Source organism: Chiloscyllium punctatum, chromosome 12 (assembly GCF_047496795.1).
Source record: "Chiloscyllium punctatum isolate Juve2018m chromosome 12, sChiPun1.3, whole genome shotgun sequence".
NCBI lineage: Eukaryota > Metazoa > Chordata > Chondrichthyes > Orectolobiformes > Hemiscylliidae > Chiloscyllium > Chiloscyllium punctatum.
Window position 1 is genome coordinate 95,098,089 of NC_092750.1, and position 144,179 is coordinate 95,242,267.

The 144,179-nt window shown below is 44.1% G+C and overlaps 1 long non-coding RNA gene across 1 annotated transcript; it reads left to right on the plus strand.

Moving 5' to 3' along the window:
• Nucleotides 1-909: 909 nt before the first annotated feature.
• Nucleotides 910-78,297, plus strand: LOC140483962 (uncharacterized). Its single transcript, XR_011962101.1, has 6 exons — nt 910-1,102; nt 4,980-5,106; nt 13,807-13,941; nt 54,983-55,102; nt 60,524-61,147; nt 77,794-78,297. It is a non-coding gene; the product is annotated as an uncharacterized lncRNA (long non-coding RNA).
• Nucleotides 78,298-144,179: the final 65,882 nt, after the last annotated feature.

Below are 144,179 nucleotides of genomic sequence, written 5' to 3' on the forward strand. Positions count from 1 at the left end.
CTGTATCCATGTCTCCCTGGTGTCTAATTCTCTTTTATCTCTGTGTCACAAATCCATCGACCTTATTACAGCAACGTTGTCCGTTCAAAACAAAAACAGAATATTCTCTCTTCCACAATTTTCTGTCACAAACCTATTTGCTGATGTACAATTTTAATTAACCTCTGTCCCATCCTGTTCCTTTCTGCTAGTGTTCAGCCACATTCCCAGGCTATTCCATTGCTTTACCTTTTCCCTTTGGATTTGAAAGCTCCTTTCACCTGCATTCTCTCTGTCAGTTTAATTCCCTGTCCATAAACCTACCGACATGATTGGCCAGGACACTGGTCCCAGCACGGTTCCAGAGGGACCATCCGAATAGTTTCTTTTAAATCAGGTATGGGATGTGGGTGTCTCTGTCTGACCAGCCTTTCTTGCCCAGCCCTCGTTGACCTTGAGCTGAGTGACTTGCTCGGCCATTTCAGAGGGTAATTGAGAGGCAAACCCTTTGCTGTGGGGATGTTGTGCAGACCACGTGAGGATGGGCAGATGTCCTTCTCTAAAGGACAAGTGTTTGGATTTGTTGTACATCAGTAATGGTTTCATACTTATTTGTGGATTGTTAATTATTATTTTTAAAATTATTGATTTCAAATGTCTCCTTTTCAGATGGCGGGATTCAATCCTGTCTGCCCTGAACATTAGCTGAGGTTTTGGATCCATTCTCTCGCAATAATACCACTAGGCCATTACTTCACCTGCTCACTGGGTGCTCATCCCTGAGCACTGATATCAGGGCATCATGAAGCTAAACCCATTCTTACAACATGACTGTGTGATCCTGACATTTTCCAGCAATCTGGGACTATCACTTAATATCGCTCCATTTTCCATATCTCTGTGGGACTCAGTGCCATTCTCCATGTGTAACCCTCACTGCATCTGTTTAATTTCCCATTCTGTCTATTTCTCTGTCTCCTGTAGGTACTCAGGAAAGTCCTGACTCAATAGCCTTCCCAGCTGCGGGGTGGATCGTGCATCATCACATTGAACGCAGTTGGTCTGCCAGAGAGAGAGACAAAGGGAAAGGAGATCTGGAGCCTTCAATAAATCCTGTAGTGAAGTAAGGTCACCCACAGTGCACAGAGCAAAGAGCAATGAGAGGGATCCAACCATCTGTTAACACAACATGACATAGATACAGTGCTGGAGGGGAGTACAGTACACACACACACCCCAGGCTCAATCACCACACCAATGTAAGTTCTGTTATATTAAAACTCACTACTCTGCAACAGTGTATCTATGGCATGTCTTGTGGTCCAGTGTCTTCAATAATTTTTAATTCCTATAACAGATCCTATCGCTGTAACCTCCTCCCTTCCCGATAGTCCCTCCACATATTTTAAATGTACTTCATTCCAGACTACCATCCCTATGCCTGTAACTTGGTTCAGTGTCTACAACATGCCTTATCTCGTTTGCCTTCTCCTCCAATAATGTAAACACAAGGACTGCAGATGCTGGAAACCAGAGTCTAGATTAGAGTGGTGCTGGAAAAGCACGGCAGGTCAGGCAGCATCTGAGGAGCAGGAAAATGACGTTTCGGGCAAAAGCCCTCCATCAGGAACAGAGGCCATGAGCCTGCAGAGTGGGGAGATAAATGAGAGGGGGTGGGGATGGGGAGAAAGTAGCAAAGAGTACAATAGGTGAATGGGGTGGGGAAGAAGGTGATAGGTCAGAGAGGAGGGTGGGGGCAGGTAGCAAAGAGTACAATGGGTGAATGGGGGTGGGGATGGGGGTGATTGGTCAGAGACGAGGGTGGAGTGGATAGGTGGGAAGGGAGATAGGCAGGTAGGACAGGTCATGGGGGGCTGAGCTGGAAGGCTGGAGGTGGGGAAATGAGGAAACTGGTGAAGTCCACATTGATGCCCTGGGGTTGAAGTGCTCCGAGGCGGAAGGTGAGACGTTCTTCCTCCAGGCGTCAGGTGGTGATGAAGCAGCGGTGGAGGAAGCCCAGGGCCTGCATGTCCTCGGCAGAGTGGGAGGGGGCGTTGAAATGTTGGGCCACAGGGCAGTGGGGTTGATTGGTGCGGGTGTACCAGAGATATTCCCTAAAGTGCTCTGCTAGGACGTGTCCAGTTTCCCCAATGTAGAGGAGACCGCATAGGGAGCAACGGATACAATAAATGATATTGGTGGATGTGCAGGTAAAACTTTGGATGTGGAAGGCTCCTTTGCGGCCTTGGATGGTGGTGAGGGAGGAGGTGTGGGCGCAGGTTTTGCAATTTCTGCAGTGGCAGGAGAAGGTGCCAGGAAGGGAGGGGATTTTGGGAGGGGTGGACCTGACCAGGTAGTCACTCAGGGAACGGTCTTTGCGGAAGGCAGAAAGGGGTGGGGAGGGAAATGTATCCCTGGTGGTAGGGTCTGTTTGGAGGTGGCGGAAATGTCGGCGGATGATTTGGTTTATGCGAAGGTTGGTAAGGTGGAAGGTGAGCACCAGGGGCGTTCTGTCCTTGATATGGTTGGAGGGGTGGGGTCTGAGGGCGGAGGTGTGGGATATGGACGAGATACGTTGGAGGGCATCTTTAACCACGTGGGAAGGGAAATTCCGATCTCTAAAGAAGGAGGCTATCTGGTGTGTTCTGTGGTGGAACTGGCACTCCTGGGAACAGGTACGGCGGAGGTGGAGGAATTGGGAATACGGGTTGGCAAATTTGCAGGCGGTAGTCTCGGAAGAGGTGCAATCGAGGTAGCTGTGGGAGTCGGAAGGTTCATTAAAAAATGTCAGTGTCAAATCGGTTGTCATTAATGGGGATGGAGAAGTCCAGGAAGGGGAGGGAGGTATCAGAGATGGTCCAGGTAAATTTAAGGTCAGGGTGGAAAGTGTTGGTGAAGTTGATGAATTGCTCAAACTCCTCAAGGGAGCACGATGTGGCGCCAATGCAGTCATCAATGTATTGGAGGAAGACGTGGGGAGTGGTGCCATTGTAACTACGGAAGATGGACTGTTCTGCGTAGCTAACAAAGAGACAGGCAGAGCTGGGGCCCATACGGGTGCCCATGGCTACCCCTTTGGTCTGGAGGAAGTGGGAGGATTTGAAGAAAAAATTGTTAAGTGTGAGGACAAGTTCAGCCAAACGAATGAGAGTATTGGTGGAAGGGTACTGTTGTGGACATCGGGAGATGAAGAAACGGAGGGCTTGGAGCTCCTGGTCATGGAGGATGGAGGTGTAGAGGGATTGGATATCCATGGTGAAGATGAGGCGTTGGGGGCCAGGGAAACAGAAGTCTTGGAGGAGGTGGAGGGTATGGGTGTTGTCTCGAACGAATGTGGGTAATTCCTGGACTGGGGGATAGGACAATGTCGAGGTAGGCAGACATGAGTTCGGTGGGGTAGGAGCATGCTGAGACAATGGGTCGGTCAGGATGGTCAGGCTTGTGGATCTTGGGAAGGAGGTAGAACCGGGCAGTGGGGGATCCTGGACAATGAGATAGGAAGCTGTGGGTGGGAGATCTCCTCCTGAGGTGATGAGGTTCTGTCTGCTCTGGGAGATGATGGTTTGGTGATGGGAGGTGGGTCATGGTCGAGGGGGTGATAGGAGGAGGTGTCTTCGAGTTGGCATCATGGCTTCAGCAGTGTAGAGGTCAGCGCACCAGACTACCACTGCACACCCTCTATCTGCTGGTTTGATGATGCGGTCGGGAGTGGAGCAGAGGGAATGGAGGGCTGTACGTTGTGAGGGTGAGAGGTTGGAGTGGGGGAGGGGGTAGATAGGTTGAGGCGGTTAATGTGTCAGCGGCAGTTGCAAATGAAGAGATCGAATGCAGGTAATAGGCCAGCACGGGGTGTCCAGGTGGATGGAGTATGTTGGAGGTGGGCAAAAGGGTCCTTGGAAGGTGGGTGGGAGTCTTCATTGTAAAAGTAAGCTCTGAGGCGGAGGCGGTGGAAGAAGTGTTCGATGTCACGGCGTGTATTGAATTAATTGATGTGTGGATGGAGGGGGATAAAGGTGAGGCCTTTGCTGAGGACTGATCATTCGTCCTCAGTGAGGGGGGGTCAGGGGGAATGGTGAAAACTCGGCAGGGCTGGGAGCTGGGACCAAGCGTAGGTGTGGGGCTGGGGGAGATGACGGAGCCTGTAACTGGAGTGGGTGTGGTGTTAGGGGGAATGGGGATGGAGTCATGAGTAGGGGTGGTGTTCCCCTCAGGGTTCTGGGGGCAGGGATGGTGACAGTGAGACCTGGGGGGGTTGTCAGCAGAATGCAAGTGCGCGGCGTTGGTGGGGGCGGAAGTGGTGGCAAACACGGCAGTGGGGCGGGGGGCATGGAAGTCACTGAGTGTGTGACATTCGTGATGATGTGAGGGGCGGAAGTGATATCATTTGTGGTGTGTGAGGAATTGTGAGGGGCAGAAATGGCATTTACTTTATGTTAACCAATAATTTCCTGTCACAAATCTCTTTGACAATGTCGTATTTTAATTAAACTCAGTCCCTTACTGTTTCTTTCTGTTGGTCTTCATCCACATCTCCATCGTGTTCCAATATTTCAACCTTTCTCTTTGGACTTGGGAATTTCCATTCACGTCAGACCTGTCCCCCTTCACATCTGTGTCCATTTATAGCACACTGCATAATCCTGATACCTGGGGAGCCTATCTCAATAAAATAGCTCAGTCTTCCCTGAGTACTTGTAACAGTGCTCACTGGTCAGAACCACTTCTGATGTTACCATTGTGTGATCCTCACACTGCTGATATCACTCAGTCTCTCTGCATGTGATATCCCTTACTTTTGGGTCTAATTGCTACCTCTGTCAGCGTCTCCCGCTCTTGCAGCTCCTCCAGATCCTGAGCCACTCCAGAGGGACGCAGCAGAACAGGCCAGGAATGGACATTAGGAATTTCCAGATCTCTGTGGGATTCAATGCCATTCTCCATGTGTAACATTCATGCATCAGTGTAATTTTCCATTCTGTCTATTTCTCTGCCTCCTGTAGGTATTCCTGATGTCCCTGATTCAGCAGAATTCCCAATTCCTGTCTCGTACATCACCACATTGAAGACGGTTGGTCAGCCAGCGAGATGGAGAGGGAGATCTGGAGCCTTCAGTAAATTCTGCAGCCGGTAAGATCACTCACAGTAAACAGCACAGGGAGGAGTAAGTGGATTTTAATTCAGACCCTGAGGGCATGATGTAGGAACAATGCTGGGCAAGGAACATGAGAAAATTCTCAGGCTTCATTATCACCATCTTGTCTAAATTCATCTGTTCCACAGAACCCTCCCTATGTCTGTCAGTTTCTCCATTGTCTGTTTCATCGATACCACTTCCCCTATCTCTATCAGCCCCTACAATACTGCCTATCCCTGTAAGCTCCTCCTACCACTACAACTCTCCAAGTTTCTGCCTTTGTCATTAATCCCGGGTTCTGTCACATCTCTCCTTAACTGAAGAAAAACAACTCTTCAGTTCCTTAAGCCACCCTGGTCAGTGTAGTCCTTTCCAGATCTGAGAAACCTCCCTGTCTTTGTGACTTTTTTGAACTCCTACTACCTTCATGATCTCTGTAACCTTCCCGTCACGACAACAAAAAAGCCCTGTACCTTAGTAACCTCCTGCAGCTGTAAGACTCCTCCTTGTCTCTGGGCACAGTGCAGAGTGACCCTGCTTCTCTCATAAATTAGTTTCTGCATTTCTAATGATGATTATGAACTCTTCCTGTTTCTGAAATGCAGTCAGTCTCTGTAAACTCTGCTGGTCCCAAATGATGTAATTTCCTACGATAACTACAAACCTTTATGCCTTTAACCTCCTCCAGATGCAATCACACAGTTTATCTCTATAACCTCCATGAGTGGTGGAGTCATAGAAATGTACAGCACGGAAACAGACCCTTCGGTTCAACCTGTCAATGCCGACCAGATATCCCAACCCAATCTAGTCCCACAGGCCAGCACCCGGCCCATATCCCTCCAAACCCTTCCCATTCCTATACCCATCCAAATGCCTTTTAAATGTTGCAGTTGTATCAGCCTCCACCACATCCTCTGGCAGCTCGTTCCATACACGTACCACCCTCTGCTTGAAAAAGCTGCCCCTTAGGTCTCTTTGATATCTTTCCCCTCTCACCCTAAACCTATGCCCTCTAGTTGTGGACTCCCCAACCCCAGGGAAAAGTCTTTGTCTGTTTATCCTATCCATGTCCCTCATAATTTTGTAAACCTCTGTAAGGTCACCCCTGAGCCTCCGATGCCACAGCCCCAGCCTGTTCAGCCTCTCCCTGTAGCTCAAATCCTCCAACCCTGGCAACATTCTTGTAAATCTTTTCTAAACCCTTTCAAGTTTCACAACATTTTTCTGACAGGAAGGAGACCAGAATTGTACAAAATATTCCAACAGTGGCCTAACCAATGTGCTGTACAGCCGCAACATGACCTCCCAACTCCTGGACTCAATACTCTGACCAATAAAGGAATACATACCAAACGCCGCCTTCACTCTCTTATCTATCTGCGATTCCACTTTCAAGGAGCTATGAACCTGCACTCCAAGGTCTCTTTGTTCAACAACACTCCCTAGGACCTTACCATTACGTGTATAAGTCCTGCTAAGATTTGCTTTTCGAAAATGCAGCACCTCGCATTTATCTGAATTAAACTCCATATGCCACTTAGCCCATTGTCCCATCTGGTCCAGATCCTGTTGTAACCCTCTTCGCTGTCCACTACACCTCCAATTTTGGTGTCATCTGCAAACTGTAGCTCTTATGCTCTCATCCAAATGATTTATGTAAATGATAAAAAGTAGAGGGCCCAGCACTGATCCTTGTGACACTCCACTGGTCACAGGTCTCCAGTCTGAAAAACAATCCTCCACCACCACTCTCTGTCTTTTACTTTTGAGCCAGTTCTGTATCCAAACGGCTAGTTTTCACTGTATTCCATGAGATCTAACCTTGCTAATCAGTCTCCCATGGGGAACCTTGTCGAATGCCTTACTGAAGTCCATATAGATCACATCTATCACTCTGCCCTCATCAATCTTCTTTGCTACTTCTTCAAAAAATCACTCGAGTGTGTGGGACATGATTTCCCACGTACAAAGCCATGTTGACTATCCCTAATCAGTCCTTGCCTTTCCAAATTCATGTACATCCTGTCCCTCAGGGTTCCCTCCAACAACCTGCTCACCACTGAGTTCAGGCTCATCGGTCTATAGTTCCCTGGCTTTTCTTTACCACCCTTCTTAAACAGTTGCATCACGTTTGCCAACCTCCAGTCTTCCAGCACCTCACCTGTGATTATTGATGATACAAATATCTCAGCAAGAGGCCCAGTAATCACTTCTCCAGCTTCCCACAGATTTCTCGGGTACACCTGATCAGGTCCTGGGGGGTTATCCACCTTTAACCGTTCCAAGACATCCAGCACTTCTTCCTCTGTATCTGAACATTTTGCAAGATGTCACCATCGATTTCCCTACAGTCTATATCTTCCATATCCTTTTCCACAGTAAATACTGATGCAAAATATTAATTTAGTATCTCTCCCATTTTCTGTGGCTCCACACAAAGGCCGCCTTGCTGACCTTTCAGGGGCCCTATTCTCTCCCTAGTTACCCTTTGTCCTTAATATATTTGTAAAAACCCTGTGCATTCTCCTTAATTCTATATGCCAGAGCTGTCTCATGTCCCCTTTTTGCCCTCCTGATTTCCCTCTTTAGTATACTCCAACTTCCTTTATACTCTAAGGACTCACTCGATCTATCCTGTCTATACCCGACATGTGCTTTCTTCTTTTTCTGAACTAAACCCTCAATTTCTTTAGTCATCCAGAATTCGCTATACCTACCAGCCTTCCCCTACACCCTGACAGGAATATACTTTCTCTGGATTCTTGTTATCTCATTACTGAAAGCTTCCCATTTTCCACCCATCCCTTTACCTGCGAACATCTGCCTCCAATCAGCTTCCAAAAGTTCTTGCCTAATACCGTCAAAATGGGCCTTTATCCAATTTAGAACTTCAACTTTTAGATCTGGTCTATCCTTTTCCATCACTATTTTAAAATGAATAGAATTATGGTCGCTGGTCCCAAAATGACCCCCCACTGACACCTCACTCACCTGCCCTGCCTTATTTCCTTAGTTTAGGTCAAGTTTTGCACCTTCTCTAGTTGGTACACCCACATACTGAATCAGAAAATTGTCTTGTACACACTTAACAAATTCCTCTCCATGTAAACCTTTACACTATGGCAGTCCCAGTCAATGTTTGGAAAGTTAAAATCCCCTACCATATCTACCCTATTATTCTTACAGATAACTGAGATCTCCTTACAAGTTTGTTTGGCAATTTCCCTTTGACAATTGAGGGGTCTGTAATACAATCCCAATAAGGTGATCATCCCTTTCTTATTTCTCAGTTCCACCAAATAACTTCCCTGGATGTATTTCTGGGAATATCCTCCCTTAGCACAGCTATAATGCTATCCGTTATCAAAAATACCACTCCCCCTCCTCTCTTGCCTCCCTTTCTATCCTTCCTGTAGCATTTGTATCCTGGAACATTAAGCTGCCAGTCCTGCCCATCCCTGAGCCATGTTTCTGTAATTGCTCTGATATCCCAGTCCCATGTTCCTAACCATGTCCTGAGTTCATCTGCCTTTCCTGTTAGGCCCTTTGCATTGAAATAAATGCAGTTTAATTTATTAGTCCTACCTTGTCCCTACCTGTCCTGACTGATTGACTCACTTCTGTTCTCAGCTGTACCCGTCTCAGATCGAGCTTCCAAAATCTTCCCTGTGATTGTTATCACGTCCCATCCCTGCATTCCTCCAAATCTGTGTAAAGTCCTCCCCTTCCTAAAACCCACCCTGTTTCTGTCACCTGTCCCAGCTTCCACAACCCTCCCTATCTCTGTAAGACACCCCCCCCCACCCCACCCCCATCCCAGTTACTACAGCCCACTGTATCACTAAATGCCAGTAGTCACGATAATATCAGAGTAAGGTGTGAAAGAAGGAATACTGTACTGGGTTAATGATCAGTCGTGATCATGTTGAATGGTGGGACCGACTCTGTGGTCAAGTGGCCAATACCTGCTCTTCTTTCCTGTGCTTCTCTATAAACTTACTATCTATATAACCTCCTTCAGTCCCCACAGCCCTCCCTCTCTCCATAAACTCCTTCAGTCCCCACGACTCTTCCTATCTATGTAACCTGAATCATTCCCCACAAACCTCCCTAACTCCATAACCTCCAAAAGGCCCCACAACCCTCCCTATCTCCATAATCTCATCCTGACCCAATGACCCTCCCGTTCAGAGTAACCTCCTTCAATCCCCATCATCCTCCTGATCTGTGCTACCTCCTTTAGGCCCAACAGCCCTGCAGATCTCTTTGGCCCCTATCAGGCCCCACATCACTCCCTATCTCCATAATGTTCTTCAGTCACCACTGCACCCTCTGTGTCCATAATCTCATACAGTCCCCACATCACTCCCTATCTCCATAATGTCCTTCAGTCACCACTGCACTCTCTGTGTCCATAATCTCGATCAGTCCCCACATCACTCCCTATCTCCATAATGTCCTTCAGTCCCCACGACCCTGCTTATTTCCAAAACATCTATTACCATGATATAAACATGAACTCCCATAACCCTTTCTGCTGCCAGTCTGAAACCAAACAGTGTTAGCCTATAGTAGGTCAGGAGCTGAAATATGTTTGAAAGGATATGTCAATGAACAACAACTGGACCCTTAGAAACACTTTTAATAAAAAAGAGGATGTGTTTTTGAGCCTGTTGGATTTTATTTTTATTGTTGTGAATATAAATGGCAGAGTAGATACGGGTGTAGGAGTGGTTGGACTGAAGATACGATTTATTTGAATTTTCAGAAAACTTTACACAAGTTTCAATCAGGGCTAAAGAGTAATTTGGTAAAGAATAGGGCACCTTAACTGTCAGGGGGTGGGTGAGATATTAGACAAAATAGTGTTGTTAGCATTTACTGTGGAGAAAGACATGGAAGCTCAGGAAGTTGGGGAAATAAATAGTGATGTCTTGGAAAGAATCCTCAACAAAGGAAAAAAAAGTGTTGGAATCTGAAAACAAATAAAGGTAGATCAATCCTCAGTCGCTTATTAGGTCGATCTTAGAATATTTTGGGAATCTGGGGAAGAGATTGCAGTGTTCCTAACATATATTTATTTTATCAATACACACAATGAGCGACCGGAAGACTGGAGGGTGGCTAATGCTGTTCCATCACTTAAGGTCTGCAGTGAGTAGCCAGGAAATCACAGCCCAGTGAGCCCAGTGCTAGGTAAGTTGTTGGAGGAGATTCTGAGAGAAAGGAGTTACATATATTTGGAAAGGCAAGGGCTGATTAGAGATAGTCAGCATGGCTTTGTGAGTGGGAAACCGTGTTTCACAAACTGGATTGACTCTTCGAGGAGTTGACCAAGCGATAAATGAAGGCAGCGCAGTCAGCGTTGTCTACAGCAAAGCATTTGACATGGTTCCAGGGGATGGAGAACATCTAGTCAAGAGGAAGAAGGAAGCTAATTTAAGCTTGAGGAACCAAGGATCAGAAGCAGGGCTATAGAGAGTTACATGGGCCAGCACGGTGGCTCAGTGGTTAGCACTGCTGCCTCACAGCACCAGGGACACGATTTCAATTCCAGCCCCGTGCGACTGTCTGCGTGGAGTTTGCACATTCTCACCATGTCTGTGTGAGTTTCCGACGGGTGCTCCGGTTTCCCCCCACAGCCCAAAGATGTGCAGGTTAGGTGAATCAGCCATGCGTTGTTCAAGAAAGGGAATAGAGATAATCCTGGGAATCACAGACCTGTCAGTCTTCTGTCTGTGATGTGCAGATTATTGGAGAGGACTCTAAGAGACAGGATTTATGATTCCTTGGAAAACCATAGTTTGATTAGAGGAAGTCATCATGACTTTGTAAGGGACAGGTCATGCCTCACAAATCTTATTGAATCCTTTGAGAATGTGACAAAACACATTTATGGCTCATTGAGAAAGTACAGAGCATGGGATACAGGGAAACCTGCCTGTCTGGAGACAGAAATCCTGGTCCTTAGAAGACAGAGGGCGATGACAGATGGAAATCATTCAGCCTGGAGCTCAGTGACCAGTGGTTTTCTGCAGGGAGAGGTCAAAAAATCTCTGCTCTTAGTGATTTTATGAATGACTTGGATGTGTGAGTGGAAGAGTGGGTAGGTAAGTTTGCCAATGACATGAAGGTTGGTGGAGTGGTGAATAGTGTGGATGTCTGCTGGAGGTTGCAATGGGACATTGACAGGATGTAGAGCTGGGCTGAGAAGTGGCAGATGAAGTCAAATCTGGAAAAGTGTGAAGTGATGTATTCTGGAAGGTGAGACTTGAATGCAGAATACAGGGGTAAAGGCAGAATGCTGAATAGTGTGGAGGAACAGATGGATCTTGGATTTCATGACCAGAGATCCATCAAATTTGCCACCAAACTTATAGTGTTGTTAAGAAAGAATATGTTGTATTGGCTTTCATTAGCTGGGAGATTGAGTTTTAAAGGCATGAGGTTATGCTACAGCTCTGTACAGTCCTGTTTCGATCCCAATTAGAATATTGTGTTCAGTTTTGATCCCTTCATTATCGGAAGGATGTGGAAGCTTTATAGAGGGTAAAGAGGAGATTTACCAGGATGCTACCTGGACTGGAGGGCATGTCTTATGAAGAAAGGTTGAGGGAACTAAGGCTTTTCTCATTGGAGTGAAGAAGAGTGTGGTGTGATTTGGTAGAGGTGAACAAGATGGTGTGAGGCAAAGATAGAGTGAACAGTGAGAGACCTCTTTATCCCATGGCATACATGGTACAAGGGGGCATAATTGTAAGGTGATTGGAGGATGGGTAAGGGGAGATTTCAGATGGAGGTTCTTTACACAGAGAGTGGTCGGTGGGTGTAATGGGACACTTTAACAGACTCTTGGATCGGCAAAATGAAGAGTATGTAAGTTAGTTTGATCTTCCAGTCGGGTAAAAGATGGGCATGGCATCATGGCCGAAGGGTCTTGTGCTGTACTGTTCTGTGTTCTACGTTCTGTATGGTAAACTGGATAATAAGCTCAGATCAATGTAAATGGATATGACATTCAGGAGGAGCTAGTCAACTGGATACAAAATTGGGCTTGATGGTAGGAGACAGAGGGTGGTGGGAGACATGTTGCCTTTCTGACTGGAGACATGTGACCAGCGGTGGAGTCGGTCCCCTGGTGTTTGTCATTTGGATAAATGGTTCGGATGGGAATATTGGTTTTGTGGGAAGTAACTTTTTTGAGTGACCCTGAAATTGTTGGTAAAGTGGACAGTGAAGAAAGTTATCTGTGATACAACAGTTCAAATAGTACACTGGGATAGTGGGCTGAAGAATAGCAGATGTCTCTCTGTTATCTAAACCTCTTTTATCTCAGTGTCACAAATCCATCTACCTTATTGATAAGACGTCGTCCATTGAAAAAAAAACATAATTTACTCTCCCACAATTTCCTGTCACAAACCTATTCACTGAAGTACAGTTTTAGTTAATCGCTGTCCCATCGTGTTCCTTTTTGATTACCTTCAGTCACATCCCCATACTGTTCCGATGCTTCACCTTTCTATTTGAATTTGGAAAGCTCCTTTCACCTGGACCCTGTCCCTGCATCCTCTCTGTCAGTTTAAAGCCCTGTCCATAAACCTACTGTCATGATTGGCCAGGACACTGGTCCCATCACGGTTCCAGTGGGACCATCCTATTGGATTTTTTTATAAATCAGGTAGGGGATGTGGGTGTCTCTGGCTGACTAGCCTTTATTGCCTATCCCTAGCTGCCCGTGAGCTGAGTAGCTTGCTTGGCCATTTCAGAGGACCATTGAGAGGCAAATACTTTGCTGTGGGTATGTCATGCAGACCACGTGAGGATGATCAGATCTCGTTGTTGAAAGGGCAAGTGGGCAGCACGGTAGCTCAGTGATTAGCACTCCTGCCTCACAGCACCAGGGTCCCAGGTTCGATTCCAGCCGCGGGCGACTGTGTGGAGTTTGCACATTCTCCACGTGTCAACGTGAATTGCCTCTGGATGCTCCGGTTTCCTCTCACAGTCCAAGGACGCGCAGGTCAGGCGAATTGGCCATGCTACATTGCCCACAGTGTTAGGTGTATTAGGTCGAGGGAGATGGGTCTGAGTGGGTTACTCTTGGGTCGAAAGGCCTGTTTCCACACTGTAGGGAATCTAATCGAAGGGATTGTGATTTTTGTACATCAGCAATGGTTTCATATTTGTTTAACGGTTGTTCATTGCTATTTTTAAAATTATTGATTTTAAATTCCACCATATGTTATGGTGGGATTCAAACCTGCCTCTCCTGAACATTAGCTGAGGTTTTGGACAAATACCCTAACAATAATGTTATTACACCATCACTTCACCTGCTCACTGGTTGCTAATCCCTGAGCACTGATACATGAAGCTACACCCATTCTTCTAACATGACTGTGTGATCCTGAAGTCTTCCAGCACTCCAGTGATATCACTTAGTCTCTCTCCATGTAGTAACCCTCACTGTGTGGGTCTAATTGCTGCCTCTGTCAGCGTCTCTCACTCTTGCAGCTACTCTAGATCCTGAGCTAACAGAATTCTCCACTCCAGAGAGACGCAACAGCACCGGCCTGGGATGGAGTTTGGGATTTTCCAGATATCTGTTTGGGCTCATTTCCATTCTCCTTGTGTAACCCTCACTGCATCAGTCTAATTTCCCATTCTGTCTATCTCTCTGTCTCCTGTAGGTACTCAAGAAGTTACTGACTCAATAGACTTCCCAACTGCTGTGTGTCTCATCCATCACCTCATTGAAGATAGTTGGTCAGCCAGAGAGACAAAGGGAAGGGAGATCTGGAGCCTTCAATAAATCCTGCAGTGAGGTAAGATCACTCATAGTGCACAGAGCAGAGAGCAATGAGAGGGCTCCAAACATCACTTACAAGACATGACATAGATACAGTGCTGGAGGGGGAGCACAGTACAGTACAGTTACACCCCATGCTCAATCACCACGTCTACTTTAACTGATGTTGCACTGAGACAGCATCGGGAGTTCATAGTTATCAATTCAGTCCTGTGCTGTCTTAGTGAGCATCAGTACAACAGACGGGAGAGTAGGTCTCCGACGAGAGTTTGTGAATGCTGCCTGGGATATTTCTGTTCTGCGTTCTCCCTCCAACACTGTACTAAGATTCATTACTCTGCAACACTGTATCTGTGGCATGGCTTGTGCACCAGTGTCTTCAGTCATTTTTAACTCCTACAATAGTCCCTGTCCCTGTAACCTCCTCCCTTCCCGATAGTCCCTCCACATATTTGAAATGTACTGCATTCCAGACTACCATACCCATCGCTGTAACTTGCTTCAGTGTCTACAACATGCCTTATTTTGGTACACTAATCCTCTTTAACTGGATACAGAGTGATACAGCACGGAAACAGAACCTGTGGTCCAACTCTTCAATGCTGCCCATGTTACCTAAACTGAATGAGTCTCATTTGCCTGCCTTTGGCCCTTAGCTCTTCAAACCTTCTCCTCTCCATGTACCTGCTCAAATGTCTTTTCCATGCTGTAATTGTTCTTGTTTCTCCCATGTGCCTGAGGCAGTCTATTCCGTCTATGCACCATCCTCTGTGGATGATGTTCCCCCTCAGCTCCCTCTTTAAATCCTTGCTCTCTCACCTCCCGTTTATATCCTCTAGTTTTGGACTCACCTACCCTTGGTTATTCACCATTCTTAGAGTCACCCCTTGGCCTCCTCTGCCCAAGTGAAATATTTAGGACAATGTTACAAATATCTCCAACGTATGTAACAAAGTGCTGGCCAATGTCGGCAAATGTGCCAAATGTCGCTTTCCCCAACCTGTCCACCTGTGATGCCATTTCCGAGGAACAATGTAACTGGCACCCCCTGGTCTCTCTCTCTCTCTCTCTCTCTCTCTCTCTCTCTCTTTCTCTCTCTGGTCAACAACTCTGGCCAGAGCCCTTCCATTAACTGTATTAGTCCTCCCTGGTTTGTCTTAACAAAATCCAACAGCTGAATTAAACTCCATCTTTCATTCCTTGGTCCACTGGCCCAGTTGGTCAGTATCCCCTTTGATAACCGTATTTACTGCCCACGACACCATTCAATTGATCATCAACAAACTTTCGCACAATCACTCCTATATTTTCAACCAAATTGTTTATGTCGATGATGCACATCAGTGGACCCAGCCCTAATCCTTTCTTCAATAATGGAATCAAACCATATTCTTGTCATAACGCCGGACAGCATGGAAACTGACCCTTCAGTTGATACCCACCATCATCTAAAACTAAACTCTTCCCAGCTGCCTGTTGCTGGCCCATATCACTCCAACCCTTCCCTATTCACCTGTTTATCCAAATATCTTTTAAATGTTGTAATTGTACCCACATCAAACCCTTTTCTCAGGAAGTTCATTCCACACTCAAACCACCTTCTGTGCAGCAAATTGCCCCATATCTTTTTTTTTGAACACCTCTCCCCTCTAACCTTAAAAATGTGGCCCCTCCTCTTGAGACTCCCCCATCCTGAGGAAAAGGCAACTACCATTAAATTGATCTATGTACCTCATTTTTTTTCCATAAATCTTTATAGCATCATGTCTCAACCTCCAGGCTCCAGTGAAAAAAGACTCAGCCTATCCAGCCATTTTTCAGAACTCAGGCCTTCCATACCCAGCAATATCCTGGTAAATCTCTTCTGAACCCCCTGCAGCTTAATAATATCCTCCCTATAACTGGGGCGACCAGAACTGGACAGAGTATTGCAGAACAGGCCTCACAAATGTCTGTGCAATCTCAACATGACGTCCCATATCCTCCACTCAATGGACTGAGCAATAGTCAGGCATGCCAAGCACTGTTTTATCCATCCTGTGATGCAAACTTCAAGGATTATGTACCTGAACCCGGAGGTCCCTCTGCACTAAAACACTAACCGAAGCCTTAACATTAATTGTATAAGCTCTACCCTTGTGATGCATTTAATCGGATTCTGGAACTTGCCATGGCTTTGTGTTTTAAAACCTCCAGCACCACCTCTTTTATAACATGCACTCTTTTCAAGTCATAGAGATATACAGCATAGAAACAGACCCTTCAGTCCCTAACTCGTCCAGGCTTACCAGAAGATCTGAATAAATCCATTCCCTTTTCCAGCATTTGGCCCATATACGTCTACACCCTCACAATTCAGATGCCCATCCAGATACCTTTTAAATGTTGTAATTGTGTCAGTCTCCATTACTTTCTCTTTCAGCTCATTCCATACACCCATCACCATGTGTGTGAAGAAGCTGTCTCTTCAGTCCCTCTGTGAACCATTCACCTCTAACCTTAAACTTATGCCCTCCAGTTTTGGACTCCCCAACTTCTGGGAAAAGGCCTTGAATGCTTACCCTATCCATGGCCCCCATGTTTATTAAACCTCTGTAAGGTCACCCCTCAGTCTCCGATTCTCCAGTGACAGTAACCCCAGATTATTCACCAACAACCCGGGCAATACCTTGTTAATCTTTTCTGAGCCCTTTCAAGTTTGACAACATCCTTCCTGTAGCAGAGAGACTGGAATTGCAGAGAACTCCAATTGCGGTCTCATGTATTACTCCTGTTCCCTGAGTTCCCCAGTCTTTCTCCACAGTAAGTTCTGGAATGAAAAAATTGTTTAGGATCTTAGCAAATATCCTGCAGTTCCAAACATCGATGGCCTCATTGATTTTTAATGGACACTATTTTGTCCTGAGTTACTTATACACTCTTAATATACTGATACAATCACTTTTGGATTCCCCTTTCCTTCTCTGCTGAGGCTATTTCATTTAGCCTTTCTCCATTCCTGTTTTCCACCCAAAGTGTATTCCAACAGTCCCTGTATATCCTCAGGGATTCCCTTGATCCAGCTGGCTATACCTGACATGTGCCCCCTTTTCCTTGACCAGACCCTCAATGGACAGCCAGTGTTTCCGAATGCTGTCAGCATTGAGCTGCACACAAACAGGAACATGCTGGTGGTGATCGATCAGTTTATCTCACTTTTAAAATATTCTCACTTGCCAAACTTCCCTTTCCCTGTAAATAATTCCCTTCCCCAATCACATTTTGAAAGTTCCTGGCTAATACGATCAAGATTGGTCAGGCTCCATTTTATAACTTGCACTTGTGGACCAGGCCTGTCCTTTTCCAAAGCTGAATTTCAAACTACTAGAACTGTGGTCACTTTGGCAAAATGCTTTCCCACTCACACCTCAGTCCCTTTCCCTACCTTAATTCCTAAGGGGAGGTCAGGTTTTGCCCCTTTCTCTTTTCAGGCTATTTACATATTGATTGGGAGTTTTCTGGAACACAATTACCAAATTCCTCCCTTAAACACTGAACACTGGCAGTCCCAGTCTAGGTTTGGAAAGTTCAAAAACCGTGCCATTCCAGCCCTATTATTATGGTTGATATTTAAGATGTTCCGACATATTTGTTCCTCAGTCTGCCACAGATTATTCTGGGTCAGCAGTCCTATCGTATCAAAGTGATGACCCATTCTTATTTCTCAGTTCCACTAACATAGCTTCACTGGGCGATCCCACACGAATATCCTCTCTAAGTACTGCTAGGATGATTCATGCAATCAAAACCCCACCACCACACGTCCTCTCTTGCCTCGCCTTCCTGTAGCATCTCTACCTTTAAACAATGAACTGCCAGTCCTGCCCCTCCCTCAGCTGTGTTTCTGTAATAACTATAATATCCCAGTCCCATGTTCCAATCCATGCTTTTGAGTTCATCTTCCTTAGCTGTCTGACCCCTTACATTGAAATAAATGCAGTTTAATCATCAGTTTTCCCCCATTCCCTGCTATGTTCTTGCCTGCCTTGTCTGCTGAAATTGCTGTCTTTAACTCGTGCACCAGCCTCAATCTTCTTTCTGGCCTTACGTTTATTTAAGGTCCAACACCCTGCCAGAACAAGGTTATACCCTCTCAAGCAGCTCGAGCAATTCACCCCACCAGGATATGGATCCATCTCCTGCTCCCAGTTGAGGTGCCTTTCCCACCCTGTCTCCCTGTGCTGACACCTTTAGGGATCTATGGACTTGTCCTTCAAGGTCCCTGTATTCCTCAGTACTCCGCAATGACCTACCGTTCATTTTGTCTGTTCTTCTCTTATCGTACCTCGCACAGAGTATTACCTCACTTCAATCAGAACTAAACTCTGCTTAGATTATCATCCGATCGACATCAGACTGCAGATGGAGACCATCCTCCTCGCTGTGAACAACACCCTCACCTTTCATGTCATCTGCAAACCGACTGATGATACCTTCTGCTTTCACATCCGAGTTATTAATGTTCAATGGTTCCTGCACAGATCTCTGTGGTACACCCGGTGAAAGTATTCTGTCCACCAATTTTGCATCCAATTTGCCAACTTGCCTTGGAACCCAGTCCTTTTGGACCAGCCTTCCATGTTGGATCTTGTTTAAGGACTTATTCAAGTCCATGTAAACCACATCATCTGCACTGCCTTCATCAATATACTAAAGCACCATTTAAAAAAAAACTGAACTGAATTCCTCAGACAGTATCTTCCTCTGCCAAATCCGTGATGACTAAACCGAGTTGATCCTTACCTTTGCAAGTGTTGATTCATCCTCACAATTGTTTCCAATGATTTCCCTCCCCCCTGCTGTCAGGCTAACTGCTCTGTAATTACCTGGCCTACCCCGTTACCCTTTTTGAACAATGGAACCACATTAGTGATCCTCCAGTCATTCAGCACTTCACCTGTGGCCAGCAAAGTATTATATTTATCCACCAGGGCCCCAACAATCTCTGGGTAATTTGCATGGGGTCAAAGAATGCTGTTCCAGGCAGTGACACCCACATCCCATGAATGAACAAATAAAAATACAAATGTCCCTCCCTACCTCTGCAAACCCCTTCAGCTGCAGCAATCCGTACTGGCTTTGTAACACCGTTCAGACCCTGACCACTCTCTGTAACATTCTCACCACCTCCAGCACCTTCACCTCTCCATGTTCGTATCGTGTCGATAAACCTTGACAACGATTCCCCTTCCCATTGCCCTCCTCCTGCTAGCAGACCCATTGCAATCCCTTTAAAACTTACTCTAAAACTCTCTCTCACTTCAGGATTTAAAGTACTTTGTGGTGATCTTCTCAGCCTCATAATCTAATATGATCCATTTTATCCTGAGTGAGGGACCGGTGGGGATTTCTTGCTGAGTTTTTGTCTGTTTCAGTGGAATGTCCTTTTGTTGAGTATTTTACACTGTTCCTTCAAATGTTTTCCACTGTTCATTTACAGGCACATATTTCAGTCTGTTTAGCCTGTTTACCATGGTCAGTTCTCCTCTCAAACTCATGTAATTGGCTATTTTTGTTTCTAGTTGTAGCTTGTCCTTTCTGTGATTCACTTTAAAACTTTACATTTCTTTAAACTGCACTTTATCACAATTTCCCAGAGGATCTCTCCAGGTGACATTACTCATTCACGAAGTTTTATCACACAACAGTCTCTCTGAGACAGTTACGTCCCTCGCCAGTTGCACAATGTGTTATTCTAAGAAACACTGAAAAAAATTCTCTGAACTCCTCTTCCAATATCACTGTTGTCAGTGTGATTGTCCCAGCCTTTGCGAATATTGACGTTTCACTCAGTGTTCACCGTGCCTGTATTAAACATTCCAATGAATTCCTATTTATTGCAGTGATGAGCCATGAAATGCTGTTCGGTGGGTGGTCGAAAACTGTTCTGCTGTTTGTGTCCTTGGCAAGTAGGAGCCAGAGTTTACATTCAGACTGACTCTACTTCATGATCTGATGCCAAATCCTTTCTCGGTCATGCCTTTCTTACCCATTATTGTTAGCATCGTCCATTTTGCCTGAATTTGCACAAGGTTGTGAACCATTGAATATTTACGTTCCACCTTTTGTTCGCCCTGTAACCACATCTCTCTGGTGTCTAAATCCCTTTTATCTCTGTGTCACAAATCCATCTACCTTGTGCAGAGACTTTGTCCATTAATAAAAAACATAAGTTACTCGTTCCCACAATTTCCTGTCACAAATGGATTTGCTGATCGACAGTTTTAGTTAAACTTTGTCCCATCCTGTTCCTTTCTGTTGTCTTCAGTCACATTCCCACGCTGCTCTGATGCTTCATGTTTTCTCTTTGGATTTGGAAAGCTCCTTTCACCTGAAGCATGTCCCTGCATCCTCTCTGTCAGTTTAAAGCCCTGTCCATAAATCTACCAATGTGATTGGCCAGGACATTGTTCCACTGGAACTGTGCTGGGACCAATCTGAATGGATTTTTTAAAAAATCAGGTATGGGAAGTGGGTGTCTCTGTCTGACTAGCCTTTATTGCCCATCCCTTGCTGCCCTTGAGCGAAGCAGCTGGCTCGCCCATTTCACAGGGTCATTGAGAGGCAAACACTTTGCTGTGGGGATGTCCTGCAGACCACATGAGAGTGAACTGTTGTCTTTCTCTGTGTTTGGATTTTTATCAATACTTATTTATGGATTGTTAATTCCAATTATTAAAACATATATTCATTTAAAATTCCACATAGTTAGAAGTTAGAAAGAAGAAGGGGGGTGGTCACTTTGTTGGGACTGTATTGTAGACTGTTGTAGACCCAACAGATACCAAAGGAGCAGATGTATAGAGAGATTGCAGATAACTATAGGAATAATAGAGGAGTGCAGGCTGGAGATTTTAATATTCCCTGTATTGACTGGGCCACCTAGAGTATAAAAAGACCTGGACGGAGAGCAATTTTTCAAAGGTGTCCAAGGAAGGTTCCTAAATCAATATGCAGAGGGCCCTACTCTACTCAGGCAGGTGCAACAGTGGACCTCCCCTCAGAAAACGAGGTCGGGCAAGTGACTGAAGTGTCATTCAGAGAGCACTTTGGGTCCAGTGCCCACAACTGTCTTCGTTTTAACATAGTTATGGAAAAAGATCAGCAGCTCCACAGATTGAAGAGGAATACTGGAACAGGGCCAGGTTTGGGGCCATTCTGCAGGATCTGGCCAGCGTCAATGCTGTGAAATTAAAATTGCACAACGCCCAGTTATAATCCAACTCGCTTTGGAAGCGCTGGTGATCACTGTAACAGATGAAAGGCTTAAACTAAATTTTTTTGATATTATGTTCTATGACACTGCCATCCTGTTGCTATAAATTCTGTACCTCAGGATTGTGCTCCACAACCACCTGATGAAGAAGCAGTGTTCTGAAAGCTAGTCCTTTCAAATAAACCGGTTGGACTGGAACCGAGTGTCGGGTGATTTTTAACTTAGTACACCCCCAGTCCGACACCAGCACCTCCACATTATGATTCCAATCGATTGGGTGAGTCCGTTTAAAGGAAAAGGAACAACTGGCAAATGGGAGGCTTTTCAAAGTGTGATTTGAAGAATCCAGGACCAGTCTGCCCCATTGGGATAAAGGGAAAAGCTGTCAGGGTTAGGGATCCTTGGCTGGTGAGGGATAATAAGGCTCTGGTCTTGAAATGAAGACTGCATACATTGGGTTTAAGAATTTCGTATCTATATATTCTTAAAGACACGATCAATCTGTGGAGACCCTACAATCCTTTCAGTCCCTGTAATACTCCCAATCTGCAGAAGTCATTCCAATGCCTGTGACTCTTTCAATACAGTTCCTCCAAGACCCTCTATCTATGTGATATCTTTTCATTGCCAGCACCCACCCTGTCAATGTAAGCTCCTCCAGTGTCTCCATCCATCTACTCATTTCCACAATCTTCTCCAGCTCTTCCATGTGTAAACATCACCCTCCCCTCCAACCCTTCCCACTCTGACCAAACTGGAGGAGGTTACTAACGCTCCCTAATCTGTGAAACTGTCTCCAACCAAAATTGCTGTCTTTGTCACTTGGAGAATCTGTCTGACTCCACACCCCCTTTATCTAAATAACCTGCAGCACCTAAGCCTTCCTGTGTCTATAAACATCTTCAGTGATGACTACCCTCCATACGTCTATTTGTTTTTCCAATCTGTACAACCCACTTTATCTCTGTACCCAGCTCCATTCACCTGAAACATTCCTGTCTGTGTAAAACACCCCATCCTACCAACATCCTTATCCCTGTAAACTGCTCCATTCCTCCCAACCTCCCCATCTCCATGAACTCCTGTAGGCCCGACAGCTCTCCACATTTCTGTAACCTCCTGTAGCTCTATGCTCCTCCCTCCCTGTGAAAGCACCTCCAGTCCCACAATTCTCCCAGTCTGGGTCATCTGCTCCAGATCAGAGCATTGCTGTCTCTGTTACCTCATACAACTTTAGCAACGCCTCCTATTTGTGTCACTTCATTCAGATCGCATCCTCTCCCGCTTCCCGAAACCTCTTGCTGCCACCACAACCCTTGCTATTTAAAGCATGGAATAGCACATTCCAGTACAAGCCCTTCCGCCCACAATATTGTGATGACCTTTTATCCTACTCTGAAGATGAAACGAACCTACATACCTTACATTTTACTATCATTGATGTGCGTATCCAAGAGTTGCTTAGATGTCTGTAATGTGTCTGAATCTATTACCATGGCTGGCAGTCTATTCCACGCACCCACTACACTCTGTGTAAATAACATACCAGTCCCATCCATGCCGACAGGATATCCCAACTCAATCTAGTCCTACCTGCCAGCACCTGGCCCATATCCCTCTGATATCTGAGCTAAACCTTCCGCCAATTGCCTTAAACTTATGTCCCCTTGTGATAGCCATTTCGCCATGGGAAGTAGTCTCTAGTTATCCTCTCTATCTATGCCTCTCATTCCCTTGTAAACCTCTATCAAGTCACCATTCATTCCTCCTTCGCTGTGATCAGAAAAGCCCTCGCTTCCACAACCTACCTTCAATGGGCATGCCCTCCCGTCCAGGTAGCATCCTGCTCAATCTCCTCTGCACTGTCTTTAAAGCTTCCACGTCCTCCCTATAATGAAGCGAACAGAACTGTTCACAATATTCGAAGTGTGGTCTAACTGGGGTTCTGGAGAGCTGCAGCAAAATCTCACATCTCTTAAATTCAATCCCCCTGCTAATGAAAGCCAACACACCATCCGCCTTCTTAACAGCCTGTCAACTTGGGTGGGAACCTGAGGGACACAGGATCCCTTTGTTCCTGCACGCTGCTAAGAATCCTGCCTTTAACCACGTAAAGGTTTTCTGCAGAATCCTCCAATCTAAAACTATCCCTATCTTTGCAATTTCCTCCAGTCCCTACAACATTCATAAACTGTGAAACCTCCTCAAGTCAATATATTCCTAATGTCTGCAAAATCCTCCCGTCCTGATGTCCCTCCATATCTCTGTAACCCACACCATCCTCCAGTGCCCTTCTGGGGAACATTGCAGAGGAAGGAGGAGTTGGAGAGTCTGGGCCATGTTACGAGGTATGAAGGACTGCAGAACCTGGAGGATGGTACAAATGTCGGAAGGGACGTGGGACTTGCAGAAGGTTAGAAGTTCCGGGATTCATTGAACCTGCAGGATGGGACAGGGGATGGCTTGTGGAACCTGGAGGATATTATGATTTGAACCACAGGTAATTTTTGATTGGACCATTCAGCCAATCTTACAGTCATAGAGATGTACAGCATAGAAACAGACCCTTCATTCCAACCCAGCCATGGCGGCAGGATATTCCAACCCAATCTAGTCCCACCTGCCAGTACCTGGCCTATCTCCCTCCAAACCCTTTCTATTCATATATCCATCCAAATGCTTCTTAAATGTTGCAATTGTACCATCTGTAAGATTGGCTGAAAGATCCAATCAAACATTACCTGTGGTTCAAATTATAACATCCTCCAGGTTCCACAACCCATTCATGGTCCCATCCTGTAGATCAGATACCCCAACCCAATGTAGTCCCACCTGCTAGCACCCGGCCCATCTCCCTCTAAACCCTTCCTATTCAGATACCCATCCAGGTGCCTTTTAACTGTTGCAATTGTACTAGCTTCCACAACTTCCTCTGGCACCTCTTCCGTACATACACTATCCTCTACGTGAAAAAGTTGCCCCTTAGTTCTCTTATATATCCTTCTATTCTTACCCTAAACCTCGCCCTATAATTCTGGAAACACATACCCCAGGAGAAAGACTTTGTCTATTTACCCTATCCATGCCCCTCTTGATTTTATAAATCTCTATAAGGTCACCCTCAGCCTCCGACACTCCAGGAAAAACAACCATCACCTGTTCAAACTCTCCCTACAGCTCAGCCCGGGCAACATTCTTGTAAATCTTTTCTGAACTCTTTCAAGTTTCATAACATCCTTCCGATATGAAGTAGAATAGAGTTGCATGCAGTATTCCAAAAGTGACCTCACCACTGCCCTGTACAGCCGCAACATGACCTCCCAACTCCTGTACTCAATACTCTGACCAATAAAAGAATGTATACCAAGCGCTGCCTTCGCTATCCTAACTACCTGTGACTCTACTGTCAAGGAACTCTGTATTTCATTTGAAAAATTGCATAGACGGGTAGAGTGGCCCGAGGTCTTCTGGGTAATGCTAGTTCAGTCTAAGCTGGTAGGCAGAGCCAGTGAAATATTTGCAGCGCTGTCTGATGAATGGTCGAGAGATAATGCACATGTCAAACAGGCTGTTTTAAGTCCTTATGGATTGCTTATGAAAGGGAAGCCACTACAATTCCCTTTACCGTACCATCGCTATCTGTCAAAGCTCCTTCAGGTCTATATCCTCCGAATTGTTGAAACCTGCTCTTACCTTTGCAACTCCCATTATTTCCTAACATTGTTGTGTCTCTTAAACCACCCCTATCAGTTTAATCTCCTCCACTGCATACAACACTCCTAGTCTGTGTAATCTCTTCACATCCTTCAGTTTCTATATTCCTATGTATTGGTGTGATTGCTTTGTGGCCATTGTATTCTCGTTTATATCTGCAAAAGGCTCCGCTCACTGCAGTACATCCTAGCTCATAAGTGAATCTGGTCTCTTACAAGCTTCTCTACGACTCTCTCCTCCAGTATCTATAAGCTTCCCTATCCCTGTCGTAACTTGCAGCATGTACACCACTCTCTCTCTGACATACCTTCCAGTGCATAAACTCATCTCTCCTTCTAACTTTATCCAGTCTACAACTTCCTCCCTATCCGTGCAACATTATCCAGTCTATATCATCTTCCATGTGTTTGCAACATTCTGCAGTCCAGACCACCCTCCCTTTCCCTGTAATATTCTCCAGTCCATACCATCCTCCCTCTCACTGTGATATTCTCCAGATCCCACACCTGTTGTTAAATGTACGACATCCTGGAATCCTGTGAATGTTTCTACGCCCTGATCAACATAGTCCATGTAACAATCCACAACCCTATACACATCCCTCTCTCTGGAATATCATCAAAGACGCTTTATCTCTCTAACTTCCTCCAAGCAATAAAATGTTTTCTCCTGCGAACATTCTGTAGCAACTGTAACTATGTTTAACCCTGCAACATTGTCGCGCCCTCAAACTTCTCTCCCACTCTGTGGCCTCTATCCATCCCTCAAAGGCCCTCTCTCGGTGACACGCGCCATGCATTTGCAACAAGGCAGATGGAATGACAGCATTAACTGAAGGGAACAGATATGATCGAACTGTTATTGTGGAGGGGTGGCTGCAGAATGACCGTGGCTGGGATGTGATTATTGAGGGGTCGTAGGGATTTAGGCAGGATCAGCAAAAAACCAAACAAGGTCCTGTTTTGTTGTGAAGAAAGAATGCAGTCAGTGCATTAGTGAGAGAGCCAATTTAATCTGGGAATCAAAATATCGAGTCATTTTGAATGGACAGCTTCCAAATAGCAAGGGGGATCTGGAAGATCAAATCACAATCCATGCTCGTTGTTAAGTTGGTTGCAATATTTTCTTGGTGATAGTAGACAGAGGTATGTGGAGTGGTCAATTTCTGATTGGACGTCTGTGGCCAATGCTGTTTCACAAGGATCAGTGCTGCGATGTCTGTGTGTAATTTATATCTGTGATTCAGATGAAAAGGTCAGCAGTTTGAGTGGTAATTTTGCGGACGACATTTGGAAAGGCATGTAATGATTAGGGATAGTTAAGGGAATTGTGGATAGTGAGGAAGAGTGTTAAAGGTTGCAGTAGTATGTAGATCAGCTGGAACGCTGGGCAGAGATGTGGCAAATTGAATTACATCGGGACAGGTGTGAAGTGATGCATTTATGAAGCCAAATGGAAGAGAGTAGTACACTAATTGACTAGTTGGAAACATTGATAAACAGAGAGACATTGGAAGCAAATCCACAGCTCCCTCAAAATAACAACACAACAGGATGTGGTGATAAAGGAGGAGTATGGTAGGTTTCCCTTCATTGGTCACAGTATTGAGTACAGATGTTTGCATGTCATGTTGTGACTGAATGAAACTTCAGTCGGCCATGTTTGGAAGGTTGCTTGTCGTTCTCATCGACACACCATAGGAAGGGTGTGGAGGCTTTGGGGAGCGTGCAACAGAGGGTTGGCAGAATGTTGCCTGGATGAGAATGTGTTTACTGTTAGGAGGTTGGACGCAGTTGGATTGTTTTGCGTGAGTATCGGAGACTGAGGGGTGACCTGGTACAGGTATATAGCATTAGGAGAGACGTGAATAGTGTAGATAATTGGAATCCTTCTTCCAATGTAGAAATATCAAATATTAGGGCGCATCGGTTTAAGGTGAGAGTGAGAAGTTTTAAGTGAGATGAATGAGACCAGTTGTCTTTACCGAGAGGGTGGAAGCTGCTCAGGAGGTGGGAGAGGTGGAAATAAGAGCAAAGTTTTGAAGGGCATGTAGACAGAAACATGAACAGGCAGAGAATAGAGGGATATCGCCCATGTGCAGGCAGATGGGATTAGTTTAGAATAGCATCATTGTCAGTACAGCCATGGTGGGCCGAAGGGCCTATTACTCTGCTGTACTGTCCGATTTTCTAACTTCACGGCATCTACCCTGTCAAAGCCCCTCAGAATCCTGGATGTTTCATTCAATTTCTTTCCCATTCTTCAAAATCCCATTCGGTTCAAGGGCAATCTACTCCACCTCTTCACATTGGAAAATCCCGCCATCTCCTGGATCAGCCGAGTGAACCTTCCCTGGCCTGCCTCCAACACAAGAATGTCTTTCCTTAGGGCACACATACTATTCATTATAATCTAGGTGTGGTCTGACTTGTACCTTGCATCGTTTTAGCAAGACCCCCCTATTTTTAGACTCCATTCCCTTTGTAATAAATGACAACATTTGATTTGCCTTCTCTATGACCTGCTGATCCTGTAAGCTACCTGTTTCAGATTGATACACAACGATTCCCAAAATCCTTTGTGCAGTCAGTCTGAAACCAAACCTTGTTAGTCTGACAGTAAGTCGGGAACGTGCTGGAATGTGTTTAAAAGGATATGACAATAATTGATAACTGGATGTTTAGAAACAAAGGGAGCTGTATGATTTTATAAAAGTGGAATATTTTTAAATCTTTTGGATTCTATATTTTGGTGTGACCTTAAATGGCAGAATAGATAAGGTTGGGGGAGGCTAGTTGCGGTAGAGGGATATTTGAAATTTCAGAAGCATTTTGACAAGTTTTCACAGGGGCAAATCTTAGCTTGTGAGAGAATAGGGCCCCTGAAAGGTCAATGAGGCTGTCTGTGTGGAATCACTGCTGATGGGTGAGATACTGAACACATATTTTGTTTTTGGATTTACTGTGGTGAAAGACATGGAAGCTCGGAAACTTGGGAAAATACATAGTGATGTCTTGAAAAGAGTGCACATTGGAGAACAGGAGGTGCTGGATGTCTTAAAATGCAATAAGTTAGATAAAACCTTGGGACATGGTCAGATGTATCCCAGCGCCTTGTGAGAAGCAAGGGAAGAAATTACAGGGCCCCTTCCAGAGATATTTGTTGCATCGACAGCTACTACGGACCAGTGAGACTGATGGCAGGGTGATAAGGTGTTGGACGAGATTCTGAGAGAAACGATCATCGTGCATTTGGAAAGGTAAGGACAGATTAATGATCATCAGCATGGCTTTGTGCACGGGGAATCATGCCTCAAACCTGAGTGTGGAGGTAGACAAGTGAGACGTCAAAGCAGAGCAGTACACGATGTCCACATGAAGGTTATCAAGGCCTTTGACAAGGTTCTGCATGGCAGACTGGTTAGTAAGTTTAGATCAGACATAACCAGGGAGCGCTCACTAATTGGATACAAAACAGGATTGACTATAGGAGACAGAGCATGTTCATAGAGGGTTACTGCTCAAACTGCAGGCCTGTGACCAACGGTGTACTATAGGGTTCGGTGCTGGGTCACTGTTGTGCATCATTTGTATAAACAGTTTGGCTGATAGTACAGGAGTCATGGTTAGCAAGTTTGTGAGTGAGACTGAAATTGGTGATAATGTGGACAGTGAAGAGGGTTATCGAAGAGTACAATGGGATCAACAGTACTGCTGGACCAGTGAGGTTAGGAATAACAGGTGGAGAAATCCAAGAAGTTGTATTGTGGTAAAGCAGACCAGGCTGGACTTGTACAATTAATGTTCGGGCCCTGGGTCGTGTTGTCAATCAGTGACCCAGGGACGCAGGTACACAGTTTTTTGAAAGTAGCGTCACAGGTAGACAGGCTGGTGAAGCAGGTGTTTGGGAGGGTTACCCTTCATTGGGCAGAGCATTGAGAGTAGGAGTTGGAATGTCATGGTGTATCTGTACAGGACATTAGTGAGGCCTCTGTATAAACATTGTTGATTATCTGGTAAAAATCAACTTGTTCACGTATGTCCTTTAGTGAGGGATATCTGACATTCTTACCTGGTCTGGCTCACATGTGACTCCAGTCACACAGCAATATGGCTGACTCTGAGCTGCCTCTGGGCAATTAGCAGGAGGGCAATGTATGCTGGTCCAACCGGTGACATCCTCAGGCCGTGAATGAATCAATGAAAAAATACATATGTCTATCCCTACCTTTGCAAACAGCTCTAGCTACAGCAATCCGTACTGGCTTTGTAATGTTGTTCAGGCCTTTGCCCCTCTCTGTAACACTCTCACCACCTCCAACACCTTCAATCCTCCCTGTTCCACTACTCTGATTAAACACTGACAATGTTTCCTCTTCCTACTGCACTCCTCCACATTTCTAAATGTTAGTTACTTCAGAATTGATCGGTTCTTTTTCATCTCTTAATCAAATCGGCCAAGACCGTCTGAAGTGAGGAAAGAGCATTGGGAAGGTGTTGAGCACCTCGAGACTTTCTGTGGGGAAAACGGGAATCCAGGAGAAAACAGCACAAGGAGCGCGCTGTCACACCTCCACCCCACCCACCCCCTTTCCATGTCCACCTTCTGCCTCAAGTGTAACAGAGTCTGTGGAAGGCCACATCGGTCTGGACAGCCAACTCCAGACTCTCCCACCCCCACTGAGAGTGGGAGAGAGTCAGCCTCATCTGTGAGCCACCGCCAAAGAGATGATGAGATAGGAAGGTTGAATCCCCTCACAATTATCCCAGTGCCTTTGTTACAAATTCAAACAATTACCTGTTAATGCACTGTCTAATAATGTGCTATCACTCAGTATCTCTCCATGTGGTATCCCTCACTGTGTCAGTCTATTTACTGCCTCTGTCAGCATTTCTCCCTCTTACAGATGGTCTGAGATCATGAGTCAACAGAATTGTCCATTCCAGAGAGATGCAGCAGCACAGACAAGGGATGGAGACTGGGATTATCGAGATCTCTGCTGGACTCAGTGCCACTCTGCATGTGTTCTCCTCATTGCATCAGTCTAATTTCCCATTCTGTCTATTTCTGTCTCATGCAGCTCATCAGGATGTTCCTAACTCCTGTCTCATCCATCACCTCATTGAAACTGGTTGGTCAGCCAGAGAGAGATGGAGAAGGAGATCTGGAACCTTCAGTAATTCCTGCAGTTGTTAAGATCGCTCACAGTAAACAGCACAGGGTGGAGGTAGTAGACTTCTATATTCAGACTTGGAAGACAGGACAGAGATACAGAGCTGGGTAAGGAACAACAACATTCTAGGCTTCATTCCCACCATCTTGTGAGGGTCCTGCTTTCATCTCTTCTGTACTGGTCCTCAATGCGACAGCACAGGGGATCGCAAGCATCAATCCTGGCCTATGCTGTTTTAGTGATCTCTGTAATATTCTCCAGTCCCGATAATGCTTCCTCTGTTTGGAATCTCCTCTAGTCCACATCATTCTATGTGTCTTTGTCTCTGTCTCTGTCAGGTTCTCCAGTCCCTAACACCCTAATCCCTAACCTTCTGCAGTAGATACTAAATTCCTTCATCCATGTAAACCCTAACAGGCCTGTCTATCCCTGTAAGCTTCTCCCACCAATACCACCCTCCATGTATTTGTCTTTAACCACCCCATCGGTACCTACCTATGTAACCTTCTCCAGCTCCTACAACCCTTCCTTAGCTGTGAAAAATTTGTAATCTCCTTATCCTTCTCCAATTCTTTGATCTTTATCTTGTTAAATTTCACCCTCATTCCCGACACCATACCCCTCCCGACCATAGAAACCTCTTTCAGTTTGTGCAACGCTCCCCATTTGTGTAACTGTCTCCAACCCAGTAACCTGGCATTCTCCATTGCCTTCCTATCTATGTAGCCTCCAGAGCCCAGAAGCCTTCTTATATCTGTAAATGTCTTCAGTCAAGACAACCTTCCATATCTCTGTTAGTATCCACAATAATCTCCGAGATGAAACAGCCCCCTGTCTGTGCTTCTCAGTCTGCCTGCCTCTTCCTATCTCCATCCCTATCTCCAGAATCTAATCCAGCTCCCTCGATCTCTGTAAATTCCTTAAATCCCCAAATCCCTTTGTCCCACTGACATTCTTGAACAGATGTAACTCTGTATAACTCTTAACATGCTTGAGCCCCCGTAAGCCTCCCTATCTCTGTAAACTCTACTCATCTGTTCAACCCCCACTACTGAGGAATGACTCCCTGTATTCGCCATAAGGAAGATGGAATGACAGTGAACAGATATGATGGAACTGTCATTCTGGAAATGAAGCTGCAGAATGACCATCGCTGGGAAGTGAATACTGAAGGGTTGTTGGGATAGAGTCATAGAGTCTGAGAGATGCGCAGCATGGAAACCGACCCTTCGGTCCAACCCATCCACGCTGTGCAGCTATCCCAACCCAATTTAGTCCCAATAGGCAGACTAGGCAAAAAGCCAACAAGTTATGAAGGAAGTATGAGGTTAATGCATTAATGAGACAGTCATGTAGATCTGAATATGAAAAGTAGAGCTGAGAATAAGCAAGTAGCAGCAACCTCTATCAGGAATTCTTTTGTAGGCACCAAACAGTGATGGGAATGTCAATATAGTGACAGTCGGGACACTGAATGTACTTATGGCAAGGGCAATACAGTAACTGTGTGTGACAGTGGTCTCCATGCCGACTGATACAGCAACGAGCCTGTTGGATTGAATTTGTTGGTGTGAATATAAATGGCAGAATTGTAAGGGTGTAGGAGGGGTGTACTGGTATAGGGGATATGGTGTATTTGAATTATCAGAAGCCTTTATGAAAGTTTCAATAAGGGCGAAAGAGTAACTTGGGAGAGAATAGGGCCCCTTAAAGATCAATAATGTCACCCATGTGTGGAACCAGAGGAGATGGGTGAGATATTAGACAAAATAGTGTTGTCAGTATTTACTGTGGAGAAAGACATGGAAGCTCGGGAACGTGGGGAAATAAATAGTGATGTCTTGGAAAGAATCCTCAACAGAGAAGAGAAAGTGCTGGAATCTTAAAACAAATAAAGGTAGATCAGTCCTCAGTAGCTCATTAGGTCGATCCTAGAATATTGTGGGAAGCTAGGGAAGAGATTGCAGGATCCCTTACAGAGATATGTATATTATCAACAGGCACAGATAGATGTTGGAAGTCTGGAGGTTGGCTAACGCTGTCCCATCACTGAAGGACTGCAGGGAAAAGCCAGGAAATTACAGCCCAGTGAGCCCAGTGATGGGGAAGTTGTTGGAGGAGATTCTGAGGGAAAGGACCTCCTTACATTTACAAAGGCAAGGGCTGATTCGAGATGGTCAGCATGGCTTTGTGAGTGGAAAACCACGTTTCACAAACAGGATTGACTCTTCGAGGAGGTGGCCAAAGATAGATGAAGGCAGAGCAGTCAACGTTGTCTACATGGACTTTAGCATCTAATCAAGAGGAAGAAGGAAGCTTACTTAAGGTCGAGGAAGCAAGGATCAGACAGGGTTCCAGAGAGTTACATTGGATGGCACGGTGTCTCAGTGGTTAGCACTGCTACCTCATAGCACCACGGACTCCATTTCGATTACAGCCTTAGGCGACTGTCTGTGGGGAGTTTGCGCATTCTCCCTGTGGGTTTCCTCCAGGTGCTCCGGTTTCCCCCCCACAGCCCAAAGATGTGCCAGTTTGGTGGCTTAGCCTTGCTAAATTACCCATAGTGTTTAGGGATGGGTAGGTTTGGTGCATTAGTCAGTGCAAATGGAGAGTAATAGGGTGGGGGAATGGGGCTGGGTTGGATATTGTTTGGAGGGTTGATATGGAGGTGTTGGGCCAAATGGCCCGTTTCCACACAGTAGGGATTCTCTGAAGGTACCAGGAAAGAACCAAGAGATGGACTTAGGGCAACTAGAAGGGTGCATGAAAAAGCATTGTTGGGAAGGATTAAGGAAAACCATGAGGCATTCTCCATTTATGCGAGGAACAAGAGCAAGGCCAGAGTGAGGATAGGGCCGGTCAGGGATAGTGAAAGGAACTTGTGCCTGGAGTCACAGGAGGTAGGGGAGGTCCTTAATGAATACTATGCCTCAGTATTCACTGCTGAGAAGGGTCTTGTCGTTTGTGAGGACAGCGTGAAACAGGCTAATGTACGTGAACAGGTGGATGTTAAGAAGGAGGATGTGCTGAGAATTTTGTAAAAGATAAGGACAGATAAGTCGCTGAACCAGACTGGATGCGTCGAAAGTTACTACAGGAACCGAGGGAGTGGATTACTGAGCACCTGGTGATGACCTTTGCAGCCTCACTGTCCACTGGAGTCAGACCAGATGATTGGAGGCAGGAAAATATTATTCCCTTGTTCAGGAAAGGGAATATCCTGGGAATTGCACACCTGTCAGTCTTATGTCTGTGGTATGCAGATTATTGGAGAGGTCTCTGGGAGACAGGATTTATTATTCCTTGGAAAACCATAGTTTGATTAGAGATAGTCAGCATGGTTTTGTAAGGGGCAGGACATGCCTTACAAGTCTTATTGAATCTTTAGAGAATGTGACAAAACATCTTTATGGCTCATTCAGAAAGTATAGAGGCATGGGGTACAGGGAAACCTGTCTGTCTGGATACAGGATTACTGGCCCACAGAAGACAGAGGGTGATGATAGATGGAAAGCATTCATCCTGGTGCTCAGTGACCAGTGGTTTTCTGCAGGGAGAGGTTACAGGACCTCTGCTGTTTGTGAGTTTAGGAATGACTTGGATGTGTGATTAAAAGAGGGGTTAGTAAGTTTCCCAATGACACAAAGGTTGGTGGAGTGGTTGATCGTGTGGAGGGCTGTTGTAGGTTGCAACAGAACATTGACAGGATGCAGAGTTGGGCTGAGAAATGGCAGATGGAGTTCAATCTGGGAAAAGTGTGAAGTCATTCATTTTGAAGATTGAATTTGAATGCAGAATACAGAGTTAAAGGCAGGATCTTTAGCAGTGTGGAGGAAAGAGGGATCTTGGGTTCCAAGTCCATACATCTCTCAAAGTAGCCACCCAAGCTGATTGGCTTGTTAAGAAGCAATATATTGTGTGGGATTTCATTAGTTTGGGGATTGAGTTTTAAAGCTGTGAGGTTATGCTGCAGCCCTATAGAGACCTAGTTCCACCCCACTTGGAATATTGTGTTCAGATTTGGTCCCTTCATTGCAGGAAGGATGTGGAAGTTTTAGAGAGGGTGAAGAGGAGATTTACCAGGTTGCTGCCTGTACTGGAGGGCATGTCTTATGAAGAAAGGTTGAGGAAGCGAAGGCTTTTCTCATTGGAGTGAAGAAGGATGAGGGGTGACTTGGTAGAGGTGAACAAGGTGATGAGAGTCATAGATAGAGTCAATAGAGAGAGATTTTTTTAACCCTCATATAAATAGTCATTACAAGGGGGTATAATTTTCGGGTGATTAGTTATTGGTTAAGGGGAGAATTCAGATGTAGGTTCGTTACATACAGAGTGGTGGCTGAGTGGAATGCACTGACAGCGGTGGCGGTAAAATTAGATGCATTAGGGACATTTAATATACTTCTGGATAGGCACATGGATGATAATAAAATGAAGGGTATGGAAGTTAGAGTCGTAGAGATGTACAACATGGAAACAGTTCAGTCCAACCTGTCCATGCTGACCAGACATCCCAACCCAATCTAGTCCCACCTGCCAGCACCCGGTCCATATCCCTCCAAACCCCTACTATTCATATACCCATCCAAATACCTCTTAAATGTTGCAATTATACCAGTCTCCACCACTTCCTCTGGCAACTCATTCCATACACATACCACCCTCTGCATGAAAAAAGTTTCCCCTTAGTTTTTTTTATATCTTTCCCCTTTCATCCATAACCTATGCCCTCTAGTTCTGGACACCCCAAACCCAGGGAAAAGACTTTGTCTTTTTTCCCTATCCATGCCCCTCATAATTTTGTAAACCTCTATAATGTCACCCCTTCGTCTCCGACGCTCCAAGGAAAACAGCCCAAGTCTGTTCAGCCTCTCCCTATTGCTCAAATCCTCCAGCCCTGGCAACTTCCTTGTAAATCTTTTCTGAATCGTTTCAAGTTTCCCAACATCTTTCCGATAGTAAGGAAACCAAAATTGCACGCAGTATTACAACAGTGGCCTATCCAATGTGTTGTACTGTCGCAACATGACCTCTCAACTCCTGTACTCAATACTCTGACTAATAAAGGAAAGCATACCAAACGCCTTCTTCACTATCCTATCTACTTGCGACTCCACTTTCAAGGAGCTATGAACCTGCACCTCAAGGTCTCTTGGTTCAGCAACACTCCCTAGGACCTTACCATTAAGTGTATAAGTTCTGTTAAGATTTGCTTTCCCAAAATGCAGCACCTCGCATTTACCTGAACTAAACTCTATATGCCACTTTTATTTTTGATCTTATGGTCGGATAAAAGATTGGCATGTCATCATGGCCGAAGGGTCTTGTTCTGTTCTGTTCTGTGTTCTACATGTCGGATGGTAAGCTGGGTAATTAGCTCAGATGAATGTAAAACGTTATAGCGTTCAGGAGGAGTTAGTCAACTGGACAGAAAATTGGGCTTGATGGTTGTAGACAGAGGGTTGTGGGAGAGCTGTTGTTTTTCTGACTAGAGGCATGTGACCAGCGGTGGAGTGGTTCCACTGTTGTTTGTCATTTGGATAAATGGTTTGGATGGGAATATTGTTAAGTAAGTTAAATAAGTTTTTTGGGTGACACAGAAATTGGTGGTAAACAGGACAGTGATGAAGGTTATCTGTGATACAACAGGATGGACAGTACTGCTGAGATAGTGAGCTGAAGAATAGCTGATGGAGTTTAATTAGATAAACGTGAAGTGTTCCATTTTGGTGAAACAAACCAGGGTGGGACCTGTACAGTTAATGTTCGGGCCCTGGGTAGTGTTGTCAGTCAGTGACCCAGGGATGCAGGTACACAGTTCTTTGAAAGTGGTGTCACAGGTAGACAGGCTGGTGAAGCAGGCGTTTGAGGTGGTTACCTCCATTGGGGAGAGCATTGAGCATAGGATTTGGGATGTCATGTTGTATCTGTACAAGACATTGGTCAGGTCACCATAAAAGCGTTGTTGATCAGTGGGAAGAACACATCTGGTTCACTGACCTCCTTTTGTGTAGACCATCTGACATTTTAAACTGGCCTGGCTAACATGTCACTCCAGACCCATTGCAATATGGCTAACTCTGAGCTGTCCTCTGGGTAATTAACAGTGACTCCCACATCCCATGAATGAATAAATAAAAATACATATGTCCCTCTCTACCTCTACAGACCCCTCCAGCTGCAGCAAACTGTACTGGCTTTATAACATCTTTCAGGCCCTGACCACTCTCTGTAACACTCTTACCACCTCCGGCACCTTCACCTCTCCCTGTTCCATTTGTGACATTGAACCCTGACACTGATTCCCTTTCCCACTGCTCAACTCCTGCTGGCAGACCCTTTGCAATCCCTTTAACTCTTACTCCTAAAACACTCTCTCACTTCAGGATTTTAAGTACTTTTTGGTGATCTTCTAAGCCTCATAATCTAATATGATACATTTTGTCCTAAGTGAGGCGCCAGTGGGAATTTCTTGCTGAGGTTTTGTCTGTTTCAGTGTAATGTTCTTTTGTTGAGTGATTTACACTGTCCTTTCAAATGTTTTCCACTGTCCATTTACAGGCACATATTTCAATCTGTTTCGCCTATTTACCTTGGTCAGTTCTCCTCTCAAACCCATGTCACTGGCTGTTTTTATTTCGAGTTGTAGCATGTCCTTCTGTGATTCACTTTAAAACTTTATATTACTTTAAACTGAACTTTATCACAATTTCCCTGAGTATCTCTCCAGGTGACATTTCTCATTCAATAAGTTACATCACACAACGATCGCTCTGAGATAGTTATGTCCCTAGCCAGTTGCACAATTTGTTATTCAAAGAAACACTGAAAAAAAAATTCTCTGAACTAATCTTCCAATATCACTGTTGTTAGTGTGACTGTCCCAGATTATGGGAATATTGAAGTTTCCCAAAATTATCACAAAGTGTTTGTTAAAAAATTCCAATGAGTTCCTGTGTAATGCAGTGATGAGAAATGGAATGCTGTTCGATGGCGTAAAACTGTTCTGCTGTTTGTGTCCTTGGCAAGTAGTAGCCAGAATTTACATTCAGACTGACTCTACTTCATGATCTGAGGTCAAATGATTTCTCTGTACTGCCTTTGTTATCCATTATTGTTAGCGTTACCCATTTTCCTGGGTTTCCACAAGGTTGTGATCCATTGAATATTTATGTCCACCTTTTGTTCGCCCTGTAACCACGTCTCTCTGGTGTCTAAATTTCTTTTATCTCTGTGTCACAAATCAATCTACCATATTGAAGAGAGTTAAAAATCACACATCAGGTTATAGTCCAAAAGTTTTTTTTGAAAGCTTTCAGAACAACGCTCCTTCATCAGGTGAGAGTGGAGGGCTCGATCGTAACACAGATTTATAGCAAAAATTTACAGTGTGATGCAACTGACATAATACATTGAAAAATTGATTGTCTGTTAAGCCTTTCATTGTTTAGAATACAGTGATAGTTTCACTTCTTTCATGGGTAAATCACAAAACATTTTTTTAAAGTTGCATTCTCGGGTTAGCTGTTAACAATGGTGATAGCTAGACAATATGTGAAGGTGTTAGCCCCCTGTGTTCTCTGTCTATGCCCTGATATTTAGATTTATTCTAATCTAAAAAGTGAGATAAGAGTTTGACATAAATTCATGCAGTTTTTGAGCTCAGAGTTCTCCATGAATGCATGCAGTTTTTGAGCAAAGTACAATGTAATTCTGCAAGTACAAATTCACCCCACAAAATATGTGTGTCTGTGGGTCTTTGTCTGTCTGTGTGTGTCTGTCTGGGTGGGGGCTGTGAGTGTGAGAAAGTGTGTGTGTAGGAAGTGCAGAGTGTCTTAAGTCTGTGAGTGTGGGAGTGTGTGTGTGTGTCTGTGTACCCGTCTGTGTGTACCTGTGTCCGTGTGTATGTGAGAGTGTGTGTGTGTGTGTGTGTGTGTGTAGGAATATCTGTGTGTGTCTCGTGCAATCGTGATCACCTGTAATGTGACATGAACCCAAGGTCCCGATTGAGGCCCTCCCTATGGGTACCGAACTTAGCTATCAGCCTCTGCTCAGCCACTTTCCTCTGCTGCCTGTCCCGAAGTCCACCTTGGAGGATGGTCACCCGAATGTCCGAGACTGAATGTCCTGGACCACTGAAGTGTTTCCCAACTGGGAGGGAACCCTCCTGTCTGTTGATCGTTGTGCGGTGCCCATTCATCCATTGTCGGAGCCTTTGTTTGGTTTCCCCAATGTACCATGCTTCCGGGCATTTTTGCCTGCAATGTATAAGATAGACAATGTTGGCTGAGTCACATGAGTACCTGCCATGTCCAAGGTGGGAGGTGTTCCCACACGTAATAGTGGTATCTATATCCACAATCTGACACGTCTTGCAGTGTCCACCGTAAACAGGGTTGTATGGAGTTGTCCTGAGGGCCATCCGCTTTATCCTCGATTACAACGTCTTCACTGTCCACTATGCCACCCTCCAGCCTTTCCAGCATATCACACATGGCTATCAATGGGACAAATATCTTTGCTCGGGGCTCCACGATGTTCTGTGATGCACTTAATCAGGTCCTGGGTTTTTCCATAGCTTTGTGTTTTAAAACCTTCTATAACATGCACTCTTTTCAAGTCATAGAGATGTAGAGCATGGAAACAGACCCTTTGGTCCAACTCGTCGATGCTAACCAGAAGATGTAAATAAATCCATCCCATTTACCAGCATTTGGCCCATGTACTTCTAAACCCTTATTATTTATACACCCATCCAAATATCTCTTAAATGTTGTCATAGTATCAGTATCTGCTACTTTCTCTCTCAGCTCTGTGTGTATAAAAAAGCTGTCCCTTCAGTGCCGTTTAAACATTTCCCCTTTAACCTTAAACCTATGCCCTCCAGTTTTGGACTCTCCAAACCCTGGGAAAATACCTTGAATGTTTGCCAAATCCATACCCCTCATGTTTATATAAACCTCTGTCAGGTCACCACTCACTCTCCGATGCTCCAGGGAAAATAACCCCAGCTTATTCAGCAACAACCCTGGGAACATCTTGTAAATCTTTTCTGAACACTTTCAAATTTCACACCATCCTTCCTATAGCAGGGAGACTGGAATTACAGAGAACTCCAAATGTGGTCTAATGTATTACTCTTGTTCCCTGAGTTCCCCAGTCTTTGTCCACAGTAAGTTCTGGAGGGAAAAATGTGTTTAAGGTCTTACCCATATCCTGCTGTTCCACACATCAGTGGTCTCATTGATCTTTAAGGGACAGCATTTTGTCTCGAGTTACTCTTTTACTCAATATATTTATACAATCACTTTTGGATTCTCCTTATCATTCTCTGCATGTACACTTTCTGCAATCCTGATTTCTACCCAAAGTGTATTCCTACAGCCCCTGTGATCCTCAGGGATTCCCTTGATCCAGCTGGCTATACCTGACACGTGCCCCCTTTTCCTTGACCAGACCCTCAGTAGACAGCCAGTGTTTCTGAATGCAGTCAGCATTGGCCTGCACACAAACAGGTGGTGATTGCTCAATTTATCTCACTTTTAAAATATTCCTCACTTGCCAGACTTCCCTTTCCCTGCAAATAGACTCCCCAATCACCTTTTGAGAGTTCCTGGCTAATATTCCTGGCCCCATTGTATAACTTGAACCTGTGGACCAGCCCTGTCCTTTTCCATCGCTATTTCCAAGCTAATAGACTTGAGTCACTTTGGCAAAATGCTTTCCCACTCACACCTCAGTCCCTTTCCCTACCTTGTTATCCAAGGGGAGGTCAGGTTTTGCCCCTTTCTCTTTTCAGGCCATTTACATATTGATTGGGAGTTTCTGGAACACAATTAGCAAATTCCTCCCTTGCAAACACTGGACACTGGCGGTTCCAGTCTAGGTTTGGAAAGTTTAAAAACCCCAACCATAACAGGCCTATTATTATGATTGATATTTGAGATCTCTTGATATATTTGTTCCTCAGTCTGCCACTGATTATTCAGGGTCAGTAAGACAATCGTGTCAGAGTGATGACCCATTCTTATTTCTCAGTTCCACTAACATAGCGTCGCTGGGTGATCCCACAGGAATATCCTCCCTAGGTACTGATGTAATAATTCACGTAATGAAAACCCACCACCACGCGTCCTCTTTTGCATCCCCTTCGATGCTTCCTGTAGCATCTCCACCTTGAAACAATGAGCTGCCAGCCCTGTCCCTCCCTCAGCTTTGTTTCTGTAATAACTATAATATCCCAGCCCCATGTTCCAATCTATGCCCTGAGTTCATCTTCCTTAGCTGGCAGGCCCCTTGCATTTAAATAAATGCAGTTTAATCATCAGTTCCCCCTCCCCCATTTCCTGCTATGTTCTTGCCTGCCTTTTCTGCTGAAATTGCTGTCTTTAACTCGTGCACCAACCTCAATCTTCTTTCTGGCCTTATGACTGTTTAAGGTGCAACACCCTGCCAGATTAGATTATATCCTCTCAAGCAGCTCTAACAATTCGCCCCATCAGGATGTGGGTCCCCCTCCTGCTCCCAGTTCAGGTGCCTTCCCCACCCTGTCAACCTGTGCTGACACCTTCAGACATCCAGGGACTTGCCCACCAAGGTCCCGGTGTTACTCAGTTCTCCAGGAGGACCTACTCTTCATGATGTATATCCTTTGCTTATGAGACTTCCCACAGTGCATTACCTCACAGTGATCAGAAGTAAACTCCATCTGCCATTACTCAGTGTGTGTACAACTCTGAGTATGACTAACTTCATCCAGTCTCCCCAACCGTCCCTACCTGTAATTGTCAAGAGAATGCACAACCCTCCCTATTGCGTTAACCTCCTCCAGTCCCTCTCATGGACACCATCATCTATAAAGCTTCTCCTGTTCCTGACTATATTTTCCTCCTGTTCCAAAAACCCCTTGTGAACTTTGTGACCTCGTCCAATCTCTGCAGTGCTCTGTATAATCAGCCTCACTGTGACTGGAATCTGGCTTCAATTCCAGCCTTGGCCAACTGTCTGTATGGACTTTGCATGTTCTCCCCCCGACTGTGTGGGTTTCTTCCAGGTGCTCTGGTTTCCTGCCATAGTCCAACATTTGCATGATACGTGGATGGGCCGTCATAAATTGACTGTAGTATTCAGGCAAGTGTGGTTTAGGTGAGTTCACCATGAGGAATGCAGGGTTTATTGGACAGGGAGAGGGATGGGTCTGGTTAGGATGCTCTTTAGAGGGGTTGGTGTGGACTTGTTGGGCCGAATGGCCTATTTCCAGACTGTGGAGATTCTATTCAGTTTATTGTCCAGTCCTGTCAACCATCCCTGTCTCTTGATCCTTGCCTCATCCCCAATACTCGAGGAGAAAGTGAGGACTGCAGATGCTGGAGATCAGAGCTGAAAATCATTTCCTGAAGAAAGGCTGATGCCCGAAAGGTCGATTCTCCTGTTCCTTGGATGCTGCCTGACCTGCTGCGCTTTTCCAGCAACACAATTTCAGCTCATCCCCAATACTCTCCTTATATGTGTCATCTCCAACAGTTTCTAAAACATTCCTTGCTGATGTAAGCTTCTCCAGTCCTGATCATGATTGCTATGACTGTCATCTCTTCCTGCTTTTAGAACCCTACCTATAACTGTTGACATTTGTTACAGCACTCCCAATCACTGTTCCATCCTGAAAACCCAAAAACCTTTATCTCTCTGTAAACCCATCTGGACTGTCTGTACTTCCTTTTGACAATCCCGTTCTGAGACTTTCTCTATATCAAAAAAGTCATTAAGTGTAGGTAACCCTTATTATTGTAACCTCCCTCCAGTCTTACAGCACTGAGGATCTGTAGAACCTCTTTTCAAACCGACAGCCATCTCTGTGTCTGTAATCTCCTCCAGTCCCCATAATACATTCTCTCTGAGCTCCTCTGTAGCCCATTGAACACTCCCTAACACTGTCTGTATCAGTGTAACCTTCTCCAAAAACACAACCTTCCCTATCTGTGTTAATCCCTACACCAGTCCCTATCCCTCTAAGCTCCGTCTAACAACACAACCCTCCATGTTTGTGTATTCACCTTCAGTCCGTACTCACCCCCCTATCTGTGTAACCTTCTCCATGCATATTTTGCTACAGTCTCTTCAACTGCCCTTTTAAGTTTAATATCTTCCAGTCCCGAAAACTCCCCTCTCTTTAACTTTCTCAGGCCACACATCCCTCACTATCTGTGACCTACTCCTGTTGGAGAACCCTCCCTCTGTGAACTGCTCCAACTCTTCAACTCTCCATAAGCTCCTGCAGCTCTTCCAGCCCTCCCTATCGACCAAACCTCTTCCAGTCCCTAAAACGCCATCAGTCTGTGGAGACCCTACCACCATCCCTATCTGTGTTATCCTCTCAGGTCTCTGCAACACTCCCGATCTGTAGATCCCACTCCAATGCCTGTGCTCCTCCCAGTCCTGTTCCTGCAAGACTCATTAACAATGTAACATCCTCCCGTCACTATCACCCACCCTGTCAATGTTAGCTCCTCCTGTATCTCCAAACGTTTACTCATCCCCATAATCTTCTCCAGCTCTTAACCCCATCTGTGTAAACATCACTCTCCACTCGAACCCTCCCTACCGCAGGAACTTCCTTCTGTTTGTGCTATGCTCCCTTATCTGTGAAACTGTCTCCAACCAAACGTGCTACTCAATCTCAAAAAAAGAATCCAGATTCCACAGCCTCCATGTCTAAATAACCCCCAGAACCCATGCATTCCTATATCTATAAACATGTTCAGTCACGATGACCCTCCATATCTCTTTTTGATCTGCCAGATGATACACATCTTTTTATCTCTGTAATCTGCTCAGCTCCCTAAAACAGTCCCTGCCTGTGTAATACAGCCCTGGCCTACAAACATCATTATCCCTGTAAACTTCTCTATCCCTCCCAACATTCCCAACTCCATGAACCCGTCAGCCCTACAGCGCTGCATATTCCTTTAGCCTCCTATGGCTCTATGGTCCTCCTTCCCTGTTAAACCACCTCCAGTCCCCACGTCCCTCCCAGTCTGGGTCCTCTGCTCCAGATCAGACCATTGCTGTCTCTGTAAACACCTCCACTCCTGACAACTCTTCCCATTTGTGTAACTTCGTTCAGACCACATACTCTCCAGCTTCCTGAATTCTCTTCCTGCCATTGCAACCAAAACCACATGTTTATGTAACAACCTCCAGTGCTTAAACCTCCCCGACTCAGTAACCTCTTGAAGTCTTAAGGAAACACATAAACTGTGAAACCTCTCATTTCCCTACAATCCTCCCTCCCTCCTGAAATGCCTTCATCACCACGAAAACTCACAATTACTGAAGCCTCCTTTTGGCATTGCAACCCTCCTAATGTCTGCAAAATCCTCCTGTCCTGATATCCCTCCCTGACTCTGTAATCCCCACCACCCTCCAGTGCCCTTCTGGGGAACATGGCAGAGGAGAGAAGATTTGTAGCGTCTGGACCATATTACAGAGGTGGAATTCTGGGAATTACAGATTTAGTCTAATGTTTGTGGTGTGCAGATTATTGGTGAGGACTCTAAAGAAAGGATTTTTGACAACTTGGAAAGACATAGTTAAATTAGAGACAGCATGGGTTTGTGAGGGGCAGGTCATGCCTCACAAACCTTATTGAATTCTTTGAGGATATGACAGAATACGTTGATGGCTCATTCAGAAAAGAGGGATGATTGGGATGCAGGAAAATCTGTCTGTCTGGATACAGGATTGGATGGCTCAGAGAAGACAGAGTGTGGCAGCAGATTGGCAGTATTGAGCCTGGAGCTCAGTGACCAGTGGTGTTCTGGAACAATCAGCTCTGGGACTCTGCTCTCTGTGATTTTTGTAAATGACTTGGATGTGGATCTTGGAGAGGGGGTTAGTACGTTTGCCAATAACACGAAGGTTGGTGCGTCGTGGGGAATGTGGAGGGCTGTTGTAGGCTGCAATGGGACATTGGCAGGACGCAGAGCTGGGCTGAAAGTGGCAGATGGAGTTCAATCTGGAAAAGTGTGAAGTGATTCATTCTGGAAGGTCAATTCTGAATATAGAATCCAGCGAAATACTTGGCATTATGGAGGAACAGAGAGATCATGGGGTCCATGTTCATAGATCCCTCAAAGCTGCCACGCACGTTGATAGGGTTGTTAAAAAGGCATATGTTGTGTTGGCTTTCCTTGGCAAGGGGATTGATTTCAAGAGCCGTTGAGTTTTACTGCATCTTTATAGCGACCTGGTGAGACCACACTTGGAATATTGTGTTCAGTTCTCGTCCCATCTTTACATGAAGGATGTGCAAGTTTTAGAGAGCGTACACAGGAGATTTACCAGGATGCTGCCTGGAATGGAGGGCATTTCTTATGGAGAAAGTGTGAGGGAGCTAAGGTTTTTCTCATTGGAGTGAAGAAGGGGGTGGGGTGACTTGGTAGAGGTGAACAAGGTGATGAGAGGCACAGAGAGAGTGTATAATCAGAGACTTGTTCTCCTATGGCATAAATGGCTATTACAAGGCGGCATAATTTTAAGGAGATTGGAAGATGGATAAGAGGATAGAGAATATTAGGTGGTTGGATGGACTGCCAATGGTGGTAGTAAAATTAGACACATTCGGGACATCTAATAGACTCTTTGACACACACATGGATAGTAGTAAAATGAAGGTATGTAGATTAGTTTGATCTTACAGTTGGATAAAAGGTTGGCATAGCCTCATGGCCAAAGGGTCTTGGGCTGAACTGTTGTGTGTTCTGTGTTCTGTCGCGTAAACTGGGTAATAAGCTCAGATCAGTGTAAAAAGGATATGGCATTCAGGAGGAGCTAATGAACTGGATACAAAAATTACTTGATGGGAGGAGACATAGGGTGGTGGGAGACATGTTTTTCTGACTGCAGGCATGTGACCAGCGGTGGAGTGGGTCCACTGTTGTTTGTGATTTGGATAAATGGTTTGGATGGGAATATTGGTTTCCTGGTCCGTAATTGTTTTGGGTGTCACTGAAATTGGTGGTAAAGTGGACAGTGAAGAAGGTTATCTATGATACAACAGGATGGACAGTACTGCTGGGATAGTGGGCTGAAGAATAGCAGATGGAGTTTAATTAGATAAAGGTGAGGTGTTCCATTTTGGTGAAACAAACCAGGGTGGGACTTGTACAGTTAATGTTCGGGCCCTGGGTAGTGTTATCAGTCAGAGACCCAGGGATGCAGGTACACAGTTCTTTGAATGTGGTGTCCCAGGTAGACAGGCTGGTGAAGCAGGCGTTTGGGATGGTTACCTTCATTGGGGAGAGCATTAAGAGTAGGAGTTGGGATGTCATGTTGTATCTATACGAGATATTTGTGGGGCCACCATAAAAATATTGTTGATCAGGAGGAAGAACTCCTCTCGTCACTTACTTGCTTTAAGGAAGGGCATTAAATATTCTAACCTGGTCTGGCCAACATTTGACTCCCGACCCACAGCAATATGGCTGACTCTGAGCTACCCTCTGGGTAATTAGCAGTTGGGTCAAAGAATGTTAGTCCAGGCAGTGACACCCACATCCCAGGAATGAATAAATAAAAATCCATATGTCCCTCCCTACCTCTGCAAACCCCTCCAGCTGCAGCAATCCGTCCTGGCTTTGTAACACGGTTCAGACGCTGACCACTCCCTGTAACACTCTCACCACCTCCAGCACCTTCACCTCTCCCTGTTCCTGTTGTGTCAATAAACCCTGACCGTGGTTCCCCTTCCCACAGCCCTCCTCCTGCGAGCAGACCCATTGTAATCCATTAACATTTACTCCTAAAACACACTCTGACTTCAGGATTTTAAGTACTTTTTGGTGATCTTCTCAGCCTCATAATCTAGTATGATTCCTTTTGATCTGAGTGAGGGATCAGTGGGAATTTCGTGCTGAGGTTTTTACTGTTTCAATGGAATGTTCTTTTGTTGAGTATTTTGCATTGTCCCTTCAAATGTTTTCCACTGTTCATTTACAAGCACATATTTCAGTCTGTTTAGCCTGTTTACCTTGGTCAGTTATCCTCTCAAACTCATGTCATTGGCTATTTTTGTTTCTAGTTGTAGCTTGTCCTTTCTGTGAGTCACTCTAAAACTTTATATTTCTTTAAAATGCACTTTATCACAATTTCCCGAAGGATCTCTGCAGGTGACATTACTCATTCACTAAGTTTCATTACACGGTCGCTCTGCGATAGTTATGTCCCTTAACAGTTGCACAATGTGTTTTTCAAAGAAACACTGAAAAAAAATGAACCGAAGTCCTATTCCAATATCAATTTTGACCGTGTGATTGTCCCAGATTATAGAAATATTGAAGTTTTCCAAAATTATCACAATATCTTTGTTAAAAAATTCCAATGAGTCCCTTGGTAATGCAATGATGAGCAATGGAATACTGTTCAGTGGCTAAAACTGTTCTGCTGCTTGTGTCCTTGGCAAGTAGTAATTTACATTCAGACTGACACTACTTCATGATCTGCAGCCAAATGCTTTCTCTGTAATGTCTTTGGTATCCATTATTTTTAGTGTTAATCATTTTTCCTGAGTTTCCGCAAGATTGTGAACCATTGAATATTTTTGTTCACCCTGTATCCATGTTTCCCTGATGTCTAAATCTCTTTTTTCTCCGTGTCACAAATCCATCTACGTTATTACAGTGACGTTGCCCATTAAAAAAACATAACTTACTCTTTCCCACAATCTTCTGTCACAACTCTTTTCGCTGATATACATTTTTAGTTAAACTCTGCCCCTTCCTGTTCCTTTCTGCTTGTCTTCAGCCACATTCCCATACTGTTCCATTGCTTCGCCTTTTCTCTTTGGATTTGGAAAGCTCCTTTCACCGGAACCCTGTCCCTGCATCCTCTCTGTCAGTTTAAAGCCCTGTCCATAAACCTACCGACATGATCAGCCAGGACCCTGGTCCCAGCACAGTTCCAGTGGGACCATCCGAATGGATTATTTATTAAATCAGGTATGGGATGTGGGTGTCTCTGGCTGACCAGCCTTTCTTGCCCAATCCTAGCTGCCCTTGAACTGAGTAACTTGCTTGGTTTTTGAAGAGGGTAATTGGGAGGCAAATACTTTGCTGTGGCTATGTCGTGCAGACCACGTGATGATGGGCAGATGTCCTTCTCTGAATGACATAGCAGCCTGGGATACCAGCAGCGGTGTTTGTGCAGTGTGTCCAGGAAGCTTTTCCAACTCAGTATGTAGATTGTCCGACCAGAGGGGAGGCCATATTGGATTTGGCACTTGGTAACGAACCGAGACAAGTAATGGGCTTGTTAGTGTGTGAACATTTTGGTGATGGTGACCACAATTCTGTGACTTTCACCTTGGTTATGGAGAGAGATAGGTGTGTGCAACAGGGTAGGTTTTACAATTGGGGGAAGGGTAAATACGATGCTGTAAGACAGGATCTGAGGAGCATAAGATGTGAACATAAGCTGTCAGTGAAGGATGTCGTGGAAATGTGGAACTTTTTCAAGGAACGGATATGACGTGTATGCACCTGTCTGGCAGTGAAGAGAAGGTAGTGTGAGGGAACCTTGGTTGACGAGGGAGGTTGAATGTCTTGTAAAGAGGAAGAAGGAGGCTTACATAAGGTTGAGGAAACTAGGTTCAGACAGAGCGTTGGAGGGATACAGGATAGCCAGAAGGGAGCTGAAGAAAAGGATTAGGAGAGCTAAGAGAGGGCATGAAAAATCTTTGGCGGGTAGGATCAAGGATAACCCCAAGGCATTTTATGCGTATGTGAGAAAGATGAGAATGACGAGAACGAGGGTAGGTCCGATCAAGGACAGTAGTGGGACACGGTGTATTGAGTCGGAAGAGAAAGGAGTGGTCTTGAATGAGTACTTTTCTTCAGTATTTACAAACGAGAGGGATCATATTGTTAAAGAGGAGAGTGTGAAACGGACTGGTAAGCTAGAAGAGATACTTGTTAGGAAGGCAGATGTGTTGGGCATTTTGAAAAACTTGAGGATAGACAAGTCCCCCGGGCCTGACGGGATGTATCCTAGGATTATGTGGGAAGCAAGAGAGGAAATTGCAGCACCGTTGGCAATGAACCTTTCATCTTCACTGTCAACAGGGGTGGTACCAGAGGACTGGAGAGTGGCGAATGTTGTGCACCTGTTCAAAAAAGGGTATGGGGATAACCCCGGGAATTACAGGCCAGTTAGTCTTACTTCAGTGGTCGGCAAAGTAATGGAAAGGGTACTGAGGGATAGGATTTATGAGTATCTGGAAATGCACTTCTTGATTAGGGTGAGGCAGCACGGATTTGTGAGGGGTAGGTCTTGCCTTGCAAGTCTTATTAAATTCTTTGAGGAGGTAACCAAGCATGTGGATGAGGGTAGAGCAGTGGATGTGGTGTACATGGATTTGATAATGGTAGGCTCATGTGGAAAGTCAGGAGACATGAGATAGAGGGAAATTTGGCCAGTTGCGTAGATAAATGGCTAACCGGTCGAAGTCAGAGAGTGGTGGTAGATGGTAAATATTCAGCTTGGAGCCCAGTTACACGTAGAGTTCCGCAGGGATCAGTTCTGGGTCCTCTGTTGTTTGTAATTTTTATTAATGACTTGGAAGAGGGTGTCGAAGGGTGGGTCAGTAAATTTGCAGATGATACGAAGATTGGTGGAGTTGTGGATAGTGAGGAGGGCTGTTGTCGGCTGCAAAGGGACTTAGATATGATGCAGAGCTGGGCTGAGGCGTGGCAGATGGAGTTCAACCCTGTCAAGTGTGAGGTGGTCCATTTTGGAAGGACAAATAAGAATGCGGATTACAGGGTTAACGGTATGGTTCTTAGTTAGGTGGAGGAGCAGAGGGATCTTGGGGTCTATGTTCATCGATCTTTGAAAGTTGCAACTCAGGTGGATAGACCTTATAAGAAGGCCTATAGTGTATGAGTGTTCATGAGCAGAGGGATTGAATTCAAGAGTCGTGAAGTGATGTTGCAGCTGTACAGGACCTTGCTTAGCCCACATTTGGAGTACTGTGTGCAGTTCTGGTCGCCTCACTTTAGGAAAGATGTGGAACCCTTGGAGACGGTGCAGAGAAGATTTACCAGGATGTTGCCTGGAATGGAGAATAGGTCGTACGAGGATAGGTTGAGAGTGCTAGGCCTTTTCTCACTGGAACAGTGAAGGATGAGGGGTGACTTGATAGAGGTTTATAAGATGGTTAGAAGAATAGATAGAGTCAGAAACTTTTTCCCCGGGTACAACAAAGTGTTATAAGGGGACATAAATTTAAGATGAAGTGTGGGAGGTACAGTGGGGATGTCCGGGGTCGGTTCTTTACACAGAGAATGGTGGGGGCATGGAATGCGCTGCCTGTGGGAGTGGCAGAGTCAGAATCATTGGTGACTTTTAAGTGGCATTTGGATAGGTACATGGATGGGTGCTTAAGCTAGGAAAAATGTTTGGCACAACATTGTGGGCCGAAGGGCCTGTTCTGTGTTGTATTGATCTATGTTCTATCTATGTTCTATACATTTCATTGGGAACTGGAGATTTCTCCACCTTTCTGCCTGTGAAAACATTTAATACCTCCTCCTTATTGATCTTAACATGTTCAGGAACCTCAGCATCCCAACTGAAATCCCCAGCTACAATGCCTTTCTCCTGTGTGAATACAGATGGGAAGTATTCATTGAAGACCTCACCTGCTTTCTCTGGCTCCATGCACAGATTGTCCCTTTGGATTCTCACAGGCCTTCCTCTTTCACTGGGAATCCTCTTACTCTCACGATGCTGATAAAATGTCTGTGGCTTTTCCGCAATCGTATCTGCCAAATATATTTCATCACCATTGTTTGTCCCTCATTTTCCACAATCCCCTTGCACTCTCTATACTTGTGAAGGGCTTCACCTGATTTTATTGCACTGTATTTTCTTTATCAAACTCACGATATCACTTGATCAGTATTCCCTGGACTTGCTGCCTTTAATATTCACTCTTCAAGGAGCACACTACCCCAGCTTTCTCACTGCATCACTTTAAAATACTCCACTTTTCTAACATGGACCCAACTGCAGGGAGTTCCTCCCAGTCTATGTTTGCCAGATCCTCTGTAATGATCGTGATACTGATAGGAGGCACAGTTGTGAGGGGGACAGACAGGAGACTGTGTGCCTCCAGAGGAGAGCTCAGGATGGTGTGCTGCCTCCCAGGTACCAGGGTCAAGGATGTCTCTGAGTCGTTATTGAACATTATGAAGGGGGAGAGTGAACATCCAGAGGTCATTGTGCACATTGGTCCACATCACAGAGGTAGTCAAATGGTTGGGGCCCTGTGAAATGAGTACAGGGAGTCAGATGAGAAGTTTAAAAAGCAGGATATTGACCTTAATGATCTTCAGATTACTCCCAGTGCCAAGTGCCAGTGAGGATAGAAATAGAAAGGTAGGCCGGATGGATGTGTGGCTGAGGAGCTGGTATAATGGGCAGGGTTTTCAGTTCTTGGGTCATTGAGATCTCTTCAGGGGTAGAGGGGCCCTGTACAAAGGGGATGGTTTGCACTTGAAGCAAAGGGGCACAAGTATCCCAGGGAGGAGATTTGCTAGTGTTACCCAGGAGGATTTAAACTAGTTTGGCAGGGAGTTGAGACTCTGAGTGAGAGAGGGACCATCGAAAAGTCAGGGGAAATACATCAGCCATCAAGAGCAAGTTACCTATTCAGGATATCCAGGGGTACAGTTGAGGGAGGAGAAAGATATCTAGTTTAAAGGGCATTTATTTCAACACACGAGGCCTGACTGGTAAGGCAGATGGGCTCAGAGCATGGATTAGCTCTGGGGACTGGGATATTATAGCCATAATAGAAACATGGCTGAGAGAAGGGCAGGACTGGCAGCTCAGTGTTCCAGGATAAAGAAACTACAGGTGTGACAGGAGGACAAGTAAGTGAGGAGGGGAGTTGTCCTTTTGATTCGGAAGGACATAACAACTGTTCATCAAGACAATTCTGATAAGCAGTCATCAAATGAGGCCATAAATTTAAAAGTTAGAAACAAAGAAGGGATGGTCAGTCTGCTGGGATCATGTTCTCGACCCTCAAATAACCAGCAGGTACGAGAGGAGCAAATGTGTAGTGAGTTTGCAGGTACCTATAAAAATAATAGAGTAGTATTGGATGGAGATTTTAACTTCCCCTGGATTGACTGGGTCACCCAGAGTGTAAAAGGCCCGTACTGGGTGGAATTTGTAAAATGTGTCCAAGAAGGTTTCCTCAATCAAGACGTAGAGGGCTCTATGCTACTCAGGCGGGTGCAACACTGGACAACTCCTCAGAAAACCAGGCAAGTGACTGAAGTATCTGTCGGAGAGCACATTGCGTCCAGTCACCACAACTGTCTTTGTTTTAACATAGTTGTGGAAAAAGATCAGGCAGGTTGACAGATTTAGGTCTTAAACTGGAACTGGGCCAATATTGGGGCCATTCAGCAGGATCGAGCAGGGGTTGATTGGGTGGAAGGTAAAACTCACACGACACTAGGGTATAGTCTAGATGGTTTACAGAGGAACCTCAATTATCTGAACGAGATGGGCGGGCACTATTTCGTTTGGTTAATTGATTATTCGGTTAATCGATTCAATACCTTTCCTCTGGGGCTCGGTGTTTTCAGTTCAGTCTGCTCCCTGTTCAGGTGACGAGGCAGCAGCAAGCCATGAGTGAGCCCCCACACCCTGTCAGACCCCAAAAACACACCCCGCTCACCTCCAAACCCATCCAACACCGCCCCCACCCGACTCTCAACGTCACCAACCCAACAGCAAATCCTGCCCCCAAAACCATCTGATCCCACCCTCCACCAGCCACCTGCTCCCACCTGCCAGACACATCCTACATCACCCTCAGTCCATCCCCAAATCCGTTCAACACCGCCCCCCCCGCCCACCACATCCATCGTCCAATCCATGTCCACGCCCATGCCCCCGTAATTGTTACCTCGGTAAGTGGATAGTGAAGAAGGTGTTTGGTATGCTTTCCTTTATTGGTTAGAGCATTGATTATAGGAGTTTGGAGGTCATGTTGCAGCTGTGCAGCTCACTGTTTAGGGCACTTTTGGGATATTGCATGCAGTTCTGGTCTTTTTCTTATTAGAAGGATGTTGTGAAACTTGAAAGTGTTTAGAAAAGTTTTACAAGGATGTTGTCAGGGTTGGAGGATTTGAGATATCGGGAGAGGCAGAAACGACTGAGACTGTTTTCTCTGGAGCGTCAGAGGCTAAGGGGTCACATTCCTGAGGTTTATAAAATCATGAGGGGCATGGATAGGACAAACAGACAAGGTCTTTTCCCTGGGGTAGTGGAGACCAGAAATGGAGGGCGTAGGTTTAAGGTGAGAGATGAAAGATTTAAAAGGGACCTAAGGGGCAACCTTTTCACGCAGAGTGTGGTTTTGTAGGGAATGTACTGCCAGAGGAAGTGGTGGAGTCTGGTACAATTGCAGCATTCAAAAAGCATCTGGATTGGTATATGAATAAAAAGGGTTTATTGGGATATGGGCCAAGTGCTGGCAGATGGGACGAGATTAGGAAAGGATATCTGGTCGGCGTGGACGAGTTGGACCGAAGTGTCCGTTTATGTGCTGTACGTCTCTCGGTCTGTCTGGCTCTAAATGTTTTCCACTGTTCATTTACAGCCTGACATTTCAGTCTGTTTCCCCTGTTTACCTTGGTCAGTTCTCTCTCAATATCATATAATGGACTTTGTTACTGATGCTCGGGTGTGATTTATGGTCACTTTAAAATGTCATAATCTCTTTGAATTCCGGTATAATTTCTTGGAGGATCTCGGTGTGATATTACTCACTCACTCAGCTTCATCACCCAATGGTCGATCTGAGATAGTTACATCCCTAGCTATTTGCACAATGTGTTATTCAAAGAAACACTGACAAAAACATTCAAGGAGGATTTCGGATAATATCAGTCTTGCCAATGTGTCTGTCCCTGATTATACAAAGACTTAAGTCTTCAAAAATTATCACACCTCCTTTGATACAATTTCTAATGAATTCCTGTTTAATGCAGGGATGAGCAATGAAATACTGCAAGGCAGCATCTCCGAGACACCACACTCTGCGTGAAAAGGTTGCCCCTTAGGTCCCTCTGAGACTCCGAGGCAGCATCAATCAACCAAACGACCCCGTGGCCCAACATTTCAACTCCCCCTCCCACTCTGCCGAGGACATGGAGATCCTGGGCCTCCTTCGCCGCCGCTCCCTCACCACCAGACGCCTGGAGGTAAAACGCCTCATCTTCCACCTCAGAACACTTCAACCCCAGGGCATCAATGTGGACTTCAACAGCTTCCTCATTTTCCGTTCCCCCACCTCATCCTAGTTTCAAACTTCTAGCTCAGCACTGTCCCCTTGACTTGTCCGGACTTGTCCGTCCTGCCTAGCTCCTTTTCCACCTATCCACTCCACCCTCTCCTCCCTGACCTATCACCTTCATCTCCTCCCCAACTCCCCATTGTGCTCTATGCTACTCTCTCCCCACCCCCACCCTCCTCTAGCTTTTCTCTCCACGCGTCAGGCTCACTGCCTTTATTCCTGATGAAGGGCTTTTGCCCGAAACGTCGATTTCTCTGCTCGTTGGATGCTGCCTGAATTGCTGTGCTCTTCCAGCACCACTAATCCAGAATTTGGTTTCCAGCATCTGCAGTCACTGTTTTTACCAGCATAAAAACTGTTCTCCTGCTTGTGTTTTTGACACATAGCACCCAGAATGTGTATTCAGGCTGATTCAGCTGCATAATCTGAGGCCAAATGCTTTCTCTGTAATGCCTTTGTTATCCATTAGTGTCAGGATTCCTATCTTGCTTTTGCATTCTGCCTGAGATCCTGTAAGGTTGTTTACTGTTGAATACTTATGTTCTACCTTTTGTTCACCCTGTAATCACGTCTGTCTGGTGACTAAGTCTCATTTATCTCTGTGTCACAAGGCTATTACGTTATTGTAGATACTTTGTCCATTCCAAATCAAAACAACATTATAATTACCTCTTCCCCACGATGTCCTGTCACAAACCACTTCATTGATGTACAGTTTTAGTTAAACTCTGCCCCTTCCTGTTCCTTTCTGCTTGTCTTCAGCCACATTCCCATGCTGTTCTGAGGCTTCACATTTTCTTTTTGTATTTGGAAAGCTCCTTTCACCTGAACCCTTTCCCTGTATCCTCTCTGTCAGTTTAAAGCCCTGTCCATAAACTCACCGAAATGATTGGCCAGGAAACTGCTCCCAGCAGTGTTGATTTTAAATCACTCATGGGATATTGCTGTCTCTGGCTGGCCAACATCGCATGCCCACCCTGAGCAGCCTGAGAGCTGAGTGACTTGCCAGATTATGACAGTGGGCATTTGAATGTCAGTCCCATTGCCCTGGGTCTGGATTCATGTGTAGGCCAGACTGGCAGCCGAAAACAGAATTGCTTACTGAAAGGGTATTATTAAGCGGTTAGATGTGTATCCCTGACTCTGGCATTAAATTCTGGATGAACTGTCTAGTGAGAGTAACACGAGGTCATTGCCTGGTCAACTGATAGCTCCCTTATCCCTGAGTACTGATCCCAGTGCACCTTCTTCCTGACCATGGTTTGATCCTGATACCCCCCTGCTCTCTGGTGATATCACACAGTCTCTCTCCATGTGGTATCTGTCACTGTGAGGGTTTAATTGATGCCGGTGACTACACCTTTTGCAGCTACTCCAGATCCTAAGCCAACAGAATTCTCCACTCCAGGGAGATGAGGCATCTCAGACCAGGGTTGGAGACTGGGATTTTCCAGATCTCTGTGGGACGTGGTGCCATTCTCCATGTGTAACCCTCACAGCATCAGTCTAATTTCCCATTCTGTCTGTTTCTCTATCTCCTGTAGATACTCAGGATGCTCTTGACTCAACAGAATTCCCAATTCCTGTCTCGTCCATCACCACACTGAAGACAGTTGGTCAGCCCGAGAGATGGAGAGTGAGCCTTCAGTAAATCCTTCAGTGAGGTAAGATCACTCACAGTGAACAGAGCAGAGTGTATTTAAGGGATTGAACTTTAGTCCAGAAGACATGACACAGATACAGTGTTGAAGGGTAAACACAGAGCATTATGGTCTCAGGCTCAAACCCCACCGTCTTGTTAATTTACATCTCTGCTGTACTGAGCCTTCCTATGTCAATACAGTAAGTTGACAGTTATCAATTCAGGCCTGTGCTGTCTTAGTGAGGATCAGTACAACAGAGGGGAAAGCAGGCCTCCCTCAAGGAGATGGTATTGAAACCTGGGATCTTTCTGTACTATATTCTCCCTCTCATACTCTCTCTTGTCATGTGATAGAGTCATACAGCAAGGAAACATGCCTTTCGGTCTAACTTGTTTGTGCCAATGTAATTGTAATGCTTGTAATTCCCAGAAATTTTCCTATTTCTGTCACCTCCACCCCTCCCAAATTCCCGCTGTATATTTGAAACCTCCTCCAATGCTGACGACTCTCCCTGTATGTAAATTGCTCCAATGTCAATAACATGCCCAATCTCAATGATCTCATCCTGCACTCAGTACAATAATTCCCATTTCTGTAGTTTTGCACAATACTTACAGTAACGCCGTCTCTGTAAAATCCTCCAGCCTGGAGCAAAATACCCATCTGTGTACTTTCCTCAAGCGCCAAGAAAACATGATATCACTGTAACCTTCTGCAGGTCCGATCACACTCCTGCCTCCTGGCCTATAGTACCACACGACCACAGTAACCTTCTCCCAACCCTACCGACCTCCTTACCGATATGAACACCTCCAGACCCTGTTCAAGCCACAGCAGCACTCCACATCTCTGTTTGCTCGTCCACTCTCTACAGTCCTCCCAGCACCTCAAACACTCTCTCTTTGTGTAATTCTGCAATTTGGGCAGCATGGTGGCTCAGTGGTGAGCGATGGTGCCTCACACTGCCAGGGACCCAGGTTTGATTCCAGCGTTAGGTGACTGTCTGTCTGTGTGGAGTTTGCACCTTTTCCCTGTGTCTGCGTGGGTTTCCTCCAGATGTTCCAGTTTCCTCCCACAGTCCAAAGATGTGCAGGTCAGGTGAATTGGCCATGCTAAATTGTTCATAGTGTTAGGTGCATTGTCGGAGAGAAGTGGGTCTGGGTGGATTACTCTTTGGAGAGTTGGTGTGGACTTGTTGGGCCGAAGTACCTGTTCTCATGCTGCAGGGAATCTAATCCAAACTCTCCCTCTGCATTCCATATTACTGTCCCTAAATGTATCCATCTATCCATAATCAGCCCTAACCCCTTCAAACCTCCGGGTCTCTGTGAACTCCCACACTCCAACATCCCTCCTTTACTGTGCAACCTTTTCTATTCCTGAAACACTCTGAAAATGTGAACATCCTACAAACCTCCCTATCTGCGTAATCCTCCCAGGACACTGTAAAACCCCCGATCTGTGGAACCAGCTCCAATGCTTGTGACTCTCCCGATCAGTTTCTACAAGACTTACTATCTATGTAATATCCTCCCATCACTATCACCCGCCCTGTCAATGTAAGCTCCTCCGGTCTCCCCATCAATCTAATCATCTCCATAACCTTCTCCAGCTCTTACACCCTTATCTGTGTAAACGTTACACTCCCCTACAACCATCCCTAAAGCAGAAAGCTCCTCCAGTGTCTGCAATACTCCCTATCTGTGTTTGTGTCTCCAGGATCTATTGCTGTTCCTGTCTCTGTAAACTCTGACAGATTGTACAGCTTACCAGTCCGTATACTTTCCAGAACTTCAGCATCTGACATCAACAAAAGTCTTCATTAACTGCAGCCTTCCATATCTCTGTTCTTTCCTCAATCCTATACAACTCTTTTAATCTCTGTAAGTAGCACAATTCCATAAAATACCCCATGCCTGCGTAAACTGACCCAATCCGACAGTGAGAAGCCTCACTGTCCTTTTGATCACCTCAAGTCCCTTCAGATCTCCCTGTATCTTCCCTGACTCCATTGAATACAGCCCATCTCATGTTATAACTCCGCTAACTCATATGTTACTCCCCATCTCTGTGATATTCTTCAGTTACTGTAATTCTCATTCTTTATCTCCAGAGTTTCCAATCCCCCTGATCAATGTAAGGTTATTGATCCCTTGCAGCATGTTTAACACCTGTAGCAGCCATCAACTCCTCAATGCACCCTGTCGCTGTAACCTCCTCAAATACTACAGCTCACTCTCTTTGTAATATCTTCCAGTATCTGCAACCCTCTCGATTTTTGTAACCCCCTCCAGAACAGCATTCCACATCTCTGTGTAACTGATGGGAATGCTGCAGACCTGCTTTCACAGTCCTCAGTAACTGTCTGAACTCCTGCAGTTCTACAACCCTCAGTATCTCTGGCTCCTCCAATCCCTACACTTCTCCCTGGCTGTTTGAACTGATCCAGCCCCTTCAACCCTCCCCTCCACTCTTGTCCATGTCAGTGTAATTCCCAGCACCAACAATCCTCCCAGTCTCTATAAACTCCTGCAGCTCCAACTACCACCCCAATCCGTGTAATCTCCAGTCCCTCCAGTCCTTCCTTTTCTCTATAAACTCCTGTAGCTCCAAATACCACCCCATCTGTCTATTCTCCAGTGCCTATAACCCTCCCTTTCTCTAAAACTTTTTTGTAGCTCCAACTACTACTGTGTAATCTCTAGTCCCTATATTCCTCCCGATCTCTGTAAATCCTTCAGAACTGATAATCCTGTAACTCCACTTGACATCGTTCAGCCCGACAACCACCTGATCTCTAACCACCAACAGTGATCTCAAACCACTGAACTCCGTAACATCCTCCAGTCTCTACAGCCCAGCTTTTCTCTCTTAGCTTGTCTGGTAACTGTATTCCCCTTCATCTCCGGTTACAGACCCTTGCACAGTGAAACAATGTCTCAGTATCGAATCTGTAAGAACACAAGAATCTTTGGTGTATCAATAAATTTGCGTCATTCTTCTAAATTTTAACGACTGCAAGTTCAACCTTCTCCACCTCTTCTCATCAATATCCCTCCATTTTGAAGACCAGCCTGGTGAACCTTTCTGCAGTTGATCTGAAACCAAGAGCTGACAGTAATAATCACGAAAGTGCTGGGATGTATGTTAAACGATATGCCAGAAATACTAACTGCACACTTAGAAACCTATGTAATAAGCGCAATCCATAAGACCATCATGTATAGGGGTAGAATTAGACCATTCAATCCATCAGGTCTATTCCACTATTCGATTGTGTATGAATTGTTTCTCAACCCTATTCTCTCACTCCCTGTAACCCTTGATCTCTTTATTCATCCAGAACCTGCTTATCTCTGAGTAAGATACACTGAATCACTTAGCATCCACAGCCCCATGAGGCAGTGAGTTCCACAGATCAATCACCCTCTGGCTGAATAAATTCCTCCACATCTCTGTTCTAAAGGGTGGTCCCTTCACTCTGAAGCTGTGTCCTTGGCCTCTGGTCTCTCCTGCTCGTGGAAACATCTTGCCCACGTCCACTCCATCCAGGCCCCTCAATATTCTGTAAGTTTGAATGAGATTCTGCCGTCGCCTCTGAAACTTCATCAAGTGCAGACCCAGAGACTTCACCTGCTCCTCATATGACACAAATTTCATCCCTGAGATCTTTCTTGGATACCCATTTCTCGTACCCCTTCACATCCTTTGTTCAGACTCTTAATGAATAACGTGTTGAATGTAGTCCCAACACTGACCCCGTGGAGCTCCCCCATCACCAGTTCCCATCGTGAAAAAGACCCCTTTATTCACACTCTCTGCCTTGTGCCAATCAGACAAATCCTCTATCCATGTTCTGCATGTTGTTCTGAAACGGAAATGTCATTTCACACCCACTGCTGGATTTAATTTTCTGTCTGGGTGTAAACAGCAGGGTTTCCCCATTACCTTCCCATCTGTAATTCCCTGGAGAAGGTGGTGGGGAGCTGCCTTCCTGACCCACTGCAGTCCTTTGGGTGTAGGGACAGACACAGTGCTGGGAGGATGGAGCATGGCCTGGAGGGCACCTTGGAAATGTTGGTGTTCCCGTGCACCCGGAGCTCCTCTCCTTCCAGGGAATAGTGGTTCCAGGTTTGTGAAGTGCTGTTGAAAGATACTTCCTGATGGATCTCAGTGCTACTTGTAGATATTTTATTCATTCATTCATGAAGATGAGCTTTGTTGGCTGAGCCAGCATTTGTTGTTGATTTGGAGTTGTCCCTGAGAAGGTGGTGGGGAGCTGCCTTCCTGAGTCACTGCATCAGCAGTTGGAACTGTTATTATCTGTGTCCCCTCCAGCAGGCGCTACAACACTCCTCATGTCTGTAACTGCACACAGACAATGCAGCTCTCCCTTTTATATCTGACATCCATCCCGACTTATAACTCTTGTAGTTCCTCACAATATCTCACCTCATCCATTCCCATCTGTGCCTGACATCTCTAAAATTTCTTTATTCTTGTTTAAACTTCTGATCACCTCAACTCTATCCCCTTTTAAATTTGTAAACCCTTAAGCTTCTGTAACTCTCCACATAACTGTATTCAATGACAGCACAGGTTCCCTTCCTAAATCTCTATAATTACAATGGTTGTGTGTGCTAAATTGGCACTTTTCATCCTCCTTATCCATCTAAGAACTTCCAGCTCCTATAATCCCATATTTGGAATGCTCCCATTCTCTGCACCTCCTCATGTCCTTTTTAGATTACTTACAGTGTGGAAACAGGCCTTTAGGCCCAACAAGTCCACACCGCGCCACCGAAGCGCAACCCACACCATATCCCTACATTTACCCCTTACCTAACACTACGGGCAATTTAGCACAGCCAATTCACCTGACCTGCACATCTTTGGACTGTGGGAGGAAACCGGAGCACCCGGAGGAACCCCACGCAGAGACGGGGAGAATGTGCAAACTCCACACAGTCAGTCACTGGAGGTGGAAATTGAACCCGGGTCTTTGGCGCTGTGAGGCAGCAGTGCTAACCATTGTGCCACCGTGCCACCGTCCTGAGGGTCCTTGAACATCACAATTGCTCCAAAAGATTATATTCCGCCCAGTTGCTGCAAGTCTTCTAACTCTGTAACATTCAACAGTCTCCAGTACCTTACACCACTTGCTGGCTGTCATTTTGCATTTGTTGAAGTCTACACATTTCTGTCAGCAGCTCAAAAAAAGCCTTTTCGGCTCTACAAAGCACCGTCATGAACAAGCCACCATCTCTCTATTTCCTTTGCCTTCTTCAATGTCTGAAACTCTCACTGTATCTTTCAGCAAACTTCTTTAGTTGCTACAGGTCTGCCTAGCTCCCCAGATAACATGTTCCATCCCATACAGCTCGCTCAGTACTGTAACACCCTCTGCTCTGTCTAATCCTCCTCTTTTCCACTGTCTTCCAGGCACAACAGCAATCCTATAAGAGAGCAGTTCGGAATGGGGTGTTATAAACCTCAGCTGAGGCTTGAGGCCTACCATTACCTGGGAGTCACAAATGGATGGAACGTGAGAGAGAGCAGCTCAAACCGGGAGAATATACATCCGCAATGAGGATCGAGGCCAACTGGGACTTGGAGTTGGAGAAACAGCAGAGCAGGAGCCTCGAAATCAGCACCGAATCACAGAGGGAGTGACCATGTGATAGAACAACTTGGAGCAGGAGCATGAGGCTAACTCACACCTGGGAGTTAGAGAGGCAGCAAAGTGGGAGGATATAAATCAACACTGAGGATCAAGGCCTAATCGTGCCTGGGAGTCACAGAGACGCTGACCCTGTGAGGGAGAAGAGTGGAGTGGGAGATGGAAGATTACACATACCTGGGAGTCACAGAGATGGTGACCCTGTGAGGGAGCAGGGTGGAGTGGGAGCTGGAGGATTACACATACCTGGGAGTCACAGAGATAACTTTCTGCTGCTGGGACCTGCCTGCAATGAGTTTGAAAGAAGTGCAAGAGCCATCACAGAAAAATCTGCAAGTTCATTGGCTGATAAATACACCGGTATTAGCAACTGTCAGTTAATTGCTGTAAGTTAGCATTTTTTTAAACTTCTGAAATAAGGGTTGAGCACAGAAATAAGAAGGAGAAGTGAAATTGTGAGCCAATAATAAATTCAAAGTTAGGGAGAAGATTTGTAGCTCGGGTGCTCGTTGTTGTGTTTCTGGTTTAGGTAGATGAGAGTGTGACTGGAACGATGGTGCAGCAGGAAGGGCTTCAGCTTCCTGGGACATTGGGACTGGTTCTGTGGAAGGCAGCAACTGGACAAGCTGGATGGGCTAACGTGACAGAGCTGGGACTGAATTCATTGTGGTCTGTGTGGGAGGGATTGAAAATAACTTGATGTGTGCTTAGGATCTAAAAGGGAATAGTAGAGGAGACTACCAGGATTCTCAAAATAATGGGAGCCTCAGTTGGTACTAATTTACAACAACAAGTTTATCAGTGGAAGATGGAGTAAGAAAGGAAGCCTTAATCTGAGGTACTCTGCATGGACATGAATATTCGGAATGTAGGGAGTTCCAGATGTAGATTAGTGTGTGGAAATCTGATGTACTGATCACCGAGAGCTGGCTCAAGGAATGGCAGGACTGTGTGTTAAATATTGCTGAATATAAAGTATTCCAAAATGATTGAAGGGAAGTGAAAGAACGAAGGTAGAAGTATTGGTTTAGATTAGCATTAGTTAAGGCGTCCAAGAGAAAGAGCATCCGTCCAAGGACAGAATTTGGCTGGAGCTACAGAACAAAAAGTATGCAATTAAACTGTGAGGTACAGTCTGTCTGCCAGGACCAAAGAAATGATGGAGACAATAAATACACAGGGTCATTTGAGAGCGATGACAATACTACAGATTAGTTATACTGAGAAAATTAATGTTTCCAGATACAGACAGGGATACTGGTGGTGAAGGGTCACGGGGGTCAAGTGTTCCTGGATTACATGGAGGAGAGCTCACTGCAGGAGTATGTATCCAACCCAAGGGAGCATGTACTATTGGATCTGGTCCTTGGGAAAGAGGTGGGGCAAGTGGATCCAGTGTCAGTAGGGGATGGTTTTGGGGCGCAGCAATCATTTTATTGTAAAGTTCAGGATATTGGTAGCGAATGAAATGCAATAATTGAGAGTGAGAAACATTAGTTGACTGACAGCAGTCTTCAACGGGGCAAGAATGAAGCTGGGAACTTTTCAACAAGGCCAGTGAAATGGTAGCTTTAAATAGTGTGAACCAGGTCAGATGGAGATGGGGCTGTAGTGTGACCACGACAGACCTGGATAATCAAATCTTTTCCCCATTTCTACAGGAAGGATAAACAGGCCAACACAGTGAAGTAGCAATGTGTATAAAGGATGGGATCAGTATTATTGTGATGCTCATCAATTTACACACTGCTTCTCTCTGCCCTAACCCCTCATCCCTGCGTATTAATCCTATCAGATATTGGTCACCTTTGCAAACTTCAGAAAATAGCACAGTATAGAGGAAATACCTCTGTCCACTGTCTGCGTTGGACAAGATGTAACGTTATTTTTTAAAGCCCAAGTTCTGTCTCCCCAGACAGTGTAGGACTTCAGGTGCAGATCCCAACACCTTTTTTAAAATGGTTTGAGAGTTTCTGCCTTTACTCCGCTTCCATGTGTGACTCCCAGATCCCGACCATACTCTGGGTGAAATCACAACTTTCCTCATCACGTCTCTACTATTTCAACCACATACATTAATTATTCGCCACAGGTAACTGAGCTCTCCAACAGGAACAAGGTATTCTCTCCCTTTCTATCCAGACTCCTGACATTATGTGCACCCCAATCAAATCTCCTCTCAGGATCCTCCATTCCAATCTTTCCCCATAACTGCACTTCCACTGTCACAGGGTAACGGATCTCCTCTATTCCCTTTCCAGTACAATTCCATCCTCCCATGTGATGGGGTGACCAGAAATGCACACATTTCCCAAGCTGTGACTCATTATTTATACAATTCCTGCATAAGCTTCCTGCTCTGAAATTCTGCCCTTTGGCTGACAGAGGAAATGATGCCATTTGCTCCATTAATGAGATTATTGATGTGTCCAGCCTACTTCATTTACCTGCTCACACTGACCATACTCTCATTTATTGTGTATTCCTCTCTCTTGTTGATGTCCCCAAATGCCTTGCCTTGCACTTCTCTGGGTTATTTGCTCCATTCCCCTGGATCCTGTAGTTTCTGTTTTTAAACAGTCTGCCATGGGATCTCTCGTCAAATCCAAGGAAGTCACATGCAGTTTTGGGTTAGTGCCTCAAACCGACACAGTCAGATTAATTACACATGATATTCCTTGAACAAATCCAGACCGACTGTCCTGGAGTCCCTGGGACTTCCTCAGTGATCGTTTATCCACTGTCTCAGAATTCCAGCCGCGACCTATTCAGTCAGTCCCTTGCTCTACATTAAACAAAGCTGCCGTGTTAGCCATTCTCCAAGCCTCCGGCACCATCCCTGCATCCAGTGAGGATTGGATAATGTAGGTAACTATAAGGCTGGGGATTTTCCCCGGCTCCTTTTAACAGTCTGGAACATTGTGTTGCCTCTTTCTAAGGATTTGAGTCTCCTGTATATTTGTCCGCTCCAAGTTTGTTGCTCCCAATATTTCATCCCTGTTTTGATCCAGACAGTCAAAGGCCCAACCCATCTTATGATTTGGTCAAGTCTCATTTTAATCAGGTTTTATGGAGGGTTTCTCTCCGCAAGATGAATTGCATTTTCTCATCATACCAGCCCCAATCTGCCTCATTAATGACTCTCCCTGCTCGCGTGGTCTTCCTCTCATCTGACACTAACGCGATGATTTTTACCCTTTGTCACAACAACTGCCCTCTGCCTGGATATCCCAGAATGCACCGGCCTCCCTGTTTCCCAGAGCCATCTTTAAAAAGTCATTTTACTCTTGGATTGTGAATCTGAAACTGTCCTGGACATGGCAAAGGGGTAAAACTGGGGCCCGACTTTGTGGCCAAGCCCCTGAGTTTCTGGTGAATGGCATGGTACTGGAGAGGGACATTATCTTCCTAAAGGGCTGGCAGGGGAAGCTATGACACCAGACCCTTCCAGCTTTGTCCGAGGCTGACCCTTACGTCAGTGAGGTACCAGACTTCTGGGTGAATACCTAGCAGTATAGGAAGGAGGTCAGTGACCTTCTCCACTCCACCAGGATAAGTGCCACCATCTGAAATTTGTGACCTCACCCTCACTCTCTCTCTGTTACTGCACCCACCTCCCACCAAGGCTCATTTTCTTCCACCGTCAGTGAATGCAGCACCTTCTCTCAGTCTCTCTGTAATCTCTTCTCTGCCCCTCTGCCCAACTCTGCCTGGTGTCTGTGCTGCCCACTCGACAGCACACCTCGAAACCTTCCCCCCAGCTGTGCCAGCACTAACAGCTGTACCAACCACTTACATTTCCCTAATCCTACTTGGTAATTCTTACATTCCAGAAGGAACCATCCCACACTAGGGCACAAAGAGCGATGAGGGATATGGGGCAGCCTAACATTCATCTCCTCACCCCCTCATAGGGGAAGGATCCTGACCCTAACAACCACGAGAGGCTGACTGACCTTGTCCAAGATCGTGCACTGGGATCTGAGACTCCCCCTGACTCACTGTCCTGGGCACCGTGACTGACCGTGTCCAAGCTCCTGCACTGGGATCTGAGACTCCCCCTGACTCACTGTGCTGGGCACCGTGACTGACCGTGTCCAAGCTCCCGGACTGGGATCTGAGACTCCCCCTGACTCACTGTGCTGGGCGCCGTGACTGACCGTGTCCAAGCTCCTGCACTGGGATCTGAGACTCCCCCTGACTCACTGTGCTGGGCACCGTGACTGACCACGTCCAAGCTCCTGCACTGGGATCTGAGATCTGAGACTCCTCCTGACCCACTGTGCTGGGCACCGTGACTGACCACGTCCAAGCTCCCAGACTGGAATCTGAGATCTGAGACTCCCCCTGACTCACTTTGCTGGGCACCATGACTTACTGTGGACAATGATATCAAGCTTCCTGGGTTTGTGTCTCTGCTACACATCAAGACAACACAGCAGATGGGTGAGCCTGGTAGATGTAGCTGAGGAGAAAGGCTGCTAAAGGCAGTGTATGGCAAGGCAATAATTCGGTGAGCATTCACGTCAGTTCAAAGTGAATGTGTACAAACATGGATTGGGCAGCCCATGAGCGGAGTGGGTGTCCCTGAGCACAGTGTCCTTGCAGCAGGATTGCGTGCGTACAAACACGGAGTGAGCAGCCCAAAGGGACAGCCCATGAGCTGGGTGTGTGTCTCTGAGCACAGTGCCCTTGTAGCAGCATTGCAATGAGAGTTGTCAGTGCAGCCTGAGCTGCAGCATTGAAGTACAGAAGTGTACTGTCAGTGGGTTGGAGATGTGCTGGCATGGCATGGTGAAGTTGGCATGTGTCAGATGATAGCATTGGTGGGTGTGGAGGACATGCAGCTTCTGTCAGTGCAGTGTCCCCGGAGACGTTGGTGTCCAAGACAGAAGTCTGCAGGAGCGAGGGTCAAGGTGGCTTTGTGGGCAGCACGGTGGCACTGCTGCCTCATAGTGCCAGCGACCCGGGTTCAATTCCCGCCTCAGGCGACTGACTGTGTGGAGTTTGCACGTTCTCCCTGTGTCTGCGTGGGTTTCCTCCGGGTGCTCCGGTTTCCTCCCACAGTCCAAAAATGTGCAGGTTAGGTGAATTGGCTATGCTAAAATTGTCCATAGTGTTAGGTAAGGGGTAGATGTAGATGTAGGGGTATGGGTGGGTTACGCTTCGGCGGGGCGGTGCGGACTTGTTGGCCTGAAGGGCCTGTTTCCACACTGTAACTAATCTAATCTAAAAAAAAACCAGGTACCAGCTCTGACATTCATGTCAAATTCTCAATATTCAATTTCCCCACATTGGGAAACGATCTGAAGCTGCAAGATGATGAGGGGAGGGATCCACAATAATGTGGCTGTTGATAATCAGTAATCATTCAATGAGCATTTCGCTACTCCCGTGCTCAAATCTTGTCTTAAAGAACAGTCCAGCACAGGAACAGGCCCTTCAGCCCAGCAAGCCCGCATTGACACAGGATGACCTTCTAAAGTTAAAACAAAAGGTTTTGCTCCAATACCTTCTATGTCATTCTATTCCCTTTTTACCCATATTTGTGCCAAGATCCCTCTTAAACCTTGCTATATTGGCTTCTTCTCCTCTATCAGTGCATTCCAGGCACTTTCACATTCTGTCAGGAACAGCAAAAAAAAACCTTACCTATCATATCGCCTGAACTTTCTCCCTTTTACCTAAAACCTACGGTAATTGATATTTGTACTCTGGGTGGGGGGTGTGTTGGGGGGGGGGGGGTGTTGGGTGGTGGTGGAGGGAAGCCTCTACCTGTCCTTCTATCTATGCCTCTGATAATTTTGTAAATATCTATCAGGGAGCCCCATAGCCAATGATGCCCAGGTGCAAATAAACCATGTGTGTTCAATTTCTCCTTCTGGGTAATACCCTCCAAACCAGACAATATGCTGGTAAAACTTTTCCATACCCTCACCAACACTTCAGCATCGTGTGGCAACTAGTACTGAGCACATAATTCTAAATGTAACTCGAACTAAGTTTCTCTACAGCTGCAGTATGACCTGCTAATTTTCATACTGCATGCTCCGATGCCTGTCTGCAAGTTTGCCATCAGTCTTCTTGATCACCCTCTCCACCCGTGTTACCACTTTCAGGGAACTGTGGAGCTGTACACCAAGATCCTTTCGATATTGATGCAATCAGTAGTTTTTCCATCCACTTTATACTTCTCTCCTGCATTCGACCTTCTAAAATGTATCACGTCGCAACTGTCCAGATAAAGTTACATCAGTGTTTTCTCTGTCCAAGTCTGCAGCTGACCTATATCCTGCTGTATTATCTGGCAATCATCCACACAATCTGCAACTCCGCCAATCTATTTACAGATCTCCAGTCACAAAAACACTGTTCCACCACTACTCTGTCTTCTATGACCAAGCAGTTCTCTATCCATCTTACTAACTGACCGCTGATCCCATTTCACTTCATCTTCTGCATGAACCTGCCATAAGGAAACATATCAAAGGACTTGCTAAGGTCTAATTGACCAACATTCAGCCCCATGCCCTCATAAATCAATTTTGTCACTTCCTCAAAACATTCAATTAAGTTTGTGAGACATGACCCTCCCCACGCAACTGCGTTGCTTGTTGCTAGTAAGTCCATACTAGAGTACTGTTGGAGCTGCACTCATTCAGACAATTGATTATTCCATCACATCCCTGACTTGAACCTTGCAGAGTAGATTAGATTCCCTACAGTGTGGAAACAGGCCCTTTGGCCTAACCAGTCCACATCAACCCTGTGAAGAGTAACCCACACACACCCAATTCCCTCTGACTAAAACACTTAAAAAGTTAGCATGGCCAATTCACCTGGCCTGCGGGAGGAAACCCATGCAGACACGGGGGGGAATGCGCAAACTCCACACAGACAGTCGCCCGAGGCCGGAATTGAACCCAGGACCTTGGCGCTGTGAGCCACCATGCCACTCTTGATGGTTCCCGTAGAGTGGGACATATGATGGGCCGTGATGGTTACTGTACAGTGGGAGGTATGTTAGGCCGTGATGGTTACTGTACAGTGGGAGGTATGTCGGGGTGTGATGGTTACTGTACAGTGGGAGGTCTGTCTGGCTGTGAGGTTGAAGAGTGAATGAGCTGTACAGAGTATGATTCTGCTGCTGCCGATGGCCCTCTGCACCTCATGGATGCATCATCATTAATTATTCAATCTGTTTACAGTCTGTCCCATTCAGTACTCAAAGGGCTACATATCATGGTGAGGAGGGTCTGCAAAACGTGAAGGTAGTCCTTGCTCCCCATTGTGGAGTGACCATTCTTACTGATATTTGAAATGGAGAGGCGTATCTGCAGCAGGCAGATCGGTGATGATGTGGTCAATGATATGTTTTCCTTTTATTGATTCCACCATAACCTGCCACAGAGCAGTCTAGCAGCCACAGGATCCAGCATCAATGCTGAGCACTATCATTAGATTGGATTCCATACAGTATGGGAACTGGCCCTTCGGCCCAACCAGTCCACACTGACCCTCCGAAGAGCAACACACGCCTCTCTGACTAATGCATGAACACTTTGGGCAGTTTACCATGACCAATTCACCAGAGCTGCACATCTTTGGACTGTGGGAGGAAACCCACGCAGACACAGAGAGAATGTGCAAACTCCACACAGGCAGTTGCCTGAGGCTGGAATCAAAGCTGGGACCCTGGTGCTATAAGGCAGCACTGCTAACCACTGAGCCACCATGCCACCCTATATTGACGATATACCAAGGAGCTGTCCCCGTCTGCCTGGCTGTGTCCTGTCAGTGGGACAGAACCTACCAGCGAGGGTGGTGATGTTGCCTGGGACATAGTCCTGTTCACAGAATCCTGCTTTACAGACAATATCTGGCAGTTGCTTGATTAGTTCATGGGAAATATATAACAGGTCACTTTCACATTTTCTTTAATGAAGAGCTAATATCACTTTATTTCTTGCATGTTTTAAAATAAACCAAACATCATTATTTTTCATTTGAGAACTGTTGAAGTGAATGATAATTGAATTACCAGAGCGCATGCCTAACTATTACACAATTCAGTGACTGTAGTAAACAGCCGATTCATGTTCAGATCAGTGAACACACCATCTTGCAGGCAGCAAAGCTGTTGAAAATGACTTTGAGGAAAAGCCTGAATTCAGACAGTGTTATTGGGCCTCACCACGACCTCCAAAACACTGGCCATCTCCAAAATCTGTCCAGAGAGCTCCCAAACTGGAGCTGGGCAGTTACTCACACAATCCCTCACAATAGACTGGTTAGAGACATACCTGAACAACAGGGAGATGTGTGTGGGGCAGACTGGTCAATGGACTCGCACATGGTGCTGGTCCAGATGCAGTTCAATATTTATAACAACGACCTGTAAACAGCCATGTCTTGCAAGTATATCTTTTCTGTGTGCCACCCAATCTCTATAATTCTGCACCTTGGACCTGATCCTGAATGAAGGTGTTATAAAGGTGATGGGCTCCTGAAGCACATGGCATCGTACATTGAATCCCTCATAAACCATATCCAGTGTATGTTAGCCCCAAAATGTCAGTATCCAAACAGAATTGTACAGCTCCATTGATGGCCAGCGTGATACCAGCCCAATGTCCTTGTGTATGACTTAAGCTGGAAATCTCTGTGTAAATGTTTGCAGCATTGTTTTAACCATTAACAGCCATTAAGTAAAGTCTCTTTACTGAAGTTCCGATATCCTTTCATAATACCAACTTTTAGATTGTTCTATAAGCACAAAATTCACCCATTTATTCAGTACACTGTTATAATAACAATATGATGAAAACACACAGTAAGTAGCATTGAAATGATGAGTCTCATTGCCACACCCAAGACCGTATTGTTATTAAGTACAAGGACTTTGAAAATACACAATTATTATCCTTTGTATTAATATTGTATTAATATCCCTTCAGCTGTTCACAAAAAGCAATGTACTGCCTGGACCAAGCAGCCTGAGCTCACAAAATTCAAAACCATGTCCTGCATTGAACAGGTCTCGACAATACTGTTATGTTAATTTATTCATGAAATGTGATTGGGACGGCATTTATTGATCGATAGGGAACTTGAAACAGTGACACTGAAGGAACGGCAATATACTTCCCAATCAGGATGGTAGATGGCTTGGGACAGAAGCGAACACGGTGGAGGTCCCGTGTATCTGCTTCCCTTGACCTTCTCGATGGTCGGGTTTCAGAGGTACGTTGTAAGGAGCCTTGGTAAATTTCTGCAGGGCACCGTGTAGATGGCAGGGATTGCTGCTGCTGAGCGTCAGTGGAAGAGGGGTGAAGCTGCACTCACAGAGGCAAATGGAAGTATTTAATCACACACACATTCAACATGTGTCTGAGCAATAGGGGGCAGGCTTTCGGAAATTTTGAGGTGAGTTATTCCTGAGGAATTTCGAGCCCATGACATATTCTTGTAGCTAAAGAATTTATATGCGTCAAAAAGTGGCGCTGGAAAAGTAAAACAAGTCAGGCAGCATCTGAAGTACAGGAGAAGGCAATGTTTTAGCATAACCCTTTCACAGGAATGGGTAATGAAATCATATGGTCAGTCCAGTTCAGGTTAACAATAATCCCCGCGATATTGTTTGGTGTGTGTTCAGTGATGGTGGTGGAAATGAACGTTAGAGGGTGTGTCTCAATTTTCCATTGATATCAGTAATCGTTGTCTGGCACATGTGTAATGGAAATGGGATTGTCACTGTTAAGCACAAACCTGCATATTTCCAGGTTCTGTTACATTTGGACAAGGACTGCTTCAGTATCTGAGTAAATCATGAATGGTGTTGAATACTGTCCAATCATTGGCAAACATCCTCACTTGTGATTTTACAGTCATTTATGAAGCAGCTGAAAATTAGAGGGCCTAGGGCAGAGAGCACTCTTACAGCTCACTGATGCTGTCCCTCTCTCTGAGCTAGGAAGCTTGCTTCTTGTTCCACCTGCTCCAGAGGTGTCCAACAACATAGCTGAATGGAATAATATTTCAATATCTACCACAGAAGGCTGTGTTAGGATTTGGTTAGCTTAATCAGTTGGATGGCTGGTTTGTAATGCAGATTAATGCCAACAGTGTGGGTTCAATTCCTGGGGTGACTAAAGGACTGTCCTACTCAATCTCTCCCTTACTTGAGGTATGATAACTGTCCAGTTCAACTACCGCCAGTTGTCTCTATCATCCTGTAGGAGTCTGGTGCCCTACCTTTACATTTGTCATCTACAGGCTTACCCAGAAACCTCGCCCCTGGGGAACTGCGGGGAAACTTAGATGGCTGCTCCCCACCAACCCCAGCCACCTTCCTTTGTACGAGGTATAACTTATGCCAATGCAGACGATTCCTATTTGCTCCAGGTTTGCCGTTAATCCTGGATACGACATTTGGTCAAATGTAGTTATGATCATGTTAAAAGTTCAGTCACTGTCACCTCACCTCTCGAATTCAGCTGTGTGTTCTCTTGTTGTATATCATTAAACCAAGGCTTCAATGAGCCCAAACTGAGCTTTAGTACTAACCGAGCATTTTAGTACTGAGGAAGTGCTGCTTGACCCCACTGTAGATGACATCTGCCATCCCTTTATTCGTGACAGGGATTAGAGCAATGGGGTAGTCACTGATTGTCTAATGTTTTGTCTGTGTGTGTACAGAACACACCCGGATAGATTCCAACATTGTCAGGTAGGTCCCAGTGCTGTATCCCAGCAGGAACAGCCTGAATGGAATGTTATCATGGCCCACAGCCTTTGCATTTTCCAATCCCTCCAGCTGTTTGTAGATACCACACAAAGTGAGTCGGATTAGCTGAAGACTGCCATCTGGAGGAGACTAAAATAGATCATCCCATCGATATTTCTGTCTGAACATTGCTGTGAATGTTTCAGCCTTAGATTTCTATTATTGTGCTAAGCCCTTCCATCATTCAGGAAGGTGGTATTGGTGGATTCTTCTCCTCCAATGAATTGTGCGATTGTCCACCACCACTCACCCAGATAGAGATTAGGTCTTATTCACTGGTTACATCTGTGTCTCATTTGCTATTTATACCATGTGGTGAGTAAGTGGCCCAATTTAGTAACTTCATCTCATTCTGAGGTGTATTTGATGCTACTATAGTCAGGCCTTCCTGTTTTCTCAATTTATCAAGGGTGTATCCCTGGCTTGACGGCCAGGATAAAGTGGAGTATATGCCAGGCAGTGATAGTGAAAATTATACAGGAGTACAATTCTGATGCTATTGGTAATGACTGGAACCGCCTCACACAGGCCAGTGCAAAATTCCAAAATCTATTGGAAATCTGCCCTGTTTAGCACAGTGATGATGTCACGTATACACAGGGGGTCTTCACGATGTAAAAGTGGAACTTTGTCTCCAGAAATACTGTGTGTGGTAGTTCACCATTCCCAATACGGTTATCGAACAATGTGTCTGCAGCCAGTAGGTTGGTGATGGTGAGGTCAAGGATGTTTCTCCCTATCAGTCGTTCCCCCCAACCTGGTGCAGATGCAGTGAAGCAGTTATGTCCTTTTGGACCTGACCACCTCGATCAGTAATGCTGCTGCTGAGCTCCTCTTGGTGGTGGGTTTCAAATGGCCCACCCAGTTGACATTCTCCAGCTCTGTCACTCTCTCAGTGCTTCCTCCAAGTGTTGTTCAATGTAGAGGGACACTGATCCACCAGCTGAGGAGGGGTGTCAGCAGGAGGTTTCCGTGTCAGTGTTTGATCTGACACCGTGAGGCTGAGGGAGGGGAGTCAGCAGGAGGTTTCGGTGTCAGTGTTTGATCTGACACAATGAACTTCAAACTTCCTCCGAAACTACCCCCTTCGCTATCTCTCTCTCCTTCCCCAAACCCTACACTCCTCTCTATCTCTTTACTCTCCTCCAAACCTTCCACCCATCCCATCTATGTAACTTCCTCCAGCCCCTACCGCCTTCACTATCTCTATAACACCCTCCATGCACTGTACCCCTTTTATATATCTCTAACTTCCTGCAAACCCGACACCCCTCCCTATCTCCTTAACCCTCTCCAAATACTGCACCCCTCCCTAGCTCTCTAAACTCCTCCAAACACTACTCCTTTCCCTATCTCTTTAACCTACTCTAAACCCAGCACCACACTCTATCTCCTTAACCCATTCTAAACCCTGCTCCCCTCACTATCTTTCTGACCTCTCCAAACCCTATATCTCTCCCTACTTATCTCAACCTCACCAAACCCTGTCCCTATCTGTCTAATCCCCTCCAATCCCTACACCCTTCCCTATCTCTCTAACCTGCTCCAAGCCCTATGCTGCTCCTTATCTCTCTGAAACCCTGTATTACCTCCCTATCTCTCTAACCCATTCCAAACCTATACATTTCACTGTCCGTCTAACCCCCTCCAATCTGTAACCCTTCTCTCTCTCTCGAACCTCCTCCAAACCCTATACTACTCCATAATTCTCTCAAACCCTGCACGCCTCCCGATCTCACTAATCCACTTCAAACCCGACACCCCTCCCTATATCTCTAAGACCCTCCCAAATCATATACTACTCCCTATCTCTCTCAACCCGCTCATACTACCCGCTAATGTTTTATCACGCCTCATATTTACGCTTCTACTGCCGTTTTAAGTTTAGCCCTACACATATGGTAGTTGCCTCCATTGACCTGCTCAATGTGTACCTGCTTTAAGCTTCTCTTTCCGATTTAATTCCCTTCTTACTGCAGCAACTGACTCCATAACTAATAATGCATCACCACCTCCTCCTTTACCCCTCTCCTGTGCTGCCTATAGTTCTTGTACCGCACAATATTGAGTTGTCAGCCCTGACCTCCTTCAAACACATCTCTGTAATGGCAAAAATGTCACAATTCCACGTGTCAGCTCGTTCCCTTATCACATCTGTCTGTCCGATAATATACCCAACATTAAGGGAAAGCACATCAAGCCTGGAATATATTACCTGGAATACGCTGTACCACAGCGTTCTTCAGTCATTGACTGCTCGTTATCAAGCTGCCTAATTCATGAACCAAAACTGTAACTCTGGGACTGAATGAATATTTGTTGTAATTTCATTTTCAGTAAATGTATTCATCAAATGCAATTTTCCAGAACTGAACAGTCAGCTCTAAATACAACGGGTTTCTGCTGATTAATTGCCTGCTCAGTGTGCAGAGGGGACAGCCCTTTGTAATGGAGAAAGTGAGGACTGCAGATGCTGGTGATCAGAGTCGAAATGTGTGGCGCTGGAAAAGCACAGCCAGTCAGGCGACATTTGAGGAGCAGGAAAGTCAAAGCTTTGGGCATCAGCCTTTCATCGGGAAGGCATTGGTGCCTTCCCATGTTTTCCATTCCATGATTAACAGGTTATAGGGAACCATATGTGTTCAGGAAAGCAGCACTGTATAGAGCCCTGAAATGGAAAGCAGTCAATCAGATAGTTGGACAGTGAGTAGACATGGTGAGGTGAAGGACAGACTGATTGAAATACAAACATAGGGATAGATAAATCTCCTAGGGGAGACGGGATCCACCCTGGCTTACTACAGGAAGAGAGCAAAGAGATTACTGTACATTTGGAGATGATCTTTGCGTCCTCACTCTCCAGTGGAGTAGTGCCAGATGATTGGAGGGAGGCAAGTGTTACTCCCTTGTTCAGGAAATGGGATAGGGATAATCCTGAGAATTACAGACCAGTAAGTTTACATCAGCATTGGGCCAAGTTTTGGAGAGAATTCTGAGAGACAGAATTTATGATTACTTGCAAATCATAGTTTGGTTAGAAATAGTCAGCATGGCTTTGTGAGGGGCAGGTCATGCCTCACAAACCTTACTGAATTCTTTGAGGATTGGATCAAACACATTGAAGAAGCAAGAGTAGTGGATGTGGAGTACATGGTTTTTAACCAGGCGTTTGGTAAATTTCCCCATGGTAGGTTCACTCAGAATGTAAGGACGCATCGGATACAGGGAAACCGGTCTTTCTGGATGCAGAATTGACTGGCCCATAAAAGACAGAGGGGGATGGTAAATGGCAAGTATTTAGTCTGGAGCTCGGTGTTCATTGGTGTTCCATTGGGATCGGTTCTGGGACCTCTGGTGTTTGTGATATTTATAAATGACTTCGATGCAGAAGAGGGTAGGTGGATTAGTAATTTTTCTCAATTTAACAAAGCATGGTGTAATTGTGGGTAGTGTGGAGGGCTATTGTAGTTTGCACAGGACATTGACAGGATGCTGAACTGGGCTGATAAGAAACAGTTGGAGTTCAACCTGGAAAATTGTAAAGCGATTCAGTTTGTAGTATTCATACGTTGTGGAGTAACAGTGGGATCTGATGATCCATGTCATAGCTCCCACAAAGTTGTCACCCAAGTGGATAAGGTTCTTAAGAAGCCGGATGATGTTTTCATTAGCATGTGGGTTGAGATTAAGTCGTGAGGTTATGCTGCAGCTCTATGGAACCCTGGTGAGATCACACTTAGAATGCTGTGTTCTGTACTGGTCGCCTCATTATATGAAAGATGTGGAAGCATTGGTGGGTGTACTGAGGAAATTTATCAGGACGCTGCTTGGACTGGAGGGCAGGTCTTGTAAAGAAAAATCAGGGAACTAGGTATTTTTTCATTGGAACGAAAAAGAATGGAACTTGACTTGATAGAGGTGGACAAGATGAATAGAGGCAGAGATAGAGTGGATAGCCAGAAACTTTCACCCAGGACGGAAATGGCTATGATGAAGGAACACGGTTTTAAGGTAATTGGAGGAATATTTATGGGAGATGTCCGAGGTAGGTTCTTTACACAGAGAGTGTGGGTGTGTGGATAGGCACATGAATGATCGTATAATGAAAGGTATGTAGGTTAGTCTGATCTTAGAACAGGATAAAATGTCGGCAGGACGTCAAGGGCTGAAGGGCCTGTACGATGATTCCTGTTTCAAAAAGCTTGTAGGTTCTCATCAATTCTTGAGTGTGTGAGGGAGTGATGTGTTTGAGATCAGGAAGCTTTGACGAGGTGTTAGGTCAAAACTTACATTTACGTTGTGCATTGTTACAGTCATCTGAGTGTCAGTACAATATGTGTATGTCACCACACACCAAACAGAATCCGCCAAGTTCAGTTATTAACGTGCTTCTTGGCCTGCCATTTGCTGCTGTTTTCTTCAGATATATTCTGTTTCGTGAACCATGTATTCATATCTGGCCATCCACAGAGATGTAAAATTTCATTTTAATACTGGTGATAATGAAGGTGACATTTATTGGGTATGGTTTCAGAGGTTTCTTTGTGAGACTCATGATAGTGCATCAGACTGTCAAATGTTTAACGTCTTTTCCCAGCATCCGGTCCAGGGTGCAGATGTATGGAGTCTGGGAGGTAGGCCAGGTGTCAGCCCCATCAGGAAGTTGTGCGGTGTGATTCTGACACTGCATGGCGACACATCTGCCCACTGGGCCAGGCTCTGACTGAAGATGGTTTTTTAAAACTTGGTTGCTGGTCAGCCATTGATATCTAATTTGGACATTATTTGTAGCTACACTGAGACCAGTGATAGTCTGTTAGCGAGCTCCCACCTTTCCCAGGGTGGATTCCAAATTATTTGTTGTGAAGAAATGTTTGACTAACCTGCCCTGACCCAGGTTAGAAACTCTTTGCACAGATTTAGGAGCAGGTCAGTGTGTCACTCAGCATCACAGGCAACTGTGAATTCCAGTAACACTGTAAATGATTCCAAATCTTTTGGAAGCCATTTTTAGCGTAGCTCATTGCAAGGTGTTGAGTTTACTGACCCGAACAATAATCAACTGTTAGCTATGTTTCGTGAATTGGGCAAAAATGAGATATGAAGTATGATTATTGAACTGAACTATAATCTCTGAAAACAATTAGGTCGATTCTATATTTATGGGAGTAAAGGATAAACTCCTATCAATTTTTTGTAACGCAAAAATAAAGAATGCACATTTTATTTTACTTTGAATAAAGAACATGGTACGTAACTGTTATGATTAGAATTATACATTCAATGTCAGGATTCAAAACAATGCATTGCCACTCCAACATTTTGAAAATGGTCGGCTTCTGAATGATTACATGTTCAGAGAGAGTAAACGATTGGACAATCAAATAGAATTAGCATTCTTATACATTTATATCTAATCAATCAGTTAAATTTCTCAGTGAAATGTACGAGCTTCAGCTAATAGCCAGCAATTTAGAAATGGCAATAATTAAACATGCACTGTGAATGATTACATTATCAAATTTTAGCGAAGAATAATTTCAAAACTTCCGATTTTTAGAAAGAATGCTACTGAATATGAAATGTGGACAGTGAAAAGAAAAAGGACATATTTTGGTGTGAGGGAAAAGTCAGACCTTTTCAAAGAGATTTGTGCCAAAGCAATGATATATTTGTTTTCGTTATCAGACCATAACATTTAAAATATTCATGTTCTGAGAAATAAATAGACTACATAATGAGACTGACCTTGTAATTTTTTTTGCATTTTAAATGTTTATCCTGCACCAAATAATCAGATATTTGCGAGCACTTAAAACGGGAAATAATCCGATACTGATTTTTATTTGCATCAGACACATGATAGAGTACAAGCCTTTAAAGTACAGGACGAGGCCATTGGCCGCTGTGTGTGCACCAGCTCCAGTAATGTTTCCCAAGCACCTTCCATTTTCCAGCCCTATCTCTAGCCCATTAAATTTATAATTTACAAATATATATCCAATTCTTTATTGAATCATCATCTACAACTCTCCCAGGCAGTCTAATCCAAATCCTAAGAACTCTCTCAATAAAGAAGTATTTATGTATCTCAGTCCCAGCTCTTTTGCTGACCATATTGAAATTAGAACTCCTTGATGCTGTAATGCCAACTAACGGAAACAGAGTTTTCCTGTTTTACTCTGCAACTTTCTTCATACTTTTGAGCACCGCGATAAGTTCACATCTTTGTCTGTTCTGCTCCAGGAAGAATAAGCCTTGCAAGAACTGTAACAAGCACTACGTCGGAAAAACAGGCAGAAAACGAGCCATCTGGATGCATGAACAACAACTAGCCAGAAAAAAGACATGACCCACTATCACTAGGTCCTTACATACGGATGAGGAAGTATATCATTTTGACTGGGTCTGCACATCCATCTAGAACCAGCCAAAGAAAGACACGCACGAGAATTCTTAGAAGCATGGCAATCCAAACGGAACTCTATAAACAAACACATCGATTTTGATTCCATCTAACACTCTCTGAGGAAAAGGACCAGGCATGAAATCACCAATCCTGGAAATTACATCACTGACTCAAGGAAACCTAAACACTTAAATAGCAAGTGGGACATAACATTTCACCGGAGTCTCACTGATAATGTTCACGAGGATAGTGATGATCCATCGGAAAATGAACTCTCCAACTCAAACTGACATCCAGAAGAAATGCAATTTCTCTCGTCCTTTCTTTAACTAAATCCTTCATTCCAGTTATCATTCTGATTATTTTTAAAGTTATTGGTATTCTTCTGCAAAGTAATATGGAGTCTGTCTTATTGTGTGTGTGAGTGCGTGAGTGAGAGAGAGAGAGAGACAGAACAATCCTCTGTAATCTCTGAATTACTCCCCGTGCCATATGGAAAAGAGGTAAGGATTAGGACGGCGGTATAGTTTAACATGTTGGTAAAAAGCTAGTTCAGGGTTGATGGTTTCAGGTTATTGGATTATTGGGAATTCTTCCAGGACAAGTGGGACTTGTACAAAAAAGACAGAATGCATCTTAACTGAAGGAGCAACAACATCCTTTTGGGGAGCTTTGCTCGTGTTTGTCGAATGGATTTAAACTAATTAACCAGGAGTTTGGTAACCAAAGCAGCGGGTCAGAAACTGAGTAGAAAGTCGAGATGAATAGCCAAATCAGGCATGGCCAATCGAATGACCATGCTGAGGGAAGGAATCCTATCAGTTCACATTGTGAGATGGAAGTTGGAATAAATGATAGAGATGAGGCTCAGGTTTATCAGCGATTAACAAATGAGGATGGAGAGTGTGAGGGATGTGAGGGATTGAGGTGTGAGAGATCAGGAAGACAATGTACAAGAAAATATTAAAGGGTAAATATTGAAGGGATGGAGTGGGGTGGGGAATTCTGTGATAAATAACTGGCAGCAAAACACAGGAAAACTTGCTTTTCATCAAAGTGAATATCTGGGAAGTAATTTATTATGCTTCAGAGAAATAGCACCCTCATTGCTAGAAGTCTGCATTATATTGAAGAAAAATCTGTGTCCATGACATTGCTGTAGCTATAATAGTGGTGGTAAACAGCTGGAAAAATGCTCGTGTTGTTGTTAGACAATGCTTGCACTGAGCATGTGAATTACCCTGGATGTTCCCAGAGATGGCTTGGATGCTGGAACTCCATGAGATGATTCTGGTTTGTGATCGCGCCACTTACTGAGTCTAGTGAAAGGAACAAACCAGCAACTGCCATTGCTTATTGCTTCAGAATATATCAGAGCATTCATGGCTGCCAACGCATAGAATCATGAAACGAATTAAAGGTATGTCATGTCTGCACCAGCAAGTGCACATCCAAAGGCTTTTTAAATGTTTGTGAGGTTACCTCCCTCAACGGCCCTCCTAGACAATGCATTCCAGATTCATACCACCCTCTCAGTACGAAACACATTCCACAAATCCTCTCTCAAATCCCTGCCTTTCACTTCAAAAATGTGTTCCTTTGTTTTTGACCCTTTGACGAAGAGAAACAGCTTCTGATTGTTCATCTTCTCCATACCCCTATACTCCAGTATACCTGTAGCAGATTCCCTCCTCAACCTTCCCTGCTGCAAAGAAAAAACGAGCAAATTTAGCCCTCCCCATTCATAGTTTGAGTACTCACTTGTCTTATTACATCTGACATGCATCATCCCACATTTATTAGTGTTACATTTCATCGGCCATTCATCTGGCTATCTGAATAATCTATTTATATTCTCCTGATTGTGAGCCACTCAGCTCAGCTTTGTGTCATCCACAACATTGGTCAGCATTCCACTGCCCCCACCCCGCATTTTCCACATGCTCACCATCGTCATTTATGAATAACACAAACAAACCGTGATTTCCTTCCTGTTTCCCAGATGTTATTCAGAGGAAGATTTGAGAATTCCAGTCTCTGTGTTTTTCTTATTTTGGTCAATTTACAGAGTGATTTGGTTAACATCTTTTATGAGGAAGCCAGAAATAACCAGTTTGACACAGAGTTGAATTCATCTTTTACACTTTGCATGTTTTATACATAAAGCTTGGAAATAATTTAGGATGAACTAGGTTTTGGCATCTTGCGCTGGAACATTAACCTTTTGGAGGCACTGCAATAGCCAGAGCTGGAGACAGTTTTCATCTGCAGGATGGATACAGACTAATTCATTGTTTGTTTAAATCAGCTAGTGTGATGAGGATAAATACTCAATTAAATTCTATGTTATGGACAAACTGAAGGAGATCAAATCATATTCTCATGTCTACCTTGAATTGGAAGCAAATACATACTGTAAAGAAAAATCAAAAATGTTGAAACACCACACAAGACAAGAAAAAAAAATCCTCTGCACTTGATTCGGAAAGATAGAGTACATGTATCATCTTAACAAGAATCAAGTGATAGAAAAGAAAGAACATGAAATCTTTTCTTAATTTTGAATGGAAACCTGATCTCGATTTTCCTGAACAGTGATGTTTTCGCATCCAATCCCGCTTCCCCAAAAACAAGATTTTCCTTGTCACTAAAACTTCATCCGTCATTCTTCCTCCTTCGTCCTATTCTTTCCTCACACTCCTACTTCCCTTGCACTACCCCTTCTGCTGGTACATGCTCTTCCACTGATTATTTCCCTTTACACCATCCTTCTGTCACTTCCACCGTAAGTTACACCAATTCCCCAATTACTCCCACTTCATCTGACCATCGCATTCCCTTTTTGATTTCCAACTGGGAGGATGGGAGCCACTGGATTCTGTTCTGCTATTGATCATCAGTGAATGTTGAGCTTGGGATGATCAATGTCCAATTGGAACAGACAATAGTGTGTGTCTGTCACTGTCTGATGCACCATGAACAGGATGGTTTTGTTCCCCATGGTCCAGAGTGGAGTATCTTTCTGTCTCGGTGTCACAGTGCATAACCAAACAGCCTCATCACAAATAGGATGAACCTTTCCTCAAAATCAGAAGTCCATGCATCAGTTTTCCCTTAAACATTGTGAGTACAGTGAGCACATTGTTCAAACAAGCCGTGTTTTACACTTTTGCTTTTTATTATTTTAACGGTTTTCCTCTTTTAAGGTGAGATCAGAGTAACTTCCCTTGCATCAAAGTATTATTTGATTCATGTGGCATCACGGATCTTGAGTAAACAGGGGTCAATAGGAATCGGAGGAAATTCTGTCCTGGTAATTTCCTCACTGAACGATGACACCTTCCCCAGAGCTTTTGAGAATGACAAATAAACTCTGCCCTTGCTAATACCTTCCAAAACCATGAATTACTTTGTCCTGTTAATAACATCAACATTTATTATGTTTTCACAGTTTTGTCAAAAATCTCAGAAAAGTAAGACTTTGCTGATTGAGTGTCACTCCAATGAAATCAGGGCATTACAATAAGATTACGTTCGTTTTCATTCAGTTACTTCCTGAGGACTGATCATGTGATTGCAGTGCCAGTGATATCAACATTTTATCTGTGCAACAGCATCACATCTCATTGGCTCAAGGCTGCACCACTCCCCAATTCTATTTCTTTCACCAGCTCATTCGCCATGCTCATCAGATCTATGAGGCACACAAGATGCAATAACACAGAGATGCCTATGACCCCTTGGAACCTGACTCCCCACCCTTGCCCTGCACTCTGACTGCATCCCCTCCCCCAAATGCACCTCCTGTCGTACCTTCACCCTCCCTCCTACCCTTCCACACTCTGATGTTGAATGTTCTGTACTTAACAATGGTCTCAGCGTTATCCCACTGTGCCCCGACTTCAATGAATTTCGGTACGGCATGACGTTGAACTCTTCTCCCACCATCTTCTCCTCGGTGCCCATTTCTTTGGGCAAAGATTCTGTTCCCTGTTCCACAGACTCTTCGCCGAGCTCCAATACTCTTCCTCCACCTGGACCTCTCCCTCTGTGGTTTACTTGAACTCAATCTGTTCATTGAGAATGTTCGATGTGACATTGGTTGTCTTAATTTCTCTGCATCCCCACACCGAATCCAACAAATCACCCTCTGAATAGGCTGTATGCCGTGTGCGTTGATCCAAACCTGACTTTGTCATTCAGCCTGTGCTGGTAAGGGTGATGCTGCTGTAGTCTGGTGGACTGACCTCTACATTGCAGAGACTGAGGGCCAGCTCTCAGTTATCTCCTCATATCACCTGCTGGTCCCGACCATGGCACATCAGGCCATTGTATCCACTATGATAATTGACCACATTTCATCTGGTCATTCACACCGTACTTGCCCCCACCTAACGGTCCCCAAGCTGATGGTCCTCTGATAGCAGAGCTCACTTCTATCTCCTCCTGAAAATCCACAAACAGAACTGTCCGGGCAGACCCATTGCTTCAGCCGACTCCTGCCACACAGAGGGGGTGGATGGATACACACGTGGGCTCCAGTCATACCTGTTTCTTCAAGGGGTACACAGACTATTCCCTGTTCCACTTCTATTCCAGACCCATCCACAACTCTTTCTCCAATGCATAGATTATATCATCGATTAAGCTTCTCTCTCTTGTCCTGAATTTGAAAAAAAAATCAGTGATCTCACTTCCAATTTACATCCCTCCCTCACTTTCACCTCATCTTTCTCTGACTCATCACTTCCTTTCCTCGGCATCTTTGTTTCCATTTCTGGGGATCGACAGGCCACTAATATCCAGTATTAACCAACCGACTGCCACTGCTACCTGGAGTATACACCCTCACAACCTGTTTCTTGCTAATACTCCATTCCATTCCAATAATTTTACTGTCTCCACCGCATTGCGTCTGATGATGTCAATTCCCAAAATGTCCATCTTCTTCCTCAACTGAGAATTTCCCAGCACTGTTCTCGAGAGGGCCCTCAACCAGGTCTGACCCACCTCTTGCATTTCTATTCTCACCGTCTCTCTACCCTCCTGCAACAGCGAGAGAATTCCTCTTGTCCTGGCCTACCATCCCACCAGCATTCAAATGAAGTGGATCATCAGCCGCCATTTCCCCCACCTCCAGCAAGGTGCCATCTCCAGATACATATTTTCCTCCTCAAAATTGTCCGCCTTCTGGAGGGACGAGGACACCCTGGTTCACTCTTTATTCACTCCCATTACCCCACCCTCACCCCCACCAAAGGCCCACTTCACTTGCCCCTGCCAAAAGTGTAACATGTTCGCACTTCTGTCCTCCTTTCTCACTATCCAAGGGCCCAACCACACCATACCGATGAAGCAGCACCTTACCGACATTTCCCACAATTAGTCAACTCGATTTGCTTCTCACAATGTGGTCTTCTCTACATTGGGGAAACTAACAGTAGCCTGGGTGACCGCTTCACTGAACATCCAAAGTGTACCTATACAAATGACCCTGAGCTTCCAGTTGCCTGCCAGTTTAATACCGCATCCTGTTCCCTGGCTAATATCTCTACGTCAGTCTTGCTGCAGTGTTCCAGGAAAAGTCTCTGCAAACTGGAAGAACAACGCCTCATTTACCGTGTGAAGACCCTACAGGCCTTCAGACTCAAAATCAAGTTCAATACTTTTCAGCCCAGAACTCCCGAATGTCCTCGCCCCCGACCAATAATACACCAAGCCTAGTTCTCACATCGCCTTCCATTACACACCCTCTATGTTTAGCCACTAACAATCTCCATTAAAAGCTGTCCAGCCCCTTCTGCATATCAACCAACATTTTCCGAGCTCCCATCAGTTCTGATGAAGCGTCACTGAACCTGAAACGTTAACTGTGATTTCTCTTCACGGATGCTGCCAGACCTACTGAGCTTTAGAAGAAACTTCTGTTTTTGTTTCAACATTTTCATGGCACGTTTTCACAATCCAATACGTCATCAATATTTAGAGCCTTGTCAAACATAGGAACTTTGTAATTTTTCATTTAATGTCCATAACAAATTACTCGAGATCCAAGTGAGATAGGGGCTTTGCTGTTAACATTCAGATCAGACAATTTGTCGCAGTTCAGAAAGAAAAAGAAATCGAAAGAGCTGGAGCAAAACTCAACAAATCTGGCAGAATTTGAGCAGAGATGCATAGAATTAACCTTTGACTTTTCAGAAATGTCACATCATAATCAATATGTTAACTCTGTTTCTCTCTGCAGATACTTCTTCATGTTTTTATTTCGTTTCTCCACCATTTTCTGTTTGTATCTCATGTTTGCATATCATTTTATCTCATGTTTCTTGACAGGTCCATATGCTGACCTTGGTTATATTTGGACACTGTGGTCCTATTACAGTTGGTGTGTCTGTGACACGTGTCTTAAGGCCGAAATCTGTTTCTTCTATAAGATTCAAAGAGAAAAAAAAACATGTTTCTGAATATCCTGTAAATCTCAGAAAACCACTGTATTAAAACACTTTTCATTGCAACTGAACTTCATGATATAATAAGAATCGATTTTTGTTGATGGAACAGTCTGTGTCCTTTATTGACCAAGCTTGTCTCCCCCCACCCCCCCCCCACCCCTTTATTGAACAAGCTTGTCTACCCCCCTCCATAGGCTTTCAATACATATCACAGAATTATTACAGCAAAGGTTGAGGAAACACAACACATTGTCTCTTCCAGCTTAGAATGAGCTGTATCTCTACTGTTATTCTGCATACTGGCAACTGAAAGCATTCTATTCATATGATATGGTAACTGCTCTGCCCAGGACCATAAAAAACTACAGACGGTTGTGTGCACAGCACAGACCATTACGGAAGGCAATCTTCCATCCATTTATACTTCTTGTTGTCACCGAAAGGCTGATAACATAAAAAAAATCTCTCCCAAACCGGTAATGATCTCTGACAACCTCTTCCAACAGGATGAAGATAGAGAGGCTTGAAAACATGGACCAGCATACTCATGAACACTTACTTCCCTACCGTAATTAGACTGACGAATTGACATCTCTAACTTCAAATAATACTAGTCTTGCTAATAGCGATCTTGTTTTGCACGTCTCCTGTGCAGCTGTAACCTTATATGCCTCACTCTGTTGAAGTTTCTCATGAGCTGTGTTTTTTTGTCTACTATCATGTTCCTGTACTACTCACAAAACAAAGCTTTCCATTGTACATTTGACTAAAATAAATCAAATCAAATCAAATAAAACACGTGGACTACAGTGGCTCACGGTCTTCTCAAGTGCAGCTCGAAAAGTGAAGTAATGCTGGCCCAGCCAGTGATAACCATATCCCATCAACGAATATAAGAAGATGACCACCGTTCAGGGCAGAGAGACAGGGAGATAAAATCGCTTTAAACATTGTCTTAGACATATACAGGTTTCCCTTTATTGAACAAGCTTGTCTACCCCCCTCCATAGGCTTTCAATACATATCACAGAATTATTACAGCAAAGGTTGCGGAAGGTCAACCCATTGTCTCTTCCAGCTTAGAATGAGCTGTATCTCTTACTGTTATTCTGTATACTGGCAACTGAAAGCATTCTATTCGCGTGACATGTTAACTGCTCTGCGATTTGAAGTACAGTATTCTTTCATAAGCCGATATGGTGTAAAGTGAAGAAGCATTCATTTGTATGGGAAAAATTTCGGCAATCTTCGTAAAAGTGAAAATCCTCTTTGGATTTGTTTTGATTAGCGAAAACAGGTCCGAATGTAGGTCATTTGGAAAGGGAAGCGGGGAAAAGCGAACTTTTGAAAAGCACGATTTACATGGGCATGTCATCAGCGAACTTGCAGCTGGCGTTGTTTGGAATTTGTCAACACAGCCACGTGTGGACAGGGAGTACAGTAGGGGGCTGAGGGACACAGCCGTGTGTGTACAGGAAGTACAGTAGGGGGCTGAGGATGCATCCTTGGGGTACCCAGTGTTGAGTGTGAGTGTGGTCGAGGTGCAGATACCTCTCTTCAAAGATTGTGGTCTGTGGGTCTGAAACCGGGGGATCAAGTTGCAGAGGGTGAAGCCGCGACTAAGGTCACGGAATTTTGAGATCAGTCTGAAGGGGATAACGATATTGAAGGTGGAGCTGTAGTCAGTGAGCAGGAGTCTTGTGTAAGTGTCCTTGTGGTCAAGATGTCCCAGGGATGAGTGCAGGGATTGGGGTATGGCATCCGTTCTGGACCTGTTACATCAGTCGGCAAATTATAAGGGATCAGGTCAGGCTGGGAGACTGGAGCTGATGTGGGACATAACCAGCCTTTCAAATCACTCCATGTTTATTGAGGTCAGAGCCACTGGGCGGTAGTCATTAAGGCACGTTACATGTGCTTTCTCACTTACGAGGATGATGGTCGTCTTCTCGAAGCGGGTTGGGACTTCAGCTTGTAAGAGGGAGAAGCTGTAGTTGTATATGAATACCTCTACCAGTTGGTCCTCATAGGCTCTGAGTACACAGCCGGGAACATCGTCCAGGTCTGTCGCTTCCCTTGCCTTGACTCTCAGGAAGACTGATCATGTCTGCAACGGTGACAGCGGGCACAGATACATCCGGGGCTGTCGGGACAGGTTTCATCCTGGCAGTCACACAGTCATTCATCATAGACATTCCTTCCCCCACCTCCCACTATCGTCATCAACACACAGTTTGTCCAGACAGAATGCCATCAATAGACTGGGATTGTGCGCCATAATGAAGTAAACTCACCACAAAACGGGGCAGGGTGTGCTTCTACGGAGAGTCAGTGGAGCAGGGAGTGAAGACTTTGCAGGTGTAATTCCACTCAAGCCATTGCTTCAACATGAATAGAGTCAAGCACCTTGAGTGTTGTGCCTTGTAGATGTTGGACAGTCCTTAGGGAGCCAGGAAATGTATTATACATGGACAAACTGGAAAAAGGACCTGAAGGCAGCTTTGCTAAGTTTGAAGATGATGCCGTGATGGTTTGCTGGGAAGATGATATTGAGGACGTGGAGAGGGTGCAGAAAGACTTGGACAGTTTTGGACTGTGGGAAAACATGTGGCTAATGGAACACACTATGGAATCGTGTGAGATTATTCACTTTGATAGGCGGAATAGAGGCAGACACTATGTACTAATAGGATCCATTCAATCTGAAGCACAAAAGGATTTTGAAGCACTCGTCCTCCCTTATGGTTAATATGCAGGTTCAGTTGGCAGTTACGAAAGCAAATGCAATGTTCGCATTCATTTCAAGAGAACAAGAATACAAGAAAGGAGACATACTGTTTAGAATATAATGGGCAATGGTCAGACGGCATTTGGCATAATTTGAACTGCTGAGGGATGACGGCTTGTCATATGAGCGGTAGTGAGTGTACTCGATGGAACTTAGAAGAATGGCGGGTGGGGGGGGGATCTGATTGAAACTGATCGATTACTGCAAAGATTGGTACAGCTAGTGTGTAGAACATATTTCCACGAGACAGAGAGACAATGCTTAAACAGCACAGTGCAGAATTGTAAGTCTCTGATCTGCTCTTGTGTTTATAAGTTGATTTGTTTTCACGTTCTGGTAAGTGGTAACCCCTGTGATATAGACGGTGGGAGGATTCAGTGTAACCAGTAGTCCATTAATCTGTTGAATGTAAGCTACTATCTGTGAGTCTTACCTGGCGGGAGTACATTGTCTCAACTATGATTGTCATTTGTAATCTGGTCATTTTGAAGGATTGAGCCTGTTACACCAGTATTGTTGATTTTAACTAAAAAGGTGCAATTTATTACAGCACTCAGCAACAATATGTCATCGAATATGGGACACTTTTCCAATAACAGAAAATGTCTAAAATATTCAATATTAGAAACATTGTTTTCCTGTTCGTGTTCAAATCAGATAATCTGTCCCATCGAGATGCTCAACTTGGAACTATTTGTTTTAAAAAAAATATTTTTTGAATGTGGGCATCACTGGATGGGCTCAGCATTTCTTGCCCGTCCTGAGTTGCCCTTGAGAAGGTGGTGGTGAGCTACCTTCTCGAACTGGTGCAATCTATGTGCTGTGAGTTGACCCACTCGTGATTAAGGAGGGAATTCTAGCGTTTTGAACCAGCAAGAGGGAAGGAACTGCAATATATTTCCAAATCAGGATGTTGGCTGGTTTGGAGGGGAATTTGAAGTTGATGGTGTTCCCAAAAGTCTACTGCCCTTGTCATTCTACATAGAAGTGTTCGTGAGATTGGAAGGAGTTCTCTGAGGATCTTTGTGGAATTTCTGCATTGTGTCTCGTAGATAGTACGCACTGCTGTTCCTGAGCGACCATGGTGAAGGGAGTGAATGCTTGTGGATGTGATGCAAATCAAATGGACTGCTTTGTCCTGAATGGTGTCAAGCTTCTTTAGTGTTATTAGGGCTGCACTCAGTCAGGCAAGTGAGGATTATTACATCTCATTCCTGACTTGTGCCTTGTAAATGTTGGACAGGATTTGGGAAGTCAGAAGGTGAGTTAATCATGCAGTATTCCCAGCCTCTGATCTGCTCTTATCTGTGGCGAGTCCAGTTGAGCTTATGGTCAATAATACCCCCCAGGTTTTTGATAGTGGGGAAATTTAGTGGGGATAATGCTGCTGAATAACAAGTGGTTATATTGTTTCTTATTCATGATGGTCATGGTCTGGATTTGTGTGGCAGGAATGTTACTTGCAACTTGTCAGCCCAAGCCTGGATAATCCCCACTCCCGACCTTATGATGGAAGGAAGGTCATTGTTGAAGCTGCTGAAAATGTTTGGACCTCGAACGTTATCCTAAGGGACTACTGCAGAGATGTTCTGGAGCTGAGATGACTGACCTCCAACAACAATGACCATCTTCCTATCTGTCAGGTCTGAATCCAATAATGCAGTGTTGGCCTGCGATACCGTTTTTGCTTGGGGTCCTTGATGTCACATTTGGCAGAATGCAGCCTTGATATCAAGGGCTGGAATTCAGTTCCTTTTTCTATGTTTGAACCAAGGCTGTGATGAGGTCAGGAGCTGAGTGACCCTGGTGGAACACAAAATGGGCGTCCCTGAGCAGGAGCTGCTTGATAAAACTGTTGATGACACCTTCCATCACATTACTAATGATGGAGAGTAGACTGATGAGGCGGTATTGGGTCGGCTTGAATTTGTCCTGCGTTTTATGTACAGAACATACTTGAGCAGTTTTCCCCATTGTCTGTTTGTAACCGTACTGGAACAGCTTGTCTAGGGAAGCAGGAAGTTCTGGAGTACAAGTCTTCAGGACTATTGTCGGCATGTTATCAGGGTTAGAGCCTTTGCAGTATTCAGTACCTTTAACCGTTTCTTGATATCAGTCAAGCGAATTGTCTGAAGACTGCTATCTGTAATGATGGGGACCACCGGAGGAGGCCGAAATGAATCATCCACTCAAAACTTCTGACTGAAGATTGCTGCGAAAGCTTCAGCCTTAAAATTTCCACTGATGTTCTGGGATCTTCCATCATTGAGGATGGGGATATTTGTGGAGACTCCTCCTCCAGTGAGTTGTTTGATCATCCACCACCATCCATGATCAGATTAGGAGGACCCCAGAGCTTAAATCTGATGCATTCATTGTTGGATAGCTCAGTTCTGTCTGCCCCTTGCTGTTTATGTTATTTGGCACGCAAGTACTTCTGTTTGGAAGCTTCAGCAGATTAACATTTTATCTTTGTATATTCCTGGTTCTGCTCCTGGCATGCCCTCCTGCACTCTCCATTGAACCAGAGTTGATCCTCTGCCTTGATGGTAAAGGTTGAGTGGGGGGATATGATGGGTCGTGACATTACAGTTTGGGCTGGAGGACAGTGCTGCTGCTATTAATGATCCACAGAGTCTTATGGATGTTAGTCTTGAGTTGCTAGATCTCTTCGAACTCAGTGCCATTTAGCATGGTGATAGTGCCACACAACACAATAGAACTTATTCTGAACCTGACCACGAGACTTTTACCGATCCTGTCAAGGACAGATACGTCTGCAGTTGGTAGATTGGTAAGGATGAGGTCATGTATGATTTTTTTCCCCTCCTGTTCTTGCCCTCACCACCTGCTGCAGACCCAATTTAGTAGTTATGCCCTTTAGGACCCGACCAGCGTGATCAATAGTACTGCTGCCAAACCATTCTTGATGGTCGACTTTGAAATCCCCCAGCCAGAATACACTTTGTGCCCTTGCCACAGTCAGTGCATTCTCCAAGTGTTGTTTAACACAGAGGAGCACTGATTCAGATGAGGAATGACGTTACGTGGTAATCAGTAAGAGAATTTTTTGTCCATGTTTAATCTGAAGCCATGGGACTTCATTAGGTCTGGAGTCAATTCGGGAGACTCCCAGAGCAACTACCTACCGACTATATCTCACTGAGCTGCCCCCTCTGCTGGATCGGTCCTGCCTTTGGGGCAGGACATATCCAGGGATAGTGATGGTGGTGGCTGGGTTATTTTTGTAAGGTATGATTCCGTGAGTATGACGATGTCAGGCTGTTGCTTGAATAGCCTGTAAGGCAGTTGTCTCAATTTTGACACTACCCCTTAGATGATAGTAAGGAAGACTTTGGAGGTTCTACAGTGATGGTTCTAATGATGACTTTTCCAGTGCACAGTTTGATGCCAGGTTTTTTAGCCGGTTTCATTTCTTTGAAACTTTGTAACCATTGGTACAAGTGAATGACTCAGTGGACCATTTCAGGGGCAATTGGGAGTCAATGACGTTGCTTTGGGTCTGGATTTGCATGTCAGCCAGACCAGGTGAGGATAGAAGATTCCTTCATTGAAAGATATTAATGATCCAGATGGATTTTTCTAAAAATCGGCAATGATTTTATTTTCATAGGTAGTTTCATAATTCCAGGGATATTTTAAAATTATTGAATGGAATCTCCACCATCTGTAGTGGCGGGATTCGAACCTGGGTCCAAAGATCAGGAGCTGATTGTCTGGATTGATAATCTATCGGTAACACCATGAGGCCTACTTGGAACCACATGTTGTACTCAACTGCTATTTCTTGTGTTGCCCTGTTTTTCATTCATTGATTATGTTATTCTGGAATTTCATCCATCATTAAATCCTGATTGAAATACACAGTCATGAACGTCGTCTCGACTGCTTGAATTTCATTCAATCTATTTGGTTTGAACAGACATTTCAAGGCAGCTGCACATCAGAAAAGAATGGCTGACTGTGCACGGTGCCTGTCACCGGACCAGCATGTCTGGGTATGTCAGTTAGTCTGATCTTCGAGTAGGATAAAAGATTGGCAGGACGTCAAGGGTCGAAGGGTCTGCAATGTGCTGTACTGTTCTGTCTTTTACGTTTCACCCAGCCTGTGGATTCTTATCAATTGTTGAATGTGTGAGGGAGTGATATGTGTAAGATCAGGAAGCTGGGGAGGGGCGTTAGGCCAAAACTTCCAGTTATGTTGTTCATTGTTCCATTCACCTGAATGCCAGTATGTGCGGTGTCCTACATCAGGCAGGCTCCACCAAGTTCAGTTATTAACGTGATTCTTGACTTGTCAATTGCTGCTGTTTTCTTCAGATATAATCTGTTGGGTGACCTATGTATTAATCAGATGTTTGCTAAGTTGAGTGAGTTAGGCAAAAATAAGACATCAACTATGATTATTCAACTGAACTATAATCTCTGAAAAGAATTAGGTTGATTCTATATTTATGGATCAAAAATATAAACTTCCATCAAGATTTTCTCACACAGAAATAAAGAATGTACATTTTATTTTGTGTCGAACAAACAACATGGATGTAACTCTTTTGGTGATCAGAATTACACACACAATGTCAGGATTCAAAACAATGCATTGTCACTCCAACAGTTTGAAAGCGGTTGGCTTCTGAATGATTACATGTGCAGGGTGAGCAAACGATTGAATAATCAAATAGAATTAGTGTTCTTATACATTTATACATAATCAATCAGTTTAATTTCTCACTGAAATGTACAAGCTTCAGCTATTTGCCAGCGAATTTGAAATGGCTATAATTCAACATGCTCTGTAAATGTTCAACTAAATAAATGATTTGTGTTATCAAACTTTAGTGAAACAATAATTTGAAAACTTTTAATTTTTACAAAAAATGTTATTTAATTTCAAATGCAGACAGTGAACAAAAACGATAAACATATTATCGTGTGAGTGAAAAATCAGACCTTTTCAAAGAGACTTGTGCCAAAGCAATGACAGATTTGTTTTCGTAATTGGGTTTCAACATTTAAAATATTAATGTTCTGAGCAATAATTAGACTATATAATGAAAATGGTCTTGCAATACTTGCATTTTAAATGCTTATGCTGCACTAAATAATCAGATATGCGTGAGCATTTAGAATGGGAAATAATCGTATACTGACTTTTATTCACATCAGACACATGATAGAGTGTGTGTATCAGCTCCAGGAATGTCTCCAAAGCCCCTCCCATTTGCTAGCCTTATCTCTGCAGCTTGTTAAATTCATATTTCCAAATACATATCCAGATCTCTTTTTGATCTTCATCCACAACTCTCCCAGGCAGTCCATTCCAAATCCTAACAACTCTCTCAATAAAGAAGTTTTTCCTTATCTCAAACCTGGTTCTTTTGTTAACAATCCTGGAATTAGAACTCCTTGATGCTGTAATGCCAACTAACGGAAACAGAGTATTCCTGTTTTACTCTACATCTTTATTTCATACTTTTAAGCACCACAATAAGTTCACATATTTGTCTGTTCTCCTCCAGAAAGAATAAGCCTTACAAGAACTGTAACAAGCACTACATTGGAAAAACAGGCAGAAAACTAGCCACCTGGATACATGAACAACAGCTATCCAGAAAAAAAGACATGACCCACTATCACTAGTATCCTTACATACAGATGAGGAAGCACACCATTTGGACTGGGTCCATCTAGGACAAATCAAACAGAGACACGCACGAGAATTCCGAGAAGCAGAGCATTCCAACCGGAACTCTATCAACAAACACATCGATTTTGATTCCATCTAACACTCTGAGAAAAGGGACCGGACTTAAAATCACAAATGATGGCAATTATATCACTGACTCAAGGAAAGCTAAACACATAAATAGCAAGTGGGACATAATACCAGCACTTCACCAGAGTCTCACTGATAATGTTCCCTCGTACAGTGATGAACCATCGGAAAATGAACTCTCCAGCTCAGCGAGTAAACTGACATCCAAAAGAAGCACAATTTCTCTCATCCTCCCTTTAACTAAATCCTTCATTCCAGTTTTCATTCCCATTATTTTAAGGTTATTTGTATTCTTCTGCAAAGTAATTTGGTGTCTGTCTGTCTGTCAGTCTTCTGAATGTGTGTGTGTTTTCTTTTGGGGGGGGGTGGTTGCGAGAGAGAGAGAGGGCGAGAGAGACAGACGGAGAGAGAGGCAGAGACAGAGAGAGAAAACAATCCTCTATAATCTCTGGATTACTCCCCGTGCCATGTGGAAAAGAGGGATGGATGAGGAAGGCAGTATAGCTTAACACGTTGTTAACAAGCTCGTTCAAGGGTGGGTATTTCAGATTGTTGGATCATTGCGATCTCTTCCAAGACAGGCGAGGACCTGTACAAAGAATACAGGTTGTATCTTAACTGGACAAGCACTAACATCCTTGTCGGGAGGTGTGCTAGTGCAAGTCAGATGGATTTGAATAAACCAGGAGAGTGAGAACCAAAGCAGCAGATCAGGAACTGAGCAGAAGGTCGAGGTGAATAGGACATCAGGCACAGCCAGTCTAATGACCATGCCGAGAGAAGGAATCAAATCAGTCCAAAATGTGAGTTGGGAGTTGGAATAAATTATAGAGATTAGGCACAAGTTTTTAATAAATAAGGATGGAGAGTGTGGGGGATGTGAGGGAGTGAGGTGTATGAGAGCAGAGAGACAGTGCACAAGAAAATGATAAAGTGGAAAGAGGGTGGGGTGGGGAATTCTGTGAGAAACAACTGGCAGAAAAAAAACAGGAAAACTTGCTGTTTGTCAAAGTGAATACCTGGGAAATAATTTATTATGCTTCAGCGAAATAACATCCTTATTGCTCGAGGTGTTTATTATAATGGAGGAAAAGCTGTGTTCAAATTATGGCTGCAACTATAATAGTGGTGGCAAACAGCGAGAATAGTGTCAGTGCTGTTGTTGGCCAATGCTTGCAAGAGCATGTGAATCACCCTGGATGTTCCCAGAGATGGCTGTGCTGACTTTGGTTGAGTAAGTGCTGAAGCTGCATGAGATGCTGCTGCTTTGTAATACAGAAACTTACTGAGTACCATCAAAGGAACAAAGCAGCAAATGCCATTGCTTATTGATTCAGAATATACCAGAGTGTTTATGGCTGCCACTGCAAAGAATCATGCAATGAAAAACTGGCTCATCACGCCTGTGCCAGCAAGTGCACGTCCAAAGGCTTTTTAAACGTTTGTGAGGTTACCTGCCTCAACCACCTTACTAGACAACGCAAACCAGATTCAGGCTACCCTCTCGGTTCGAAACACATGCCACAAATTCTCTCTCAAACCCCTCCCCTTCTCTTTAACAGTGTGTCCCTTTGTTTTTGATCCTTTGACTCAGGAAAACAGCTGTTGTCTGTTCATCCTCTCCAAACCCCTTATGCTCTTGTACACCTGTACCAGATTCCCTCCTCAACCTTTCCTGCTGCAAAGAAAAAACGAGCAAATTTAGCCCTCCTCTTTCATACTCACTTTTGAGTACTTACTTGTCTTGTTACTTCTGACTTGCATCTTCCCAATTTATCAGTGTTAAATTTCATCAGGCCATTGATCTGGCTATCTGAATAATTTGTTTCTATCCTCCTGTAGCCTAACACTTCCCTCCTGACTGTGACCCACCCAGCCCATCTTTGTGTCATCCACAACATTGATCATCATTTCACTGCTCCCCCCCTCCACATTCTCACAATCGTCATTTCTGAATATCACAAACAACCAGTGTGATTTCCTTCCTGTTCTCCAGATGTTAATCAGAGGATTATTTGACAATTCCAGTTTCTTGCTTTCCCCAGTTTGGTGAATTGATGACTGATGTAATTAACACATTTTATGAGGGAGCCACAAATAGCATCTTCGACACAGAGTTGAATTCACTTTTTACACTCCGCCCCTCTGCATGTTTTATTTATAAATTAGGATAAACTGGGTTTGGCATCTTTGGCTGGAACATCAGCATTTTGTGTGGCACTGTTCTTTGTAACATTACCTGCAATAGCCAGAGCTGACGAAATGTTTCATCTGCAGGATGGACGTGGACTCATGCATTGTTTGTTTAATTCAACGGGTGTGATGGGGATAAATATTCAATTAAATTCTATATTATGGGCAAACCGCAGAAGGTCAAGCCATATTCTCATGTCCACCTTGAATTGGAATCAAATACATACTGGAAAATAATCAAAAATAATGAAACACCACAGTAAGAGAGAAAAAAAAAACATGTCGTCTGCACTTGATGGAGATTTAGAAATATATAGTACATGTCCAACCTGAACAAGGACCAAGCGATAGAAGAGAGAGTACAAGAAATCCTGTCTTAATTTTGAATGAATTCCAGATCCCGATTTTCTCGAATAGTGATGGTTTCTCTTCCAATCTCACCATCCAGTCTTTTTTGCATTTAAACCAACATTTTCCGTATTCCCATCAGTTCTGAGGAAGGGGCACTGGACCTGAAACGTTAACTCTGATTTCTCTGCACAGATGCTCCCAGACCGACTGAGCAGTTGCAGCAACTTCTGTTTTGTTTCAACATTTTTATCACAAGTTTTCACCATACAATACGTCATCGATATTTAGAGCCCTGTCAAACAGAGGAACTTTGTAATTTATCATTTAATTTCCATAACAAATTACTCAAGATTCAACTGAGATAACAACTTTGTTGTTATCATTCAGATTAGACACTTTGTCACATTTCAGAAAGAAGAAAGAAATCAGAAGAGCTGGAGCGAAACTCAGTCGATCTGGCAACATCTGAGCAGAGATGCAAAAGAAATTGTCCTTTGATTCTAATATGACTTTTCAGAAAAGTGTCACATCATATGACATATGTTAATTCTGTTGCTCTCTGCATATACTTCCTCATCTTTTTCGTTTCTCCAGCAATTTCTGTTTACATTTCATGTTTCCAGTATCTCTATATTTCATGTTTCTTGACAGGTCTACACGTTGAACTTGGTAATATTTGGACAATGTGGTCATTTCTCGTTCTCTTACAGTTGTTATATTCCTGTGACACCTGAATTACAACCGAAATCTGCTTCTTCTTTAAGACAGAAAGTAAAAACAATTCTGAACATCCTGTAAATCTCAGGAGATATATTTTTTATAAATATATTTTACAGGCAGCTGAACTTCATGAAATAATAGGGATAGATTATTGATGATGGAACACTCTGTGTCCTTCATTGAACAAGCTTGTCTCCCCAATGTACAAATGCTTTCAATGCATAACATAGAATTATTACAACAAAGGTGGTGAAAGCTTAGCCCATTGTCTCTTTCAGTTTGGAATGAGTGATATCTCTAATATTATTCTCCTGTATTGTCCCCATATCCCTGCACATTTTGTTATTAGTGTCTGTTTTTAATTGTAAGAATCCTGCAAGATATGAACAATATGATCAACCTCAAACAAAAACAGATGTTGGAGGGAAAGCTCAGCAGGTCTGGCAGTAGCTATGAAGAGAAATCAATGTTAATGCTTCAGGTGCGGTGACCCTACTCAATCTGTATTCCCAATGATTAAATGGTGTGTATATAAAATATAAAATATCCTTGTTATGAACTATATTTAATTCTATCTGACGTTAAGAGTGTTGATGACATGTGGAATATCATTGTACTCCCCATGCAGTCTCCACAGCCACTGCCCCCATTCCGCCCTATCTCCCAGCCAAACCTGACTCATTAATTCAAAAGTCTTAATGAATAAGTTCACTTTTGGTTTGGAACTGAGGAGTAAAAGCGTAAAAATTACTGCTTTACAGCAAATAAAACTGCATTAAAATGTTTGTCCATTTGTATAAATTAATTACTCAAGCATATTATGAATGGAAGGTCCAACGTTTCTTTATTAGAGCAGGGGAGAGGAACATTCAGAGAAGTCCACACTTCCTGTCTATGTGCAGAGCAACTGCACCCAGTGACAGTGTGTTGGCTGGCGTTTCTTCCCGTGGAGGAGAGATCAGCACAGTAACAACATCCTGATTGTGTTTCTTTTTTTGTGGAGGGGCGGAGATTCGGGGTAAGATGGTTACAGCATTGCAAACGTACAACCGAGCAGAGTCATCTAGCCTGCGAAAAGAAAACATCCATCATTCTCCCACACAACTGACTTCACTAGAGCAATTAGTAATGGGAGATGTGACCAATAGCCAGCGATGTCAGCATCCAGTCCAGTCCAGTTATATTGTGAACTGAATGTGCTGTATTTAAAGCTAGAACTGTTTGTTCAGTGACTGTGACTGATGTCAGTCTCCATGCATTGTTTCTGTGTCACTGGAGGGTATCCCTCTCCTATTGGTGAGGGGCTTCACTCAGTGCGCTATCCCAGTGTAGGAGCAGATGCATCAGCTCCAACAATAACAAAGATCAGCAGCTGTACAGACGTGGAGAGGACAGATCTGAATCTGAGAATAATGGACTGGATAATTAAACCAATGGAGGGGAGGCTTTCCTTGGGACTTTTCAACATTTTTCTCTGTTGGGAATTTCTGCCATATCGGATATTAGCGGTACTGATTATTATTTTGGGCGGGGTGGAGGGTGTGTTACTAACCTATTCTCGCTATTGTTGGTGTTTTCTACCTCTGTCCATTCATTAATCCCATAAACAATTTTGAACTTCATTGCAATTGCTGTTATTTATATTTGTCAAAGAAAGAAACTATTATCTTCAATTCAAATTGCAGTCTTCATTCATCTGAAATGCAGACCACTCCCTTACAAACATCTGAGAACAAAACTGTGGACAACCTCGCGATCCCTTTTGTCCCTGAATTGATTTATGTCTCGTGTTCTCTCTGTCACGAACCCTGTCCACTACCAGCTCATAATATCCCCAGTCTCCATCTCTGCGTCAGTGCTGTGACTAAACAAACCATTGTCTGCACGTTGGAAAATTCAGACTTAATGTTTCAAGCTCTCTTCTGGCCACTTTTCCAGTTACAAGTATTTCAATCACAAAATTGTTCTTGTCTCGGACGTTACTTCATGATTAGGACAATGTATCAGAGTAGGAATGTCGCTGGATGTAATTCAGGAGCAAAGCTTATTCAACGAAAGACATTGTTTCAAGCGATTTGTTTCAAGTCTTATCACAGCTGATGGCAGAACTTCAATAAAAAATGATAAGAATTCGGATAAAGTGCATTGCATGAAAAACTTAGATATATATATATATCTTAGATATATATAAGATCATGTTTAAAGCGATTTGATCCCAACTGTCTGTCTTCCCTGAGTGTCGTCATCTTCTTATATTTATTAATGGGATATAGGTATCGCTGGCTGGGCCAGCATTAATTCACTCATTTGATTGCCCTTGAGAAGACCTTGAGCCTCAATCGCACTTAGACAGAGTGAGGCACACAAGGTGACAGCTGCACAGGAGCTGCGCAAAGCAAGAGCGACTTTCACAAGATTAATATTATTTGAAAAGTTAGAGACTTCAATTCGCCAGTGTAACTACGGTGGGGAAGAGGGTGTTCCTGAGCATACTGGTACATGTGTTCAAGCCTCTGTATCCCCTCCCTTTTGGAAGAGGTTGCAGGAGACCACTACTGGTTTTGGAGAGATATTTGATGTTGCCAGCCTTTCGCTGACAATGAGAAGTGTAAATGGATGGAAGGTTGTCCTCCATGATAGTATGGGCTGTGCACACAACCGTCTGTAGTTTCTTATGGTCCTGGGAAGAGCTGTTACCGTCACAGTATTATGCACAAGAATAGAATGCTTTCAGTTGTCAGTGTGCAGAGCACTGGGAGAAGTCAGTTCCAAAATATTTAGATGTAACAATTGGTTGTTAAATGGAGATCCAAGTTCTGGTTGCTGTTTTGACAACAATTGAAATTTAACCAATAAATTTTAATTATGTTTAAGATACCAAAACACAAATGAGTTTATTTTATTGCCAACATCCAACCAAAGAGCCATCACATGCTTCAAAAGAATAGAGATGCCATCACCATCACAACGAGGGAGAACTAGACAGACACATATAAGGAGAGAGAGAACACAGCGAGGGAAACAGAAGGACAGTCAGTAAAACAGAGAAAGGAAATAAAGCAAGAAACAAACAGTCACATGGACAAGGAAAAGGGGAGATAGTAAGTTCTGGGAAAGAAGCAAAAGACAGAGCAAAGGAATAGACAGGGAAACAGACAGTGTGAGAGAAATAGTGAGAGACAAAGCACACAGGGAGTGGGGATGGGGTCACAGTGAGCTGGGGTGGGGAATGGGAGGTGCTGGGGGTGAGGACCAGAGAGAGCTCGGAGTGAGCTGGGGGAGGAAGATGAGCATTTACTATGACCTGTAACAAGGTGTAAAGGCAGAGCATAGTAAGCAAGGATGTGCAGAACGATGGCTATAAAATATGTCTGAGAGGCATATCGGTTACGCTGCACAGCGCATGCGCTAGGCGAGATCAACATGAACAAGATCAGGATTATCTGAGATTAAGAATACATTGATCAGTCTAATAACAGTCAGGAAGAAACTTTTAATGAACCAGCTGCTCAGTGTTTTCAAGCTTCCATATCTTTTAGCCTGATGGAAGAGGTTGTGGGAGACCATTACTGGGGTGTGATGGGTCTTTGATAATGTGAGAACAAACCATTCCAGCACAGAAACAGGCCATTCGATGGTCTGAGCCTGCGCCGATCCAAATTTTCTATCTAAACCTGTCGCCTATTTTCTAAGGATCTGTATCCATTTGCTCTCTTCCCATTCATGTATCTTTCCAGAAACATCTCAAATGGAACCACTAATCATAGTTCATCATTTTGCGAAACTCCCTTCCCCTACTATTCTCTGCCTCCTGTTGCCCAGCACACCATGTGACTACACTTTCTCCATAACCCGACCTTGGGGAAACATACCAAACACCTTCCTGAAGTCCATGTATTGACAGCTACAGTCTCTCCCTCATCAGAGCTGAAAATGTGTTGCTGGAAAAGCGCAGCAGGTCAGGCAGCATCCAAGGAACAGGAGAATCGACGTTTCGGGCATAAGCCCTTCTTCAGGAAGGGCTTCTTCAGGGCTTATGCCCGAAACGTCGATTTTCCTGTTCCTTGGATGCTGCCTGACCTGCTGCGCTTTTCCAGCAACACATTTTCAGCTCTGATCTCCAGCATCTGCAGTCCTCACTTTCTCTCCCTCATCAATCTACTTTGTCACTTCCTCAAAGAATTCTATTGAGTTGGTAAGACATGACCTTCCCTGCACAAAATCTTGTTGCCTATCACTGATAAGGCTATTTTCATCCAAATGAGAGTAGATCATATCCCTCAGTATCTTCTCTAGCAGGTTCCCTACCCCTGACATCAGTCTCACCGGTGTATAATTGACTGGATTATCCCTACTACCTTTCTTAAACAAGGGGATTAACAATTGTCCATTCTTCTGGGACATCAGCCATGTTCAAGGATATCTGTTAATGCCCAGATATTTCCTGTCTCCCTTCCCTCAGTAATCTGGGGTAGATGTTGGCAGCTTTTCTGCGGCAACGAGCCATGTAAATGGAATCGATGGTTGGGATGTTAGAGTCCGTGTTGGTCAGAGCTGTGCACCCAACCTTCTGTAGTTTCTCACGGTCCTGACTAGAGCAGTTACCGTACCAGGCTGTTATGCACCGGGACAGTACGCTCTCAATGCTGCATCTGTAGAAGTAGTGCATGCTGATTTTCCTGTATCACCTGAGGAAGGAGAGGCATTGTTGAACTTTACCGACTGTCGGAACTATGTGAGAAGTTCAGGACAGGTTGTGAGTTATCATCATTCCGAGGGACTTGATGCTCTGCACTCCCTCAAACGGTTGATGTCGATGGGGTGTGTTCCCCTCCTTTCTTCATAAAGTCATTGATCAGTCCTTTACATTTACCAGATTAGAGAGAGAGGTCGTTATCAACAGATCATGCCACCAAGCTCTCTATCGCCATTCTAGATTCTGACGCGTTGTTGTTTAATATCTGTACTGCGATATGTGATGTCATCAGCGAACTTGTAGCTGGCGTTGTTTGGAATTTGGAAACTCAGTCGTGGCTGTAAAGGGAGTACATAAGGGGCTGAGGACACAGCCGTGGGTGTACAAAAAGGACATTAGGGGGCTGAGGACACATTCTTGAGTGTAGATGGAGTAGAGCTGGGGGCTGAGGACACAGCCGTGGATATACAGGGAGGACAGTAGGGGGCTGCAGAAAGAACGGTGGGTGTACAGGGAGTACAGTGGTTGGCTGAGGGCACAGCCGTGGGTGTACAGGGAACACACTAAGGGGCTGAGGTCACAGCCGTGAGTGTAGCTGGAATACTGTAGGGGGCTGAGGGTACAGCCGTGGGTGTACAGAGAGTATTGTCGGGTGTTGAGAACACATCCTTTAGCAGCTTTACTGTTGATTGTTATTGTGGAGGAGGTGATTTTACCTATCTTCACGATTGTGGGTCAAAAGCCTGAGGAACCGAGACCAAGGTCGTGGAATTTTGGGATTAGTCTGCAAGGGATAATAATTTTGAATGTGTAGCTTTAGTCAATGAGCAGGAGTCTGGTGTAGGTGTCCTTGTTGTCCAGATGTTCTTGGGATGCGTGCAGGCTCGCGTATGGCATCTGTTGTGAACCTGTTACATCAGTCGGCACATTATAGGGCAGCAGGTCAGGCTGGGAGACTGGAGTTAGTGTCGGCCATAACCAGCCTCTCAAAGCACTTCATTGTCTATAAGGGCACGTTCCATGTGCTTTCTCACTTACGAGGATGATGATGGCCTTCTTGAATCAGGTTGGGACTTCCGCTTCTGGAGGGAGAGACTGAAGTGGTATGTGAATACCTCTGCTAGTGGGTACAAACAGGATCTGAGTGCTCAGCCAGGAACACTCTACAGGCCCATCAGTTTCTCTGAGTTGACTCACTAAATGCCTGACCTTGCCTGCAGCGCTGACAACAGACACAAGTACATCTGGGGCTTTTGCGGCAGGTGTCAACCCTCAGTGACAGTCACACAGTCATTTATGATCGACATCCCCACCCCACGCATCCCTCTGTTGTCTTCAACACACAATGATATTAGTTGGTGTGAGCACCACACAGTCAGCATTGAGACAGATTACCATTAATAGACTAGGATCGTGCACCATCAAGTTCTGCATTACCATAATGGGGTAAATTCATAATAAAATGGTGTGCAGGGTGTCAGTGCCAGTGGTGCAAGGAGTGAAGACTTTGCAGGTGTAATTCCAGTCAAGCCACTGCTTAAACCGGATAGGAGCCAAGCATCTTGAGCATTGTGCCTTTTCAATTGTGGACAGTCCTTAGGTCGTCAGAAAGTGCCATTTACGTGAACCATCTGACCTGACGGCAGTTTTACTAGGTTTGCAGATGATACAATGATGATTGGATGGGCAGGTGATATTGAGGAAGTGGGGAGGCTGCAGAAAGAGTTGGACAGTTTAGAACACTAGGAAAACGCATGGCTGATGGAACACCAAATGGGAACATGTGAGATTATGCACTTCAGTAGGTGGAATACAGGCAGACACTATGTTCTAAAAGGCTTCATGAAATCTGAAGCACAAAAGGAGTTTGGAGTCATGGTCCTCTCTTACGGTTAATGCGCAGGTTCAATTGGCAGTTAGGAAAGCTAATGCAATGTTAACATTCATTTCAAGAGAGTGAGAGTGATGAGAATGTAATGGACTATGGTCAGACGGCATTTGGATTATTGTGAGCTGTTCTGGGGAAGGATCTATGGGTGTTGGACATGATTTATCCTGGGAATGATGGCTTGTCATGTAAGCGGCAGTTCAGGACTTTGTGGCTGTACTCAATGGAACGTAGAAGAATGCGGTGGGTGCGGGGGGGGGCGCATCTGATTGAAGCTGACCGACTACTGCAAAGATTGATACAGTTAGAGTATAGGAGACATTTCCATTCGTCTTAGACACTACGACAAAATGGCACAGTTTCAGAGTTAAGAGAGAGGCTGAATGGCCTAAATCTATTGCTATATCTCATGCCCTTATGGTCATACAGTCTATTATTCAGTGCAGATTTGAAAGTCTCAGACCTACTCTTGTAACCCTTGTATACGTACGTTGATTTGACTTCACCTTCTGGTCAATGATAACCCCTGTAATATGGATGGTGGGAGAATTCAGTTCCAGTCTGTAGCGCAGTAATATGTTGAATATAAGCTGCTATCTGTGAGTCTCTATGATGATTCCCATTTTCAGTTTGATATTTTTGAAGGATTGATCCTGTTACGCTAATGTTGTTGAATTTAACAAAACAGGTGCAACTTATCACAGCGCTCAGCAACAATACGTCATGGTACACTGAACACCTTTCTAATAACAGATTGGTCCAAAATGTTCATAATCAGAAACACTGCTTTTCTGTTCATGTTCAAATCAGACTACTTGTCCCATCAAGGCGCTCAACTTGGAACTTTTACATTTTTTTCGGATATGAGAATCGCTGGATGGACCCACCATTTCTTGTCCGTCCCTAGTTGCCCCCTTGAGAAGGTGGTGCTAAGCTGCCTTCTTGTACCGCTGCAGTCCACCTGCTGTGCATTGACCCACAATGCTATGAGGGAGGGAGTTACAGGGTTTTGACCCAGCAACAGTGAAAGAATTGCGATGTATTTCCAACTCAGGATGTTGACTGGTTTGGAGGGGAGTTTGAATGTGGTGGTGTTCGCAAAAGCCTGCTGCTCTTGTCATTCTTGATGGAAGTGCTTGAAGGATTGGAAGGTACTGTCTGAGGACCTTTGAAGAATTTCTGCAGTTCATCTTGTAGATAGTACACACTGCTGCTACTAAGCGTTGGTCGTGGAGCCAGTGAATGCTTGTGGATGTGGTGTCAATCAAAAGGGCTGCTTTGTCCTGGATGGTGTCAAGCTTCTTTCATGTCGTTGTGGCTGCACGCATTCAGGCAAGTGGGAGAATTCCATCTCACTCCTGACTTGTGCCTTGTAGATGGTGAATATGCTTTGGGAAGACAGGAGGTGAGTTACTCACGCAGTATTTCTAGCCTCTGACCGGCTCTTATGTTTACATGGCGAGTCCAGTTGAAGTTCTGGACATTGGTAACCCCAAGTGTATTGATAGAGGGTGTGGAATGGGGAATGTAGTGACAAATATTCTGCTGAATACCAAGTGTTTATATTGTTTCTTACGGGTGAGGGTCATTGTCTGACATTTGTGTGACACGAATGTTACTTGCCGCTTGTCAGCTCATGTCTGGAGATTGTCCAGATCTTGTTGCATTTAAGCATGGACTGCTTCAATATCTGAGCATTTGTGAATGGTGCTGAACATTGTGCAGTCATCATCGAATATCCACATTCTGACCTTATGATGGACAGAAGGTCATTGATGAAGCCGCTGAAGATGTTTGGACCTAGGTTTCATTCGAAGGGCCACTGAAGATTTTATGTAGTATGGTGATGAAGCGTCTGTAAATGAACATTCCAGTTCATTGAGCAAACCTGCCTCAACATTATCCTGAGCGACTACTGCAGAGATGTTCTGGAACTAAGATGACTGACCTTCAATAACAATGACCGTTTTCCTGTCTGTCAGTTATGACTCCAATAACAAGTGTTGGCCCGCGATACCCTTTTTGCTGGGGTTCCTTGATGACACATTTGAAAGAATGCAGCCTTCATGTCAAGGGCTGGAATTAGGTTCCTTTTTCTATGTTTGAACCAAGGCTGTGACGAGGTCAGGAGCTGAGTGTCTCTGGCAAAACCCAAAAGGGGCGTCACTGAGCAGTCTATTGCTGCGCAGGTGCTGCTTGATAACACGATCGATGACAACTTCCATCACTTTACTGATGATGGAGAGTACATTAATGAGGCGGTATTGGGACGGGTTGAATTTGTCCTGCGTTTCATGTACAGAACATACTTCAGCAGTTTTTTTTTCCCATTGTCGGTTTGTAACTGTACTGGAACAGCTTGTCTCGGAAAGCGGGAAGTTCTGGAGTACAAGTCTTCAGGACTAGTGCCGGCAGGTTATCAGGGATTATAGCCTTTGCACTCCCCAGTACCTTTAACCGTATCATGATATCAGTGAATCGAATTTGCTGAAGACTGCTATCTGCAATGATGGGGACCACGGGAGGAGGCCGAAATGGACAATTCACGCGAAGCTTCTGACTGAAGATTTCTGGGAAAGCTTCAGCCTTACCTTTTGCATTGATGTGCTGGGCTCTTCTATCATTGAGGATGGGGATATTTGTGGAGACACCAGTGAGTTGTTTAATCATGCAACACCATCCATGATCGGACTAGGAGGACTGCATTGTTTAAATCTGATGCATTCATTGTGGGATAGCTCAGTTCTGTCTGTCCCTTGCTGTTTATGTTATTTGGTACGCAAGTATTTCATGCCGCTACCTTACCTCGAACACCACGGGCCCTTATCACACTCAATCATCTCCTGTGTGACACCATGTCAAAAGCCTTCTTGAAATCCAGGTGGATTACATCCATTGGCTGTGCTTGGGCCAACCCTGCTCATTTCCTCTTCAAATAATTCCAACAGATTTGTCAGTCATGACCTTCCCTTGATGAAGAGGTTTTGTCCCATTTTACCAAACACTTCCAAATATTCAGAAATCTCATGCTTCACAATGGATTCCAGGATCATACCCAAGACCAAAGTTAAGCTATTAATTGTGGATATTTTTTGTCTTTTGCCTCACTCCCTTGTTACAATGGGGTGTCACGTTAGTGTGTGTCCAGTGCTCTGGGATAGTTCCTTACTCCAGTGATTCCTGAAAGATCACCACTGTCCCCCCACACCTTCTGCAGCTATCTTCCTTATATCTCTGGGATGTAGTCCATCCGGTCCAGGATAATCAACCACCTGCTGGTCATTCCGTTTTTTCTAGCACACTCTCCATGGTGGTGGCCAGCATACTCAGCTCTGGCCCCTCACTATCTTGAATGTTAAGGTATTACTCGTATCTTCCACCGTGACCAAATTTTTCAGTTCCTCGGCCTATTCTTGTTCACCACTACTACCTCTCTAGTATCATTTTCCAGCAGTTCAATGTCTACTTTTGCATCTCTTTTGTACTTTATATATTGATAGAAGCTCTTACAGACTTCCTTAATGTTAGTGGCTAGCTTACCCCCATATTTAATAATCTTCCTCCTTATTTTATTTTGTTTGCTCTCCGTTTTGTCTTTGTAAGCTTCCCAATCCTCTAGTTTCCCAAACAGTCACTCGCCACATTATATGCGTTCTCATTTGCTTCTATGCTGTCCCTGACTTCCCTAGTCAGCTATGGTTGCCTTATCCTCTCTCTACCATGCCTCTTTTTCCTCAAGATAAATCCCTGGTGCATCCTGAAATACTTCAAAAATCTCCTGTCATTGCTTGTCCACGTTCTTTCCTTCTGGGCCTGTATCCCAGTTAATTCTACCAGCTCCTCTCTCATGCCTCTGTAATTGCCTTTATTCAGCTGTAATACCATTACCTCTGATTCTAACTTCTCCACCTGAAATTGCAGAGTAAGTTCAATCATATTTTGATCACTGCCTCCTCTGATTTCTTTTATCCAAAGCTCTCCTCATCTAGTCTGCTTGTTTAAGCTGCTACAAAAAGCCATCTCATAGACATTCCACAAGTTCCTTTTCCTACAAACCACTATCAAACTGAATTCCCAGTCCACCTGCATAATGAAATCTCACATGATCACTGTAACGTTGCCTTTCCTACAGGTCTTTCTATCTCCTGTGTATCTTGCACCCCACCTCCTGACTACTGTTTGGCAGCCTGTATATAACTGCAACAGCATTTTTTCAGCTTTTTGATTCCCCAGTTCTACCGACACAGATTCTACACCATCTGAGATTATTTCATTTCTTCTAATTGATTCAATTCAATTTCTTACGAATGAGACAAATCTGTCTCTCTCCCACATTCCTATCATTTCGACAGGATGAATACCCTTGAATATTCAGCTCCCACTCCTGATCCTCTTTCAGTGATGTCACTGTGATGCCCTCCACGTCATATATGCTAATGTGTGTATGTGTCACAAGCTTATTTACATTATTTCTTCCTTGCATTCCGATATAACTGTTCAGTTCTGTATTTACCGTCCTCTTCTCAGTGTCATTTGCTTGTCCAGCCATTGGTACCTACGCGAACTCTAGCCACTGACTCATTCCACTCCCACTCCAAGTTTGTCTGCATCCCAGATGACATATCCCAAACGCAAGCACCAGGTAGTCAGCACAACCTTCAGGACTGTCAATCCTGGTCACAGAGAATATTCAAAGTTTGTGAGAAGTTTTGAGCTTGTGTGCTGTTCATTGTTCTGGTTCTGTTCGCCGAGCTGGGAATTTGTGTTGCAGATGGTTCGTCCCCTGTCTAGGTGACATCCTCATCCTCCTGTGAAGCGCTTCTGTGATCTTTCCTCCGGCATTTATACTGGTTTGTATCTGCCGCTTCCGGTTGTCAGTTCCAGCTGTCCATTACAATGGCCGGTATATTGGGTCCAGGTCAATGTGCTTATTGATTGAATCTGTGGATGAGTTTTTTCATGCACAGACTGGTGTGTGTGTGGAAACCACTGTGGGAGGAAGTGATGGACACTGGCCCCATTCCAATATTTAAAAGGCATCTGGATGTGTATGTAAATCGGAGGGGTATGAAAGGTACAGGCCAAGTGCTGGCAAATGGGACTAGATTAGGTTGGGTAACCTGGTCGGCATGGACGAGTTGGACTGAAGGATCTGTTTCCATGCTGTACATCTCTCTGACTGTATAACATTCTGACTGAATGACATAAAGTAGGGTCAGATGGCACAAAATCAGTGTGGGTTGAATAGAGTATCCCGAAAGGTTGAATAAAGACACATAGATGGCGTTATGTTCAGGATTCCAAAAAGTAGTCAGGAGCTGCGTCACAATATACACCAGGAGATAGAACAGATGCATAGAAAAGGCAAAGTACAGTAGTCATGTGAGATTTTAATACACTGGGGAGGGGGGGTGGTGGGGACTGGGAATATCAGGGTGTTAGTGGTTTGAAAGAAAACTAATTTGTGGAGTATCTTCGATAGGGCTTTTTGGAGCAGCTTGTGGTGGAGCCCACTCAGGAATAGGCAATACTGGGTTTAGTGTTGTGCAATGAGGCAGACTATTTAAGAGAACTTAAAGTGAAGGAACACGAAGGAAGCAGTAATCACAATATGATTGAATTTATTCTGCAATTTGAGAGGGAGAAGATAGAATCAGAGGTAATGGTATAGTTGGTGTTCCTAGTAAGTCATTCTCTGTGTTTCTGCTCATGTTAGGTAAATTTTGGAAAAGGGGAAATCAGTGTCTTCACTTCCAATCAAAAATTCCTTTCATGATAAATTCTACAAAGCAAATTGCTATTTATAAATCGTTCACTGATATGCGAGAAGGAATCAGACTGTTCTCAAACTCCATAATCCTTCTAGCCCTGGACAGATCTACATTTCCATATCCTCCCCACTCACCAATCCTGCCCAGTCCCACCATTATGATGTCCCGGTCTAATCGTCAGCCTCAGTACAACTTCTGAATAAACTTCTTTATTTGTGCCACTACGAAATTTGGATTCATCTGTTTCAAGTCCCTTCTAATCACATGTCCATGCGAAAAGAATTGTACTTGAGATGTTTAACTTGTTCTCTCCACAGAATCTGTCAGACAGGAAGATAGTGCGTGGTGCTCAACTCATTGACTCTTCATGTAGAGGCACAGAATAATGATCTGTTGATGTCTCATGAAGCAAGTTGATGGAATTTAAAAGAAACCATCATTATTTGTAATAAACAGAAGCCCATCTGCTTGTGACATGTCCTTTCGAGAAGGCAATGGGTTATCCTTCCTTGGTCAGGTCTCCGTGTAACTGCAAACCCACAACAATGTGGTTTACTGTTTACTGTCCAATGGAACAGCTGAACCAGCCACTCAGTTCAAGAGAGGGATACCATGCTGGTCTGACCAGGGCTTCATATACCTCGTGAAAAAGAAGAAAATGAAAGATAACTCCCTCCTACTTCCTGTTTCCCATATTGCTACTGCTCAATTCCATCAGGTAGGCGACTATTCCTTATTTTAGGTGTATTCCATCTCATTGAGTCTGCCCCCAAGAGTGATGTCCATCTCGATCGGCACCTCTGGTGCTGGTTTTATTGACACTGACATACAGATGGAAGGAAGATGTAAATTTCGCATCAGTGGCAATATATAGAGAATGATGCTTTTTACACCATGAGAAAGAAATGGAGATGGTGAAGTGAGGGAAAGTAATTAATGTGATCATCCCTGAGAGATTTGTTGAGGCAGTATTTGGGGCATTGTCCACAGATTTTCTCTCCTTTATAAGGAATGATCTCCTTACCACAGAGAGAGTTCAAAGGAGTTCCACCAATCTAATCCCTGGGATGATTTTACCATGAGGAGTGAGTGAAGATTAATCTGTCGCACTGTGAGAGAATAACATGGGATTGCATTGGAACTTCAGGGGGATGGACAATCACACATGATGTTCTGACCAGACATTAATACGGTGATAGATCCCACTGCCTTTTTTACTAACTTTATTAAAAACAAGATACTTTTAGTACCTCTGAAAACATTCCCCCCAACCACCACCCACTCCCCACTCCCCATATCAATGAGAGAGCTGAAAATCCAGACTTTGAATAAAAACTCCACATATTCATGCAGTGCATTTGTTGAGTGATCCTGCACTGAATGTCATGTTATTCATAATCCCAACGTCAGCCACAATACCTTCAATCTAAAACAGTCAACTATTCCCACCAGCTTCTGATCCCCACGGAGAACATGGGTCTGCCGTTTCAGAGACGGAAGATGTCTCCTTGAGACTTGACAGAAAACATCTCGCTTCCCTCCTCACTGCCAGCAAACCACGTTAAAGTAGTAATTGTTCCACAGACAACGGAGCCACGATAAACATCAAGATCTACTCCTGTGAATTGTCATGTTGGAGCATCAGTGACATCCTCCTGTTCCTCTATAAGCGTTTGCAAGTCTGAATGTCCTCTTCCTGGTCCGGTGGAACAGTTTCGAGAGACTGTTTTGGCTCCACCTGTTCCTGTTTAACAGTTCTATGTGCTGACCAGACCCCTCCTTTTCCTATGTAACAGGCAGGAGTATTGAATGTATTGCACTCTTCCTGTTCAGTAGATTTGATGGGCTGAATGCTAGCTCATATTCATGTGTAACCAGCTTGAGATGCTGAATAAGCTCCTCTTTTAAATATGGAAATGTGCAATGTCTGGCCCTACTATTACATAAATCTTACCAACACTTTAACAGCACAAACTGGAATGCTGTCCGGGCCTTGGTGCACATGGACACAGACTGCTTCAGGAGCTGAGGGGGGAAAATATTCTGAACATCGTGTGATCTTCAGTGATCATCCCCATTTCTGATGTAATGATGGGGAAGGACATTGTTGACGCAGCTGAAGATGATTGTGTCGAGGAAGCTACCCTGTGGATCTCGTGTAGGGATGTCCCGGGACTGAAAGGATTGATGTCCACAACCATGAACATCTTCCTCTGACCCCCAGTGGAGAGATTGTGACTGATTCCTATTACATTTAATTTAGTCAGCGTTTCTTGATTCCATCCTGAGTCAACTCCTGCCTTGATATCAGGGTCTGTCACTCTTACGTGAGCTGCTGTGTTCACTCTTTTGAACATACAAATAGGTTATTGTGTATGTTTGGGGCGTCTAACCTTCTTACAGAGGATAGTGAATGTCAGAAATTATCTGGTAAAGAGAGTTCGGGGAGCGATATCACCGAAAGTATTTACAGATGAGGTAGGTGGGTTTTCGACCTGCCATGGAATTGAAGGATGTGAAAAATTGGGAAAGATGGCAGAGTTGATAGCAACATTGGATCATCCATAATCTTATACAATGGCACAGCAGGCCTGACCATCCGAATTACCATCCGATCCTGTTCCTTATGGTCTCATATTCTGTAATTCGGAGGTTAATGGTTGTAATTTTCCTGAACATTCCGTTATTGGATGTTACAGTTACAGAGAGCAAAGCATTTTATGAGTCATCTCTGGGTGAGGTATGGGGACTCTATTCACAGTGAATCTGGATCTGCACCATGTCCAACAAATGAAGCACAAGTTGCAGAGAGGAGACACTCTATAAATAGACAAGAGGCGTCTTTTGAGCCCAGCCTGGGTTTTGAATTAACATTTTTCAACCCACGCCAAACTTTGCGTGACAATTGTGAGGGACAGTAGCAGATCCTGTATTACTGTGGACCAGGTATTTCGAGCAATTGGCCTCTGTCTACTCCTGTGCAGGAGCTGTGAGGGGCTGAATGGAATATAGGAACATCGCACTGAGGAGTAGGAATGGGTCATTAGGCACTTTGTCTTTGCTCTGCCACGCACTAAGATCGTAGCTGATCTGATTGTGGTCTCAGCAGTACTTCGTCTGCACGTGCACCATTTTCCTACATTCACTTGTCTATCAAATATTAAACAGACAAACTTTGAATAAATGTAAACATCCAGGCACCACAAACTTCTGGGGAAGGGAACTCCCACTTGAACAGCCCTTTTAGAATTTGTCATTTGTGGTCCAATCAATATTGCAGGGTCAGTGTTTCATTTTGCTGTCACACTGCTCCACTTTTTACAACAAATTTCAAAGTTTAGTGATATGGCTAATGATATAAATTTCAGCCTGGCTCATCTTCTAGAATAATGTGAAACACACACACAGAGATCTTATGACAAACAGAAAAATGAAAGCTTTCCAGAGTTTCATAATAGTTGAACTCATAACAACTGGATAGATGATAGACTGTCCCAAATGTTATTTGGTCCTCTCAAGTCATTAGTTTAGATTCCTTACAGTGTGGAAACAGGCCCTTCAGCCCAACAAGTGCACACCGACCCTCCCAAGATTAACTGATCCAGTCCCATTTCCCTCTGGCTAATGCACCGAACACTATCGGCAATTTAGCATGGCTAATTCACCTGACCTGCAGGTGACCAGTGGGAATAAACCAGAGCACCCGGAGGAAATCCACACAGACACGAGGAGAATACGCAAACTCCACACAGACAGTCGCCCGAGGTTGGAATCAAACCTAGGACCTTGGTGCTGGGAGGTAGCTGTGCTGACCACTGAGCCGCCGAGCCGCCCATTCTGCTCAGGCAAGCTACTTGTGATGTGATTTCTCCCCAGAATAGTTGGATTTAGCTGAATTCCCTTTGCTTCAGACGGTAGAGAGATTCCAATGAACCTCTCATCAGGAATATTCCACGACTCATCAGGTAGAGGTGAGTCAGAGATTTACTGTTGCCAGTTGGAACAAAAGAAGAGAGAGGGATGAATTGGCTGCTGCTTCTCAGGCAGGGAACATTGTTCTCCCTCTCTGTGTTGAAACATGCAATCATGTCAACTGAACACCAAACTGGGCCGTGTGTGCTCGTCGTGAAAATTTTCTGGAATGGATCATAATGGACGATATGCAAGTGCATCATTGCTGTTGTTATACACAGTGCCTTTCATTAGCAAAAAAGAACATTCCTGCTTTATAATTTGATGATTTGTTGGTATGTATATGCTTAATTTTAAAAAATCGGCTGATATTTTCATAATATTTGTGCTAAAATCAATGCATTTTATTCTTAAAATTTATTCCATAGTTTTTGTCTCCCTGAGAAGAGAAAATGTACATCCCGCTGATTTTTCTCAAAATTGTGTATGCTTCTAAAGGATTTCTCATCTCAGACCAAAATTGATAATGTTTCAAAACAAAAGGCCTTCATTCCACAAAAGTGTGAACAAAACATTGTTCATAAGCTTCAAGACTATTTTTTAGGTTAAGGGATCAAAACTGCACATAATGTGCCAGATGTGGTCTTAGAAACGCCCTGTACAGTTTTGACGCGAAAAATGTGATGCTGGAAAACCACAACAGGTCAGGCACTCCCAACGAACAGGAGACTCGATGTTTCGGGTATATTCCTGCAGAAGAACTTATACCCGTGACGCCAATTTTCCTGCTCCTCGGACACTGCCTGATTGGCTGTGCTTTTCCAGCCTCACAATGTTCGACTCTGATCTCCAGCATCTGCACTCCTCACTTTTACCGGTACAGATGCAGTAAAAAATTCCTGATTAAACCTGGTACCCTTTGCCAGAAACACAATCATTCCACTTAGCTTCCAAATCACTTACAGCAAGTGCAGACTAACGACATCTGATTCGTGCAGCAGGATCATGCATACGGTCTGTATCTCAGAGTTCTGCAGTCGCTCTCCACTTAAATTGTTTACCATTGTTTTATCCTTCCATCCAAAATAGACAACTCACATTATGCTATATCTGGTGAAGGTTTGCTCACTAATCTCCCTTTGCCTATATCACATTGATGACACACGACCTCCATTTGATGACATACCGGATGACCAGCTTGATGTTTAAGCTAATTGGGCTTTGATATATTCAGACCCTTCTTCCAGATCTTTGGTCCAGGTACTGATTGTTGATGATCCCATAGTGATCTCTGAGGCACTCCACCAGTTACAGCTTTGTAATGTGAAAATAAGCATTTATCGCTACTCTCTATTTCCTGTTAGCAACAGCTTCCTGTGTAAGAGCTGAGATGTTTACATGGCGTGCTGTGCAGTAAAGTGTACTCAATGAGCTAAAATGATTAGTTCTATTTTCCTCTGTAACTTATTAAATAGGCAGAATATACCCCTCCAGTCTCATGGTAACGATAATGACTGGCTAAATGAGATGGCCCCCTATCTTTGTCACAGCTTCGAGGGGTGGATGGAGGGCACAATACATAGGGTAGTGGCAGCAGTATTTCCCTGTAACAGCATCGAGGGTGGATTGAGGGAACAACACATTGGGTAGGGCCAGCAGTATATTTCTGTAACCGCATCAAAGGGTGGTTTGAGGGAACGACACATGGGGTATGGGCAGCAGTATGTCTCTGCAACAGTATCGAGCGTGGATGAAGAGAACAACACATGACGTAGCGAGAGCAACATGTATCTGTAACAGCCTCGAGGGTGGATTGAGGGAACAACACATTGGGTAGGGGCAGCAGTATATCTCTGTAACAGCCTCAAGGGGTGGATTGACGGAACAACGCATGGGGTAGGGGCAGCAGTTGTCCATCCGGCGCCACCAGTCAGAATGCTCATGGCTGATCTGATTGTGTTTGACCATCCGTCTCCTGTCTGTTCCCAATAAATATTGACTCTCCTGTCCAGCAAAGATCACTCGAGCTCAGCCTTGAATATCTTCAAAAACCGAGTCTTCACTGCTCCCTGAGGATGAGGACCCTACAGATAATACAACACTAAAGTGAAACGGGCGACCTTATTTCAGTGTGGAACCTGTTATTTTAAACTGTGTTAACCTAACATGAAATCGCCACCTTTTTTGAAATACAAGGACATAATAATTAGGCATAGACATAAACCATTCAGCCCTCGAAACCTGTCCAATAGGACCACTGACCCTTTTTAATCAAATATGTATTAAACTCATTCCCTGCTCCTGTCCCAGGAAGAGAATAACTGATAGCATGACACCGCACGAGCATTAAAAATGCAGAATTAGGACATTCGGCCCATCGACTCTGAATGCCAGAGACATTAGAGATTTCTCAACATCATTCTCCTGACTACTCTCTGTAGCTCTTGACATGCTTATTCATCAAAAACCTATCTATCTCTGTCCTATAAGCACTAGTGTCTGTGTCTCTGTGAGTTCGTATGTGCACTTGTGTGTGTTTGTTCATGTGTCGGTGTGTTTGTGTATTTATGTACTGACATCGGTTTATCTGTGTATTAGCCTGTGCGTTTTACTTGTGCTTGTGTGAATTTGTGTGCGACTGTCTATATCTCCATATGCCTCTACTTGTGTGTGGTTGTATCGCCGTGTATGTACGGTGAGTGACAGTATATTAGCGTATGTACATATGTCTCTGAATATTTTTGTGTCTGTATCGCTCTGCAATGAGATACGTGTTGTTTTGGGAGGGAGAAAATTGTGAGAACAGACAGAATGGTAAAAGTGCGAATTGCCCTTCACTGAACATTGTTTTTTTACTCGGTTGGAGGGACATGGATGTCGAGGAATCTCCATACGACACGTTCCGGTCCTCTCTGGCTGATACCAGTGTCCTCCCCACATGGTTGGGGGGTGGGGTGGAGGCGGATCAGATATCGGGTGCTCCACCATCTGGCTTGGCCCTTTCTCTCCTATTACAGTCCGTTTCTGCGGGAATGGGAGAAATGGTGGGTGGGAGTGGTGGTGGGAGTGTGTGTCCCTGTGTTAATGCCGGTGTAGGTGGAGGGGGAGGGGGAATACTGAGGTGTTCGGAGGGAGTCAGCCCACAGTGTTGTATCCATGCATTGTTATTAGTTGTTGTGGTTCTGTTCGCCGAGCTGGGAATTTGTCTTGCAAACGTTTCGTCCCCTGTCTAGGTGACATCCTCAGTGCTTGGGAGCCTCCTGTGAAGCGCTTCTGTGCTGTTTTCTCCGGCATTTATAGTGGCCTGTCTCTGTTGCTTCCGGTCGTCAGTTCGAGCTGTCCGCTGTAGTGGCCGGTATATTGGGTCCAGGTCGATGTGTTTGTTGATAGAATCTGTGGATGAGTGCCATGCCTCTCGGAATTCCCTGGTTGTTCTCTGTTTGGCTTGTCTTATAATAGTAGTGTTGTCCCAGTCGAATTCATGTTGCTTGTCGTCTGTGTGTGTAGCTACTAAGGATCGCTGGTCGTGTCGTTTCGTGGCTAGTTGGTGTTCACAGCCAGGGAACAGCCAGTGAATTCCTCGAGGCATGGCACTCATCCACAGACTTTATCAACAAACACATTGACCTGGACCCAGTATACCGGCCACTGCAGTGGACAGCTCGAACTGACAAGCGGAAGCGGCAGAGACAGGCCACTATAAATGCAGGAAGAAACAGCACAGAAGCGCTTCACAGGAGGCTCCCAAGCACTGAGGATGTCACCTAGACAGGGGATGAAACGTTTGCAAGACAAATTCCCAGCTCGGCGAACAGATCCACAACAACGAGCGCCCGAGCTCCAAATCTTCTCCCAAACTTTGAACAGTGCTATTAGTGTTGGGAGTATAGTGGAGGGAGAGAGTGCGCTGGGTGGTGGGGATGGCGGGGTGGGGAGGGGGGTGATGGTCGGTGCTGAATTCAATAGTGAGAGTGGTAGTGCCTGAGCCTTATTTAGAGATAAAATATGAGCCTTGTTAGGGGGTAGGTGCTATAACAGTTAGTGAGTGTGAGGGCGCAGAGAGAGTACGGTGAAAGTTAACCTGGCAGAGTGGGGAGGATATTGATGCTTGTCCTGTGATGCTGGTCATTTCTTCAGATCATGTCAGCGTCGAGGTGACCCTCCCAGAATGGCTTGTTCACGTCTATCACTAATAACGCCACAGACCCTGTCCCTCAGCTTCCACAGAATCAGTTTGGGTAGATCTTACAAATAGGAAGGAGAAGCAAGCATTAGTGTACTAGTGTATTATTTGCTCTCAGGCAAATTCTGTGCATTACATGCTCTGTAAATTAGAGATGCAAATATTGTATTATTGCATGATCTCAAATTGCATCTAAACTGCGTTAACTAAGTGACTGCCAATGTTGTGAAAAGTAAATTCCATAAGCGTATAACAGGTTGGTTGAAGAGTATGTTGTGACTCAAACAAGAGAGCAGGTTATTTTGGATTTGGTGTTGTGTGGTCAGAAGGACTCATTAATAACCTTGCTCTGAGGACTAGAGAGGTTAATATACTGCATTTTACACGGCACCTGCATACAATCTCGAATGTTTGAACACGGAGTGGTAGACACGAAATGGTTGTTAGAATATTAGAATCATGGAGTCCTGCAGCTTGGATACAGGCCCTTTGCACCAAAGTGGTCCGTGCCGACTAAAATGTCCATCCATGTTAATTCCATTTCCCTGCCCTTGTCCCTTATTCTTCTAAATCTTTCCTATCTGCGTATTTGTCTAAAAGCCTTTTGAATGTTGTTAATGTACGTGCCTCAATCAAACTGCTGTCTGCTCATTCCATATGTATACCAACCTCTGCTTAAAAAACTTGGCGCTCAGGATCCTTTTTATTCTTTCACCTCTAACCTGATGTCCTCTAGTCTTTGATTCCAAAAACTGGGAAAAAGAATGAGTGCATTCACCTTATTGACGCATCTCATGATCTTATACATATCTATACGATTTCCCCTCAGTTTCTTCCACTTAAAGGAAAATTCCTGCCCAAACTCTCCCTACAACTCAGACCATTGAGTACTGGAAACATCCTTGTAAATTTCTTCTGTCCTCTTTCCAATTTAATCACATCCTTCCTATGGCAAGCGAACAAAAGCAAACACAATATTCCAAGTGCATGTCTCACCAGCGTCCTGTCCAACTGCAATATAACTCTCGAACGTCCATACTCAATGCCCTGACTGATGAAGACCAGTGTGCCAAAAGCCTTTTTCACTGCCCTGTCTACGTGCAACTACTTTCAGAGAACCACGGATCTGAGCACAAAGGTCCCCCTGTTCCACTACAATCCTTCAGAGTCTAACATTCACCACGAAATTCCAACTTGGATTTGACTTTTCAAAAAGCAACATCCTACATATTAATCTCCATTTGCCATTTCTCAGCCCACTTCCCCAGCTGATAAAGGTCCTGCTGCAATTTCTGATAACCTCACTGTTCACAGTCCTGCCTATTTTATTGTCATCAGCCTAATTACTAATCATGCTTTGCACATTCTCATCCAAATCATTGATATAGATAACAAACAGGAATAGGCCCAGCAACAACCCCTGAGACACTCCAATAGTCACAGACCTCAAGTCCAACAAGCATCCTTCCAGTATTAGCCTCTGCTTTCTACCATCAAGCCAATTGAGTATTCAATTTGCCAGAGTCCCCTGGATTCCATGCTATCAAACCATTCAGAGCAGCCTATCATGTGGAACCTTATCAAAGGCCTTTCTGAAATCTAGATAGACTATGTCTACCACCCTACCCTCATCAACATTCCAGGTCACTTCCTCAAAAGAACGCTAAAGAATTGTGAGCCATGATATCCTATGCACAAAGCAGCGCTGACTGCTCCTTATAAATCCGTGTCTTTTCAAATCCATGTATATGTTATCTCTCAGAACCTTCTCAACTTACTACAGTTGTTAAGCTAGCTGGTCTATAGTTTGCAGGTTTTTCTTCGCAGCCCTCCTTGAACAAGGGCACAGCGTTCTCTACCCTCTAGTCTTCCAGGACCTCCCCCGTGGCCAGCGATGATGCAAAAAGATCAGCCAGGACCCCTGCAATATCTTCTCACGTCTTTTGCTGTGTTCTTGGATACACTTGGTCAAGACCAGAAGCTCTGCAGAAATACTGCAATGTGTGAAATAAAATGTCTATTTCTTTAAGATAGAATCACCAAGGAAAGGGCAAGTGACTTAATGAATGCTACGTTGCTTAATGATAAATAAAAGATTACATTAATCGTAGGAAGTGATTTCAGAAGAATTGTAGACATGGTGGAAACTGGAAAATTCTCAGAAATTTGTTTGTATGGAGTTTGCATGTTCTCCCCCTGTCTGCGTGGGTTACCTCCGGGTGCTCCGGTTTCCTCCCACATTCCAAAGATTTACACGTTTGGTGAATTGGCCATGCTTATTTGCCCAAAGTGTTCAGCGATGTGGACATTTGCTGCATCTGTCGCAAAATGTAGAATCGGACGGGAATGGGTCTGGGTGGTTACTCTTCGGAGGGGCAGGATGGACTTGTTGGACCCAAGGGCCTTTTTCATACTGTGGGCTTTTAATGATTCTGTGAAAGAAGAACACAAAGACTACATAAATCTACAATCTGTATTGCAAAGAAAACAAAATAAAAGCAAGGTCAAATGTGGAATTTAAAATTGGGAGAGGAGAGGTTATTGTGGAGAACAGGGAAATGACGAAGAAAGCAGCCAATTACTTTGCATCTGTCATCACGGAGGAAAATCGCTGAGAAATACTAAGTGATCACATGGAACTTGTGGAACTAAAGACAAAAACTCAATTCATATCAGTAACAAGGTAGTAGTTGAAGGCTAGCATAGTAGTATTGTAGCTTGATTAAGCATTGCTAAGTCTGATGAGCCAGTTGTACTTCGTATCAAAATATTAGAAATAAATCAGGCAAAGGAATTCAGGTGCTTGACGGCTTATTGGCACCAGGAAGATTTTCATGCTGCCTTAGTATTGTAACATAAAGAAGAAAACAAATAACAGTATGAAGTTTGGGCTGAGCGTTGGTTACCTGTCACTTTTAATATTGTTTCAAACTTACCGTGCTGATCTTTAAATGCTTGTTCTTGAAGTTAGTATCAGATGGAGTATAAGAGGTTGAGGGGGTGACATTATAGTAATTTACAAAATCAGGGGAGACTTGGGCAGGGTGAAAAGCCGAGGTCTTTACCACAGGATAGGTAAATTAACTCATAGAGCCACAGGTTTATGGTGGAAGAGGGAAGATTTAAAAGGGACGAAGAAGGAACTGTTATTTGCACAGAGAGTGACGTGTTTATGGAATGAGCTGCCAGAGGAAGACTGGCAGATGCAAGTACATCTCCAACATTTAAAAGCATTTTGACGAACGTGTGTTTGGGGACCGTTTAGAGGCATATGGGCCAAATGCAAGAAGATGGGAATAGTTTAGTTTGGAAAACCTGGCCGGCATGGACAAGTTGGACCAAAGATTGTGTTTGTATGTGATAAGGCTGTATGAATATAGAAAGCGAAGAAAAGGGAAGAAAAGATGTGATATAAGTAAATTGGCAAGAAATATAAAAATAAGCAGTACAAGCTTTTCCATGTATGTAAGAAGAGTTAGAGTTTTGTGTGTGAGTGTGTATGTGTGTGTGTGTGTGTGTGTATGTGATCTTTGATAAAAAGGAAGCCAGGAAAGTATATTGAGGATATTTGGAGGGTGTGACTGGGGAACTGGATACAGGGAACAGACAGATAATTTACACCCGTATTTTACATCATTCCTCACAGGTAAAGGAGCTGTAAATATTTCAATGATATAAGCAAAATGGTAACAGCATTTATTGAGCTGTCTCTAACATGAGTAACAAGACATTTCTCAAACAGATAAGACCAAGGGTAAACAGGTCATCAGCAATTCATAGCTGGTTTTAAAAGAAGTGGTGACAGAGTGGCTGGTGGCTCTGTGTTAAATATTCCATAGCTCTGTGGATTAAAGGAGTGATCCAGTGAAACTGGAGACCCTCCAATGTGGCGCCTGTCTTCAAGAAACGAGCGAGACTTGAAAGCAGGAAACACTTAGTCTAACCATTATTGCTGGGAATCTGTGAGAGTCTGTTATTAAGGAAGGAAATGCAGAGCATTAAGAAAAGCTTCACACAGAGTCAGCATGGTCTTGTTAAAGGAGAATTACATTTTGCCTGTAAAATAATGCAAAGTTTTTCTGGAAATCCATGAGAATGTAACAAGTGGCCTTGATAAAGGGGGACTGGTAGACATGAGGCTTTCTAGAGATTTTCCACAAGGTATCACAAAGTAAAGATTCTTATACAAGACAGAAGCTCATAGACCGACGGGTGGTTTGGGATGGATTACCATGGGATGGCATTTGGTAAATACTTACAAATCGGAGAGTCATGATTCATCGATCTTTATGAAAAAAATGTATCTGCTGGAGTACCACAAATATCAGTCCGACGGCAAGAGCTGCTTACAAGAGCTGCATTCAGCTCCTGACGACGGAAGCTGAGTGCGATATACATTCGAATTTGAGGATGACACTGACAACCAAAAGGCAGGCTGTTATTAAATGGATAGGAATCCCAAAAAAGGAGCAGTACAACGGATTGGACTGTTCCTGTATATGAAACATTACATCAGCATGCTGATGCAGAAATGTTGGTTCATTTGACTGGTTCCTGGAATGAAAGGTTTGAATTATTGAATACATCAAAAATGCTGAGGTAATTAATCATTGTGGATTAAATGAATGAGAGTGTCATTACTGAAACGGATAAGATACAGAGGGGGCTTGACAAGGTCGTTGTTGAGAATGTGATTCCACACCAGAGCAGAGTCTCGAAGTCAGATATGTAGATACAGAATAAGGAATATCGATTTCAAACTGAGACGTAAAGAAATGTCTTCTTTCAGAATGTAGGAATGGCTGGAATTTCCTAACCCCGAGAGTTATGGAGGTTGTGTCACTGATTATATTTACAGACGGGTGGATTGGTTTGTGACATTTCAGCGAGTTGAGGGATGCAAGGGGTTAGCAGGAAAGTGGAGTTGAGCCGTGGAGTAGATCAGCCATGTTCTTATTGAATGAGCGCAGCTTCCTATTTCTTCCGTTCTTATTTATGTTTTTTGGAAAATATTTGATTATTTTCCTGGAAGTCATGATGTAAAATGTTGCATTCAGAGACGGCAGAGGGTTTGTCTGAGTTGACCTTGTGTGGGGCATGGGGGCTGGATTCAATGCGAATCTGGGCCTGTAACATGACCGACATCAGGAGCAGAAGTTACAGAGAGGGGAAGCCTGAAAAGAGGGATTGGAGGAGGGCGGTCACTGCCTGACCTAGCCTGAATTTTCCAATACATTTGCCAAACAACACCAAACCATCGGAGTGGCCTCAATCTGCTCCTGCACAGCAGGACCGAAGGGCTGAATGGAACGGACACGACTGGGCCATTCGGAACTTTGACACTATTCCACCAGTCAATAAGGTCATGGCTCATCTCATTGTGTTCCCAGCTGCACTTTTCTCTGATTTCACAATGATCCCTGATTCACCTGTCTATGGAAAATCAGACAAAGTCAGCCTCGATATAATATGAAGATTCAGCCATCCCAACCTTCTGGGCGAGAGAACTCCCACTTGAATGAATTCCCACTTTGTGAATTTCTCCTCAGTCCAGTTCTGACTTAGGTTGGAGGGTGTCACTGTTTCCATTTCTAGTCCCACTCCTCCACTGCTCAGAACAAATATTAAATGTTACCAGGTTGGCGATATGGCCAATGATAAAGGTCTAATACTGGGTCAAGTTCAGTTATCAGAACAAGCCAGTTGGATTTCTTTAGTCAGCTACAAGTAATGAACAGAGCTAACTGAGGTGTATGATGGATATGTGGTTATCACTGTGGCCGCACATCACCAAGGAGCTGGTTTCAATTCCAACGTCAGGTGAGTTTGAACATTCCCCATGCATCTGTGTGGGTTCCCTCCCAATGCTCCAGTTTCCTCCCAGAGTACAAAGATGTGCAGCTTAGAGTGGATTTGCCATGCTCGATTGCCCATTGTTGAGAGAGCGTCCCCTTCATGGTACCCTTGTCAGTGTGGGGAACTTACCCTGCGCTGCTGGCCTCCCTCTGCATCACAAACCAGCCGCCCAGCCAACTGAGTGGGAGACAGTGTAACTGTTACAGACAGAAACAGGCACAGGCAAAGGGCAAGAGAAACTTTCATAACAAGGAAAAAGGTACAATTCAGATAACGGTCAAGATTACAGCTGAGGATAAAATGTTCTCTGCTCAAAATTGTATTTCATAACGCGACAAGTATAAAGAAGCAGTGTTTGGCTGAATACAATAATGTGAGACAAAGTGAAATAGCCAGAATTACTAACTGTGATTGGATATAAAATAAGTGCATATTTTTGCACCCAGGGGGTTGAATGACTGAAAGTTCCTATACCTGACAATGGGAATTCTTTGGAACACTATCTGGAAAATTCCATAATCAAAGTGTGTGTGTGTGTGAGAGAGAGAGAGAGACCGCAGATACTGCACTGAGCTGGGTGGTGAGCTCAGACCGTGCTCGGTGGGGCTGGTGGTGAGGCCTCCTCTGAGAAGAGAATGGATCCCCCATACTAACCCATCCACTAGGACCTCCGTGCCTCTGATGAAAAACCGTGGTGTTAGCTCCCCTTACCTGCCATGCTCGGGGTCAACTGTTCAGGGTGGCTTCAAACTGAGGAAGTACAACATTGTGCCCAATCGCCTTTTAAAGATGGCACCAGTGTCAGTGATCATAGAGTAGCCAGGGGCATCAGTGCGATGGTGAGTCCCTCCAGCCATATTAGGTTGGAGAATTGGGGTGGCATTGAATGCGAGGAACACTATGAGATTGAGTGGGTAGTTAATGTGGTGAGTTCGATAAGATAGCGCCATGAAACTAGTTCAGTCTCGTACAGATAATCCCTTTGTCACACTCAATAAAAATGTCACTGAGACAATCTATTATTAGATTCAGCCCAATGAGTCGAAGCCTCTGCTGACCCTACACCCAGTTACAAAGTTGCAGAACAAATGTTCATCTAAAACTCTCCCTCATCTTTATTGACGCCAATATCCCCTTCACCTATCATCCTGAGAATACTGGCTCATGTTGCAGGATGCTGTCTAAATGCCTTCATTTCAGCATTCTGAAACCTGTGATCTTACATGAAATTGTCTATCAATCTCCCTTTCGCTTTTTTCCCCAAAATCCTTTTTATTGTTGGTAGTTAAACTGATTTCTCCACCATCTCTCTCCGGCAGGAACTAGGGAATACGGACTAGGCAATAAGGACTCAGTATCAGAGTGATCATGTAACTAGACGGGTAATTCAAAGGTACGGGCTGTGACTCCAAGGCAGGGTTTAACATCCTACCACAGCCGATGTCAGAGATTAAATTCGAATGACAAAAATTGGAATAATTTCACTCATGAAAACCAGAAGCCGTTAAGATTTATTTTTATTATTTTGCTGATCGTCTTTGTTAAAGAAACTTAACATTATTTCCCAATCTGAGCTCAGTGTGACTTCAGAATCACAACAACATTGTTGGCTCCATTTTGTCTTGACAAATGGCCTCGTGATCAAGGACAAATAGTGATGGACAACAAATGCTGCCCTTGCCCGTGATGCTGGCATCCCGTGAAACAACATTAAAGGTGAAATAAATCAAAGAACGGTGGGTTCTAGAGATCGAAAATAAAATTCTCCAGAGTCTGAAAGTGTTAGAGAATCTCGCAGGTATGGCAGCCTCTCTCAGGAGAAATGCAGATAATGTTTTGAACCTGCTTCACAACTGAAAGCAAACTGGGAAATAATATTATTTATCCTGGTATCATGGATGGTTGGGTTGGAGAGAGAGGTGGGGGCTAGGTTTAAATTGAATGGATGGTGAAATGGCCAGAAAAATAGAGGAAAAGAAATGAAAAGTAAGCAAAGGGATTGCTGATGATGAACTGAAAGGAAAAAAAATGGCAAGTTATTCTCACATTTCCCTATTTCCCATATTCCTGAATATCGTGTCCATTTAGATATGTCCCTGTTTAAATTGAATTAGGTTCCCTTATCTCTCTTCTCTGATGATCGAATCCATTAGCAATACTGGTGCTGCCCTTATAGTTGCTGAGATATAGAGGAAGTTAATGCTACATTGTCAACTGCTTCTTTGGAGAGAGAACCTCTTACTGTGGGAGTGTGCAGAGATGCAACGGCTTTCTCAGCCAGGAAGAGAAACTCAGGAGTGGAAATAGTTTTCAACACTGAGCGCGTGCACGTTCCATGTGGGGAATTGACCTGTTCCTGTCATTGGAAAATCAGTGGAGTTACTGTGGATGCTTATCTCGGGTTTGTATTGTCAGCTGCTGGGTCTGGTGACCCCACTCTTTTCATTGCATTTACAGAGTTTCTGGGTCCATGGTAAACAAATGGAGATGAGGCTCCACGGAAGGAAAGCTCTATAAATAGGGAGGTGCAGGACAGTACATTATCTTTCCTGGGATTTCCCGGGACATTTGTCTAAGCTGGATCAGGTGTCAGGTATGAAGCCAGTTTGTTTCAAAACTGAGGTGGTCACTGATCTGTGTACCCTCCTTCAGTATACTGTGTAGCGTCACACCAGTGACAGGACTGTGTTAATGCTCACCATAAATTAAACTGGAACTTTCCAGGCAGGGGTGAGTAACATATCCATCATCACCGGAGTGCAGTCCTCCGATATATTCACTGGCTGACAGGACCCATCTGTCCGCTGAGAGCAATATATTGTGTCCATCTCCCTGAGGAAGATACTGAAAGAAACTTCCAGAAATATAAGGGAACAGAGTGACTGGTGATAATGAGGAACAGCAGTAAATTAGAATTAATAAAAGGTACGTCTTTCAAAATCTCATTGAATTTAAGGTTGGTATATTGCTGCATTTGATGAGCTACATCCCCGAGTATTGAGGAGGTGGCAGTAGAGCTAGTGAAAGAATTACTGATTGTTCTTCAAAGCTGGTTAGATTCTGGAAATGATCCTCCAGACTTGAAAGCAGCGATTGTAAACCTAAATATTTAAAACAGGACGGAGTGTGCAAACAGCTAACTAAACAGTGGTTAGCTTGATGTAAGCTGTGAGAAAAACATTGGAACCTTTTGTGAGGAATGTGACAACTAGACACTTGGAAAATAATGACATGATTCAGTCGAGTCAATCGAGATTCAGGAAGGGGAAATGATCTTGATCTTTGATAAACCTGCTGGATTTTGTGGAGATTGTCCGTTGTGACATCGACAATTGAGAACCAGTGGGAATGAAGTATTTGAATTTTCAGTCGATGTTTGACATGGTTGAATACAGATGAGTGGGGAATGTTAGAGTCCATGGGTAGGTAGGGGTGGAATACACCGAACGTATTAAAAGTTGGATAGCCGAGAGAAGGAAGAGAGTAATGTAATTATCTGGAGTGAAGGCTTTGGTGTATCAGAAGGATCAGTGTTTGGGCAATAGCTCTTCGCAAGATATGAAGTATTTCAGATATGAACAATAAATATCATCATTCACATTTATGTTCATTAAATAGTGAGAGGTTGGGAAGTGCTGTTGTTGAAACAGACCTGGATGTGCTTGGTCATAAGTCACAAACAGAATTCTTACGCAGCAGGAAGTAAATGATATGTAGCTCATCATGCAAAATGATTAAAGTACCAGAGTAAATGTATCTTTCCCAAAAATAGTATTTTGTTGAGAGACTGTGAGGTGTATTGTGTACAGGTTGAATCAACTTTATAAATAATGATCTTATCAGCGATTCAGTCCAGACTAAACCCTGGCATGATGCTTCCATGAAGAGAAATTGAGAAACTTGTGCTTAAAAAGTGTGTTAAGGTGTTTGTGAGTTTATATTTTAAAAAATGCTGAATCTCATTGAGAGTTGAAAATACAAAATTGCCTCATTAGATCAATTAAAGGAATGCCCAGGCAAATTCACATTTCCTATGTATTGGAGTGCAAATATATCCACTGTAAATATATTGTTTGATGCGTGTTCCAGTCGAGGAGAGATCTGCCCGGTAACAGCATGTAGATTATGGTTTTTGAGGGTGGTGGTGGTGGGCGGTTCAGCCAGTTACAGTATTACAAACGGACAACGCAGCAGAATCATCTAGCCTCGATAAGAAAACATGCATCTTTCTCCCTCACTACTGACTTCACGAGAGCAATGGGTGATGGGAGATGTGATCAATAGCCAGCGGTGCCAATATTCGATCCAGTCCAGTAGTTTTTGTGAACTGAAGGAACCGTACTGAAAGGGGTTAAATGAAGTTGTTTGTTCAGTGACTGTGATTGATGCCAGTCTCCATGGGTGCTGGTTGTGTCACTGGATGTTTTCCGTCTCCTATTTGTAAGAGGCCTCTTGCAATGGTTTATGCCATTGTAGCAGCAGATGCATCAACTCCAGCGCTCAAAGGTACACAGCTGCAGAGACACAAGAAGGAGATTTAAACATCTGAGAATAGTCTGGAATGATCCATTAATGGATCAGAATCTGAGAACATTAGACTGGAATGCTGCAACAATGGACAGGAGTTTATCCTCGGGTCTTTACTTTTTGTCCTCGTCTTGGTCAACATTATCATATCGGATATGGGGTGCCCTGATGATTATCCAGGCGGGTTACTATCCTATCCTCGCAATTGTTGGTGTTCCTGGTAAGTTTCTTCATCTCTATCCATTTATTAATCTCTTCAACCATGGCGAACTTCTTTGCTATTTCTGTTATCTATATTTGTCAAAGACGAAAACTATTGTCTTCAGTTTCAAATGCAAATCCCATTAAGTACCCACTAATTTCAGAATCACCCCACCCCCGCTCTCACAAACATCTGAGAACAAAACTGTTCACAATACCGAAGTATCTTTCATCCTTGAATTCATTTATGTCTCGGTATTCTGTCCATCACCAAACCAACCCACTACCAGCTCGATTATATGCCCAGTCACCATCTTGGCTTCAATGCTGATGCTTCATTATCTATTATCTATGCTTCGGTAAAATTCAGACGGTATGGTTCCACCTCTCTTCTAAGCACTCTTTCAGTTGCAAATAATTCGATCACAAATTTGTTCTTGTCTCTAAAATAACTTAATGTCAGGAACACTCTCTCAGATCAGTAATGTCGGAAGAAATGTAATTCAGATGCACAGGTTATTACACAGAAAGATCCTGTTCTACATCCTACCACAGACGATGTCAGAAAGTAAATTCACAAGACAGGAATTGGAAAAAAAGCAAGTTTTACTAATAACAACCATTACATCTCCAGCATTTACGTTTATCTATTTCAGTGATATCCTTTGGTAAATAGATCTTGAGTTACTCTCTGGTCTGACTTAAGATTGATGTGAGACCCACAGCAACGTGCTTGGTTCTGTACTAACTGAAAGAATGACCTCGCAGTAAATGACATTTGTTTAGGTCAACGAATGCTGCCCCTGTCAGCAATACAGACATTCCAAATAATAACAAAATTAAAGGTTATATAAAGCAAAGAATGATGCAACAGATCAGAAACAATAAAGAACGAGAAAGTGCCAGACAAACTGAGCAGATTTGGCAGCGCCCTTGGGTCGAAAGAAAAATAGAATTGGCAATTCAATTCATACATTGGAACTGAACACAGTTGGGAAATAGTGTGATTGATGTTGGTGACACCGACATCTGTTATGAAGGGGAGAAGGATTGAGTTGAATAGATGGAAAAAGAAAGAGATAGAGAGAAATAAACAAACAAAGGGATTGTTGATGGTCAGCTGTGATGGAAATAAAAACTGAAATTACACATTACTTATGTTTTTCCTGTTCCCATATTATTGATAATCATGACCATGTAAGGTATATGTCAAAGTCCCTGCTTAAAGTTATTTATGTCTGTTGTTCTCTCTTCCCTGAGTGTGATCATCGTCTTTAATTCAGTAATGGGATGCTGGCCCAGTATTTAATTCCCTTTCCCCATTGTCCTTGAGAAGGTGTTGGTGAGCTGCCTTCCTGACCCACTGCAGTCTGTGGGCTGTAAGGAGTCAGTGCTGAGATCCATGCGGTTTCTTTTCTTTGAGGTTTTGAAGTGACTGATATAACTGAGTGACTGGCTTGGCTATTTCAAACTGCAACTGAGAGTTAACCACATTGTTGTGGAGTAACATGTAAGCCCAACCAGCTGAAGATGGTAGATTTCCTTTTCTGAAGGGCATGAGGGTGCAAAGTAGGACAATCGACTTTGGTTTCATTGTTTCATTTGATTCTTACTTCCTGATATTTTATTGAATTTAATTTCCAACATTTGCCATTGTGGGATTCGGATCCGGTGTCTAGGGCATTACCTGATTCCCTGGATTAATACTCGGAAATAATACAGCTCGGCCATCGCCTCCTCAGCATCACCAATCAACTCGAGTGGCAACAGTGATGTTGTTGGTGTAACTTTGCTTCATAAGGCAAATAAATGATTGGCAAAAAATGCCATCCTTCTCAGTTTGTACTTATGAGAAGGCGAGATGATGGGAAGTGCTCTTGGTGAAAAGGAGCTGGATGTGCTTGATCATGAGGCACTAACAGAATTCCTACAGAGCAGTCGGGTACTGGCAGGTGGGACTACATTGGGTTGAGATATCTGGTTGGCACGGACAGGTCCGACCGAAGGATCTGTTTCCATGCTGTGCATCTCTTTTACTCTATGACTCAGCAAGTAATCAGCACAACAACTGAGTAGTATCGTTCATTACAAAATGATTAAAGAATAAGAGTGAAGACACCGTCCTGCAGTTGTGGAGTACACTTGAGACAGTATTTACTTTCATTTATACTCAATGATCTCCTTGCTGCAGAGAGACAGTGTAATGGAGTTTCCCTAGACCAATCCCTGCAGTGATGGTATCGTGAGGAGAGTGTGAAGGAATTTGGCTGCCCTTTCCTTAACTCTCGCCGTTAGCTCAAGATGTTTGATTTGCAACTGAATTCTTGCCATCTCTGATTCTGATGGTTTCTCCAGCAAGTTTAATTGACGAGGTACCGCTGTAATTATCTCTCCTTTCCTCACAGAAGCAGTCAGTTCCAATTCCAGCTTCTCTGCTAATTCTTGCAACTTGGTCTTATTCATTTTTCGTAAAATTTCCAAAGTCACCGCATGCACACCCAGAAAACGTTTGGCGATTGAAATAGCCATTACTATTCTAAGTTTTCTCAACCCAATCAAACTAATATCCAAAATGAAACATTTGACTTTCGATAAAATACAGAAGAGGGGGAAAAAAGAAAGCAGCAGAACAGAGAGTAAAAGAAAGAATGGCAAAAGAGAGAGCAATAGCGGAGAGAGAAAGAGAGAACTTTTGAAGAACAAAAACTGACAATTAAAAAGGAAAGTCAGTGTAAAAGGCTGGAGATAACGGCTGAGGGTGGGCTTAGTAAGGAAGAGAGTGAGGATGGGAAAGCCCCTGGTAGCCAGAGGCCTAGTGAGAATTTGTGTGAGTATGTTCAAGCATCGCCTCAATTTGATGAGAAGAATGTGATGCCCTTTTCATCTCATTTGAAAAATTGGCTAAACAAATGCAGTGGCCAGAGGCTATGTGGATTTTGTTGATCCAAACGAAACTTGTAGTTAGGACTGGTGAGGTATTCGCATCCCTATCAGAGGAGGTATCTGGGGAGAATAAGGAGGTTAAAAAATCATTTTGTCTGCATAGGCAACATTTCAGGAATTTAATAAGGGATCCTGGTGAAACCTACACTGAGTTTGTAAGGATCAAACAGACTAATTTCGATAGTTGGATAAGAGTTTTAAAATTCAAGGAAAGCTATGATGCCCTTAAAGAGGTTAACACTTGGAGGAATTCAAACTGCCTGAAGTAGTGCAAACTCAGGTGGAAGAGCAGAGAGTGTAAGCCGCAAGGTTAGTTACTGAAATGGCTGATGATTATGAACTGGTCCATAAACTTGGTTTGGCATCCAGAACTAGTTCTGGTCTCTGAGGGACAGAAATTGGAGCAAAGAGATATCCTCACGGGCAAAGGGAAAGGTAGATCACAGTGTAGATCATAAGGATAATTTACCACAGTAATAAAGAAAACCTTGAGGGGGACAAAGAAGTTAAAAACCAGTCGTGTTTTCATTGTAAAAAAGAGGGCCACACAAAATCACAGTGTTGATGGGCTGGGAGAAAACCAGATGTAGGATAACCAAACAAGTCTGGAAGTTTTGTTGGACTCGTAACAAAAAGCATAAGGGAAAGTAGGCAACTGCCTCAGTGTGTACAAGATGATCAGTGGACGTGCCAAATCTGCAAACAAAACTTACATGAAAGGGTAAAGTTTATTTACATAGGCCAGGATTAATTGTTAAGAAGGTTTCAATATTAATTGACACAGGATATTTTCAGTCTGTCATGCTGAGGGGTGAGGCTTTATGCACTCTTGAGAGACTATTTCCAGAAAATGTGCTGGTAACAGGAATTCATAGTGAGGAAAAAAGTGCTCAGTTATGTAAAGTGAGGCTAGAGTGTCCAGAGAAGATTGGAGCATGTGCGGTAGGTGTACTAGACCCCTAACTTTCAGCTCGAGGAAAATATGAACGTATTTTTAGCTCTGCTAAGCTGATTGAATTACAGCAGAAAGATGTGGAGTTACAGAAGTGAAATCAAAAGATATTTAGCAAGAAAGAGAATGAATGCATTCCTGTGTGTTATTACTTAACAAATGTTGTTTTAATGCAGATATGGAGATCAGCACACATTGAAGCAGATCAGACGTGCACAGAAATTCATCAAATTGTTTTGTCTGTTGGGTATAGAAAGGGAGTGCTGCGAGTGGCACGTGAGCTACAACTTGGAGATAATTTCGGGGTGAGGACATTACAGGCTGAAATACAAAGATATTTTCACTGGTCTGGACTTCACAAAGATGTAGTTGAATATTGCCAAATGTCTCAAACATGTCACACACGCAGTAATAAAACCTGCAACTTTAATATCTATTCCAGCATTTGAGGAACCTTTCACAAGAGACTTGATAGATTGTGTAGGTCCCCTATCGCAAAGAATAAGTGGGAATAAGTATTTCTTAACAATAATGGATGTGTCGACGAGATTTCCAGAGGCAGACCCATTATGCAGCATCACAGCTAAAGGAGTTGTAGAAAAAAATACTTATTTTTTACGTAGGTACGGACTACCAATAGACATCCAGATAGATCAAACCTCACATCCAAACTATTCAAGCAGGTGATCAATAACTTGGGAATAAAGCAATTCAAATCTGCTACATAGTATTCGGAATCACAGTGAACATGAGCGAGATGGCATCAAACAGTGAAGACCATGTTGAGGGTTTATGGTCAGGATAATCCAGATGATTGCGGTAAGGAAATTATTTTTGAACTATTTGTGATCAGAGACGCACAGAATGAATCGACCAAATTCAGACTATTTGAATTAATTTTTGAGCATGAAGTAAAAGGACCGTTAACATTGGTTAAGGAGAAATTAATAAGGCAGAATTCAGAGACCACTCATTTGGACAATGTGTCAAATTTTAGGGAACGATTAAATAAAGCTGGAGAGTTGGCTAGACAGCATTTAAAAGTATTGCAGCATACAATGAAACAGGAAGTGGATCAGAAATCACAAATTTGCAATTTTGCAATTGGGAATAAGGTATTGGTGTTACTTCCAGTAACAGTTGAGCCTCTAGAAGCAGGTTTTAGTGTCCCTTATCAAATTGGGAAGAAATTGAATGAGATGAACTACTTGATACGGACTCCAGACAGGAAGAAATCTCACAAAGTGTGTCATGTGAATATGCTCAACAGGTATTTTGATGGGGAAGGAAAACAAGAGGAGAAGGTGTTAATGATTACAACACTGAAGGAGGACCCAAGTTCAGAGGATTCTGAATTGGACATTCCTCAAATCAAATTGAACAATGAGAAAGTTGTCAAAATTGGGATAAATTATTGAGTTACCTTTCAAAAGAAAAGCATAGTGACCTGAAAGAGTTATTACTGTATCTTGGAGAGATATACGGAAATACACTGGGAAGTACGAACATAATTCGAGCATGATGTAGACACAGGAGATGCTGTTCTGATTAAATAACATCCTTAAAGCCATTATCCTCTAAAGTTGGTGCAGGTTCAGAAGGAAATAGAGCACACGCTCCAAGATGGCATAATCGAAATGAGTTACTGTGCTTGGATCTCATGTATTGTCATGGCGCCAAAGCCAGATGTTACCCAGTGGACATGTGTGGACTATCACAAACTCAACTTCGTTACAAAGACTGATGCATATCCAATTCCATGTTTGGAGAACTTTGTCGAAAAAGTGGGAGAAGCTACTTACATTTCTAAGTTGGACTTGCTCAGAGGCTACTGGCAAGGACCTCTGTCAGAGAGAGCAAAGGCAATTTCGGTTTTCATAACACTAAATGGATTGTATCTGTTCAAAGTTGTGGCATTTGACATGTAAAACGATCCAACCACCTTTCAGAGACTGATAATGAGGTCATTGTCGGATTACCCAACCATGTGGTGTACATTGATCCCATGGTAGTTTTTAGTCACTCATGAATGGAATAGTTACGCATTTATCACACTTTTTTGATTGACTTCAGAAGGCAGGCTTGCTGGTAAACCTAGCTAAAAGTGAATTTGAGAAAGCCAAGTCACGTTCCTGGGTCACGTTATTGGACATGGACCAATGGCCCCATGAGATACAAAAACGAAAGTAGTTGGGGAATGTTCCACACCGTCGACAATAAGAAATATGTAATACTACGGTTCCTGGGCTTGACTAGATTTTACTGAAAGTTTGTGCCAAACTTTAAGCAGTGTGGCTGCTCCACTCACCGAATTGTCAAGGGCAAGAACTCTCAGTGGACAGAGGACTGTCAAAAGGCATTTTCCAACCTAAACCCTGTGTTAGACACTGCCCCAATATTAGCTACACTAGATTACACGAAGTCTTTCAAGGTGGCTATCGATGCCAGTGATGTGGGTATTGGTTCGGTGTTCCTGCAGGAGGATGATGAGGGAATAGAAAGACCTATCGGGTGTTTTTCTGGGAAGTCGAACGTTCATCAACAGAAATGTTCAACGGTGGAGAAAGAGACTTGAAACTTGATGCTGGCATTACACCATAACTGTGTATATATTACCAGCAATGCATCTGAGACAAACGTATAAACTGATCACAACACATTGACATTTGTGGAAAAAATTAAAGACAAAAATGCCAGACTGTTTAGATGGACTTGTTATTGCAGCCATTCAATCTGACAATTGTGCATGTGGCAGATCGCGAAAACGTGAAAGCTGATGAGTTACTGAGACTAGAATGAGATACGGAGGTGTTCGGTGGTGGGTATACAGCAGCCTGGTTTTGTATGGGTTTGTGAATGTTTACAATTAGTACAGTATAGCTGCCAGTTTTAAAACTACTAACTGGGTTTGAAGGGTTAAAAATGCAGCCACCTTTTAGCATTGATGTTTTTTTTTTAAGTGGGGAGAGATGTGGCACAAAGCAAGTTCCTTTTTGTCGAAAAGGTGTTCCTTGGCTCAAGCAGACTCTGTCCTTGGTTTATTTTTAAGAGGAACAATAAAACGGGGCCAAGCTCCGATCAGAGCTGAAAAATGTGTTGCTGGAAAAGCGCAGCAGGTCAGGCAGCATCCAAGGACCAGGTGAATCGACGTTTCGGGTAGAATCCCTTCCTCACTTTCTCCAAGTTCCGATCAGTCTGGTTTGGTACAGAGATGAAAAGTACTTTCAGAGGTCTTTTATTTGTATGGAAATAGATGAGACTTCAGCCCAAAGTGACCATGCTTTATAAGTGACCAGTATACTGAACGGAGAGTGGTGAGCTATTTTAGCTGAACTCGCTGAGCTGCGCAGTTTTCAGGTGAGTCTTGAACTGGGAAGTTCAACTGGGAGCTGTGTGGAAACTCTCACTCTTTTCTGACCTTCAACTTCAACCTTGCAGTTAGTCTTCCATTTATACTGGTTTTTATTGGGAGTTTGCTTATTGGGACAGTTGTGTGTATTCGGAATAGCATAATTAAGTCTAGCTGAATAGGTTGAATTCTGTCGTGATTTTTTATTCTGTTCTTTGTGTTTCATTGTGTAATTTTATGAATAAAGTCTTGTCTGTTTCAAAATCTATTAGTCAACCTACCTCTGGTAATTTTCATTGTACACTTACCGAAACAAATTGCAAAGGTATGCTCTGGGCTGCCTGCTTATAAGTGTTTGGAGTAGTCTAACCTAGTTCATAACATCTCGGAGATGGAAGATGCCTCCTTGGGACTTGGCACAAACCATTCACTTTTCCTCCTCATGATCAGCAAACCACGTTACCATAGCACATGTGCACCATTAGCAATGGAGCCAGGAGGAACAACATGGAGCAGTCTGTCTTTGCAGTCTATGGCTCATTGGTTTGTCGTGTTGCAGCAACAATGACATCCTCCTATTTCAGTCTAACAGTTTGGAGGGGCTGAATGGCTTCTTCTGTTCATGTGTCAGTGTCTGGAGGAACTGAATGTCTTCCTCCTGGCCCGAGGGCAGGGTTCAAGGACTTCAGTGGGCAACCCGTGGTTCCTGCCTCCCAGCACGCTGGGCTGACTAGACTCAAACTTCCTGAGTTATAGGAGACAAACAGAAGGCTGGAAGAACACAGCAAGCCAAGCAGCACCATGAGCTGGGAAAGTCAACATTTCAGGTATAACCGTTCTTCAGAACTGGGTTGGGGGGTAGGGGGAGCTGCAGATAAAGAGGGAAGGGAGTGGTTGGAGTGGGGAGATCAGGGGGATGGTCAGTTACGGCTATGTGGACACAAGTGGTTGGTGCAACCTGGTTGGGCGATGGGAGGGATGAATCAGGGATGAAACGTAGGGTCGTTAGGTGAAATGGAAAATATCCCAGTCACTTCCTGTTTCAATTCTCTTTCCTAATTCCTTTCCGACATGGCCATCCTTGGCCTCCTCCATTGCCACAATGGACCAAATCATAATTTGGAGGAACAAGATCTCATCTGTCACCTGTGCAGCCTGCACCCCGGGGACTCAACATTGAATGCTTCAATTTCAAATAACCTCCCTTCCAGTCCCCCCACTCCATTCCCAAACACTCCCCTCCATTCCATTCCTCTGAGCAACCTTTGTCCAGCTACCAACTGGATTCAGCCGTTCCATCAACAACTCGCTGATACCTTTATCTGTGTCCACTTATCCACATCTCGCCACTCTGCCTCCTCCTCCCTCACCCGCACTTTATCTATATACCCCCTTACTCCCATCCACAGTCCTGATGAGGGGTTATATCCAAGGCGTTCACTTCTCAAAGTCTTGATGCTGCCTTGCTTATTCTGTTCTTCCATCTCCTGAGTGTGTATTTTGCATTCCAACACCTGTTTTTATTTTAAATTGTCTTCTTCTGTAAAAGGCAGGAGTGAGTGAACCCATTGCACCTATTGTTATCCAATAGATCTGATGGGCTGAATGGCTTTCTTATATTACTGTGAAACTAGCTAGACTTGCTAAAGGGGTCCCACTTTCTTTTAACTGTGGAAATGTTTATTCTCCAGCAGTGCTTTTAATTCATGTTCCCTATATATTAACAGCACAAGCTTGAATGTTGTCCAGATTTGATACTTTAGTACCTTAGCAGGTGACCCATTGTTCTCAACATTGTATAATCTTCAAAGAATATCCCCACCTCTGATTGCACGAAAGAGGGAAAGACATTGATGAAGCAGTTGAAGATGTTTGTGCCGAAGAAACTACCCTGAGGATTGCCCACAGAGATATCCAGGGACTGAGAGGATGGATGTCCACCAGCCCCATTGTGCTCTGAATGATTCAGCCAGCGGGGAGTTTACAACTGATTCTCATCAAGTTCAATTTTGTTCAGTCTCCTTGACATCTTGCGCAATCAAATACTGCCGTGATATCAGGGCCAGTAACTTTACATTGTGTTCATATCTTCTATCCATGTCAATAGGCCAAGGTATATGTGTGGGGAGTAGTTCCTTCTCTCAGGGAGTAGTGATGGTTGGGGCCAGACAGTTAGGAGAGGCTACATCACTGAAATGTTTGGGGGTTGCGAGTGGGTGTCAATGGGTTTTGACCCGTCAGAGAGTCGACAACTACAAAAAATTGGGCATGAAAGAGAAATTGCGGCCGAGTACAAATCAGCCCTGACTTACTGAATGGAAGTGCAGGTCTGAGCGGCTATGTAGCCTGGTTTTATTACAGTATACCCCACAGTGCAGTCACTTTGTGACTTCTTCCATTTCCTGTGTTACTGATTCAAGTCGCTGAATAGATTGAACCTGTTGCTGTGCAACTGGATACTGGTGCTGCATGATCTGGTTACAGTTTTATAGGCCTCCTCCTGTAATTGTATATCAGGCTCCACGGACTAAAAAACCTCATTCTGTTCTGCTGTAACTGAAATCCATATTGACTAAATCTACTGCCAATGGAGAAATTGAGCACAGCGGATGCTGGAGATGAGTAACGAAAAGTGTGGCACTGGAAATCACGGCAGGTCAGGCAGCATCAGAACAGGAGAATCGATGTTTTGGATGCTCCTGATTAAAGGCTTATGTCCGAAACATAGATTCTTCTGCCCCTCGAATATGCCTGACCCGCTGTGCTTATCCAACACCACATGTTTTGAAATCTACTGCCCCTCACAAATTAATCTTCCTGGTCACATCATCCACTTACTTTAAGAGAATTGTCAGGCACAATCTTCCTCGCACAAAGCCACACTTACTATTCCTAATCAAAGCCTGTCTTTCTAAATCCATGTAAATCTTATCCCTCAGAACCTTCTCAAGTACCTTACCGACCACAGATGTTAAACCTACTGATCTGTAGTTCCAAGGCTTTTTTTTGTTCAGTTCTTCTTGAATAAGGGCACATTTGCTATCCTCCAGTCTTCCGGGACATTACCTGTGGTTACTGATGATAAACATTAAAATCCAGGGTCCCCGCAAATTCGTCTGGAGCCCCTTGAGGTGTTCTTGGATATATCGGGTAAGGACGATGAGATCTATCCACTTTCAAACATTCTAGTACGTCCAAAATCTCGTCAACTATGATATAGATTGGCTCTAAGCTATCACCACTAACTTCCTCAAGTTCTCAAGTCAACATGTCTTTCTCCACGGTAAACATAGAGTAGAAATATTCGTTGAGGACTTCACACATCACTTATAGTTCCACACATACTTGTCCACATTGATCTTCGAGGGGTCCTATTTTCGATCCTGTTTTGATTTTTTAAAATATATTTAAAGAACCTTTTTTGGATTCATCCTAATCTTCTCAGCCAAGGCTCTTTCTTGCCCTCTTTTCACCCTACTGATTTCCTTCTGCAGTAAACTCCATTATCTCTTTTATACCTCCAGGAATTCCCTTGATCCCAGCTGCCTGGACCTGAGCCACGCCCCAAGTTCGAACATGAACCTGTGGACCAGTTTTGTCCCTCTCCATAACTAATTGAAAATTAATAGAACTGCGGTTAATGGTCACAAAGTGCTCCCCCACTGTTACCTCAGTCACCTGTCCTGTCCTATTTCCTAAGAAAATTTTGTGTTTTTCCCCTTCCCGAGTAGAACTTTCTGTATATTGCTTGAGGAAACTTTCCTGAAGCTTTTATCAGATTCTATCTCATCAAATCCCTTAACGCTCTGGCCATTCCAGTCTGTATTCGAAAAAATAAAAGCCCCTATTATGATAACGCTATTGCTCTTGCAGGTTTCCCCCCTCTCCCTTCATATTTATTACTCTCATTTCTGTTGACTATTTGGGGGCCTATAGCACATCCCCAATCACCTCACGAACACCTTCCTATTTCTTAACTCCACCCACAAAGCCGCACTGGGTGATTCATCAGTTATTTTATCTCTGATTACTGCTGTGGTACTCCCCTTAATCAGAAATGCAACTCCACTCCCCTCCTTCCAACATCTCTGTCACACCTAAGGCAACTGTACCCTGGCACATTAAGCTGCCAGTCCCATCCATCACTTAGCCATGTTTGTGTAATGGCTATAATATACCAGTCCCACCTACCTATCCATGCCCTGAGTTCATTGGCCTTACCTGTATTGAAATAGATGCAATTTAATCCAAAAGGCATTTCTCTCTGTCCTTTTCCAGCCTAAATTTACTATTTCTGATGACTCTATCTCCTTCCAGCCTCGCACTTGTCTCTCTCTCTTGAGGATACCCTCCCCCCTGCCGATCTAGTTTAAACCCACCCTCGTAACACGAGCATAACTGGCAGCCAAGATATTGGTGTCCCTTCCAGTGCAGGTCTCGGACGGTAATCTCCCTCTAAGGAGATGACCACTGTCAAGGTTTTTTTAAAAAATGTTTCTCCGAGCTCTCTGTAATCTCGCTTCAGAACCTCGGCCCTATTTCAACGGGTATCATTTGTGCCAACGTGCATAATGATTTCTGGCTGCTCACCCAAACCCTTGAGAAGGTTCAGCAGCCACTTGGAGACATCCTGAACCCGAGCAGCGGGGAGGTAACCCACCATCCTGAATTCCCGTTTGTGGCCACAGAATCTCCGATCTGTCCCACTAACAATCAACCCTCCTATCTTTAACGTCCTGTTTACCTTTGCCCTTTCCCGCTGTGCCCCTGAGCCAGTGGTAATACCAACCAACCTGGCTACTGCTGCTTTCACCTGAACGGGCATCACCCCCAACAATCCAAAATGGTCGACATGTTATGGAGAGGAATGGCCACAGGATATTTCTGCACTCTCTGCCTCCTCCCTTTGCCATTCCTGGTGGTCGCACAGCTACTCTCTACCTGGAATATGACAGGAAGCAAGGAATGCCTGTTGGATTAAATTGTGTTTATTTAAATACAACAGGACTGACAGGTAAAGCTAATGAACTGAGAGCGATGAACGTTAGACTGGAATATTACAGTCATTAAAGAAACATAACTAGGGGTGTGTCTTGGGTGTGTCCACCACACTAAAGCACTTATCTATGAAGTCCCCAGTATCTCGAATGACCCTGAGTGCATCCTAAATTATCTTCAGCCCAACAAGTCCGCACCGACCCTCCAAAGAGCAGCCCATCCAGACCCACTCCCCGACACTACAGGCAAATTAGCACGACCAAATCACCTAACCTGCACATCTTTGAACTGTGGGAGGAAACCGCATTACCCAGAGGAAGCCCATGCAGACACGGGCAGAATGCGCAAACTCCACACAGACAGTTGCCCGAGCCAGGATTTGACTCCTGGTCCCTTGTGCTGTGAGGCAGCAGTGCTAACCACTGAGCCATCATGCAGCCTATCTCCAGCTCCCTAACACGGTCTCCCAGGAGATGAAGCTGGGTGCACAGTCCACAGTGCAGGATTTGTGTCGACATCTGAGGTTCTCTGGGCTTGTTTTCCTAAATCTTATCTTCGGTGTAACATGCTGGGCCGACACTGTCATCAATTTGATTTTAATCAAATGATCCCACAGTGTATAGTCATCAGAGACGGTGAAAATCTCCGTGAGCTCCCACATCAAACAAGAGGATCGTGTGACTGCCCTAACTGCCATCTCGATGGCTATAACAATAAAGTTAAAAGGACTTTATTTCAGTTTCCCTGTACATTTTGCTGAGGTGGAGCTTTCCGACGCCTCTCGTATCAAAGCCTTACTGCTTACTCTGCTACAACGGCATGTCTCTCTACCTCTCCATATATGGCTTTGGCCAGCGAAGGAAGGGGACACGACAGTGATGCAGTGTTTAGGTCTTCAGCACTCCTTGACAACTGGCCACAGACTACCTGCTCCCCAGTGCAGATCTCTGCTTGGCCTTGAAGGGTGTCTTGCATGGGTCTTCCTTCTGGTAGTGGTGACTTGTCCATGCAAATCCTCACCCCAACAGGCATTCTGTGTTGTCGCAGCCCTCTCGTGCTTTCTGTCTATTAGTATCGGTTTATGAATTCCTTGAATCCCTCGAGAGAGGTGATGTTCTTGTGAATACAGGGCTATTGGAAAAGAACACCATTAGACATAGGGACAACTATATGTGTATCCTCAAACTGAGACTGCTGTTCTTCGATTAGGTTATTTTTATTTTGTTAATCCCCCATTCCACTTTTCTGCAATTTCCGATAACACTTGTATAAAAGTCTGTCTCTCTTAGCCTTGAAGGTATTTAATGATCCAGCCTCAACAGCCCTCCGAATGTTATACAATTGTTTCCCTCTCACTGATGTGAGACTTGGTGGTCTTTAATCTGGTGATTTGCCCACTCTATCTTACATAAACTTCCAATTCTTCCTCAGCTCCTGTGTCAATTTGCTCAAGGGTCAAACGGTCACTCTCCCTGAATCCAGAAACAGCTTCTCCAAACTGAAGACCGATTCGTAGAATGTATTTAAAATATTCTCTGGCTGCGTAAACAGGCTGTCCCCTTAGTCCCTAACACTCCCATTCTTTCCCATGTTATCGTCTTCACCTTAATATACCAAAATATGACTTTGGATTCTTGCTAATCTTACCCACTAATGTTTTATCACCCCTCCTTTTTAAGTTTAGCCCTCCACTTTCTATATTCTTTTAGGACCTTCATTGGCCCGCTCACCTGGAACCTGCTTTAAGCTTCTCTTTCCTTTTTCATCCTGTTCGGGATTTGTGTCGACATCTGATGTTCTCTGGGCTTGTTTTCCTAAATCTTATCTTCGGTGTAACATGCTGGGCCGACACTGTCATCAATTTGATTTTAAACAAATGATCCCCAACCTCCGCCCCAACTTGTTCTGCTATCGTTTCATCCAGACGCAATTGCACTTTGCTCGGATTATGTCATTTTTTTTCATAAACTCTGTCTACCCAATCCAAAAAGCTTTTATGATTCAAACATTTTGGGGTCTTTTCCTTAGCAAAGTCAAAATGTGTGATATCACAGTCACTGGTCCTATAATGCACTCCCACTTCTGCCTGGAACACCTGACTGGATTCGTTCCCCACAGTGAGGCCCAGCACTGCACTGCCCATTGTTGTAACTGCTCTATGTTGATATAAGAAGCTCTCGGGAATAAATTTCAAAGCACCTGTTCCTCTTAAGGAGTTATCACTACCATAATGAATGTTTGGAATTGAAATGCCTGAATATAATGATCCTATTATTGTTTTTACACACCTCAATAACTTGGTTATATACCTGCTCCCGTACTTTCCTTTATCTGGGGTTCGACAGTGTGTCGCAAGCAGTGTTTCTGTCATGGTTTTGACAATGAGCTTTAACCACCAAACCTCATTAGATGATCCTTTCAAGATATCGTTCCTTTTTAAGCCAGTAACTGACTCCATAATTTATTAGACAACACTACCTCATCTTTTACTCTATCTCCTGTCCTGACAATAGTTCTGGTACCACAGAATATTGAGTTGTCAGCCATGACCTCCCTCAAACTCATCTCTGTAATGGTAAAAATGACACACTTCCACATGTCATCTCATTTCCTTGTCATATCTGTCTGTCTGATTATATTCCCAGCATAAAGGTAAAGAACATCCAACCTGGAATATAGTACCTGGAATACTCTGTATCTCGGAGTTCTTCAGTCATTCACTTTTTGTTATCAAGCTGCCAAATTCATGAACCAAAACTGTAACTCTACGACTGAATGAATATTTGTTGAATTGTAATTTCATTTTTAATAAAAGTGTTGATCAAATGCAGCTTTCCAGAACTGTACAGTCAACTCTAACTACAACGGGTTTCTGCTGATTAGTTCCCTGCTCAGTGTGCAGAGGGAACAGCCCTCAGTAATGGGCAACGTGAGGACTGCAGATCCTGGTAATCAGAGTCGAAAAGTGTGGCGCTGGCAAAGCACAACTATTCAGGCAGCATCTGAGGAGCAGCAGAGTCAAAGTTTTGGCATCTCCCCTTCATGAGAAAGGCATTTCTGCCTTCCTATGTTTTCCATTCCATAATACACAGGATATTTGGAACCATACTTGCTCAGGAAGGCAGTACTGTACAGAGCCCTGAAATGGAAAGCAGTCAATCAGTTGGTTAGACAGGGAGTAAACAAGTTGAGGTGAAATACAGACTGATTGAAGTACAAACATAAGGATAGATAAATCCCTCATCCAGACAGGAAACACCCTAAGTTACTACAGGAAGAGAGGAAAGAGATTTCTGTGATTTTTGCGATGTTCTTTGCGTCTTCACTCTCCATTTGAGTAGCGTCGGTTGATTGGAGGGAGGCGAATGTTAGTCCCTTGTCCAGGCAAGGGAACAGGGATTGTCCTGAGAATGACAGACCAATCAGTCTTACATCACTGTTGGGCAAAGTATTGGAGAGGATTCTGAAAAATCATAGTTTGATTAGAAACAGTCAGCATGACTTTGTGAGGGACTGGTCATACCTCACAACTCTTATTGGATTCTTTGAGGATGGGGATTAAACACACTGAAGAAGGTAGAGCAGTGAATGCAGAGTGCATGGATTTTAACAAGGTGTTTGATAAGCTTCCCCGTGGTAGTTTCATTCAGAAAGTAAGGAGCCCTGACATACAGGGAGTCATATCCGTCTGGATAGAGAATTGGCTAGCCCATAGAAGACAGAGGGTGGTGGTAAATGGGAAGTATTCAGTGTGGAACTAGGTGAGCAGTGGTGTTCCGTAAGGATCGGTTCTGGGACCTCTGCTGCTTGTGATTTTGATAAATGACTTGGATGACGAATTGGAAGGGTAGGTTCGTAAGTTTGATGATGTAACACAGGTTGGTGGAATCGTGGATAGTGTAGAGGGCTGTTGTAGTTTGCAACAGGACATTGACAGAATGCAGGACCCAGCTGCTTAGTGGCATATGGTGTTCAATATGGAAAAGTGGGATACGATTCATTTTGGAAGGTCGAAGTTGAATGCAGAATACAGGGTTAGAGGCAGGATTCTTACATTGTGGAGGAACGGGGGATCATATGGGCCACGGCGTAGCTCCCACAATGTTTCTACATAGGTTCACAAGGTGGTTAAGAAGGTATTTGATGTGTTCATTAGCCGAGGGATTGAGTTTAAGAGCTGGAAGATTATGCGCCAACTATATGCAGCCCTCGTGAGACCACACTTAGAATATTGTGATCAGTTCTGGTTGCCTCGTTGTAGGAAAGATGTGGAAGCTTTGATGAGAGTGCTGAGGAAATTAATCAAGATGCTGCCTGGACTGGAGGACATGTCTTGCAAAGAAAACTTGAGGGAGCTGGGGTGTTTTCCTCATTGGAACGAAGAAGAATGGAACGTGACTTTACAGTGGTGTACAAGATGATGAGAGGCATAGATAGAGTGGATAGCCAGAGACTCTTTCCCAGGGTGGAAATGGCTATCTCGAGGGGTTATGATTTTAAGGTAATTGGAGGAAGGTTTAGGGGAGATGTCAGAGGTAGGTTCTTTACACAGGGAGTGGTGGGTGTGTGCAATGAACAGCCAACAGTTGTAGTAAATTCAGCTATATTAGGGATATTTAATTGGATAGGCACATGAATGATAG